Source organism: Diospyros lotus, chromosome 6 (genome assembly GCF_014633365.1).
Source record: "Diospyros lotus cultivar Yz01 chromosome 6, ASM1463336v1, whole genome shotgun sequence".
Classification (NCBI taxonomy): domain Eukaryota; kingdom Viridiplantae; phylum Streptophyta; class Magnoliopsida; order Ericales; family Ebenaceae; genus Diospyros; species Diospyros lotus.
In genome coordinates this window covers 30,495,634-30,606,746 of record NC_068343.1, presented here as the reverse complement: position 1 = coordinate 30,606,746, position 111,113 = coordinate 30,495,634, and the positions used below count along the sequence as shown (strand labels likewise).

Genomic DNA, 111,113 nt, shown 5'->3' with positions numbered 1-111,113 from the left:
AGATCGCATCTATGGTTCCTCGAGCTAAGTACGAAGCCCTATGACAATAGCGCGCTGATGGAATGCAAGCCTTATGTTAAATGGTAGGGATGTGGTAAAGTTTGATTCCCTATGACTCGATGCAGGCCACCTTGAGGAGGTTTATACCACAAATGAATTTATCACATGGGGCCCGTTAAGAGGTACCAGGAAACAACTCTTATCATGAGGCCATTCTTGAGACTCATTCTCAATATGGTCCTTCTCGAAACAATCAACCAAGGCCCCCCTACATGGGGGGCTCATGCCCAAGTTTTTCCCCGATAGGGAAACCAAGAAAGGGTTTATCGTCGAAGGGCAAGTAAGCGAAGCCCTCATAGGGGAAGTACTCTAAAACTATGGCCAACACCCTCATGGAGAGGGATTGGAGCTCTCCTAAACCAGCAACAATGGGGAATAATGAGACTGATAACAACCCTTCGACCTTTAGTGCTCGAGAGGCGATGGACATAAAGAAAATGATTGAGAAGGTGCTTCAACAAAATAAGTTCTTATCGGTCTCAAAGGAGTAATCTCGAGGGAAACTTTCATTTGTGGCAGATGTAATTGGGAAGCCATTGCCAAGGAAATTCAAGATGCCCCAAATAATCCCTTATTCTGGCAAAAACGATACTTATGATTACGTGTAGAACTATGAGTCTTTGATGATGCTCCATGGATGGGATGATGAGATAATATGTTGGGCTTTTCCCTTAACCCTAGTCGGACATGCTCAGGTTTGGTTGAATAGTTTACCCGAATTAGCAATCTCTTCCTTTGGGTAGCTAAAGGTAGAATTTACTAAGGCATTCGTTCTTAACAGTCGAAGGAAAAAAAAAAATTACATATCTCTTTAGCCTTCGACATGGAGCCAAAGTGACCATTTGTCAGTATGTGGATAGGTTCTGAAATGTCACCTTTGAAGTTTATGATTTATCGGTTGAAATGGCAGTGTCCACTATGTTCCAAGGAACACGATTAACCTCCTTGCTAAAATCTCTATCCCTATATCTGTCAAAGTCTTTGGCATATTTGTTTGTCAGGGCAAATAAATACATACACTATACGGAAATAATGAGGACTATGGCAAGAGATGAAGACAGGGAGTGGAAAAGAAATGAGCAAGATGTTGGAGAAGATCTTACACGATTAACCTCCTTGCTAAAATCTCTATCCCTATATCTACCAAAGTCTTTGGCAGATTTGTTTGTCAGGGCAAATAAATACATATACTATACGAAAATAATGAGGACTATGGAAAGAGATGAAGACAGGGAGTGAAAAGAAATGAGCAAAATGTTGGAAAATATCTTAATTGTAACGATCTGTTAACGGGGTTTAGGTCGCTATGTTGATATTCTTGCATATGTTATACATTTTTATTGATCAATGAATTTGAGCCATTATATTTAATGTTTGAAGATGGAATGTGCATGATTATGATCAACCATGTGTGAAATTTCATGAAAATTGACTTTCGTGCACATTTTGTAATTTTATGAAAATTTAGGGACTAAAGTGTAAATAATGAAGAATTTAAAAATTTAGGTTCTTGAAGTTTTAATGACATATTTTCGATGCATAATTAAAATTGTCGACCATTTATAGTATTTTGATTATTGAAATAACTATTTTATCGATTTTGGATAAAATGATTATATTTCCTCCATTAAGAGTTAACGGAGACTAAAATATCATTGTGTGTGGAAGTATTGATAAAAATATATATATTATTAAAAAATTAATGATATTTTACTAAGGTATTAGTTATAAGAATTATTCTCATAATGTGATTATTTTTATATAATATTATGTGTAATAGTATATTATATTAAAAGAATTAATAAAATAAAAAATTATTTAATTAAAAATAATTAAAAAAAATTAAAATAGTGGAATGGCTAGCATATGATTGGGGAAGTTTCAAGTGAACTTTGTCCATATATATATATATATATTATTATAAATTAAAAAAATCGCCAATCATTATGAAATGAGCTTATAAGTAAATAGTAAATAGTATATATATAATATATTATATTATTATAATAATAATTTAATATATATAATTAAAAAATGAGACAAGCGAGAGTCATGGAAGGTTATGCGTTGTGTATATATATATTATATAATAATATATTAAAAAAAAAGAGCTGGCAACCCCTCTTCCCCTATGCTTATATAAGGTGTGACTCTTCTTCTTCTCATAATTTTCAAATTCAGTTCCAACATTTTAGCAACTCCATTCAAGCAATAATCAAAACAAAAGCATCTAAGACAAATTCCTAAACCTTTTTTTCATTTTGAAAAATTTGTTAATTTTGAACTTTTGTTCTTTTTTGAATACTTGATGAATAAATTTGATCCAAAAGCCTAAATAGGGTTTGGTTTACTCTATATTTCTAAAGGAATGATATCTCTCTCATGTTGGGTCTTCACATTTAAAGTAGGTGTGATTGCATCTTGTATGTCTATTAGTCAATCAGGCATGCATTTGTTGATTTAATGCTATGGTTGACTACCATTGGGGCTACATGTGTGTTGTTAATATACAAGCATGGGCGTGGTGGTGTGTATAACATTTGGTCATATATAGTTATGTGCGTGGAATATTTGGAGACATGTGATCATGCACGAATTTATATATATTTACGAGTTGATATGTGTGCATGATAATTACTTTGCTCATTTATTATTTTGTGCGGCGAACTATGTTTGTCGATGACTAAATTGACGTGAAATGGAGTAAACTTTGAATGAAATGAAGCATGTGAGAATTGCTTATAGGAATTGAAGCGGAGACTAACCACAACTCCTATGTTGGTTATTCCGAGGAGTGGAGAGAAATTCACAATATACAGCGATGCTTCCTACACGGGACTGGGTTGTGTGTTGATGTAGGACAAATGTGTGAATGCATATGCCTCTAGATAATTGAGGAAGCATGAGATGAATTATCCTATACATGATTGAGAATTGGCAGCAGTTACTTTTGCACTTAAGTCTGAATATGAGACAACAACGATGGGTGAAATTGTTTAAAGACTATGATTGTGAAATCCTATGCCACCTAGGAAAAACCAATATGGTAGCCAATGCTTTGAGTCGGCGTGAAGCATCAATTGCAACAATGATGGTGCATGAATGGATGCTATTGAAGCATATGAGTGATTATCTATCTTTACTCACAAGGAAAGACCTGTTGTGTATTATGGTGCAATCAGACTTGACTGATCAAATTCGACTCCAACAAAAAAATGATGTGAAGCTGGCAAAGGTCTTAGTAGATGCGGAGAAATTCATTCCCTTGGGGTATAATTTGAGGGAGCGACGACTTATTGTTATGTCATGGGCAGATTTGTGTGCCAGATAATAGGGAGATAAGACGAGATTCTAGCTGAGGCTCACAAGGCACGCTATACTATTCATCCAGGTACGACAAAAATGTATCAAGATCTACGACGCCAGTTTTGGTGGGATGATATGAAAAAAGATGTGATAAAATTTGTTTCGCGATGTTTAGTGTGTCAACAAGTAAAAACAAAACATCAAAAACTAGTTGGCTTATTGCAATCGTTATCGATCCTAGAATAGAAATGGGATAGGATTTCTATAGATTTTGTTACGAACCTGCCTAGAACATTGAAGGGTCATGATGCAATATGGGTTATAGTTGACAGGTTAACAAAATCAACGCACTTTTTGCCAATTAAGAAGACCTTTCCTTTGGATCGCTTAGCTAAGATGTACATTGAAGAAATTGTGAGATTACATGGGATTCCGTCTAGCATAGTATCTGATTGCGATCCTAGGTTCACTTTTCATTTTTGGAAAAATTGGCATGATGCCCTAAGGACTAAGTTGAGGTTTAGTACGGCATTTCATGCACAGACTTGTGTGTAAACAAAACGGACTATTCAAACTTTAGAGGATATATTTAAGGCGTATGTGTTAGATTTTCATGGCAACTAGGATGATCACTTATTGCTAATGGAGTTTGTCTACGATAACAACTACCATTCCAATATTGAATTGGCACCTTATGAGGCACTTTATGATTGACCTTGTAGATCTCCTATTTATTGGGAAGAGGTAGGAGACATAGCAGTGTTAGGGCCAGAGATTATAAAACAAACATCTGAGAAGATTTGGACCATTAGGGCCCGACTAAAGGCAGCTCAAGATAGACAAAAGAGTTATGCTGATAAGTGGTGACGTGACTTAGAATTTGTCATCGAAAACCATGTATTTTTAAGTGTGATATTGATGAAAGGCATGCAAATATTTGGGGTCTCTAGAAAACCCACAGGATGTCATTGATTATCAACCCCTAGAAATCGAAAACGACGCATCGTATGAAGAGTTGCCTACTAGTATTCTGGATCAAAAGGAGAAAGTACTAAGAAATCGATATATTCTTATATGAAAGTTTAGTGACAACGTCATAGTCTAGACAAAGCTACTTGAGAATTAGAGGAAGAAATGAGACATTTCTATCCTCATTTATTTAGTCAGGTGAGAATTTGGGGAACCAAATTCTGTTCAGGAATGGAGAAATTGTAACGACCTGTTAATGAGGTTTGGGTTACTCTGTCGATATTTTCGCATGTGTTACACATTTTTATTGATCAATGAATTTGAACCATTATATTTAATGTTTGAAGATGGAATATGCATGATTATGATCAACCATGTCTGTGTGTGAAATTTTATAAAAAATGATTTTCAGGCACATTTTGTAATTTTGTGAAAATTTAGGGACTAAAATGTAAATAATGAAGAATTTAAAAATTTAGGTTCTTGATCCCCTAATGACATTTTTTATGAGTAATTAAAGTTGTCGACCTTTTATTACGTTTCAATTATCGAAATAATTATTTTGTTGTTTCTGAACAAAATGACTATACTTCCTCCATTAAGAGATAACGAAGACTAAAATGCCACTAAATGTGAAAGTGTTGATAAATATATATATATATATTATTAAAAAATTAATAATATTTTATTGAGATATTAGTTATAAGAATTATTCTCATAGTGTGATTATTTTTTATATAATATTATGTGTGTAATAGTATATTATATTAAAATAATTAATAAAATAAAAAATTATTTAATTTAAAAAGATTAAAAAAATTTGAAATAGTGGAATGGTTGAGCATATGATTGGGGGAAAGAGGAGGCAAGTGTGTATATATATATATATATAATATTATATTATAAATTAAAAAAAAAGTTGCAAGTTGTTATGAAAGAGGCTCACATGTGAATAGTAAATAATATATATGTATATAATATTATATTATTATATGTTAAACATGGAATGAGTGCACATAATGTGTTAAGTTATTTTGTAATGATTTGATTCTTATTACTTTACATTCCTTTTAAATTATATTTATTGATTCTTGTAGTTTATACTTGCTTTAGTATTATTCCAAGTAAGGGCAAACAAAGGTTGAGGGTAAGCTTAGTAAAGCTTGATTCTCGTGGTATAAACTTGTGTATGGAGTTGAAGGCTAGATGATGTTAGTCCCCAATTCAATCACTGTACTCGGTTAGCCCAATTTCAGTCTACTACATTGGTAGCTATAGAAGGATCTAACGTCATTAGACATTCTAAAAGGGTGGATTCGCCTATAAGAAAGAATTAGGATGAGTTTTACCAATACCATGGAACTCATGCCCATTCCATTGATTGATGTCGAGAATTGAAAGATCAAATTGAGATGTTTATTTGAGAAAAACACTTACAAAGATATGTACAAAAAGAAGAGGGAAACGACGAAGAGCCATGAAAAAGGGATGAGAGACCTGAATGACAGAATTCCCCTCTAGATAATGAACCAACACACCATGTTATATACTGTTAGAAAATTATGAGCTGATCATAAGCAGCAAAAAAAAAATCTAATTTTATAATATCACATTTTTTAAAACATACGATTTAGAAATCAAAGGTATAAACGAAAAATTACCTCAAGACGAATACAAATTTCGTTGTAGATAACCCGTCGTATAATCTCCCACATGTGAGATGTTAATCCACCCAAAATCGCCAAGATTTTAGGAGAAAATGACGCAAAAATTTTCTCTAAAATTTCCATCTGATATGATATAACTAATTACGTTGTTGTAGGATGAGTTCTACCAATACCATGGAACTCATGCCCATTCCATTGATTGATGTCGAGAATTGAAAGATCAAATTGAGATGTTTATTTGAGAAAAACACTTACAAAGATATGTACAAAAAGAATAGGGAAACAACGAAGAGCCATGAAAAAGGGATGAGAGACCTGAATGACAGAATTCCCCTCTGGATAATGAACTAACACACCATGTTATATACTGTTAGAAAATTATGATCTGATCATAAGCAGCAGAAACAAAATCTAATTTTATAATATCACATTTTTTAAAACATACGATTTAGAAATCGAAGGTATAAACGAAAAATTACCTCAAGACGAATACAAATTTCGTTGTAGATAACCCGTCGTATAATCTCCCACATGTGAGATGTTAATCCACCCAAAATCGCCAAGATTTTAGGAGAAAATGACGCAGAAATTTTCTCTACAATTTCCATATGATATGGATATAACTAATTACGTTGTTGTAGGATTCAAGGGCTTAATGTCCTATTTATAGGCAAACCCTAGAAACCCTAAGTGCAGTTAGACCAAGCTGGATGTGCTAGCAAGAAGACTGATCCAACTTGATAATTAAATGATTAATGATAATTAACCCATTAATCATTTAATTATCCTTATTTATCTTATAAATAATTACACTATTATTTAGTAGTTCTTCCATAATTACTAAATTGTCATTTTTCTCTTTAAAACGATTTCTTATTAGGTGGGATTTTCTGGGTTCACAATTAAATTGACAACGAGAATTAATCAATTATTAATTCTCATAAATCATAAGCGCCATCTAACAATTGTAATATTTTTTCAACTTTTGGTGTTTGATTGTCATTGAATTCCAATGAATTACCTAAAAATAAATCAAATATGCATACACAAAATATTCAAAAGATCAAATATACATACACAAATATATATACACCCAGCAAGAGGATGAAGGAGCCATCGTCACTGGCCGTCGCTGTTGCCATCGTCGTTCACTCCTCAACCGCACATCGTCACTCTCGCTCTTCCTCTCCCTCGCTTAGTTTGTCACTACCTCTCTTTCCTCGCGATCGCCGGTCGCGCTTCCCCTCCTTCTCGTGACTGTTAGCCGCACTTCCCCTCAACTTCATCAATCGTCGGTCGCTCTTCTTCTCTTTCACACTTCCCCTCAGCTTCACGAGTCTTCAATGATTTGTAGAGAGGGGATGGAGACATGGGCTTTCCAATTCCCTGGAAAATTTATTCCAACCCCCCATAAGAATTTCTTTTCCAGCAAAAATGGGAAAAAACCGTCACGTGACCAAAAGTTAGAATTTAATTTACCTGAAAAATTTAGGCAATCAAACACTTCAAAAGCTGGAATTTAGTTGAAAATGTGGCCAATCAAACAGGCCGTTAATCTTGTCATTTAGCTAATTCAAAATCAATTTTGACTAATATGACACAACATTTATGGAACACACATTCCATCGTCATATTACCTCAGTCAAAGATTTATCGTCAAGTGATTATTGGATCGCATTGGATATCCTCCTCATATATCTTAAGGTGATAGATTTCATATCTGATGCACACATATCCCATGTGTCACCAAACTAGGCACATAGATACGTATGATCGTCCTTGATTAGAACAACCATATAATATTGTTGATATCCTAATCTACTAACACATGGATACCCATGTCATCTCAAGTCTAAGAACTAGTTGCAAAGCTGTAGTTAACATTGAATCATTGAACTATGAGATAAAACTTATGTGATTTAATGTTAACAGTCTCGTTCAGTGAACTCGTTCCTTTAACGAGCACTCACTCATCTTTTCTCTATATTTTATACAAAATGGCATGAGACTCACCTACCTTATCTTTCAGTATCTCATATTGAACAAAGTGAAAGACAATGTGCTAGCCTTTGCAAGTTGCTAATATCCAGGTTAAAAACTCTATGGCCAAGAACATGTTTATAGTATAACGGACTGTGGATTATCCATCACGCATATTCTTAACACTTAAGAATGGTATCCACTCCTTATTATACTAAAGGATATATATATATTTATATATTTAATTTAAATAAAACATAACCTTGCCATTAAATAAAATTTAAAGAGTTACAAAATCAAGTCCTATTGTGTCATTAAAACTGATCTTAAGGGCTTATATCAAACATATACATCATTTCAGGTAGCCCATAAATCCCAAGTCGTATTGTTTTCCTCATATGAATCGCATATATGACAATTGTTAATAATATAAGTCCAAGACGGGACTGTAGATGTAGGCACATTTAGCTGAACCACGTCAAAAAAAGAAATGATTGTGTTCTCTCATGCATACATTGTTAATATAATATGTCTTCATTTCTCAAGATGAAAGGAGAGATCAATCAAAGGTTCTTTTTGAACAAAAGGTCCGTTGCCCCACACATAGCCCAACAATGAGGTAAAAACAAAAGCTCGTTGCCCCGCACATAGCCTGGCAATGAGGTGAAAACCAAAGACTCGTTGTCTCGCTAACAACCTGATAATGAGGAAGATAACAAATCTTTTGCCTTGCACATAGCCTGGCAATGAAGAGAAAAGCAAGCATGTTGTCCCACTAACAGCCCAACAATGGAGAAAACACAAACGACTCGTTGCCCTGCTCATAGCTCGACAACGAGGAAAACAACAAGCCCATCATCCCGCACGTAGCTTGACAATAGATATTCTTTCTAATCGCAAATATAGACATTACGCTGAATTGCAAAAACAAAAATATTGATACTCTTTAATTACAGACATAAGCGTCTTTCTAATCGCGGATATAGACATTATGTCGAACTACAAAAATAAAATATTAATATTTTTTTTAATTGCGAACGTAGACATTATGTCAAACCATGAAAATAAAATATATTGATATTTTTTTTAATTGCAAACTTAGGTGTTACGCCTATAATACCAGCAAGCATATACACACGAAATTGGAGAGCTGCGACATTATGACAAAAAAAGGCTTGTTACCCTGCTTATAGCCCGACAATAAGAAAAAAACAAGCTCGTTACCCCGCATATAACCTAGCAATGAGGGGGGAAAAAAATCTCACTACCCCACTTATAGTCCAACAACGAGGAGACAAACACATCTTATTATCCCGTATGTAGCCCAATAATAGAGAAAAAATAAAACAGTTGCCCCGCAAGTAGCCCAACAACGAGAAGGCATACGACTGTTGTCCTGCGATTAGCCATATAATGATGAAGCATAATATCCACAACCTCACAAAAGACTTACCCCGCTTTGCCGGGTGACCGAATAGCGCAATAGCCATTGTCTTGCAAAAAGAGATGTCATATTCGTCATTCCACAAGTAATCTGACAATCAAGAAATGGAACGTTAATCATCATAAACACCCTTGGATTCGAAGAAAATTCCCAATATGCCAATGCTTCTCTCGACGAAATATAGATATATATATATATATATAAGTCAGTAATGACACAGTCACCAAATCCATGTCTGGCACTCTTGAGTTGATTTGAAGATCTTTTAGAGCCCCTTCTATCTTAGGAACCGAGAGCACATGAAGGAATCATGTCTATGCTCCTAGAGAATAAAGAATTAAATTTATGGAACCCTACTGTGAGAAGGATATTGAGATGAGGATCCCAGAATTGATGATATAGGAATTGAGGTAAGGTTATTGTAATTGCGAGTTGTTTGCCAATATCAATGATTTGATTAGTTAAGGGAAAAAATTTTGAGGACGAAATTTCTCTAAGGGGGGGGGGGGGGAGAATGTGATACCCAAAAATCTTATGATTTTGGTAAATAAAGTGTTTTTGGTAAAAATATGAAATTTCATGGAAGTTGATATCCAAAGGTAATATCCTGAATTTGAATTAATAAGTGACCGAATCAACTGTAGGAAATGCTTTGGAGCTTAGATATCTAAGAAAATGGATATAAGATTTATGGCATTAAAAGAAATCAGAGCGGAAACAGTTTTCGGTACAACTATGATTCAGTCTGAAAAATCGAATGATTGTAAGAGACTTCTGAAAAGTCAATAGAACCCTAAGGGGATTCAATTTTTGCATAAGGAATAATCTTCAAGTGAAGTTGTTTGGGGATGAAACAAAAGGATTCGTGATCAAGACGTGATCTTACATATATTCGGGGCTAAGTGTAAATTTTTAATCTTGGTTGAGGGTGGTCAAAAAAATATTTTTTCTAAATCTTTGGGGGGTGAAATGAAGAGTTTGGAACCCATGGGTCTTAATGGAATTGTTGAAAACTCAGAAGCTTCAAGGAAATGGCCGAAATGCAATTAAAAAAGTTGAAGGGGCTAAAGTGCAATTTCAAAAAGTCTGCAAGTGTGAAACCTACAAAATCACGTGGTCGCCGGTGGAAGTCAAGGATTCCGACGACGGGACAGTCGTAAGGTGCTAGGGGCAGGTCTCCAAGCCATGATAAGGCTTGTGTGGTTGAGTATTGGCTAAGTAATAGTTCAATTGGACGGTAACCAATCAAAGATTTTTGGCTATCGAAAAAATCCAAAAACCGAGATGGATCTCGAAGATTTGGATGATTTAAAGGGATAAGATGAAATCTGGAGCATTTAAGGGTCGAGATATGATTGGATTTGATGTTTAGGGGTCGAGATATGGTTGGATTTGATGTTTAAGGCGATGGAAATCGATTATAAACAAGGCTTAGGGTTGGCCGAATATTTTAAAAATTAGATGGAGCAATTCGAGGTGTTTGACGAAGAATCGAGTGTTATGGATAAGGGGCTTTTGTTTCTCGTATCTGGGGAAGTGATTCTAAACAATTTGGAGAGATTTGGTATAGATTTAAGCAAGTTTTAGAGGGTTCGTCGGAAAATTGGGACTTACTGGAGTTGGACAGTAAATTGGTCATTTGAGGCACTTTTGGTGGAATTTTCAAGCATCCAAGGCACCATCGTGATCGACTTAAGTAGTAAAACAAGGTAGGAAGGAAGCCAGCAGTCACTGGTGGCCAGAGCCAGAGAAAACGACCGGTGCATGAGGTGCACGCGTTGGCGCAGGATGCGTGAGAAGCGCATAAGGTACCATTTTTGTTCGAAATTAATTTTATTATTTTTAGAAAATTATTTTATGAATTATGGTTGATGAAAATTTGGAAAAATGCTTAAGGAATTATTTGTTTTGTAATTATTGAGGGGAAAATATGAAGGAAATAGAGAAAAATTATGAAAAAATAGATATTGATATTGTTTTGAATAAATATGATGGTTAGAGAACGTTGAAACTCAAAATGAGCTTGGGCACGAGAATTGAGGTATTTTGAGTTTTGTTTAAGGTGAGTGTTCCTACATAAACTTTGTTTATTGTGAGTGTTCTTTTATAAAACTTGTTTTATTGTGAACGATTCTCCTAAAAACTTGATTTAGCTTCATGATTTAATTTGTGAATGGTTGGTTTCATGTGGGTGGTTCATTCCAAAATTGTTTTATTGATTCATATACATTGAATTTTGTGCATTGAAATGTTGATTTATATGATGCATTAAATCATGGTATGTGTTAGTGGCATTGACATGTTTATGTGTTGTCCATGTGGGATGTAGGATGTCAACCTGGGGTATGGCCCTTGAGATAGCACTCGGGATGCGTTCTAAGGATTAATGCCCATTTGTGGTGGGTTGAGAGTGGACACCATCCTGAATGGTCCACAAGTGGTAAGGCTGAGAGTGGACACCACCCTAGGTTCCTTTAAGCAATAGCATTGCTTCTGCGAAGAACGTTGCATTCTCAGGATTAGTGTTGATGTGATCCAGAATGTTTTTGTGTGGGAACGTAATCCTTGACATGATAGTAGGGCGATACCCCAGGTTCTTGCATATCAGTTGACCATTCTGAGTCGAAAGTGGTAACGATCGTTTCTGTTATGTCAGGGAGATGCATTGATATCGCCTCTTAAGCCATGATTGTGTTATGTCAATGTGTCAATGTGGTTATGTTGTCTTTAGAGAAATTGTTCTTTCCACATGGTATGGGTTAAGCGTTGTATGCGATTTTCTTAAGCTGAGACATGTCAGGATATGTCGGTTTATTTATAGTCTTGCATATATTCATGCAAATGTTTTTGAACATTCATTTAGATGATTTAGCATCTAATTTGGACTTTGTCCTTAGAATATTCAAATGTTTCATGTAGAAGCAACAGTGCTAAAGGAAAAGAGATTATTGAAACATAGCTATTATTTCTAGATGATTTATGACATATCTTGTGATTATATTTAAAGTACCCAATTGTTATTGTTGAGTGATGAATCTCTATGTATTTTGTTTTGAAGAGGTCATGTTAAACAATAATATAATTTCTATATTATAAATAAAGCATTTACAGTTATGTACCATTTGAGATTTCGATTTTGTTTCCACATATATAATGATATTACATGTCTTACCTCATTTCTTTTTAAGTTTGATATGCTGAAAAAATGGAACCAGATTTTTGGAAAATGACTTATGTGTATTGAATTAAGTAATTGTGAAAAAAAAAAAAAAAAATCTTAAAATACCGAGTTTATGCCACGCTTGGAAAAAACAAAGTGTTACATCATGAGAGTCATCCATCATTGTCGCTCCACCTCGAGAGGCATCGATCGCTCTAGATAGTCACGCATCATTCGAATAGTTAACATGTGGCTTTGAAACCACCATACTCAGAATAGAATTGGATCATTACTAAAGGGTGTATATGTGATCCAGAGGTCTTTTTGTCTTCGTAGTCATATCATATATTTATTTATTTAGTAGAATGATAATTTGTATGGGCTTAAGTAAAGGTCACTATGCCACCTAAGAAACGACTAGCGGCAGGGAAAGGGAGTGGAAGCAGCAGACCAGGTGGGTAGGAAACCAAATCTCTCCCCCTGGGAACCAAATAGCCATTAAGGATGGAAGGAGGAGCAACCCAACATATATATATATATATATATATAGAGAGAGAGAGAGAGAGAGAGAGAGAGAAGGAGGATTAGGGAAGGAATAGAGGTGTGATTTTATCTTATTTTACCTTCTCATGATCAAATGTGTCTTGATGATCCTCAACGCTTAAAAAACATAACATTAACTGTACTAAGACATGGCATTAATTCATGATTCCATTCCAGTACAACATTTCATGCTAACAGACAAGTACTACAAGAAGAGGAACACAACTGCAGCAGTCTCTTCCATGAACACAAATGACCAAAAACTGAACATGGCAAAGAGTCTGCAGGGTACGAGTGGCAGAGAGTTCATTAGCAACCCGAAAACATTCAACAATCAAAAATCGACAAAACAAAACATGGTTAGGATTCAGGATCATCATCAACATACAACACTTGAGCCCCACCCACAGCAGTTGTTCACACCAATAAAGAGCCGATGCAAAAAAGAGGATGCTGTCTTGCCAATTTCATTTGCTAGCCTTGCTCGTCTACACAAGACCTGCTTGCCAGATCAGATCACAATAAAGTACCAATTAGTTTGATTAAGTAAATTTAATTCTGACCCACATTCTTATATACTGAAGAATACTAAGAGGTAACAGAAAATGCTTTTAAAGAACATCTTATTCTCTTACAATATTACACATTAACAAGAGATCTATCCTCAGGTGAGAATGAACTATATATTACATTGCTAACTGTAAACTGTTCCATCAAAAACACGTGAGATCCACATAGTACACATGCAAGTGATGTTTGGAAGCATGCACTACATTCTAACTTGATGTGTACGTTATTTTCTACACCACACAAGTGTCATTCAATTCATGCCATCAACAACGTAATGCCAGTGACAGGCTCATTTCCTCGACACAGCCTATCCACTAAAAGAATCTCTTTAACTCATAAAACTAACCATATAATATAAGGGACCACACTACTCCGGTCCAACTTAAAGATAATCACCGAGTCTAGACAAGTACACATCCAGATGTATTTCCTTGGCCACGATCACCATGTGGTAGTGTTGTCAAAGATAAATCAATGAGAATGCGTCTCTTTGTGTACACACCACTGGGAATTCCAGGGAATTCCAAGCAATCAACTCAATGGGCCATGCCTATTTGCTGCTATGTGCTCTCCCTCCATGTGAAGAATATTTAACAACACAGTTAACTTTTGGAAACCCTAAAACACCCAGAAGAACATGGTGACAATAACCTAATTTAACATGGGTAGGGAACTAAATAGACATGTGCCAAAAGCCTTTAAACGTACTCTTCTGACCCAAAAGCCTTTCAAAAGATTTCATCACTGTTGAAAGATAAATGCTCTTTGAATTTAGTAAGGAAATAACCACGAGGGGGGATAAACATTCTAGACACTCAATTTTGGTCCCTTACAAAATGGTCAGTTTTATGTGTAAAAAAAAGTAGGAAAAGGACACATAAAAAAGCGTGTGTTACTGATGCCCGTAGAAATAAAAAATGATGATATTTCTGATTATTTTGCCGCAATAATCAATTCTTCTAAAGAACATTTATCAATCCCTTTACATTTATCACAGTTCGAAACAATGAACTTCACTATTAAAGCAAACTCTTCTCATTGGCACTACTACATGCTTTACAGAAAATATTTGACACAAACGGATACCATTCCCCGTCAGTAGCACACTATTTAAGCTACCTACATACCAAGGTAAGTAAATTGACCTGCACACAAACAATACATAGAAAATAATCTATTTAAAAAAATCATGTGCCTCTCCAATCTTACCTAGAAAGATTCCCCAAATCCTCCACAGCCTGCTCAATTGCATAAAGACTCATTTTCTTGACCTGTAGCAAAGTCCCTAACGTTAAGCACTTAAATCAGAGAGAGAGAGAACTACCAACAAAAATAAAATAAATAAGAGGAAACAGGTATCTTCATTAGCCTATATTTCATAGCATAACAGTGGTAACACTACGGAAGCACCTAACTTACACCTGGATCTGCATTTAGTATAACAATTTTCTGTTAATTACGTTCTTGAAATTGTGAAAAAAGAAAATTATTGGTTATAAACAGGAGCAATTCAGGAGGGTGGTATAAAATCTGAATGCATACAAATATTGGAGATATGGTATCAACAGGTCTTTCGTGGGAGCAGCTAAGAACCTGTTAGGTAAGTTTTATTCCTCAAGAAATCCATTTGCTAGATGCCTACCTTAAAAAATCTCTGAGAACGTTTGGTCATAGACTCATCTGAAGTGCAGCAAGATGTAATCAATCTAAACTTGTTTCTCATAATTAATTAATAAGTAATAAACCAGAAAAAAAATATCACAGAGAAAAAAGGGTTTTCGAAATTGACCAATATCAACTTCATTAAAAGATTATTCCAAGAAAACAACAAAAGAATTAAAAACATGAATAATTCAAACTGTAACATATTAGTATTAAAGGACAGGAATTATAAAGGCCAAACACCTCTAATGCTGTTATTCTCATGTCTAATTTGTTTATAACTTTATACTGATACCTTTAAACTTGGGATGATTGAAAGTATAATCTTGGGTTAATAGATAACTATCATTTTTCTATTATTGATTCTGATGTAAATCTTTTCTTATTTTAAGTAACAGAAAAAATACAGGGCGTGGAGTCGGAGATAAAGTAACAAACTACAACCATGTCTTCATCATTCTTCTTCCTATAATTTGGCCTTGCAATAGGACAGCCAAACCTTGTCAAATCAAGTTGGCTCTTTAAACTTTCTTGGTTGCTGGAAGGAAGTGCCCTAGGTATCATCAGATGGCCTGCTAACAAGGTGACGCTAGGATGACATAACTGTTTATTTTTTGTCCCGGAAAATAGGAAATAGGGGAAAGAAGAGAATAGAAAAGAAAAAAGGATAAATTCTCTGATACCAAGTTGAAAAATGAAACCAGTGAAATTGGGGTGTTAGCTGCTCATGATTAAGAGTCTCTTTAAGTAAGCCGAATGGAGTTTGATTCCTCAAACATCCATGCACAACTTCATTGGCTGGAATTCCTTTTTTCTTGTTGATCCAAACTCTGTTCTTCCTGCTAGGTACGTCTCTTCATTGAGCCTCTCAGAATGTCCTTGAGTTGTGTTTGACCTCTTTCCTTGATTCTATAATTTGTTATACACTCTAGTTCAAATCAGTGATAGCAATGTCTAAATTTAGTTCTACCAGGAATTCTAGCACCTCCGACATGGCAGAAGTGGACTTAGGGCTAACAACCCTAGATATAATCCAAACATCCAGATTAGCCATGTGAAAGAATGTAGAAATTATCTTCCCTACTGATGGTCATGTCTGTTATTTTTCAAGGCTAAAGGATTATTTATCTCTAGCGACCAACAACCAGCCACTAATAATCTGACCTATAATGGGATTATGAAAACTCACTGGTTAAGGCCTAGCTTATCAACTTCATGCAACCATATAAGATTCATGGTATCTATTATATTCTGTATGGAAGATGTAGATCAGAAACTATTAGGCCGAGTTGCCGAGTTGATGGAGGGCCGAACTGCCGAGCTCGTTATCCGCTAATTTATCCTCCGTGATTTATCTTGATTTATATTACTGTTATATCTCATCTTTCTTAATTATTTTTTATTATATTTGTTTGTATTTAAGGTTGTTGTAATCTAGTCCTACAAAGTAGGAATCTAATCTCTAAAATCTAGGAGAATTCTTAGGATCCATTGTGTATATATTTGTGCCATTCCCAAGGGAATCAATATATCATATTATTCTCCCAAAAAAGGGGATTTCTGCATGGTATCAGAGTAGAATTCTTTTCTCCCTTCTCTTTGTTAATCATATCCTTTATTTGTCGCCTCACTAATCCATCCCTTTTATAGCCGCTAGACCTGATCGACTTACATCGTGGCTGGCAAAAGCAACCAGTCATCTGAGATTATTCCTTTCCAAACCACCAATTCTGTAAACACGTATAACAACAGTCTATTTACTATCACCGGTCACAAATTGAATGGAGAAAATTACATTCAATGGTCACAATCGATGATGGTGTTCATATGTGGAAAAGGAAAAGATAATTATCTAACCAGAGCTGCCAACAAACCCAAGGAGGAGGAATCACAACACTGGATCTGAAAGGTCGAGAACAACATGGTGATGTCTTGGCTGATTAATTCAATGAACAATGAGATAGGTGAGAATTTCCTGTTATACGGCACATTACAAGAAATTTGGGAGGCTGCTAGGGAAGCCTACTCCCATATTGAGAATACCTGCGAGTTGTTTGAGATAGAGAGTATTCTCGATGATCTAAGGCAAGGCGAATCTCAAGTCACTCAATACTTCAATCCTTGAATAAGTTTTGGCTTCAACTGGATAAGTGTAACACTATTCAATGGAAGTGCACTGAAGATTCAGCACAATACAAGAAAATAGCAAAGAAGAAGCGACTGTATAAGTTCCTGGTTGGTTTAAATAAAAATCTAGGTGGCATGAGAGGTAGGATTCTTGGCACAAAACCTCTACCAAGTATTAGGGAGGCGTTTGCTGAGGTTCGTAGAAAAGAAAGTCGGCTGAAACTGATGTTAAAGCCTTCAAATCCAAGCCTGGAACACTCTACCCTACTTACCCAAGGAGGCAACCCAACAAATATCAAGCAAAAAGAAAGGTCGTCCTTGAGGTGACCATTGTCACAAGACCGATCACACAAAGGATACATGTTGGGATATCCATGGTAAGCCTCCAAATTGGAAACCAACACATGAAAGGCGGAGTAGGGGTAACCTAACAGCCACTGAAGACATTCCCACTGCCTTAAATCCGAGCTTATTCAGCAAAGAACATATAGAGTGGCTACAAAATACTTTTGGTAAAACACAGCTTCAGGCCTCTACAATAGTAACAGGTTCTATAGCCCACAAAGGTAACCATCTACGTGTTTTTACCGCTGAACGTAAGCTATCTACTCTATGGATTGTTGACTCAAGAGCCTCTGATCACATGACTAGAAATAGTGCACTGTTAACCAATTTTTAACCATGTGACAAAGATTGGAAGGTAAGGATTGCCGATGGCTCATTATCAAAGGTGGCAGGTATTGGATCGATTGTGTTGTCCACTAGTTTCACGCTACATGTTGTACTTTTCGTGCCTAACCTAGACTGCAACCTCTTATCTTTTAGTAAACTCACTATTGATATGGATTGTGTTGCAAAATTCTCAAAAGATGTGTATAAATTTCAGGATCGAACTTCGAGGAAGATGATTGGCAGTGCTGAGGCATGTTCGGGGCTCTACGTTCTTAAAAGAATTGATTCAAAAACTGAAGTAAATTCCAGCGATTGCTACTCTGTTCTACTTGTTTATTTCTCTACTTTTCATTCAAATAAGAGTGCAATTATGTTGTGGCACTATAGATTAGGACATCCAAACTTTGCTTACCTTCAGAAATTGTTCCCCTCTTTATTCAAGAATTCAGATTTACACATGTTTCAATGTGAAATTTGTCAATATTCTAAGCATCTTCGGACTAATTATCCTAGTCAAATTTACACTCCATCCTATCCATTTCTTTGATCCATAGTGATGTGTGGGGGCCTAGAGTCAAAAATGTTACTGGGTTCGGTGGTTTATTTCCTTTATTGATAACCATACCAATCTTACTTAGGTCTTTCTCATGAAAGAAAAGTCTGAAACTAGCCACATTTTTCAAACCTTCCATTCCATGGTGTAAAGGCAATTTAATGCTAAAATTCAAGTTCTAAGAACAGGTAATGCCAAAGAATACTTCAATACCATTCTAGGCACTTATCTGTCACAACAAGGCATCATTCATCAAACTTCTTGTGTAGATACACCCCAACAAAACGGGGTTGCAAAACGCAAGAATAGACACCTATTGAAAATGGTCAGATCCTTATTGTTCTCCACCCATGTTCCTAAATATTTTGGGGGTGAGGCTATTCTTACGGCCACCTATCATATAAATAGAATGCCCTCATGAATCCTCAAACATCACATTCCAAGTCAGCTTCTCCTTACTTCTTTTCCTTGTTAGGAACCTTCGATCGTGTAGGCTTCGATTTCATCCGATTTCGATCCGTAGAGACGCAAGCGCGATCTCCTCCAAGTAAGTCCACACGATCGATCATTCCACAAACGCCTTCGTCGTGCTAGCAACCCTAGAAGCCTTTTGAGAGAATCCGAATTTCTACTTCTTTTCCAGCTTCTTAAACGAAATATAAATAGAGTTCAAAAACCCTAATCATGCCATGGAAAAACCCTAAATACTTTAGGCCCGACCCTTCATCACATTGGGTCGGCTCTCTTTTTTAATTGTGAAATGGGCTCGATCTAAGTGTGTGACCCCTTAGATCCACCATTATACTAGATGTAGGGCCAATTCTATTTGGGCTATTTCAAGGCCCAACTCATTGGTTTAATTAAACTCATCTTATGGGCTTTTCAATTAAACTCTTTAATTAATAACTTTAGAATTAATCAAATTAATTCTAATACCCTACTTATCATGGTTAACGTCTAGCAACATGCCATGAATACCTAGCCAATGATGAAAAACACGAACCTTTTCAATTGCAATTACCGTGCAGAAAAATCATTTCATCGATCTATGTCCCGATTGAATTTAGGGTATGGTTTTATGATGAAACCCTAACCATTCAATAACTATGTATCCATTCCAAATTTATGACTTGATAGGTGAAATCAAAACACCTTTTGATTTCCACCTCACCTTGGCCAAGGATTTCCTCAATTATGAAATCATCGGAATACATAAGACATCCTCTCATCTTGACGATGAGTGATGAATACTATTTTGACATTCACAAGCCTTCATATGTAACAAGGTCACGCCCAATAACAATTTGTTAACGACTCCATTAGAATCCAAAAAACACCAAGGGGTAACCAATCAAATATAAGACTACCATGATGTCTCAAGTCTAAGGATCAATCTGCACAATTGCAACACAGGAATTCCAATTCGACATAAAACAACAACCATTAGGAATTCTGTAACAAGTCAATTCAGTGTACTTATTCTTATAATAAGCACCCACATATATGCACTAGTGTCATCACACCAATGCCCATGAAACAAGACATTCTCCTGATTGAGCATGCAACATATGTGCTAGTCTATCCGAGTTATTAGTGTCCATTCCTAATAACTCTATGACTAGGAATATTTAAGATCAAGGCTTATAAGGAATATGTTTCATGATCGTCATCTATATGCACGACCATATTCCATGAGCGTATTTGATGTATGGACTTTATCAAATATGGATTGCAAATAAAATGATGACAACCATCAATGACAAATAAAACATAATGCCTTGCAATAACAATTGATTGGAGATAAAGAATCGCAATGTAAAGTATGATCAATTACATAAAAATATAATTGGCTTGTGGGGCATAACTCTAACATTCCCCACACCCGAGTTTTTTCTCAACTCCCTCTCAAAATTTTTTGCTGCACCTCTTTTGTTCACATTCACCCTCAATTTCGGAGCAAACTTGAACCAAAGTCCATCAAATGTATATTTCTTGGCTACTATCCCCAGCAAAAAGGTTACAAATATTACTCTCCAAGTCTTAAGAGATTCTTCACCTCAATGGATGTAACCTTTTTTGAAGACCAGCCCAAATCTGATATTCAGGGGAGAATACACCAAACTATCTAAGTAGGACAACAAACAAGTGCAGCGGGGAGTAGGGAAATTGCTAGTTTGTGTGTAACAAACCAGTATGTGCTGCCAGAGGCAGTTATGCTGAGTAGGATAGGGTATAAATAAGAGAGAGAGAAAAAGAGAGAGAAAGAAAGGGTGTTGAATTTTGTAAGAGAATTCTAGAGAGTTGGGCCTCTCGAATGCCTTCGTTGTTTCTTTTCTTTCTTTGAGCTCTGTAAATTCCGATCGGAATTGAGTAATTTCAATAGAAGTTCAATGAATTCATTGGTATTCCAACATTTTAGTATCAGAGCCATTGCCGATCATCATGGTAAACTTAAGCAAGAGAGTGGGGGACCTGGAGATGAAGATCAACACCATGAGGGGAGAGATTCAAACCATAGACCGAAACGTGGCAGTGATGCTCGAACAGTTCGACATCATGCGAACGAGGTGGGATGAACAAGAACGAGAGAGGAAGACTAAGACCCATGGGGACAAGGGGCCATCAGAATTTAGCCAAGATTCAGACGTGACCCCTAGAGTTGGCATGAACCAGAGAATGGAGTGTGGCGTGGGGGGAGGATGGCAACAGGAAGGGAGAGGACGACGGCTGGAGATGCCGATCTTTGAGGGGAACAGTCCGGACGAATGGATATTCCAGACTGAGAGGTACTTTGCGATCAATCAGCTATCTAAAGATGAGAAGATCGAGTCAACTGCGTTGTGTTTTAAGGCAGGGGCCCTCGCTTGGTTCCAGTGGGAGTCCAGGCACAGGGGAATTCGCAGTTGGGAGGGGCTCAAGCAAGGGATTCTTAGCCGATTTCGTTCAACCCAAGAGGGGTCACTAGAGGAGAGGTTCCTGGTTCTCCAGCAAGATAGGACTATTAAGGATTACAGGTTGATGTTCGAGACTTTGGCCGTGCCAGTGTCGGATGTTTCTAAGGCATTCTTGGAAGGCCATTTCATTAATGGCCTTAAACCTAAAATAAGGGCTGAGATCAAGGTACTACAAAACAGTGTTATTAAAGGCCCAAGACGCACAAGGGTCTTGAAGCTTGAGGCACAAGGCGCAAGACGAGGCGTGAGCCTGGTGGAACTAGGCGCAAATTAATAAAAAAAAATAAAATAAAATATATAAAATAGGTCCTAACTTCTAATAATATTTTAACAAGCATGTTATTTTAAAATTTTAGAATTCAACATATGCTAACTATGATATTTCCATGCTGGATCTTTTCTTCTATCAACAGAACTACTATCAGGATTAGGATCAATAGTGTTGGATGACATTTTAAATTTTTGATTCCTGCAACATTCAAAACATGTCAACAACAATACCACTCTAAAGACCATCTTAAGAAAAACAAAGAGATAATACTCAAATTCAAACAAGTACCAATCATCATACAAAGTTCTAAACAAACACAAACACTACAAGTCCACAATCATGAAAATGTTTTCATTTTGAAAAATGTTATTTTTCTAAGTTTGGAAGATTAACGCATTATAAGGAGACAAAAAAAATATTTTCATTTTAAAAAACTATCTCCTAGTATTTTGATAGCTAATATTCATTGTTGTTAAAATGATTTTTAATGAATTTTTCTAGAAATAGTATGTATTTTGGGGGTGGTAAAATCACTAAATCCTGAGTTTGTACTAAAACCAAAATTCTATTTTCTTATTGTTATGGATTTTGATTTTTTAGATATTTTTATTGAATCCAAATTGGGGGTACTTTCTTCTTTACATTTATGTATTAAAGTAAATGGAAGATAAAATATAAATTAAAGAAAATGTGGGCATTTACTTAAACTAAAGATATGTAAATATGTTGTAATGTATACATGCTAGAACCAAGAAGAGGGGAGGCTGGAACCAAGAATGGCAATTGGTTTCGGTGGGCAGTGCTGCTTGACAGCTAATTTCATGAGGTGCGCCTAGGCGCGTTTAACATATATGAGCGCAAGGTTGCGCCTGAGGGCGTGGGTGCGCCCAAGCGTGCCTGGGCAAATCTCACCTGCCCGGTTTGTTTCTAGGCGCCAGGCTTGAGCCTGGTATCAGGCGTGCCTTTAATAACACTGTTGCAACCTAAGGGGTTGGATCGGATCATGTCGATGGCTCAATGTATCGAGGATAAGAATGTAATCATGCTCAGTTGCAGTAAGACGTTCGGGCTAGCTAGGGGTAATTTCCCTACCCATTCAACAATCAACATCAACCGACCCTCTCCCATACAGTCATGAAATCCGACTCCCCATTCGAGAGTCGTTAGTCAGTCAAGCAACAAGCTGTCAGTGGCTGGGAGTGGCAGCAATGTCCCTTTTAAACGACTTAGTGAGGCCAAGTGGAAATCCAAAAGGGAGAAGGGCCTATGTTTTCGTTGTGATGAGAAATATTCTATAGGCCACCGATGTAAGAATATGGAGCTGCAAGTTATGATGATTTATGATGAAGAGGTGGAAAAGGAGGGAGTTGAGGTGGAAACAATGGAAAGGGGGGGGGGAAGAGGAGAAGAATTGGGGCAAGGGGGTGAGATCATTTAACTCTCAATGAATTCAATGGTTGGATTGAAATGCCACAAACAATGAAGCTGAAAGAGGATATCGAAGGGCATCCAGTTGTAGTGCTTATTGATGGAGAAGCGACACATAATTTTATAGCAACCGAGCTGGTGCAGTAGTTGGGTTTACCAAGAACATAAACTTTTAGGTATGGGGTGATTATAGGAAAGGAAATGACGGTGCAAGGGGCCGACATTTGCAAGGGGTGAAACTGCATCTACAAAACCTGCAAATTGTAGAGGATTTTTTGCCCTTAGAGTTGGGTAGCTCGAATGTGATCTTAGAGATGAAGTGGTTAACCGCAGTGGGGAAAATGAATGTGGATTGGAAAGTTTTAATTATGAAGTTTCAAGTGGGAGTTATGGCTGTAACACTGCAGGGAGACCCAAGCTTGAGTAAAACCATGGTGTCCTTGAAGCCCATGATGGAAGCTCTTAAGGAAAGCAGGGAGGGCAGGCTGCTAGAATTGGGGACCATTACGGCAAAATTTGAAGAAAAATAGTGGGAAATCCCAATGATGTTGCAAGGGGTGTTGGAAGAGTTTGAAGGGGTATTTTCTAATCCAGAAAGGCTGCCACCATGCAAAAAACCATGCTATTAACCTGATTCTAGGAACCGCACCTGTACATGTGAGGCCCTACTGTTACCCTTGCAAAAAAATGAGATTGAAAAACTGGTGGGTGAGATGTTGGGGGCTGGGATTGTTCAGCCAAGTTGCAATCCATTTTCTAGCCCGGTGTTGTTGGTTAAGAAGAAGGATGGAGGGTGGCGGTTTTGTGTAGATTACAGGGCCTTGAACAAGGTAACCATTCCTGACAAATTCCCTATACCAGTGATTGAGGAGCTACTTGACGAGCTGCATGGGGCTATGGTTTTCTCCAAGCTGAACCTAAAATCGAGCTACCATCGGATTAGAGTCAAGGCTGAAGATGTTCCCAAAACAGCTTTCCAGACACATGAGGGCCACTTCGAGTTCTTAGTTATGCCGTTCGGGTTGACAAACGCACCAGCAACTTTTCAATCGCTGATGAATGATATTTTTAGGGAGTATTTAAGGCTATTTGTATTGCGTTTTTTTTATGATATATTGGTTTATAGTAGGAGTTTAGAGCAACACACACAACACTTACGTTGTGTTTTAAAAGTGTTGGCAGAAAATCAGCTTCTTACTAACAGGAAAAAGTGAATGTTCGGGCAGCTAGAGGTTGAATAGGCCACATCATTTCCCAACAGGGTGTATCAGCTGATCATGCTAAGGTGCAAGCGATGGTAGATTGGCTTACTCCAACAATTAAGGAATTGAGAGGTTTCTTGGGGCTCACGAGATATTATCGACGCTTCATGAAAGACTACGGCAAGTTGGCAAGACCCTTAACTGAACGATTAAGAAAGAATAATTTTTATTGGGATGTGGCAGCCGAGCAAGCCTTCCAACAGCTTAAGGCGAAGATGATCTCCCTACCCGTTCTAGCCTTGCTGGATTTAGGAAGACCTTTTGTGGTTGATGCGGATGCTTCGGGGGAAGGCATGGGGGTTCTTTTAATACAGGATCACCGACCCATTGCTTATTTCAGTCATGCTTTCAGTCAATCAGGAAGGATGAAATCAATTTATGAGTGAGAATTGATGGCCATAGTCTTTGCGGTGCAAAAATGGAGACATTATCTTTTGAGGTTTGGACTGATCAAAAAAGCCTCAAATACTTGATGAAACAACGGTTGGTAAGCCCCGAGTATCAGAGATGGATGGTAAAACTGATGGGATTTCAATTTGAGATACATTATAGGCCGGGTTTGGAGAATAAGGTAGCCCATGGGTTATCACGCATCAACCATACAATAGTCCTAATGGCTTTGACAATGCCCAAAGTGATCCAACTGGATCAATTGGCCCGAGAAGTAGAAGCAGATGATAGGGTGCAGCAAATTATCAAGGATCGGCAAACTGATCCTGCTTCCCAACCCAATTTTCAGTGGGTGGGCAGCCAACTGCTATATAAAGGGAGGTTGTATTTACCAAAAGGGTCCTCTCTCATTCCATTGGTACTACATGAGGGACATAATGGCAGTCTTGGTGGTCATTCGGGGTTCTTAAACACTTACAAGCAAGTGGTGGCTAGTGTCTATTGGCAAGGGATGAAGGACATCCATAAGTATGTGAGTAACTATTCTGTGTGCCAACAGAATAAATATTCAGCTTTCACACCGGGAGGATTACTACAGCCTCTTCCTATCCCTAATCAAGTATGGGATGATATTGCCATGGATTTCATTGAAGGCTAACCGAGGTCGGGCAAAATGGATTCAATATTGGTTGTAATAAACTAAGTAAATATGGGCGCCTTATTGCACTGAAACATCCATTTACTGCAGGGGAAGTGGCTAGAAATTTTGTTAAGGAAATCGTAAGGTTACATGGCCTCCCAAGGTCCATTGTATCGGATAGGGACAAAATTTTCATAAGCAGATTTTGGGAAGAATTGTTTTGCCTCCAAGGTACGAAACTAAATCGAAGCACCGCCTATCACCCACAAACCGATGGGCAAACAGAGGTATTGAATCGGACTTTGGAAACATACTTGCGTTGTTTTGCTTCCTCTCAACCGAAATCGCGGTCTATGTGGCTGTCCTGGGTTGAACTATGGTATAACATGTCCTACCATATAGCTTCAAGGAAGACGTCGTTTCAGGTGGTGTATGGTAGAGAACCTCCAACCTTGGTGAGGTTTGAAAAAGGGACCACGTCAATGTCAATGGTGGAACAACTAGCTAAACTGGATAAGATTTTGGATGACCTGAAGACACAACTGCTGAGGGCTCAATCTGTGATAAAGAGAGGAGCTGACAAGACAAGAAGAGAGGTAAAATTCAAGGTGGGGGACTTTGTCTACCTGAAATTGAGGCCATATCGCCGGAAATCGCTGGCTGGTCACTCCAATGACAAATTAGCTCCCAAATTTTATGGTACTTTTGAAGTTGAGAAGGAGGTAGGACCGGTTGCTTACAAATTGACTATGCCCTCCCATTGCAACATCCACGTGTGGAAGGCAAAAGGGGCGTTGAAGGCTAGTGTGGAAGTTCCCAACCAGCTAAGTGCAAATTTAGAGTTGTTGGTGGAGCCCGAGGCAATCCTAGGGGTTCAATCTGGAATAGGAAGTAATCTAAAGGGCTAGGGATGTTTTAATTCAATGGAAGGGATTGCCACCTTTAGAAGCGACATGGGAACTGTTCGACCTCATTCAGCAACGGTTTCCAGATTTCCACCTTGAGGACAAGGTGAAAGTGAGGGGGGGAGATAATGATAGGCCCCCGGGTCCATTGGACCTACCAGAGGTGGCCCAAAGGGCAAAGGCAGGGGGGTAAAATGCGTGGGGCTCACGTAATAGCAAGCAAGTGCCGAGGGTAGTAGGGGAAATCGCTACACAAACTAGCATGTGCTGCCAGAGGCAATTATGCTGAATAGGACAGGGTATAAATAAGAGATAAAGAGGGGGGGTGTTGAATTTTGTAAGAGAATTCTAGAGAGTTGGGGCCTCTTGAATGCCTTGGTTGTTTCTTTTCTTTCTTTGAGCTGTGTAAATTCCGATCGGAATTGAGTAATTTCAATAGAAGTTCAGTGAATTCGTTGGTATTGCAACACAATCCTCAAGAATATCTGTTTTGGGAATACCAACAGTAGCCTAAAAATCAATAGTCTGAAGTTCAGCCACATATAAACCCTACAAATATCTCTTCTCCTCCTAGAGTACAATCTGAGGAGTTAAAAGCAAATCAATCTTCTTCCAGTTCACCTCTTATTGGTCATAATCCTTCTTATCCATACGAACTTCAAGTTTATTCTAGGAAAAAGTCTAAACAAAAAGAAAGTGGGGAACCGGCATGTCCTAGGACTGATCAAGAGTCTAATCCGAACCTGAATCCAGAATAGTAACAGAAGGAGAATACCATGACTACTGGTGAGAATTCTGAAATTTCAACTATGGATGAAGATTTACATTTTGCCTATAGCATTGAGAAAGGGAGTACAATCATGCACTCAACATCCCATTCACAATTACATTTCTTATAAAGGTATCTCACTTAATTTCAGAATATTTATATCAAATATCAATAAGGTACAGGTTCCTAAAACTATTCTGGAGGCCTTTCAACATCCTAAGTCGAAGGAGGCAGTTCTCGAGGAAATGAAGGCCTTGAAAAAGAATGAGACTTGGGAGATTACAGAATTACCCCCCAGAAAACATCTTGTAGGCTACAAATAGGTATTTACAATCAAATACAAAGAAGATGGAAGAATTGATAGATTTAAGGCCCGCCTAGTTGCAAAAGAGTTCACTCAATCTTATGGTATAGATTACCAAGAAACTTTTGCTCCGGTGGCACAATTGAATACTATCATAGTCTTGTTATCCCTAGTTGTAAACCTGGATTGGCAACTTTACCAATTAGATGTGAAGAATGCTTTTCTAAATGGACACCTCGAAGAAAAAGTATATATGGAAATTCCTCGCAGATTCGAAACTAACCTCACAAAAAACAAGGTATGCAAACAAAGGAGATCTCTTTATGGGCTCAAACAGTCTCCTAGAGCCTGGTTTGAAAAATTCACAAAAACAGTCAAGAAGTATGGATATAGCCAATGTCAGACAGACCATACCTTATTCATCAAACATTCTTTGGAAGGTAAAATATCCATTCTTATTATGTATGTTGATGATATAATTGTTACGGGAGATATTATTTCTAAAATCAAGGATCTTAAAGAAGTCCTGGCGAGAGAATTTGAAATCTAATATCTAGGAAGCCTAAGATACTACCTAGGCATGGAAGTAGCAAGGTCCAAAGAAGGAATTTCAGTTTCTCAACGAAAATATATCCTAGATCTTCTTATTGAAACAAGTATGTTGGGATGCAAACCACTAACAAATTCAGAATGGCCGAGGCAAGATGTTGACGACCTACAACGAATTTTAGTAAGTCTTGCTCGGAATTGACATGCGAAGGAGGGTCAGACGAATTTAGGCTTGTATCCGACAAATTATATCAACTGCATCAGAGTCGATCGACATATGCAATTGAGGACGAAGTAGAAATTCGATTTCGACGCACGAAGATTGAGCTTGCGCTGATAGCTGAGGCCGAACGTGGAAGACAATGTAGATTAGAGCCCAACCGATTCCAGTAGTGAAGCCGGTAGTCAGTGTTCGAATTTCTGCAGGCGTAACAAGAGGTGACTCTCGGTTGTGAAATCTGGTAATCTTGCGAAGTGGAAGTGCGAAGCAAATCCCAGTGAACTCTGGCGATTCCGACAAATCCAAGTTGAAGGCCAGGGCAATCAATTTCAGTGATTACAAGTCCAACGACTAATAACAGCAAATCAATGAAGAGGATTCCACAGAAGGTGATTCCAATTGAGTTCTAGGCTATGAGTCAAGGGAAGCAAAGGTTAGTTTGGGCTTTGAATTTCAGTTAACTTGTTCGAAGAAGAGCGGTATGTACAAAACCCCTACCCCTTGGTCTTCCAAGTGTCATGTTCGTGAGATGTTGGCCATGGGGAGCAGGGCACACATGAAACAAATGGAGTCTCAATTGCAGCAAAAGGAGGCTACATTTTCAGTTAGAGGTAGACATCATGAGGAGTTTGGCAAAAAGCCTCATGCGTGGGAAAAGAAGTTTGAGAATGAAATTAGCCACTTGGACAAGGAAACAAGAAGTGTGGTACATGATACAAGTAAGGAATTTGGCCGGATGTTACATGAATAGTTGCAAGAGTGCGATGATACTAAGAAGTATCATTACTACTTTCCTACAGAATTCTTTGATGATTATCGCGAAAGTTTTAACAAAGAGGACTTCCTTAAAATGGAGTAGCCAAAGGAGAAAGCAAGAAGGCAGGAAGCGGATTCACTACCTATCTCTAATGTGGAGTGGAAGAAGTATATCGGTTTCAACAGAATTATCAAGGAGGAATGCAACATCAGTGATGATATCGGTGGTGAATGGCATTACCCAAAGGGAATCTATAATGAACAGATTAATAGGGCAACAAAGGCAAAGGGACAACTTGATATTGTTGAAAAATAAGTTCATTCTAGCAAACACAAGGAAAAAGGAGTTGCTGAATTGTTTGCATGGAATCAGGAGGTTCCGACTAAAAATTCAGTCAATATTAAGAAAGTCGGTGCTGGAACCAAAGCGAACTTATCAATGGTCAGGATTCTGAAGACGAAATAAGATTAGATGAAGAGATCTGTATAGACCACACTTTACAAGAATTGGAAGCTAATGATTCGAGTGATAATCAATTTATATAGCAGATTGGAGGTGAGAACTACTATGTAGATGGCTTCCATACATCTGATAGTTCGGGCAAGGATAATGTTTCATCAGACAATTTGGCTGTAAATCAAGTTGGGAAAAAGGATCAGGATGGGGGCCATATGGCAACCACTAAGGAAGCATTGGCTGGGATTGAAGTTGCAACATCTCCGAATTCTAATGCTCACAGGTAACCTTGGTCTGAGTATCGAAGGCAAGTCTACAATTCGCCATTGCTGTATTTCCAGGATGCTGCTGGTAGTTTTGCAGTAGAACATGGCAGTGGGCTAGATGGAAATGCAATAACTGCAACTAGGGATATGTGCTTACCTTACTTGTATGAGATGGGGATGAACTATCAAAGGAAGTCACGGACACAGTTAATTCTTCCTTTAGACTCCAAGTTTCGACTATTAACCATATCAGGCCAGGTGTTGCTGATCATGTTCTTCAATGGAAGACCGAATTTGATTGGACAACCATAAAAAGAGGTGATTGTATTGGACTTGAATTCGATAAAATTTCTCATATGGAAGTTTTGGGGCAACTTAGGCCTGGGATTGATCTTGGGCACTTAAAAAGGAACAAGAAGAGGCCTAGAAGGAGAAAGAAGGAAAGGAAGATAAATCAGATAGAAAATGGGGGAATTGGATGAAGCAACGGCTACTTGGTGCAAGTTCTTAGGAACAAAAACTCTCTCAAGGAGGGGGGAATTGTCATGACCCTAGGAGCAATAAAGGGATAATATAGTAATAGGCTTATAATAGTTATTAGGAGATATTTTACAAGTTGTTAGAAGCACATGGGTGCTGTTAGGAATAGGCTTATAATAGTTATTAGGAGATATTTTACAAGTTGTTAGAAGCACATGGGTGCTGTTAGGAATCAGTTAACAGCTAGCTAAGGCCTGTATAAAGGCTACTTGTAAGAGATTGGATATGATGTGTGAAATGAAACTGAATTTCCTTTCCTTCTAATTTCTCTATCCCTCTCTCGTTTCTTCTGTAATTCCTCTCCCTCTTCTATTGAAATCTTCCCCCTCCTTCAATTCTTCAATTCTGATTTCTTCCCCAATTCCTATCACAACCCCAACTAACCCTAGGGTTGTGATACCAACATGGTTAGCATCTGTAAACATCTCAATAGCCGAAGTGGATGAAGGAGTAAAGACTAAACCTGTTAAGATTCCTGAAATTATTCCTTGATATATTCCTGAAATTATGCCTTGACTTCCTATTCTAAAGTTAGAAATAACTTCAGTTTAGGAATCAATCACTTTGATTATTGTATTTCCTTGTATGTGTTGTTTCCTAAATTGATTCTTTCCCTGTAATTAGGATCTTGTCCATATTTAGAATAGGATTTCTGCTATATAATGTAAAGCTCTCTTGGTACTGAAATAAGAAGAAATTTTAGCAAGAGATTCATCATGGTATCAGAGCTGTTCTTCTAGTTTTTCCGTTGGAATTATCCAATACTTCCTACCTTCATTGCTTAATTGGCCTTAATAGCCCTTCTTCCTGGAGATGTCAACAGTCTCCATTGATGCACCTTCTGCTAGTATAGGTGAACCTTATGCTGCTGCTACACCTTTTAAGGTGACCAACCACTCCTCTACTGTATCAACCAGCGAACTCCAAAGCATGAACCCATTCTACTGCCTTGATGGAACAAATGATCTGCAATGAAGTCAGATTGCTCAAACTTTCCTCAAGGGGAGAGGGAAGATGGACCACCTAACCGGTGCTGGCCCAAGCACCGAGACCCAAGGTTCAAGACATGGGATGAAGAGGATTCCATGATCATGTCATGGCTATGGAACTCCATGAAACCAGAGGTTAGCCAGAATGTGATGTTCTTCTCAATCACAAGAGCTATATGGGAGAAGCTACAACAAACCTATTCCAAGAAGAAGGATATTGCTCTAATTTATGAGTTAAAGGTTCAAATAGCTTCCACTAAACATGGAAGCATGCCTGTCACTGATTACAATAAGATGACAAGTTTACAGCTGGAAATTGATCACTACTGAAACCTAAGGATGAACTGCAGTGATGATATTCAAATCTTCCAGGAGTTCTTGGAGCATGATAGAGTGTTCAAATTCTTAGCAGGGTTGAACACGGAATATGATCAAATCAGAGTGCAAGGATCCGATCCCAACACTTCATGAAATCTTCTTCATTGTTAGGGCTGAATAAAGCTGACGAGGTATCATGCTGGAATCACACACATCTGAAGCTTCGATAATGGTGTATAGAAGGGCTGGAGGAGGAGGAAATGAGAGAGAAAAGCTAGGGGACAACACTCGGCCTAAACAGTCCACTAGAGAAGGACTGTAGCGTACTTACTGCAATAAACTGCCACACCCAAGAGAATTGTTTCAAGCTGCACAGGAAGGCACAAGTTTTGGCTCGAACTGGAGGATTTAAGGACCATGTACAAGGTCAAGTCAACTTGACCAGCAAGGAAGAAACCCCACTGGCACCAGCAACTCAAAACAATGAAGATTTCAAGGAGTTCAGCCAAGAGGAGATGAAAAGGCTGCGACTCCTCATAGAATCACTCGAAAAACCTTCAAGTTCTTGCTCTCTTGCCCAAGTCGGTATGTGTCTCTTAGCTAAATCTCCTATAGCTTCAAGTACTGCACATTTGAGTTCATGGGTTGTTGATTCAGGTGCAATCGATCACATGACTCATAATGCTACTAAATTTTATTCCTATAAATCCACTATAGGAAACCAGAAAATTAAAGCAGCAGATTGCTCTCCCATTGTTATTGCTGGCCAAGGAAGTCTTTATTTAGCCCCCTCAATTTCCTTAAAGAATGTCCTACATATCTCGAAACTATCCACTAATCTTCTTTCCATTCACAAGAATACCAAAGAGCTTCATTGCAAAATAACCTTTTTTGACTCTCGTGTTTTTCAGGACCAGGTCTCTCGGAAGATGATTGGATTTGTTAGGGAACGTGATGGGCTGTACTATCATGAAGACTTAGAGAGCTGGGAAATAAAGGAGACTTACAAGGTGGTGGAACCAACCTCTTACTGACCTCCTTCCTCTTTTTTGGCTTCCTCAAACAAAACCAAGGTCTGGGCAAATCATCTTCGCCTCAAACACCCTGTTTTCCTATTGTTAAAGCATATGTTTCCTTCCTTGTTTGATGTTCTTATTACAAATTTTCATTGTGATGTTTGCCGGTTTGAAGAACATCGCCGTCCTTTTCCTACAAAATCAAAAAAGTGCAATAAACATTTTTCCATGATACATTCTGATATTTGGGAACCTTGAAAAAATCCTAATGTTAATGGACCTAGGTGGTTTGTCTCCTTTATAGTTGGTTGCACTCATACAACTTGGTTGTTTCAAATGAAAGAAAAATCAGAAGTTAATATTCTGTTTCCTCAATTCCAAAGAATGATTGCCACACATTTTGGGGAAAAATCAAAAGGTTTTGTTCTAATAATGCCAAAGATTATTTAAACCAAACCCAAAAAAAGGCATCATCCGTGAGTCATCCTGTGTTGAAACACCCCAACAAAATAAGGATGTTGAACAGAAAAATTGCCACCTCTTAAAAGTAAACCGTGCCCTCTGTTGTAAAATAGGAAGTTCAAAAGAGAAATGGAGAGAAAGACAAAACTAGATTGCTTTGGGTTATGTTTGAAACACCATATGGACAGGTTTATATAGGCTGTAAATTTGTAACTGAAATGTGGTTTGAATTTTGGTTTTAATACCAAATTAATCAACCAATCAATTCAAAATTCAAATCATGATAATGATTCCTTCAGTTACAAATCAATTCAAAATTAAGCAATCATGATAATGATGGTGATGGATTTGTAACAACCTTCAGTTACAAATCAATTCAAAATTCAGTTACAGATTTGTAAGAATAATCATGATAGTGATGGTGATGGATTTGTAAAAATCTTCAATTACAAATCAATTCAAAGGATTTAGTTACAGATTGCTTTTGAAATACTGTTTAAACCCTTGGTTTTACAACACCCTCCTCTTTCAATCCAATGTCCCAAAATTTCTTTGGGAGAAGCAGTCCAAACAGCTGCTCATCTTATCAATCGGCTTCCTTCTCAAGTCTTGGGAGATAAAAGTCCTTTGTCCACCCTCTCCGGGTACTTCCCTGATTTTGTTTCTACTCACAGCCTTTCCTCAAAAGTATTTGTTTGCATTGCCTACCTAAACATTCATAAGACAAACCGATCCAAGTTAGACCCTCAAGCAAAGAAATGTGTCTTCATTGACTACTCTTCCAACCAAAAGGGTACAAGTGTTATGATCCTTCCAGCCGACATACCTTTGTCTCTATTGATGTTACATTCCATGAAGTTGAACCTTTCTATAAGCCCTTTCCCACTCACCTTCAAACGGAGAAATTATTCAAAGAAGATGTCTGCTCAGGTTCTACATCTTTCCTTGAAGGTCTTGAAACTGAGCCAGCTGATTCCATTGAACCAATTGAAAATACTGCAGCAGTTGATTCAATTAAACCAATTAAAACTACAGGAACTGTTGATTCCATTGAACCAACTGAAACTATAGCAGCAGCAGATCCCACTGATACCGAGATCATTCCAGCTCAACCCATTGAAAATATTCCATTTCCAGCAACTTCAGCAACCTTGCCGAGCCTTGAGTAATAATAAATATAAAAAATAGGATAATAACAATAATCTTAATAATAAAGATGAAGTTGCAATATTCAACTTTTGGAAAGAAAAGAACTCCTAGTTAAAGATGGATTCTATTATGTAGATATTTGGAAAGAATTAACTTCACTCTAATTTTTTTTTTTTAAGTACACTTTAATTATTATTTAGATTGGACAAATTTATACGCAAATGGTAACTACTCGTATAGTGGCAGTTGCACAGAAAAAACTGCCATTTAGAAAATGAATAACTGTATAAAAAATTGTCCCTATAGTTTAATAGTCTCTATTTCTTGTACATGGTTTTCTACACGCCCCCTCAAACTAGGCTGTAAATATTAGGAAAGTTCAGTTTGGATCTTCACATCTTCAAACTAGGTCTTCAGTAGATCCTTATCCACATTCAATTTTTCTTTATGAAGTGTCTGACTATTTAGGTCACTTTGAACATGTTGAGTTACTATCAATATCTAGTTTAGACGACTATGATATTGGGTAATTGAGAGCTTTCGTTCACAACGCCTTTGTTGTGTCTTTAGTGTCAGAACACGTCCCCTTTGCAGCATCCCAGATTTCTTGTGTCGTTTCATGGAGGATGAAATTTACTCCGACTTAAATGTGCCTTCAGGGTTGGAATACATCTCCTTTGTGGTGTTCTCTAGTGCCATCTTGAGGAGGATGAAATTTCCTACCAAGTGCCCTTTATGAGAGGTGAACAATATCTTTTTTTACAATGGTAGCTTTTGATGGGTTTACCTATAATCACACTATGCTTTTTCACAGGATCAAGCAATAAAATGCCTTTTACACTTGGGCTAAAGCAAATAACCCGTACAATGCTTTTTTACACTTGGGCTAAAGCAATAACTCTCACAATACTTCTTTTTTTTTTTATACTTGGGCTGAAACAATCACCCTTACAATTAAAATAAGATAAAGCCACCATAAAGGCTAAAGCAGCAACCTCCAAAAAAATAGACAACTTGTCATACCCGTTGTTTAACTCATCCGTAGCAAGCGGATTTTCTTGGCTGAGTCCGTGCAAATCACCTTCTTAGGATATTTGGCAAGGCAGTGACAGTAGGGGCGGTCGCGAGTGCTATCATCGAATGACCAGATGATAACGATCAACGAATCAGCCTTATCTAGTGCAACCATCTGCCTTCTCCATGAGTCCGCCTGTGACCAACATCTACCATATTCGATGTCGGAGTGTCGCTCTGTGGTGTGTCTTTTCATCTTCTCCGATGACTGCAATGGTTGTTCGATTTTTGTGCTACAAACCCTCTATCTTCCTTGTCGATCTTCATTCTGCAACCCTTCACTTCCTCCAATGTAATTTTGAGACTGTAGTCAGTTATCCCTTTAATGGCAACGGTTGCGATTGCGATTAAGGGTGACTGCGATAGTGATGATTGTGGCAGCGATTGCAGCTATGGTGGACGAAGTTAAAGGAGATGAAGGAAATGTGCAGTGACCAATGATGGCAAAGAACTTTGCCATCTTCACCGCTCTCTCTCTCTCCCCCTCTAAACTCTCTGTCTCACAACTCCGATACCATGTAGATATTTGGACAGAATTAACTTCACTTATTATTCAGATTGGACAAATTTATACGCAAATGATAACTACTTATATGGTGTCAGTTACACACAGAAAAAACTGCCACTTAAAAAATGAATAACTGTATAAAAAGTTGTCCCTATAGTTAGCCTAACTACCTAACAGTCTCTATTTCTTGTACATGGTTTTCTACATATTATATTAGATATTTAACAAATTAGATGTGTATGCATGTAGATAAAAGAAAAAGTAAACCTTCTCCTAGAAACTTATCCCTATAAGAAAGGGGATCACTGTAACCCAATGTCTTAAACCTATGATTTACCTAGGGTTTTGATAGGAAATTGATAGAAATCGGAAGAGATTGAATAGAAAAGGAGGGAGATTCAAACAGAACAAAGGGAGATATTCAGCAAAATTAAGGGTGAGTGTAGACAGAACTGAACAAGAGAAAGTGATCAGAGGGAAACAAGAGAGATCAAAAATGTTGAGAGAGAAAACTGAAGTCAATTATAATTCATCTACATCTTTTCTCTAACTAGCCTAACCTATTTACAAGCTACAACAGCAACGTAGAACAATGCACAACCTACTATAACACATATAATATATAATTCATATTATATCCTTGGGGTCTTGACACCCAATTATTATGAAATTTAGATTAGAAACTCAATAAAAGAACCTAAGAGGGGAAAGGAGACCACAACAATTTAGCATAAGTCATATAATCTAGAGAAGGAGAAACATGCATGTACGCACACAGAAGGCACGGGACCAAAAAGTAACAAAAACTCGTCACTACTGAACAATCATTCATCATAGCTAATAAGCGTTACCATCTGATGCTTAGATTATTCTTGTCTCACAAGGCTTGGTAGAGTAGTGTTAATTGGCCTTTTGAATTGCAAGAATTGAACTCAATTGCCCCTGATTTGTAGAAATTGAATCCCCTCAATGCACTAGAAATCAAGAACAAAAGAAAAAAGAAAACGAGGAAAATATCCCACCCTAGTACACCGTTCAAGTTCAATTTCAATAGAAGCCCCAAACCATTGATCCATCAACTAGTGCCCACATTTGTCCCATGTTTAAAAGAGGGAAAATCTTCAACAAGTAACACTAAGTTGAATCAAATTCGATAGTGATATGTGGGGCCCAATTGAATGGTTGGGCATTCAATTACACCAATACAGCATTGAACAGTCTTATTTAAATCCCAACCAAATGAAATTCCAACAAGATTAACCTTCAATACAAATTCACAATAGAAAATTCCAATTTGCTCACAGTGAATGCAGGGCAGATCAAATTAGAGCTTCAATTTTACAAAATGCATAAATGGGTTTAATTTAGAAAGGCTTAAAATTGAAATTGTTGACTGCTATGAATGTTCAAGGAAAAAATATGCATGGTCTTAAGTTTCAAAATTTAGGAAAAATAGAAATTTTGATTCGGTTAATTTGTTGTACTATTTTGATTTTTAGGTTCTAATACATTTGCCTCACATTAGGTATAACAAATTATTTGGCAATGGTTGCTATGAGTATATTGTAGAAAAGGAGAAAGGGAAGCGATATTCCCATGTATTTTATTAATATGAATGAAAAATATTTCTACAAGAGTTTCCTAAGAATTCTCCAAAGAATTCTCCTAAATTTTAGATATTACATTCCTATTTGATAGGACTAGATTACAACAAAGAAAAATACAAATAAACCTAATCAAGAAAGAAATAAGATAAAGATAAAGTACAAGATAGATAAAATACAAAATAAATGAGGAGAATAGAGAATATATTTTATCACTCCCCCTCAAGCTGGGGAATGGATATCAACCATCCCTAGCTTGCACACCAAGTCTTCAAACTGTTTACGAGGCAACCTTTTGGTCAAACAATCAGTCAGTTGTTCTTCCGAAGACACATACGACATGCAAATCAAACCGGCTTCCAATTTTTCCTTAATAAAATGTTTATCTATCTCCACATGTTTGGTGTGATCATGTTGTATAGGATTATGTACTATACTTATAGCTGACTTATTATCACAACACAACTTGATTGACCCATGGCTGAAAATCCTCAAATCTTCCAAAATAATTCGCAACCACAGCAACTCACATAGGCCCATTGCTAGTGCCTGAAATTCAGCTGCAGCACTTCATCGCGCTACTACCCCTTGCTTTTTACTCCTCCAAGAAACCAAATTTCCACCTAAAAAGACACAATAACCTGTGGCAGAACGTCTATCAACCAAAGACCCTCCATAGTCTGCATCAGTGTATCCTGTGATATCCAAATCTGTCCCAACTTTAAATAAGATTCCTTTACCTGGAGTTGTCTTTAAATAGTACAGAATTCTTCGTGCAGCTTTCATATGATCTTCTGTAGGACAATGCATGAACTAACTAACCAAACATATTGCGAAGGCAATATCTGGTCTGGTGTGAGATAAATAGATTAGTCTACCGACCAATCGTTGATACCTCCCTTTATCCACCGGTTGACCTTGATCACATAATTTAACATTAAATTCCACCGGAGTACTTTCACCTTTGCCACCTAGCAAACCTGTCTCATGCAATGGATCAAGAATATATTTTCTTTGGGATAAGAAGATACCTGCTTTAGAATAAGCTACCTCTATACCCAAAAAAATACTTCAAAATGCCAAGATCTTTAATTTCAAAAGTCTCAGACAGATTATCCTTAAGTTGTACCTGCTCCTCACAGTCATTTCCAGTGACAATAATGTCATCCACATAAACCAAAAGAGTTGTTACCCTTCCCCCACAGGAATACTTAAAGAAGAGAGTATGATCACCCCTACTTTGAGAATAACCCATATGCCTCATAGCTTTAGAAAAACGATCAAACTAGGCCTAAGGAGATTGTTTAAGGCTATAAAGAGTTTTCCTTAATTTGCATACCTGTCCGGACAACCCTTTATCAAAGCCGGGAAGGAGTCCATGAACACCTCTTCCTCTAAATCTCCATGCAAGAAAACATTCTTTACATCAAATTGGTGCAACTTCCAGCCATAGTGCGCTGCCAGGGCTAATAGGATACGCATAGTTGACATTTTGGCTACCGGAGCAAAAGTTTCTACGTAATCAATACCATAAGCTTGTGTGTATCCCTTAGCAACTAGCCTTGCCTTATACCTTTCTAGGGACCCATCTGCATTATATTTGAGGTTAAAAACCCACCGGCAGCCTACGGGCTTGACTCCCTTTGGCTTAGGGACAATGTACCATGTCTGATTTTTTTCTAAGGCCCCCATCTTTTCCTGCATTGCTTGAACCCAATTCTGATCTTGGAAAGCCTCATTAACTATCTTAGGAATAGGAATTCTGTCTAAGGAAGTCAGAAAAGCCTTATGATTTGGAGATAAGCGATGATAGGACATATAATTGGCCAAAGGGTGTTCAGTGCAGCTTCTGCTCCCTTTGCGAAGGGAAATTGGTAGATCAAGATCATTAGTAATTGATGCAAGCAGTGAATTAGATGTGGCAGAATTGGGCTAAGAATCAAAGGGACAACAACGTGAGGTTTTATTACCTGGATTAAGAAAGGAAACTGGAGCTGGAAGAGGTTCTGGAATGGGCTGTTGTTTTTGTGTTCTCCACTTAAAGACATAGGGAGATCCTTTGAATCGAATTGGAGTGGATGGCAGTTGTTCTTCTGGAGGTTTCGAATGGTTCTGTTCATCTAAGGAAGAGTTAGATGGAGCATGAAATTGCAAATCATGAAAGGTTTCCAAAATGGGAAGATCATTATTTATATCAGCCCAAGATATATGTATATCTTGAATATAGCACTAGGAGGACCAAAGAATAACTGATTTTCAACAAAAGTAACATCTTTGGTCACATAAAATTTTCTAGTAGCAGGGTGATAACACTTCTACCCTTTTTGAGTGGGCGAATAACCAAGAAACACACATCTGAAGGCTCGAGGGTCCAGTTCATCCCTATGATGTTTGGATACATGGACAAAAGCAACACAACCAAAGACTCTCAAAGGAAGAGGAGTATCAGAAAACACTCCTGGAAAATAGGAGGACAAGCATTGAATTGGGCTTTGGTGTTTTAGAAGAGTAGAAGGAACTCGGTTAATTAGGTAGGCAGCAGTCAAAACTGCCTCCCCCTAGAAAGACTTAGGGACAGAATGATATAGTAAGAGAGCTCTAGTAACATTGAGCAAATGTTTCATTTTTCTTTCTGCTATACCATTCTGTTGAGGAGTATCAACACATGAAGACTCATGAATTATACCTTCTTGCTGGAAGAAGTTATGCAAGTGATGATTGAAGTAGTCTCTTGCATTATCAGTTCGGAATTTTTTAATTTGAGACCCAAATTGAGTAGATATCATCTTATAGAAAATAAGGAAGATAGAACTAATAGCAGCCTTGGTCTTTAAGAGATAAACCCAAGTTCTTCTTATACAATCATCAATAAAGGTAATAAACCACCTAGCCCCAGAACAATTAGGAATTTTAAATGGTCCCCACACATCTAAATGAATCAAAGTAAATGGAAGAGAAGATAAATTGTTACTCATAAGATATGAAACTCTATGATGTTTAGAAAGTTAACACACAACACAATGAAGATTAGAAATGTCCAAATTTCTAAGCATAGTTGGAAATATAGACTGCATAGTACTAATGGCAAGGTGCCCCAAACGACAATGTTGAAGCCAAAAATCATGAATCAAAACAACTGGTTGAATAAGAATCAAAGAAGCTGAAGCTGGCTGAGAAGAGTAGGCTGAAGGTTTCTCCCCCTTAAGATCAACACTGCATGACTTTAGAAAATACAACTCATTCCATTCCTCACCAACTCCAATCTTCTTCCCCGTGTCCAGTGCCTGAAATTAACATTTGTTTGGGAAAAAGACAACACAATAATTTAAATCCTTTGTTAGCTTATGAACAGAAATAAAGTTGCTAGAAAGATTTGGGACATGAAGAACATGTTGCATAGGCAATGAGAAATTAAGATTTACATTACCATGTCCAGCAATAGGAATTGTAATACCATTGGCCACCGTTATCTTTTTAGAGCTACTTAGTGAGGTATAGGAATCGAAGACATTTATATCAAAGGCCATATGATCAGTAGCCCCTGAATCTAGAATCCATAGATTATTCCTAATAGTATGTGAGGCAATACTAGATTCAGAATTCAAGCAAATACCTGTTTGAGCCATGGAACAAGAACCACCTTGAATAGTCTTTAGGAAGCTTTTAAGCTTGTTGATTTCTTCAGCATTAAGCTGTTCGGTCATGATAGATGAATCGGTTGCAACTGAATATGTCTTCTCTAATGCAATATCTTCCTCTTTGGCAGCTTGATAGGCTTGAACTTGCTGTCGAGGTTGAAAATTCTAAAGATTCTTCATTTCTCCTACCTTATTCAGTACCACTTCTTTCCCATGGAGTCTAAAACAGGTCTCTCTGGTATGCCTGGGTTTCTTACAAAAAGAATGCCATAAACCATCTTTAATTTGAGCTTTAGGATTAAAAACATTCCCACCTTGTTGTGACCTAAACCGAGAAGCATCTATCTTGTTAGTTGCCATTGCAGATCCTTCAAGAGAAGTCTCATTTAGCATAGCTATTCTCCTATACTCCTCACCAGTGTTCTAAAAGGCGCTAGGCGCTAGTCGGGCGCCAGGCTGGAGCCTAGCGCCTAGGAGGCATAGGGAAACTGCTATTTTTTTTTTTTTTTTTTTAACTTTGTGATGTAATTTGATGTTATTTTCAATTAAATCAAAGTTAAAAATCATCAATAATGCAACATAAACCAATAATACAACAATAATGGAATGACAAGTGAAATATAGAATTAAGCATGAGAAAACAATTGTTGTAGATCAGTTCTAGGTTCAAACTTCAATAAGACAAAAGCAACAATAATGCAACATAAACCATATTTGAAGAATCTAAGAGGTTGTTCTCTTTGGCATTTTTAGCCTGTTTTCCATTTTCAAGTTTTCAAAACACTCAAAACGCGTTTACTTACTCATTTTCAAAAACACATTTTGCAAAACACACAAAAAATTTACACAGAAAACTCAAAATGCCAAAAACACGTTTTGGCTGTTTTCAACCAAAACCAGCCTCCAACCAAAACACGGAAAACAGCCACTGTTTTCATCTCTTTTCTTCAACCTCTCTTCTCTCTTCTCTTTCTCTTCTTTTTTGTTCAAGCTCGATCGCCTCTATCATCCATGCCACCGCCATCACTGCAATCGCTCGCCACGACCATCACTGCCACGCCCAAATCCGCCCGCCACTGCCATCTCCTTCGCCCGCCATAGCCCTCCGAGCCCAGATCCTCCACCGCCACTGCCTTCCATGCCAAGATCGGCCACCGCCATCGTCGTCGCCCTCGCCTGTCACTGCCCTCCAAGCCCAAATCTGCCCCAGCCACCGCCGGCCACTACCTTCCACGCCCAGATCCGCCACCGCCACTGCCATCGCTCTTGCCCGCCACCGCCTGCCATGCCCAAATCCAATCGCCCGCCACCGCCCTCTTCCATTTCTTCCTTCCGCGCCTCCACGCCCAATTTATATAGTTTTTGTTATTTTATGCTTTATATATTTTTTAAATATTTATGTTGTGAATAATTTAAATCTCAAAATTAATATCAAATTTTAATTTATAGGTAAAAATAAATTTATTATGAAATTAATAGTTGAGTGAAATTAAAAATGACTTAGAATGTACTTTGTAATTTTAATATATTATATATGATTAAATTATATAATTTGTATTATATTTGAAATTCTTTAAATTAAATTTATAATTTATTTTGAATCAAATTTCTTAAATAAATTATCATAAAATAACATTTTACAAAATTTCAAAGTAAACGCATATTCCAATTTTCTGTTTTGAAAAACAATTTTTCAGAATAACAAAGAGAATGCGTTTTTAAAATTTTCAAAACAGACACTCAAAACACAAAACTCAAAATGAATTCAAAACTCAAAACTGAAACACAAAGAGAACACCACCTAAGTATCTAACTATCTAATTGGAATTCTTCCTCTCCATATTCTTCCAATACATGATCTTTATCAGACTCAAAATCAAATTCATTGAGCTCTTGCTCATCTTCTTCTTCTTCTTCTTATTGAAAATCATCTTCATAAAGCTCTCTCATCCTAGAACTTCTTCGAGGTTGAAGCATCTCGTCTGCTCCGGATGCTTCACCAATCACTTCCCAAATAAGCCCCGTACCAAGCTCAATTTCTTCATCACCTCCTCCTTCAACAATCCATCCATGTGCATTGCTGGCATCACTAGCAAGTAGCACATCAACATTCCTTTCCTTCTCCCTCTTTTGCTTGTTCATCAGTTTTGCATTAAATTGGACATAGACAAGATTGTTCAATCGATGCACATCCAGTCTATTTCTTTTCTTCGTATTTATCTACATAAATAAAATAAAAGTAATATCAATTTAAATGATAGATAAGTTATTGATATTAAAGAAATATAGTTCATATTTTCATATGCACCAACCCCTTCAAAAGTGCTCCAATTTCCTTCACAACCGAATGAACTACTGGTTAACGAGAGCATTCTTGTTGCCATTCGTTGCAAGTTTGGAGTTTGATTTCCATAAATCATCCACCATGTAACTACATAAGTTAAGTATAAAGTAAACAAATTTATACACTAATACACATTAGGAACTAAGAAAAGGATTAAAGGAATTTTATACCTGGATTATAATTGTCATCATTTTTTGCACAGCCTTGAGCTGCCCACACTTTTCCAAAAGCTCCCTCTTTACGAGTATACTTTGGCAACTCAATATTTATGACATGACCTTGCAATTCAAAATGATCATCACCATGATAAAACATCTCCACACAATTAAAAAACCCATCCATCACTTCATTATCAAGATATATAGTCTTATTCTTGAAAAGGTAGTAGGGATTCAAAAGGTAAGCCGCCGAATGCAATGGACTATCTAGCCTATCTTTCACCCCTACTTCAATAATCTCTATAATAGGCTTATAGTTTTTCTCAAGATTATTTAGGGCTTCCTTAATATCTTCCTTTGCTTGCTTAATCTCTCCATATAAAAAACCCATAGAAGGCTTTCTATCTGCATCAACAATTCGAAGCACCTTCACCAAAGGTTCAAAAACCTTAAGACATAAAGTTACACCATTCTAGAAAGCAATGCTCATCACAATAGCATATGCTGCTCTCCCTTTAACATTCTTTGACCATTTACACTACTCCCATTCAGAGCTGGTAAACATTGACCTCAATCGGGCCTTTTTTCTCCATCAAACTCTGTAAAGTAAGAAAAGAAGAAGCAAATCTAATGACTCTCGGTCTCACTATATCCCTCTTCTTCCTAAATGACCTCATTAAGGACAAGGTCTTATGGTGTGCATAAATGAAGATTGTCAAACTCTCTGCCTGATCAATGACTTTTTTATATCTTGGCATTTTTCCAATACTTTCAAGCATCAAATTGATGGTGTGAGTAGCACATGATGTCCAAAAGATATTCGGCCTCTTCAGCTTCAATAATTTTGACGCTCCCATATTGTTGGTGAAAGTAAAGCAAGATCGCAATGGGGCAAGCAGCGTAGTTCAAAAATTTTTGAACCTCACCCCGATCCTAGCGATTGGATCAACGTCGAAATTAAATCATTCACAAATAAATAAATAAATCTAACATTTAGATTATCGAGTCGTTCGCGGATTCGAGCCATCCAAGCGTCCGTTCGCAAGGAGAGCGGAATAGGAGTGCTAACTCCTTCTCCTTTTCGCGGCTTGTGTATAGACAGAAAGGAACGCCCACGTTTCAAATTGACGCCAAAAGGAACGGGGAAAAGTGAACGGCAACACGTTTTACAGCTCTTGAAAAACGACACCAAAACTCACTATTATTTTGGGCAACCTATAAAGGAATATTTATAGAGAAATATCCTAGGGTTTCCAAAACCCTAATGGATTGGGCAAGTCCATTAATTCTAATTTAATTAGAATCTTAAGTAGGCGTATTCTAGTCCAACTAGAAATATAATTAAATGGCCCAAATCCTTTTATAGGTTTAAATAAAATATTTTGGCCTAAATCTAATTCAAGCCCAAATATAATATTTAATACTTAGCCCAAATCTAATTTGTTCCAAATATAATATTTAATATTTGGTCCAAATCCAATTTTGTCCAAATATAATATTTATTTTAATATTTGGCCCAAATCCAATTTAGTCCAAATATAATATTTAATTTAATATTTGGCCCAAATCTAATTTAGTCCAAATATTAACTTAAGCCCAAATATATTTTATTTCCTATTTAGGACTCCAACAAATAAAAAATTATTAAATTAGAAACTCCTTCCTAATTTAATCAATTGTCATTTTAGGAAACTCTTTCCATTATAACGACTCATCGTCATATCTACATCATTACATCTATTTGTTCTTTTTCCGTGAGAACTTACGACGGCACAACTTCTTGCCGAAGTGTCACATTTAACCATACGTCCACTCTCATGGTTTAAACCAGGGACCGTGCCTATTGCGTATGACTCATTAGGCTTCCGAATATGTTGGCAATGTGTCGGTACAAACACATAAGACAAGATTGGCCTCTAGCCAGGCATCATGCCTACCCAATTATTCAGAATGATTCATAATCCGCAAATAACCTTTCACGAGCATGGTTACCGTGTAATACGATCCTCTCGTCAATGTATCCTATGTGATCTTAAGTTGGCAATGTATTGCTTGATTATGATCACATAAGTTTTTCTTCGATCATCCGGATATCTTTACTTAATAGAAAGTGAATCAATAACTCCTTATTGATCTCTTTCACCATGGCCATGGATTTAAAGTGAATATCCACCGAAGGCGCCTTAGATACATCATCCTCTATCAAGGAATAGACGAATCTCATCTTGGCTATGCACCCATCTCCATAAGCCTCACGATATACCCAACGATCACCCACGTGCAGCCTTTGTCTAAGCCCATCAAAACGATGTCAAAGCATACTGGTCTTCTTATGAGATGACCGTGACAACCTCAGGTCCAAGGATTAGTTACACCCATCTCGTATGAGAATTCCATCAACATATAACCAAAATGGATTCTCATGGCGAGTCATGTCCAGTGACACGTTCTCCAACATTAGTCACCTATGTGTCTAGACATCTCCATGCCTATGGGTGTAAGATCCCCATTGCTATCACATAGCAAAAACATAGCACATATAAGTCTTACCGCAATTGTCAATGTCCATTCTTGACATTGTTACGACTTGGGACGTTTAATGATGTTTAGAAACTGTGATGCATCATCTCACATCTTTATAGATTAATCACAGTATACATCATATGGACTTTTATCTAGTTTCATTGTTATTACAATAATAACAAGAAACTAACAGAATGACTTCTTGTGAATTTAAACAACTCCTTATTCAAATAACATGATTATAATTGTCAGTGTACAACATGTCCAATCTGATTGAGTCTAAAGCACCTACACTAACAGTTGGCAGCATTGTCGGTTACTACTTGGACGACATTTTGTGGCCCAACTTGCTCAATGCACTTGTCCACATACTCAAATATGAGTTCACTTGTATGTGCTTCGTCTGATGTTTCTTTTGAAGAAAGAAAAGCAGTACCCATGCTAGAATTAACACATAGGTTCATGATGCTCCTTTTTCTGTCTGTCCAAGCGTCTGTCATAATAGAGCACCCATTTTGTGCCCACTCTTCTTCATGCTTCTTCAGTAAGTCTTTCATTCTGTCAACCTCTTCCTTTAATAACGGTTCCCTCAACTGGTATTGACTAGGAGGTTTGAACCTCGGCCCAAATTGACCAATCGCCTCAACAAACAATTTAAAGCTATCATGATCAATAGCATTGAAAGGTATACCAGCTTCATACACCCATCTAGCACAATATCCTTGTACAGTCTGTGTTCTCTCTTTAAACAATGCTTCACTAATATTTTGCTGCCTTTGCGTCATTCTCGAACTCAAACAAATTTCAGGACTAATGGAGATTGCAAACTTATCTATAGGGCCAAGAGTACGAGCTGCTTTTCTACTCCCTAACTCTTCGAATTCATCTTCATCATCCACCCCTTTCCCCTTGTTAGAAATATTAACCGAGGATCTCATCATATCTTCCTCTTGCTTCTTATTCTTCTTCTTACTCTTTGCCTCAACAATAGCATTCTTGCATTTAGCTTTATCATTCGGAGAAGATTTTGGACATGCAGAAACATTTCCGAAAATGTGGCCGATGTGTTCTTTGACTCTGTAAACTCCTCTAGACATAACTTTACCACACAACTTGCATTTAACTTTATCCATATTCTTTGCATTAATTAACATTCCATACTCACATCTGACATCATTTGATTTTCTTTTAAGAACTGAGGAGGCATCGGACGATGCTTCCATACTCCCAATTCCATCCGACATGACTTCCTTTTTTCTTCTTTTTTTTCCTGAGTAAATTGACATTGAATGATTGAATTAAAATAGACAATTAGGCTAACTAGCTAACAAACAAAGCCAAAAACTAACAATAGCCCAAACAGCAACAAAGGCAGCTTGCTACATTTGTTGCTTGCTTGCAAGTTGCAAATATTAATTTTTTAAATACATTAATAATAATAATTAATAAATATTTGAATAACAAATAATCAAATATGAATATAAATACTAAATTAAATAACAGAAAAATAAAAAGAAAACAAAAGGGGGAGAGGCAACAGCAAGCAGCAGCGTTGCTGCTGCTTGCTTATTGCTAGCTACAACACTGCTGCTTGCTTATTGTTGGCTACTACTTACCGAAGGAGGCAGAGGCCGGGAGGGTGAGCGAAGATTGAAGAAGATGAAGCTGCAAGAGCAAGAGACAACCAGAGTGTGGCGTGGTGGTGTGCAAGCACGAGACGGTGGTGACGGGCCGACGGCGACTCTGCAACTACAAGCGACGGTGGCGGCGTGCTAGCATGAGAGAGGCGACGACGATTTAGCAATAGACTGTCGGTGGTTGTGCGCGCGAGAGAGAAGGGGAAATCGATGAGAGAAAGGGGTGACGGGTAAGGAAACAAAACCCTAATCAATTTATACTAAATGCTTCACATGGCCCAGGCGGCCGATTTGGCCGCCTTGGCCAGGCGATTCATGCGGCTAGGCATCCGCCTTGGCCGCCTAGGCACCGCCTGATACCGATTAGCCGGGTCGACGCCTAAGGTGGCCGATTTGGCCATAATCGCGGCGGCCAGCGGCCGCCTAGGCCGTGTTTTTGTTCACTGCTCCTCACTACGAACAATAGCAAAGACTTCATTTAAAGAAGGAATTTTGTCTTTCCCTAGGACCTACACCCTTACTTGATCAAAATCAGCATTAAGGCCTACTAAAAATTTAACTACCCTATCTCTTTCAAATATTGCAATTATGGTGGCTGCATCCTCACTACATTTCATCTTGATATCTTGATAATGATCCAACTCAAGCCAATATCCATTCATTTTATTAGAGTACTCGGTGATAGTTAGAGAACCTTATTTAGTACCACTTATTTTCATCTTGATATCAAAAATAACCAAGGCATCTTCCACTTTGGAATAAGTACGCTTTGCAGTATCCCAAATCTCCTCAGCTGTAGACAAGAACATGCAATTTTTACTTACCACAGGGTGCATTGAGCCCCATGCCATGACATTATCAAGGAATCCTCGACTTCCCATGCAGCAAAATTAGGGTCTTTAGCATCTAGACTAGGCTCGGTCATATGGGCCATCTTTCCTCTTCCTTTCAAGAAAGTCCGTACAAGCTGCGCCCATTGTAAGTAGTTCCTTCCATCAAGCCTATAAGACTGATGTAACCCTGGAAGGTCACTGTTAGACAAACTCCCCATTGGCATGTCAGATGTAACACCGTTCTTTGTCTCAGAAGTGTCTATCATGGTGAAGACTCAGCAACAGTATCGGTAGAAAGAAAAATAAGACAGCAACAGTATCGACAGTTTGACACCAGCAACGGAAGCACTCAGCAATGGAAGATTTTGACACCAGTGATGGGCTAGAGAGACGCTGGAGATCAGATCTGGAGCAGCCGGAGGTGTAAGGGCTGCGGATGCTGCTTCACACACCGGCTCGTGGAGCTGGAAGTGAACTGACAGCGGCGCGTGTGAACTCTGATGGCGGTGGTTCTCCGGTGGTCGGCCAACCTGATGACGACGAACCTAATAGTGGTGTCAGTGCTGGAAGGCGGTGGCCGAACAGAAGCGTTTCTACGTGAACAGTGACGGTGCAATGAAGGCACTTGAAGCTGTGCAATGAAGGCACTAGGGTTTACTGTATCAACCTATTAACGAGGCTCTGATACCATGTAGAAAAGGAGGAAGGGAAGCAGTATTCCCATGTATTTTATTGATATGAATGAAAAATATTTATACAAGAGTTTCCTAAGAATTCTCTAAAGAATTCTCCTAGATTTTAGAGATTACATTCCTATTTTATAGGACTAGATTACAACAAAGAAAATACAAATAAACCTAATCAAGAAAGAAATAAGATAAAGATAAAGTACAAGATAGATAAATACAAGATAAATAAGGAGATATAGAATATATTTTATCATATACTATTTATGTTGTGGCATGATTTTTAATCATCTATCTTCATGCATGAACATAACTTTTTTTCTAGGGTAAATTACAGAAAGCACCCCTAAGGTTTAGTGAAAAGACATGGAAACCCTTCACATTGATAAATGACAAAGAACCCTCTATTATTTAAAAAAAAAAAAAAGAAATAAAAATACCATTTTGCCCTCAACTTTTGAATCCATTTTTTTCTTTCTCCTCTCCACTCTCTGTTAACAGAAAAGCCCTTGTGGCTGCCAGCCATGGCCACTAGGGAACCCATGGCCGTAGCCAGTGGCCATGGCAAACATCCAATGGCTATGAATTAAATAAAGTTTGGTAGAATATATAACACTTTTGAATGAAGTTTCGGTCAGTGGATATTCACTATATGCAATGTATTCATCAACCCTTGCTTAGCTAGCTTTATGGTGTTTAATTGACACAACCAAGTCTATCATGTCAAGTATCAAAAGGTTCAACAATTTAAGCAGAAATAGGTATTAAGTTTGAACATACTAGATACAGCATAGTCCTTTCTAATGAAGACGCCTTTATTGGTAATCTTTCCTGCTTCAGAACCATTTGAAAGCCATACTTACGAAGCAAAGATGATGCAGTATGTGAAAAGAAAAAAAAACAACAACAGCAGCAAACTAACAATGAAGAAGGCTTCAATAGAGAATGATTGAGGCAGAATGAACAAAGGGTTAGGGTTTTTGTAAAAACCCTCTGATAATTTTTTATTATAAAATAATAGGCCAACTAAAAGAGACTAAACATAATATATATTCTAGGGTTTTAGTAGCCTAGAAATCCTGGCCCTTAGATTAAACAAATCTAGAGCCTCCAAATGAAATAAAATAGTAACACATGCTAAGAGTGTGTATTACACAAGTACGGGTAGTTTGACTATACGATTGTGCATAAGCCTGGGAAAACTAACCTGGTGGTAGATCCCTATCCAGACAAGACACTACTCAGCTGTAGGGAGATAAGGGGACTAACACCATAAGCCATGATGATGGCCCTTTCTAGGCCAACTAGTGACCTTATGTGGCAAATACAAGAGGAGACCCAACAAAATCAGGAGCTTAAGGAGCTACACAATAGGTTGCAGCAAGGAGGATTGTCCACTGAAAAATAGCGAGTCAAGAATGGACTCTTATGCTACAAAGGAAAGCTGTTGGTGGCTCCAGATTCTCAACTTAAAAGTCTGATACTTCAGAATAACATTATGAAGAATGTGAAGCAATATGTGCAGGAATGTGTCATTTGCCCAAAAGTGAAGTATTCTACTGAGAAACAAGGGGGTCATACTCAACATGTATTTGAAAGTCTTTACCATGGACTTTATAGTGGGGTTGCAAAGGACTCAGGAGCATTGTGCAATCTTAGTAGTTGTGGACAGATGGCATAAGTGTGCCCATTTTGGTGCACTAACTCAACGCTATACAGCTGAGAAGGTAGCCCAATTGTTCATTCAAATGGTGGTAAAGATCCATTTCCCCTAAAGAGCATTGTCTAATATAGAGACCCAACCCTCTCTTCCTTAGCAAATTTTGGCAAGCACTATTCAAGGAGCATTGCACGAAGCTGCACTACAGCTTATCATCCTCAATCAAATGGCCAAACAAAGTTGACTAACAAGGTTTTTGAAGACTAACTTAGATCCTATGCAGTTGACAAGCTAGGGCTGGGGGTGAAGCTCCTACCTTCGGTTGAGCTTTGGTACAACACCTCAAATCATTCTTCTGTAAAAAAGATTCCTTATCAGGCTTTGGTAGGTAGAATTCTCCCATGAATATTAGACTACATCAGCCATGGGACTTCAGTGGAAGCGGTCAAGCACTTCCTTTTACAAAGGACTGGACTACTTAAGTGTTTGAAGATTCATTTGGCCAAGGCCCACCAGCACATGAAAGAGCAGTATGACAAAAGCGAAAGGGAGGTCAGCTTTCAAGAGGGAGACTGGGTGCGGGAGAAGTTGCAGCCCTATAGGCAATGCCCCTTGATCACAGAAATCAAAACAAGCTGAGCCCAAGGTACCATGGGCCTATCAGGTTCTTAAGAGATTGGAATGATAGCTTACACTTACAGATTGAATCTGCCTATGAATTCAAAAATCCACCTGATATTTCATGTCTCCTCACTCAAGCCTTTAAAAGGACCCTTGACTGTTGTTCAAAGCCAACCATTACCCAAAGCTTGTTAAGGAAACCAATCATTGATTAAGCCTCTAACAGTCATCAACAATCGGACAGTCACTGACAAGGAACAAAAGAGGCTGCAAAAATTGGTGCAGTGGTAAAGGCTATCCTAAAGGAAGCCACTTGGCAAGATTACAAGCAATTTACAATCCTATACCCTAAGTTGCAACTTGAGGACAAGTTTGATTTTGAGGGACGAGTGGAGATACAAGTCTGCCAACAACCAAGACGAAGAGCTCCTTCACTACAGAAATGTGTGTGTGCATAACAAGATAAAAACTCCTCCATTTCATACAAAAGGAAAATAGTCAAAACCAAAAGGAAAATATTAACAAAAATCAATCATCATAAATCATGCCAATCAATCTCACTAACCACAATCCATAATTTTAGCTAGCAAATGCATAACCTTGCAAATCAAGGCTATCAATCTACAAAAAAGAGCATGTCACTAAACTATTATAAACAAACACATTTAAATATCATTTAAGACATTTAAAGGTAGCCATGATAGCAACCATAAGGTTGTTCATGTGATTGGAGTCACAAGTTCAAATTGTGGAAACCTCTTTGCCAAAAAGCAAGAAGAACTTTATGCAAAATACAACCATCCCCCAACCCTTGCAGAAGGGAGCCTCATGCATCTGGGATGCACTTTAAAAATATCATATCAAACAATTGTCAAATTTGTCTGATTCTTGAAGATAAGTCACACATCCAAAACTGAATGATTGATCTTATAAGTATTGAAGTTCTAGTTCACATCATTGCTTTTATGTTTGCTTCTCACATAGAATGATGAAAAGAGTTGCTGCTTTGTATGTATACACCAAAAAATATCTTTAGAGAGAAAGGTAGCATAGAAAATTTATTCTAAGATTAATGACATTTAAAAAGAATAAAAACCCAATTAAAATGGGCCAGTAAGCCACCTTCAGTAATAGCCCTGCAATAAGCTTCTAGCGCTTGGATTTCTGCAGAGTGAACCACACACACAAGGATGCAGTAACACAAGCAAGAAGCAACACACTCGCACACACAAGAATTATAATAAAGCAAGAATGTCAAGTTTGTTATTGATACAATTTATGGAGTTATGCAAAGGTCTTAGCCTAAGTCTTAGGTTTATGCACAAGTTCATAAAGTAACAGTTAGAAGAAATATGGCAGTTAATAGTTAAACCAAAAATCATTTAAGGCTTCACATTAACAGCACAAAATACAGTGGTATACCTCCAATTTGTCTTCCTTAGCCCTGTGATTTTTAGGAAGTACACGAAATTCCTCCGTTAGTCGAAGACACTCACGAACATTTTCTGGTGACACAAAGTCAAGTGCAACCTTTATGCATGACTGCAAAATAGATCGAGGGAACAAAAAAATAGTGAGATTATAGAACATGAGTGCGCCACAAATTGTCAACAAAACATTAAAGGAAATGACCTATTGATTCAATTTTGGCAATACTAAGATTATATAACATGAGTTCCAAAAATTATCAGCAAAGCAATTAAAGGGAACTACCTATTGATTCAATTCATTATCAATGAAACTCATAGAATAACATCACAAAACACTGGCACGAAAATTTTTCAACTTGACCTCTTGATATTGACTAGTCTTTCAGGTAAAGAAGAGCAAATCTTAAGGAATGCATAGGCCCCTAAATACTTCAAAGTTTCATGTTAGGCATTTTCTAAATTGTTTGAGCATGCTATATTTAGGAAGTGTCATGTAATGGAATATTGTGCTTCATCTATTGCTTCTTATATCAAAATCTTACTAAAATGCAACACAATATCTAAAACATTAAAACTATAGAAAATCATGTGATTACAATTATGTATTTAGGTGTACAATTATTTTTTCATCTCTAGGTGACAGTTTTTTCTTTAATTATCCCTTCCTTAACCAACTCCATCCAGGCATTTTCTCCCTTGCATTTTCCATATATATGTGTCCTATCAAATGAAATGTGAGAGAAGTTATTTCTGTCCAAAAACTACATGATATCAGAGCAGTGAGATAAAGAGTCTAGAGAGGGAGAAAGAGAGAGAGAGCGGCAAAGATGGTAAAGTAAAAAGCTACTGCTATCATCGGTAACTGGCCATCTCCTTCATCTCCAACCATCTCCTTCATTTTCGTCCGCCATAGCTGTAGCCCCAGCCACAGCTGTCATTGTAACCGTCGCCCTTAACTGCAATCAAAACAGTTGCCATTGAGGTGATAACCAACCAGAGTCACAAAACTACGTCAAAGAAAGCGAAGGGTCGCAGAACGGACATCGACAGGAAGACAAAAGGGTTGGCAACAAAAAACCCAGACAGCCATCGTAGTCATTGGAGAAGATGAAATGATGCAACAAAAAGTCGTACTCTAGCATCGAAGATGGTAAATGTTTGTCGCAGGCGAACTCAAGGAGGGTTGACAGTAGCACCAGAAAAGGCTAATTCGTCGGCCCAAAGGTTGTCATCACATGGTGTTGGCGAAGATAGATTAGAAGATAAAGAGAGAGTAGCATCCAGAATCATCCGCAACTAACTTATTGATTTATGTTTCCATATGAAAATGGTGTTGAAACTTCATTTCATTATTACTCCGCCAGGGGATATTATCCACTGTCGGTCCCAAGCCAAGGGGGAGGGTTGCGTTAGGTAGCCGACAGCCAGCGTAAAATCTAGTCGGATCCAAATATGAATTCTAGACAAACTATCTGTTGAGATGTAACCCACATAGAAGTCTAGAATTCATGTAGCCAACTCCACATAGTGGGATAACGGCTGGATATGTTGTTGTTGTTGTTGTAACTTATTGATTTATGCTGTATTTTTCTGTAAATTAATTGTTGTAATCTAGTCTTAGAAAGTAGGAAGTAATCTAGTCCTATATTCTAGGAATTATCTAGTCCTAAAACTTAGGAGATTTCTTAAGAGTTGTTCTCTATTTATACTTGTACATTCATTCCTTGTAAATGTGAGAAAATATTCTTCTTTTTTCCCAATTATTTAACATGGTATTAGAGCCGCTATCACAGTTTCTGAAACCCTAGCCGTGTGCCTTCATTGCATGCTTTCTAACCTCTCTTCGAGTGCCTTCATTGCACTCCTTTATTCGTTAGCCATCTGCTATTGTTGTTGCCCTCCCAGATTGTCTGGAATGTCTACACGATTTGATATTGTCACGGGAGAGTCTTCGCCTGGGGTGGAGCAGTTTACTGGATATGTTCCTAAGGTGGAGCAGCCTACTGATCCTAGTCAAGAGACAAATCATGTTGCTGTTGCTGGAGATCTACTAAACATCCACCTATCCTACCTCCCAAACGAAAAAAAACTACTTGCAATGGGCCCAATTGGTGTGACCTTTTCTTAAAGGAAAAGGGAAAATTGCCCATCTCATGGCCTCTCCTCCTAATGCAGATCATCCATTGTTTTCCACATGGGAAATTGAGGATTCCCAGATTATGTCTTCGCTATGGAATGCCATGCTACTTGAGGTAAATAGGAATTACATGTTGTTGGGAACTGCTAGGAAGATTTGGGAGATTATAACACAAACTTACTCAAAGGTACAAGATGCATCTATTATCTATGAAATTAAGACCAAGCTTAGTGGGGCTAAACAAGGTGGGATGTCGGTTATGGAGTATTATAATTACATGAAAGGCCTTTGGCTAGAGTTGGATCACTATCAAAATATTAAAATGATATGTAATGAGGATGTTGTGACCCTTAATCAAATAATGGATAGGGATCAGATTGTTGAATTCTTGGCTAGACTTAATCATGAATTTGATCAAGTTAGGGTGCAAATACTTGGCCGAGAGATGCTACCATCCATCAACGAAGTATTTGTTGGTGCATGCGGAAGTATAGTGGTTTTAGAAAATAAAACTTTTCAGAGAGCCACAAACGTTGGATGATATTGGAGAGCTGTAGCCTTTTTTTTATCAAAATCTCCTATAGGCTTCTCATTTCTTTTCTCTTTATATAGAGCCAAACAACCATAAAGGCAATCAAGGCATTTATAGCAGTTTAGGAATACAAGAAGATTCCTAGAGAATTAATGCTATAAATGCTATATTGAAAAACAAAAAGACTCTACTATAAAGCCTTTCTTAATACTTTAAATGTTGTATATTTAAATGCTTCTAGAAACCACTTTAGATGCCCCTTGATATGCTGAAAATCATAAATTATCTTAATCTCACAAATTCCCCTCTTAATTTGTGATTTTCAATTGAGCTTTGAACTTCTCAAACTTTTCTGAATTGATTGCCTTGGTGAGCATGTCTGCTGGCTGCTCTTTTGTACTTACAAACTTCAATTGAATTTCACCCTTCTGTACTAAATCTCAAATGTAGTGATGTCTGAGTTCAATATGCTTAGTCCTAGCATAAAAAACAGGATTTTTTGTCATAGCAATAGCAGACATATCATCACAACAAATTACCGTAGGCACCTCTTGCTTCTAGCCTAGGTCAGCAAGCAACTTTCTCAACCAAACAGCTTCACAAGCTGCTTCAGTAGCTGCAGTATATTCGGCCTCTGCTGATGATAATGCTACAGTTTGTTGCTTCCTTGAACTCCACAAAATAATGTTACTTCCCAAGAGAAACACAAAAGCTGAAGTGCTCTTTCTATCTTCCAAGGATCCTGCCTAGTCACTGTCAGTGAATCCATTCAAAAAATACTTTGATTCTTTATTATACCTAAGTCCAAGTTTCCTGGTTCCATTAAGATATCTCAGCACTCTTTTTGCTGCAGAATAATGCAATGTGCTCGGGCTACTCATGAATCGGGATAGCATTCTTACGGCCTGCATAATATCTGGCCTAGTGTGGGTCAAATATAACAAGGAACCAATCAGACTTCTATACAGCCCTTCATCTACCTTCTTGGACCCATCATCAACCTTCAGCTTCTCATTCAATGCCATTGGAGTGGATATAGATTTTGAATTCAGCATCTGAAACTTTCTCAGAATATCAAGGGCGTATTTTTCTTGGGAAATGAAAATTTCCCCTTTTCCTTGCTTGACCTGTATGCCAAGAAAATATTTCATAACACCCAAGTCAGTCATTTCGAATTCATGCATCACTGACTGCTTAAAATCAGCAAGTAACTTCAGGTTATTTCCCATGTAGATTAGATCATCTACATATAAACATATCACCATAAAATTCTGTCCACTCCATTTCATATAAAATGATGGCTCATTCGGACTTCTATGGAAACCACTTTGCTGAAAATAGGAATCTATCCTGCTGTTCCAAGCTCTAGGAGCTTGTTTAAGGCCATATAAAGCCTTCCTTAGCCTGTAAACTTTTTCTTCTTTACCCTTCAGCTCATAGCCTGGGGGCTGCTCCACATAGACTTCCTCTTCAAGCTCTCCATTAAGGAAAGCTGACTTCACATCCAGCTGATATACCTGCAACTTTAATTGAGCTGCTATGGCCAGTACCATTCTGATAGTTTCAATGCATGCCACTGGTGCAAAAGTTTCATTAAAATCCACACCAGGCTGCTGAACATACCCTTTTGCAACAAGCCTTGCTTTATTTTTCTGCATGCATCCATCTTCATTATACTTGGTCTTAAAGACCCATTTCAGGCCAATCACTTCCTTTCCTTCAGGAAGGTCAACCAGCTCCCATGTTCTATTCTTTTCTATTATTGCAATCTCTTCATCCATTGCCTTCAGCCACTTATCTTCTTTTACTGCTTCTTTGAATTTCTGTGGCTCACAAGAAAAAAGAGCAAATTCTGCACTTTCATTGTCTGAATAACTCTTGAAATCTCCATACCTTTAAGGAGGTCTTCTAATTCTACCTGATCTTCTTAAATTAGAGACTGGAGATGAAGATTCTACTGAACTTGTGGTTCCAGAACCTGAAACCTGTCTTCCAGAAGTACTTCCAGCTTCTATATTTGCTGGATTTTGTGTCTGATCTGCCTCTTCAGTCTCTGTACTTTCTGCAGGACCAGAGTCAGTCACTTTAATTGAGTTTTGAGAGCTGGAACTCCATTGCCACACTGCCATTTCATCAAATATAACATCTCTTGCAACAGTCAACTTGTTAGTTTGGGGATTAATAATCTATATCCCTTGGATTCATCACTATATCCAACAAATAACAACTTTTCTCCTTTTTCATCAATCTTATCCTTGTTAGGAGATTTATTCAGAGAATAAGCAGGGCAGCCAAATACTTTCAAATTACTTACATTTGGTTTTCTCCCACTCCATGCTTCATAGGGAGTTTTATTCTGGGCTGATTTTGTAGGGGAACGATTCAAGATATAAGCTGCTGTGCTCACAGCTTCAGCCCATAAGCTGTTAGGCAGTCCTTTTCTTTTAGCATGCTTGTACCCATCTCCACAATCGTTCTATTTCTTCTTTCAACCACTCCATTCTGCCGTGGGCTGCGGCTTACTGTAAGCTGCCTTTGTATCCCCTCTTTCCTGCAATACTCCATGAATGGGTGGTATATGAACTCCCCCCCCCCCGGATCAGTCCTCAAAGTCTTTATTTTATATCCACTTTGTCTTTCTACAAGAGCCTTAAATTCAAGAAATACAGAAAAGGCATCTGATTTTGCATGGATAAAATAAACCCAAATCATCCAAGTATAATCATCAACAAACAACAAGAAATATCTCTTATTACCAAGAGGGAGGGTTCTTGTTGGGCCGAATATATCAGCATGTACTAACTCCAGCGGTGCTTTAGCTCTCCATGCTGTTTTTGGAAATGGAAGACGATGCATTTTCCCAAAAATACAGCTTTCACATACATGATCTTTCTGCTCAATTCGGGGAAGTCCCTTCACCATCTCCCTTCGCTGGAAAGGCTGAAGTCCCCTCTGATGTAGGTTTCCATACCGCAAGTGCCAAAGTAGGGATTCCTCAATGCTTTCTCCCTTGAGAGCCATGTCATTAGAATATGACATTGCAAGTGGAAACACCTTGTTTTTGGTCATTTCAATTTATGCCATGACCATATTCTTCTTCTTGTCAATAACCTTGCACTCATTTTTATCAAAATGAATTTGATAACCCTTTTGAGCAAGTTGTCCAACACTTAAGACATTGTGAGCCAAATTTGGAACGTAAAGTACATCATGAATATATATTCCTTTTCTCTCCCGATTTAGTATGGACAGCAATGACTCATTTGCCCTTAATCCTTTCTGCCTTGCCATCTCCAAGGATGACAGAATTTAAGACGCTCTCATCAATCTCCACAAAGAGCTCCTTGTTCCCTGTCATGTGATTACTGCACCTGCTATCTAGGAACCATATTTTGTTCTCCTCGCTTTCTGTACTTAAGCAGGTGTAAAAAACATGTTCTTCATTATTCTCCTTAATTGGCATCAGATTTCTCAGCATTTTGATGCCAGCAATCCCTTTGAGAGTGATTAGGGATTCGGCACTTTTTGCATTTGTGGTAATAATCAGCAGCTACATGATTGGTCTTCTTGCGAATAATGCAATAAGGGCCTTGGTTGTTCTGTTTTTGAGGCTAAACGCCTCTACCACGTCCATGGCCTCTTCCACAGCCTCTATTTGACTTTCTGGGACTCTTCCCTGCTGAAATTGGCCTCCCTTCTTCTCTTGATCCTTCCTTTTTAGATTCACCTTGGATTGAAAAGCCTGCTCTAAATATTGACTTGAAGACTTCTTGATCCTTTCTTCGTGTGCTTCCAAAGAACCGTTGAGATCAAACATAGTGATCTTTGATAAGCCTTTGGATTCTTCTATGGCAGCTGCTGCATGATCAAATTTAGGAGGTAAACTCCTAAGAATCTTCTCCACAACCTTCTTTTCATCTATCTGATCTCCATAGCCTCTAATTTGATTCACAATCTCAGAAACCTTTGAAAAGAACTCCTTTATTGATTCAGAATCCTTCATGGATAAAGTGTCAAAACTTCTCCAAAGTGACTGTAGCTGATTAGCATATTTTGCACTCTTATTTTGTGGTTCAAGCTTAGCATTTAAGTATTCAATGAACATGATTGTTACTCATTTTGGGCTCAATGTTGTCAATATAGGTACACATCACATGCAAAGCAAACATGGAACAAAAAGAAACGATTTTGGTGCATGATAGGAGTGGAAGAGAAACTTGAAGGCATGGTCAGCTCTCAACTTGAAATAAGATGGAGAAAGTGAAAGTGTAACAAGAGAGAAAAGTGAAAAGTAAAGAAGAAAGAGGCTAAGGAAGAAATCTAGTGGCCTACATCGAAATGCATACCGCTGTAGGACCAATATAAGAATTAGTTTCTAAAGCTCACAGTCCTACAGTGGAATGCACACAGCTGTCAGACCACTTTAAGAATTGCTATCTGGAGCTCACGGGTCTGCTACAACAAGCATACCGCGGTAATGTTCTGAACTTCAATTCAAAGCCCGATTTAGGCCCGTCTCCGTCCAAATCAATGGGAAATGAAAGTCTTCACTGCGCACGACTTTAGTAACCTTAAAAACACTATATAAAGACTTATTCTTGAGGGATTTAGAGAGTTTTGGGGGGGATGAAAGAGAAGGAGGCAAGTCGAGGAAGAAGAAAAAGATTTTCTTGAAGAACTTCGATTTTGGTTGTATTTTTCTGTTCTTTCTTCTCTCCAACATCATGAACTCTATTTTTATTATTTTTTCATTGGTCAAGACTATGTTAGGCTAAGTACTTTGTGGCTAGGGTGATTGATGAAACCTTGTTCAATGATGGTTTAATTAAAAGTATTTGAGTTTTATTATATTCTTGTTTTTCGGGTTGATCGTTTGTTATCCACTAATTTTGTTTTGATGCTTGGCCGCCATTAGAACGTGTTTGTGATTTATATTGCTTTTGAGAGATTCAATATAGATTAACACTTGGTAATAAACGACATAAGGTTCAATAATAGGTAGAGATGCCGTTGTGCCTTGTGAAATCTTGTTTAGATGATAATTGTGGATAAATACATGTTTGTGTATTTGTAGATTAATTAGAGATAATTAATCTCATATATAAACATAGATTCGATTGACCATCGAGAGAGGCTTTTGATTAACTTAAGATCATTGATTTTCAGCTCCAAGCGAGAATTATAAAACCTGATCACTGGAAGATTAAACCAATTAAAGAACTACGATGGATTCATGAACCCTAGTGCATTAGATTTCTACATTCAAAAACGTAAAGAATTATTTTGTGTTTTCCATTTAGTGAGTTTCTTTTCGTTAATATAAAACTTACAGTGAGTATTCTTTTAATTGTGTGTGGCTTATTAAAGTTAATGGTGGTTAAAGTAGGGATCAAAAGCTAATCCTCATGGGAACGATACTCTATTCATCATTATATTACTTATTACGATTCCGTACACTTGCGAAAAAGAATACGCGAACAGTAACCTTATGGAAACAACCTTGTTGTTACCTTCGAACTCCTTCTCCAATGTTTCCCAAGCAACTTTAGCCTTTGTGATACCGTAGATGCGAGGGTAGATGAACTTGCTTACGCCTTGATGTACATATCTCAAGGCTAGGGCATTCTTCTTTGTATTCTTCTTGTATTGGGTTTGATTCTCTGCAGTCCATGCTGTATTTGAGCCTACAGTTGGTGGTTCTTCATAATCCTCTTCAATCAATTCCCACAAATCTTGAGAGATGAAGAAGAACATCATTTGATCACTCCAATATCTATAGTTTTCACCCTCAAAGATGGGAACTTGGCTTTGAGAGTAGGAGAACATAGTGTTTGATGTAGATCAAGGATTTGAGGCCATTTTGAAATTGGAATTGGGATGTTGGCTCTGATACCAAAAATTGTTGGTGCATGCGGAAGTATAGTGGTTTTAGGAAATAAAACTTTTGAGAGAGCCACAAATGTTGGATGATATTGGAGAACTGTAGCCCTTTTTTTTTTTATCAAAATCTCCTATAGGCTTCTCATTTCTTTTCTCTTTATATAGAGCCAAACAACCATAAAGGCTAATCAAGGCACTTATAGCAATTTAGGAATACAAGAAGATTCCTAGAGAATTAATGTTATAAATGCTATATTGGAAAACAAAAGGACACTACTATAAAGCCTTTCTTAATACTTTAAATGTTGTATATTTAAATGCTTCTAGAAACCACTTTAGATGCCCCTTCATATGCTGAAAATCATAAATTATCTTAATCTCACAGTATTTGCAATGGTAAGGAGTGAGGAGAATAGGAGGATTGTGATGCTAAAAGAGGCAACCTTTGATGGTTCAACATTGATGTCAAACAAGGGCAATGAACCAAGGAAGTTAGGAAGGATGGAACAACAGGTAAAACCTGGCAACAAGGATGGCCTATGGGGCACTTTTTGCCCAAAACCTAGGCACACTCGAGACACTTGTTTCAGACTACATGGAAAGGAGGCAATTCTCAGCAAGCTTGGTGGGTTTAAAAACTTCGCTCCAAAGAACCAAGTCTACCTATCTCACAAAACCCAAGAGGAGGGAAAATCTGGAGAAAAGACTGATGTGGATAGTAGCCCTGATCTCACTCAACTTAATGCCGATGAGATCCATAAAAGCTGAAATCTTTTCTTAAGACCATGCAAGAAGGCACCTGCTCTTTAACACTCTTGGGTAACACAAATTCTGCATACTTTACTGCCTTAAAAACTATTTGGAAAGATGTTTGGATCTTGGATTCAGGAGCCATAGTCACATGACACCCAATCCAAGTATATTTAGTACCTACCAGCCACTCAACACCTCCAAACAAATTACCATTGCCAATGAGAAATCAAACCCTATTGTTGGTCAAGGCCAAGTTAACCTTTGCCCAAATTTGTCTCTTAAATCAGTCCTACATGCCCCTCAATTATCAGCAAACCTTCTCTCAATCCATCAACTCACAAAGGACTTGAATTGCTTAGCCATTTTTTCTCCTAATGGTTGTGAGTTTCAAGAACTAAAGACCAGGATGAGGATTGGAGCTGCTAGGGTAAAGGATGGGTCGTATTGCTTCATGGTGAAGGACTCTCATCCACCTAGGGACTAACTGCAGGTGGCATACTCCTCAAACAATGCAACAGATCACTCAGAAATATGGCTGCACCATTACCACCTTAGCCACCCTCCATTCTCACTTTTGAAGGCTATGTTTCCTACTTTCTTTAAGTCTATAGACCCTAGCATATTTCATTGTGATATATGCATCTTAGCTAAACAACATTGTGTTTCTTATTCAATCAGTAATAAAATCAGTTCAAAACACTTTTCCTTAATCCATTCGGATGTTTGAGGGCCTTGCAAAATCCCTAATTATTCTAGGACAAAATGGTTTATCTCCTTCATTAATGATTGCACTCGTATGACATGAGGTTTTTCGCTTAAAGATAAGGCAGTTATAGGGACAGTATTACCAAACTTTTGCAAAATGATAGCTACCCAATTTGAAACCCCTATCCAAAAATTTAAGACGAACAATGCTCGTAATTATTTCAATCATCATATGCATCAATTCTTCCAACAAGAATGGATTGTCCATAAATCTTCTTGTGTCGACACCCCACAACAAAATGGAGAGGCCGAACGGAAGATGACAAATCTCCTTAATGTGGCCCGTACCCTACTTCATCATCATCATGTGCCTAAACTATATTGGGAGGAAGTTGTCCTAACTGCTAGCATTTTTTATTAATCAGGTGCTAACCAAAATTCTTAACCATCAAAGCCCCATTGCATGCCTAACTACACATTTTCCAAATTTTAATGTGCACAACTCTTTACCTCAAAAGAGTACTCGGTTGCGCGACCTTTGTCCATATTTCCAAACAACATAGAGATCAACTGGATCCTAAGGAGATCAAATGTGTATTCTTAGGCTATTCACCTACCCAAAAAGGATATAAATGCTACCATCCTCCTACCCGAAAACTATATATCTCTAAGGATGTTACCTTCATTGAAACCCTTCCATTTTTTCATTCCTCTATCACTGGTCACCAAGGGGAGCCTGCTTATGGTGACCTCGGTGATCCTTGGAATACCGTTAACCGCAACCTATCAATTCCAAACCCAGCCTCTGCCCCTGCTTCCAAACAGCCTACTCATTCTAGCCTCAATTCCCAGCCTTCCCATAACACTAACCGCAACCTATCTTCAGGTACTGGCAGCCTTCCCATATAAAAGGACAAGATCATGCTGAAGTGAGTGAGGAAATAGCCACTCAAATGCTGTCACCTCCAGTACGGTTTTAAGGGTTCACCCTATGTTTATAAGCGGAGGCAGCCTGGACAAGAACCCCAACAGATCCAGTCCTCAATTTCTAGTCAAGGTAATGATCTCACACAACCCATTCCCATGACTTCTACTGAACCTATCTTTGATGATCTAGACCTTCCTACTGCTGTTAGAAAAATGGTGAGAAACTACACAAAACACCCCTTAACCAATTACATCTCCTATCATCGGCTCTCCCCAAAACATAAGAGCTTCATGGCATCCTTATGTGCAATTATCATTCCTAAATCAGTCCAAGAGGCACTAAAGGATCAGAATTGGAGAAATGTCATGATGGAAGAAATGGGGGCTTTGAAAAAGAACCACACATGGGATCTTGTATCCAAACCAAAAGAGGTTAATCCTGTTGGGTGTAGATGGATTTTCAAAGTTACATACAAGGCAGATGGCACCCTTAAAAGATATAAGGCCAGGCTGGTGGCTAAGGGATATACCCAATCATATGGAATTGATTATCTTGAAACATTTTCCCTAGTAGCAAAAATGATCACGGTCAGAATCCTCTGATCCTTGGCAGCCCATTTTGAATGGAACCTACAACAACTAGATATCAAAAATGCATTCCTCCATGGAGACTTAGAGGAAGAAGTATATATGGAATTACCACTAGAATTCCAAGAAGGAAATGAAGGACAAGTATGCTGCTTAAAAAAGGCCCTATATGGCCTTAAGCAATCACCCAATGCATGGTTTGGCAAGTTTTCTAAAGCTATGAAAGCTTTAGGGTATTTTCAAAGTAAAGGAGACCATACTCTCATTATAAAGTATTCAAAGGAACGCAAGGTAACAATTCTTTTAGTGTATGTTGATGATATAACTGTTACAGGTGATGATAAAGAAGAGCAGGTCAAACTCAAAGAAAAATTGGCCAAGGAATTCGAAATCAAGGACTTGGGCACTCTTAAATATTTCCTAGGCATTGAGGTTGCCTACTCCAAAGAAGGGATTTTTCTGTCCCAAAGAAAATATGTACTTGATTTGTTGGCAGAAGCAGGTATGCTTGGTGGAAAATGATCTAAAATTTCAATTGAACCTAATAGCAAATTATGGAATAATCCAAATAGTCAAATGGTGGATACGGGGAGATATCAAAGACTTGTTAGGAGACTAATCTACCTATCCCACACAAGGCCAAACATAGCATTTGCAGTCAGCCTTGTGAGTCAATTCATGCACAATCCAATAGAGGAGCACACACTAGCTGTGAGGAGGATCTTAAGCTACTTGAAGACCACTCCAGGCAAGGAAATTCTCTTTAAAGCAAGGAAAGAACTAGACATCAATGGTTTTTCAAATGCAGATTATGTAGGTTCAGTAACAGATAAAAGATCTACAAGTGGTTATTGTGTATATCTAGGGGGAAATTTGGTATCATGGAGAAGCAAGAAGCAGATTGTGGTAGCAAGGTAAAGTGCAGAGGCTGAGTTCCAGGCCATGGCCCTAGGCCTATGTGAGGTCTTATGGTTGAAAATCATTTTAGAAGACCTAAGGATTCAAATCCAAGGCCCAATTGGGATAAAGTGTGATAACCAATCAGCTATCAGGATAGCCCATAATTGATAGACATTTTGTATAAGGAAAAATTGGAAGCAGGTTTGATTCAGTTACCCTATGTGCCTTCAGAGGATCAGGTAACAAATATACTGACCAAAGGGTTGCCAGCAAAGAGATTTGATGATTTGACAAACAAGCTTGGAATGTGCGATATACATTCTCCAGCTTGAGGGGGAGTGTTGGCGAAGATAAAGATAAAGTAGTAGCCAGAATTATCCACAACTAACTTACTGATTTATGTTGTATTTTTCTATAAATTAATTGTTGTAATCTAGTCCTAGAAAGTAGAAATTAATCTAGTCCTATATTCTAAGAACTAGGAATTATCTAGTACTAAAATTTAGGAGATTTCTTAAGAGTTGTTCTCCATTTATACTTATACATTCATTCCTTATAAATGTGAGAAAGTATTCTTCCTTTTTCCCAATTATTTAACACGTGGTCATTCAATGACAACACTCGTGACTACTCATACAGTCACTGCCTAGTCGCCAGCCTCGCCAAATATCCTAAGAGGGTGATTCGCAAGGACTCAGCCAAGAAGACCACCAAGAAGCCTCACATCAAGGCATTCATCAAACTCATCAATTACAACATCATGCCTATTCACTACACTCTCAACATCGAACTCAAGGAAATTGTCATGCTACTGCAATTGAAAGTGAAATTCCTCCAAAAAAAAATTAAAAGAAGGGTTGTTTCCTTTTCCCGTTAAAAGGCGTTTAAGGTTGTTGTGTTGTCCATAAAAGCAAAAGGTTCCAACTTAGCCTATAAAAGTTGCCTTTAAAAGTTCAGGTTTTAGTTTAGCCTGTAAAAATTTTAAGTTATAGCTTAACCTGTAAAAGCTACAGCACGTTGGAGAAAATTTCATCCTCCACAAGACGACACAAGAAGTCTAAGATGTCGCAAAGGAGACGTATTCCGATATTGAGAACATAGAAGAGGCATTGTCAAGAAGACCTCTCAATTACCCAATATCTTAATTGTCTAAGTAGATATTGACAGCAATTCAACATGTTCAAAGTGACCTAAATAGACAGGCACTTCATAAAAAAAATTGAAGGTGGACAAGGATCTACCAAAGACCTAGTTTGCTGTTGTGAAGATCCAAGCTAGGATTTCCTAATATTTATAGCCAAGCTTGGGAAGGTATGTAGAAAATTATGTGATTACAATTTTGTATTTAGGTGTACAATTATTTTTTCAACTCTAGCTGACAGTTTTTTCTTTAACCAAATCAATTTTTCTCTTCCTTTACCGACTCCATATAGGCGATTTCTCCCTTGTATTTTCTATGTATATGTATGTCCTATCAAATGAAATGTGAGAGAAGTTATTTCTGTCCAAAAAACATTGGTAGTTTGGATGATGATGGTATACCAATCCATGTTGCTTGTTAGGAATGACATCGATAGGGCCCATTAGGTGCAACTTTCATTTTCAATCTTCTATTTAAGGTTGGCATTCTTCTGCCATTTTTAGCTTTCTATTTTTGTTTGAAAGGTTTTATAGCTCATGGTGCTACTATAGCAATAATATAGCACGAAATACCGTTGTTTTTTGGTACACATTACTAAATAAACAGAGTTTAACAACTTTGGCACTCATGTTTTAGTTGTTACTGAAACCAGAAGAATGAACAGTAACTTAGGCACCGACCTTTTTACTTGTTACTGAAACCATGAGAATAAAACACATGCATGTGTGCACATGGCAGCAAAATCTGGTAAACAGATTGCACTTGATGGTACAACACAATATCTTCAATGTCTCAACATCAAAATGCAAATAACATTAATAATTAATTAAAATAAGATTAGATAGTTCCTGGTCACAAAGTAAACTATGGATTGAAGTGGTATGCATCTAAGGAAAACACAAGTACAAGATAAAATGTGCTTCAGAATATAATTAACCTCCAAATGTCTGCAGCAAAAAATCCAATTTCATATTAATTTAATGTTCAACAGTATAGATTGACATGGAAATGCAACAACAGCATAAACAACTATGACAGGGAACTCACCACCAATGAACCACACAACTGATCATTTCAAATTTAAAACATATCCTAGTCATGACATAAAAGCACACCCACTACAATCCATTATACCTTCAGATTTCTAACTTGATGGGGACAGCCAGCTGGTATAAAAACAGCATCACCTAGTTTTTGCACAAAAGTCCATGGTTCAATTCCTGCACCAAGTGACAAAAACTTACATGACCAAAGGAACTGTAGCCATGAATCCAAGAACCACATTGACAATGTAACAAGCAAACCATATTCCTCCTTGAGCCTCTTTTTGTGTTCTAGCGTCAAATAAAATGTCTGGTCATGAATTGGGTGAACAACCTGAACATTGAAAGAACAATAAAATGGTAAATTCATGTCAGCCAATAACAGGGAAAATAAACAACAAATTCATCTATAAGAAGATGACAAAAATGGCATAAGACTCAAATTGGCACACCTAATCTGAGCTTCTACCAGGAAAGTATAATCCATGCATTTCACCTTCATGTAAACCAATTCAATAGTTCCATCTATTGCAAGAGTATCAAGCACAAACTCCCCTATTAGGGGAAAAAATTTACTTGGACAGAACACTTGCATGAACATAGCAATTACTTTTTAAAAGAACTGGAATTATATTAAGTTACTCATAGGAAGAATTGTTTTGTATTGTTATTTCAAAATCAATTAAATTATTTTGTAATATGATTTTTAAGTTGTACAAGAAACCACCTTTGACACTGGCAATGGAAGTAGCCTTCTACACTTGGAACACCATTGATTACTTCAGACATCAAATTGTTGAGCACAAATTACACAAAGTACATTGAATTTTAGTACTAACTTATATAAGAATCCTAACATGCAACACAATATACCACATTTTATAAAATTTGGCATACCAAGATCATGTTCTGTCAGAACTCGAATCTGATAGAGAGGTTCTTCCACAATTGAGGAAGAATTGAAACTGGGCGGGAAGGCTGAATTCGAGAAAGAGAAGGAAGAAGATAGAAAGAGAAGGAGGGAGAGAGAGAGAGATTGAGAGAATTTGGAGGGAAAGGAACTGTGGAATAATCCTCACATGATCCCCATCCTCGTTTGCATTCTCTCATTTATAGGAGAGTTAGTTAGAGTTTCTAGAGAAATCAGATCGGCTCAAGTGCCATGTGCACTTGGCTCTAATCCCCCACAACACAACCTCTAGTTACAATCATCTAACCCCCCTTCCAATCATATCTACCAGATTACAAGAATACCCTCGGGCAATGACAACCCCCCTCCCCTTAAAGTATTTCTTGTCCCCAAGAAATCAGAGAAGGCTAGCCACTCTAGGATACCGTTGGAGAAGCTCTGGGAGGTACTCCCAAGTGGTGTTGTAGGGGTGCAAATGGGTCTAATGCACCAAGACTTGTGCGAGAGAAAGAGAGCCCTAGTAAACCACCCTCCAGTCTAGCACTGCCTTGGGCTCCACCACTTCTACTAAATGATTTTCAATCAACTCTGATACCTCCTAGCTTACCCCTTCAATGGTGCCCACTGCCTTCTTCAAAAGGGACACAAGGAACACCAGATGCAGCCCCACCCCATTTGGAAGTAGCAACTTATAAGCCACTAGACCGATCTTCTCAATGATCCTGAAAGGCTTGTAGTACTCGGGGCTGATTTTTTATGTAAGGCCCTTGGTGAAAAGATGTTGGAACCTTTTCACTTTCAAATAAACCTCCTCACCCACCTCAAAAGCCCTGTTTGTGCGGTGTCTATCTGCCATCTGCTTCATCATTTACTGGGTCATGGCGAGCTCTCTCTTGATCACTTGTAGGGCCTCTTGTTTGGCCTGCAAATACTAATATGTTGTGGTCTCAGATGATGTGTAATGCATGACAATACGAATGATAAGGGGTGGATATCCAAATAGGGCTTCAACGGGAGTCATCTTGTGGGTTGTGTGATAGTTGGTGTTGTATCACCACTATGCTAAAGCCATCCACCTATTCCAACTCCTCTGCCTTGTAAAGCATAGACTCCTTAGATATGTCTCTAAGCATTGATTCACTCGCTCAGTTTGCCCATCAGTTTCCAAGTGGTAGGCTAAAGACAAACGCAATCCAATTCCCAATGCTTGGAATAAAGATTTCCAAAATTGACTTGTAAATATCTTAGCCCTATCTTAGATCAGCTCGTGGCAACCCATGTAGCGCTTAAACACAATGTTCATCAGCTTCCTTGCCACCTCTGTAGTAAATGGATGTGTTAGGGCAATGAAATGGTTGAACTTGGTCACCCTGTCAACCACTGCCAAGATGGTGTCAAAACCCTCCAACTTGGGCAGCCCCTCGATGAAGTCCATAGTGACATGCTCCCATGCCTGGGATGATATCTCCAGGGGTTGGAGAAGACCCGGGTAAGGCATCAACTCGTGCTTGCATCTTTGGCAAGTGCTACACTGTAGAACATACCTAATAACATCTTTCTTGAGTCCTGGCCAATAGAAAAGATACCTAACTCGATGATAGGTCACATTCAACCCTGAATGTCCTCCAATGGGGGAATCATGTAAAGACCGTAAAATTTGCTTCTTCAGTTGCTCATCCTCTCCGATCACCACCCTACTGTTACATCTAAGTAATCCCCCTTTAATAGAATATATCTCGAGTCATCTCGGGGTTGTACAGATAGTCAGGCTAGAATCTCCTTGATCCAGATGGTCTTCTCATAGCTACTAGCTATGCCCTACACTCAATCAGGCACTAGGGTAGAGATTGTGTGGCAACTACCCTCAGTCTCCCTTTTTGACAAAGCATCTGCCACTAAATTCTCCTTCCCCTTTCTATACTGGATCATGTAGTCATACCCCATTAGCTTGGTGATTCCTTTCCTTTGTAATTGGTTGTGAGCCTTCTGTTGTGACAGAAATTTCAGGCTCTCATGGTCTATCCGGATTGTAAATGGCCTCTCTTCCAAGTAATATCTCCACTTCTCCACAGCCATTAGGACAGCCAATAGCTCTTTGTCATAGATACTTAGGCCAAGATGCCTTCGAGAAGGGCTTGACTTAGATAAGCTATAGGCTTACCTTCTTGAATTAGGACTGCCCCTACCCCAGTATCACAAGCATCCGTCTCAAAAATAAACTCCTTAGAAAAATCTAGCAATGCTAGGATGGGAGCTTGGGTCATGGCCTCCTTGAGAGACTCAAAAGCATCCTCAACCTCCACACCCCATTGGAAGCTGTTTTTTTTTTTAACAAATTGGTGAGGGGCTTACTGATCACTCCATACCCCTTGGCAAACCTTTGGTAGTAGCTAGTGAGTCCAAGGAACCTTCTCAACTCCTTCAGGGTCTTAGGTTTGGGCCACTGTTTCATAGCTGCAATCTTTTGAGGGTCAGTACTTACCCCCTAGCTAGGTATAATACGGCCGAGATACTCCACTCAGTCTCTGCAAAAGTACATTTGGACCCCTTCACATAAAGTTGATGGTGTTTGAGGATTTCAAATGCCTTCCTTAGATGGATTAGGTGTTGATCTAGGTTTGGGCTGTAGACTAGGATGTCATCAAAGAATACCAGCATGAATTTTTGAAGATAAGGAGCAAAGATGTGGTTCATGAGGGCTTGGAAGGTTATAGGTGTGTTTGTGAGGCCAAAGGGCATGACCAAGAACTCATAGTGTCCTTGGTGGGTGCGAAAGGCTATTTTAGGGCAGTCCTCAAGGTTCATTCTAATTTGGTGGTACCTAGCTTGGAAAAAACAGAGGCCCTAGTCAGCTCATCCAGGAGGTCCTCAATAATTGGGATTGGGAATTTATTTTTGATGGTTATGGAGTTGAGCTGCATGCAGTCAACGCATAACCTCCATAAACCATCCTTTTTTATACTAAGAGAACTAGGGAGGCAAATGGGCTTTGGCTTTGTTGAATAAGGGATTTGGCTAACATGTCCTTGATCAATTTCTCGAATTCAGCCTTTTGGATAGGAGAATATCGATAAACTCTGAGGTTGATGGGTTCATCATTTGGTTTAAGGTGGATGGAGTGATTAAGGAACCGGTGTGGGGGAAGTGTGGAAGGTGTGGCAAATAAGTCCTCAAATTCCATTAACAATGTGTGAATCGATCCATATGAGTGTACCAACGTGGTTGTTGGTATTAAGGCCTTGGTCATTTTCTACCCTCCACTCCTCTACTTGTTTGCAACATAATCCTCCCCTCGCTCCATCTCCATCTCTCAGGCATATATGGAATGTAATTGCCCTATTGAGGTGCCTCCCAGCTCGAAGAGTCTCTGCAATTTCTTTCCTGATACAGTCTTGCATTCCCCTGCTTCTTGGCACCCCACTAGTCACTTTTTGGCCCTCCCTATCAAAAGTCACTTCTAAGGTGTTGAAGTCAAATACTAGGGTGCTTACAGTACGCATCCAATCGACCCCCAGCACAATGTGGCATCCTCCCAACCTTAGGATCCACAAATTCGCAGAGAATTCATGCCCACTCATCAACCACTTGAACCCAGCACACTTGAATTGGCTCACCATTCAGCTCCCATTAGCTATCAAGACAGATAGTGGGGGTGTCTCCTGCAAGTTGCATTTAAGGACAATGGTTGTTTCCTCATCAAGGAAACTATGAGTGCTGTCACTGTCAATGAGCATCACCAATTTTCTTTTCCCCACTACCTCCTTCACCTTAAGTACCCTACCTGAGGCCTGGCCTTGCAAGGCATGCATTGAGATTTCTCCCCCTTCTTCGCCCTCAATTGGTTCCCCTTGTTCTTCCTCATCCTCTGCTTCCCCTTCTTCTTCTCCTTGTCCTTTCATTGTCAACAATAGCCTCTTACACTGATGCCCTTAACCATACTTTTCTCTACACCGGAAGCAAAGCCCCAATTGCCTCTCCTGATCTATAGTCAAAGCCTTTGCTGGGGTTGGGGCTAGTTGATTCCTTCCCTTTGATCCATTCCTCAGCCATGGCTGGCTACTTCCTCTATTCATCCCATTGTAAGAAGTCTCCTCTCTACTGCCTTTAGAGGATTATCTATACCTCTTGGCGAAAGTTTCCAAGGACAACTCATGAAGGCAAGCTTACTCTGTTGTTTGTCCAACTGATGTTGGATAGAGCATCTTCACTGTGTGCTAGATTAGATCATCCAGCCCACTAATGAAGCTAGACACGAAATAGTCTTCATCCAATGAGGGGTGTGAGAGGGATACCAAAGATCTAAGCTCTTTGAACCTTACCTGATACCTGATACTCCTCCATCGTTCCCTTTTGTTTCAACTTATTGAACTCCTCAATGACGTCTGTCCTGGTCTTCTCTCCAAACTTGTTGTAGAGTCTATTAACGAACTCCGGCCAACTCCACTCCGCTCTTCCTCGACTCCAATTCTGGAACCAAGCATCTGCAACATCATCCAAGTAAGCAACCGTCATGTTCACCTTTTCCCTTTCCGCCACCCAGTACTGGTAGAACACTCTTTCACATCGTCGAATCCACCACTGAGGTCGGTCCCTTTCAAATGATGGAACGTCCATCCGCAGCCCTGGAATGGTGAACCACCAACCCCACAATTCAGATTGTCTTTCTTTGTCTCCACTCTTTCCCCTGTCTCCCCTTGACCATTGGGCCTCTACCTCGCTCTTGGCGTCGTCAGAATTGGCACCGATGAAGCCCTAAGGGGAAGGTCGGTTGGGAGGCTAACATGAGGCTGCCAAGCAAAGATGCTCAAGGCAGCACTCAATTGTTGGTTGAATTGCTGGCTTAATCCAGCAATTTCCTCCCAAAGCCCATTAACGGCTCGATCCAACTTGGCCGCATACTTCGATCGACTCCAGTTGATCTCCTCTTGCGTGTTTTTGATGCCCAATTCCAAGAGATCTAGGCAGTCCTCTACCTACTCCTAGTACTGATGCATCCCAACTTCCATGACATCCAACCAAGATTCCATCTGTTCGCTCGTGTACCTTCAACCATAACCGCAACTCCACAAGTTGCTGACTCTAATACCAAATGTCAAATCTCAGATCTGACATAAAGGTTCTTCCATAATTGAGGAAGAACTGAGACTTGGCAGGAAGGCTGAATTCGAAAAAGAGAAGGAAGAAGATAGAAGAAGGAGAGAGAGAGAGAGAAAATTTGGAGGGAAAGGAACTGTGGAATAATCCTCACATGATCCCCATCCTCATTTGTATTCTCTTATTTATAGGAAAGTTAGTTAGAGTTTTTAGAGAAATCAGATCAGCTCAAGTGGCCATGTGCACTTGGCTCTAACCCCCTACAACACAGCCTCTAGTTACAATCATATAACCCCCCTTCCAATCATATCTACCCGATTACAAGAATACCCTCGGGCTGTGACATTCCTATTCCATGTAATAAAAAATCAAATTTCCAAGGAAGATTATCTTAGTTTCTTCCTTCAAAAACGGATTGTCACGACTTTCACTCAATACATTTTAAATTCTTCAGCACTGATACATGTCTGATGAGCTTCCCAGCAACCCATAGTTGTTGATAACCATTTTATGTACATGCAAATTAATCACTTTGAATAATTCTTTCCTGTCATTTTAGCACAAATACTTTCAGAAGCAAATATTTTTAAGGCCCCAGTTTTTCAGAAGACAAATAGGATCATTTCATTTCTAAGGGTCAAATAATAATTTATTTTAAGGAAGATTCAATCAGAAACTGAAGGTATTATGCAAAAGTAACCTAAGCATTTGCACGTGAAAGTCAAGCCATCTAATGATAGGCTTTATGCAATGAGATTCACAATTATGAATTATTACAAAAACAAATACAAAGCAGGTACAACTCACTTTTGTCTTTCTCATACTAAGACTAGCCAAATATTAAGAAAAGAGGAAGAAGGAAGCCAAAAGGAAACACTGCCTGGTTGAGGATTTTCATCCTGTCTTTACATTGGAAATAAAAGCAACTTGAAACATTTGGAGTTATGATAAAATGGTAAAAAGTTTATAAACAAGCAAAATATTTAAAATCAAATCTAGAAATTAATAAATTAAAATTAACTGTTGCCTTTTACCGTTGGTGGGACAGGGTGTACACGCAATGGCAATGGGTGTAAGCCCCAGAAATTTTAGATTTTTAATATTTTAAAAAAATACAGAAAAATAATAATAGAATGTCACAAGATCTTTATAAGAGAAACTTAGGATATGCAAATAATAGCAATCAAGAATCAGCTTCAAGAGGCAGACATCCTTAAATACCCAAAGCTTTATTAAATAAAAGAATGTATAATATTGATTTAAAGGGTTTGGGGAACTGGAAATGAGTTCCTGTCCATAAAGGTGTCCACGCCACTGTACCTTCAGAAAGTGTTTGTGCTTCTTGGCATATAGGTTCAAGGATCTAAGAGGTATAAAAACAAGCAGTTCTTCAATTTATCACTGTGCTACCAAGTGTTCCAGAGCAATCTCATTATTTCATGCATAATTTTGCTTCTCAGCTAATAGTTCAAGTCAGTATGAGAAAAAATTACAACCCTTCCCATGGAAATAGATGAAAATTGTGCTTCTTGCAACTTTTAGATGCAACGAAGAAAAAAATGTTCAAAGCTAATAACATCTTCTTGGAAGCCCCCCTACTACAACCCATTACTTTCATATATATTATGGCTTTCATCAATGTTAAAAAATGTTGAATGACATGGGAATAGTTAACCTGTTGCACTCGAGAACAATATGTATGCCTGAATTCTTTGAAGTGTTTCCTCAGATATGCTTGTAGCTTTGGAACATCTTCTCTCCGAAAGATGTCCCAGACCGCACCTCCATCCACATCTTCAATTTCTTGTAAATCCTTTTCTAATACAGGAACACTACTAAAATTCCTTTGTTCTTCACCAATTCCAGTATCTCCCATGATTTCAGGATCAGTAGTAGCATTTTTAGCTGTACACTTACACTTTCTAGCCAAACCTGCACTAAGTTCTCCTCTCTTCCTCTTTCCTCCCCGAAAACCTTTTTTCCTATATTCACTACTGCAGTCCTCACAGTTGCTATTATTCTCTTCTGATAGAATATCAGAACCACATTCTGCACCTGGGTTCCTTAACACAACATTATCATTTGCTGGGATGATTTGAACCCCAACATTATCTACATTAGAAATTTGCATACTGCTTGATGCTGCAGCAGAAGAATTTGAATCCAACTGAATGTCTGAGCAGCAAACATCTTTCTCCATAGATGGTAATAGACACTTCTCAAGTACTTGGTCCATTATCAGACCATTTTCAAGCATTTCCCTTTCATCCTGGGCAATGTGCTGTTCCTTTAACTTCTGCACGGTGGCAAGAGTATGTTGATTAAGGACTGTCGCATGAGTATGTGTCAAAACATTCACCTGAAACATCAAGCTAAAATTTTTTGTAAGCTCCCAAACAGAATTTAAAAAAAAAAAAAAAAGTAAAACTCAAAATATGGATGTCTGATAAGGTACAGAATAAAAAAATAACTTGAGACTGTGCAAGAAAAGTTTGATAAACATTGTTGAACCCATTTCTAAACAAAAACTTTAGAAACAATTGATAACTTGGTAGCACAGCTTGCGTTCCAAGAAGTCCCAAGTTCAATTTTGTTATGCATAATATTTGCTGTGCGTTTTTGTTTGTGTCCAAGTGTTTTTGCACCTATGCTTAGCCTACACCTGTAACCATTTTTCAGCCATGAGAGCCAACATTGGCTGGCTATAAAGAAAATTTTCAGCATCTCAAGCATATCAAACCAGTAAGGATATAGCCAAACTCAACAAAGAAACTGCTGAACAGAAGTACTCAGTACTTGGATCAAATTGCTGTTGATCTGGCAAATGTTTGCATGTTTGACTTGAGCTAAGAACCCTGTAGGACCGAAATGATAAAGTACTAAATTCACACTAATCTAGATCATATGAAAACTCAAAAAGATACTAAAGTGAAGTTGGACAACAAAACTGCCTCAACCATGCCAAATCATAGGTCCATTCCACATCACAGATCTTCACAAGTTTTTAACTTTTACAACAGGGAACATGCTTGCATAGTATATAGTTCTAACTACTATTATAGAACACATTCAAAACAATAAAACTAACAGTGTCAAGAAAATTTGACATCCACATTATATATTTGATTCAGAACATTTTAAACAATTTTGCGCCATAAGTTTAGACTGCGAGAAGTGTTACATTCATAGAGTTTGTAAACTTGAATCAATCTCCTTCTACTTGTTTATCTTGTAATGTATATTTGTGTAAATACTTAGAGAATCTCCAACTGGCATCTATACATGTAACATAGCCTCCACCAAGCCCAAGAAGGAAAGGTTTCCGCACTACATGAACCAAATTGTTACACAAAATTAAAATTAAGTAAAGAAGGATAAAGACCTTATTTGTTTGACCCTTGCATTAACCGAGAGAAAAGTCCATTATACCTACTGAAACTCAAAGAAAGGAAAGAAACAAAGCAGTTGTCTCATCATAATATTATATATATATATATATTTCTAATAGCGGATGACACATGGGTGAATAGAAACTCAACGAATAAAACATAACACTACCGCATCAGACATGTCACAATGAAGCTTCGTTACAGAGTCCCCTCGTCCCAGCTCCTGAGCAACTCCATAAGCAATATATGTTTTTGGTCCCATGTCGGGCTTCAAAACGCGCTTGGGTAATTTTGCAGCAAGATTTAGAAAACCGCTGCGAGGGTGTGTATATTCTTTAAAGGGCAAGCTACTGATGAACTCAGCACCATGCCGAGGCAAACGTTCCTCAAATAAGCTTGATGGGGGCCAGTCTTTCAGCTTAAGAATCTGAGGCCATCCAAGAGTGTCCAGTCGACCTTCCATATACCCTTTAAAAAATTGGTGGATATTAATCTCCACCTGTTTGTCATAACAAGAGAGCATCAAATAAACAATAACTTAAAAACCTTCAAATGCAAGATAATGAATGAAGGTACTTGATAAAAACAAAACAAGCTCTGTCAAAGCATGAAATATGAGGGGAATAAATATTGAAATTAAGAATCAGAAAACAATATAAAGACACTCTAAAGATGCATTCAAATCATAGCTAACTTTTGTTCCTATTATAATCAAAGTACTAAAGGCAGCTGCAGCCAACCAAAGTTATACCTTTTTTGTGGCATGCAAATCAAGAATATTCCATATACAGGTACAAGCAGAAATTACTCACCAAAAAACAAATAGTTGGCATATTTGATTGTGAAAAACAAATGTAAACATTAATGAGGAAAGTGTCGTGAATCAAGGCAGTAAATCAAGGCAGAAAAATCAAGCAGAGTTGCTATAAATCAAGGAAGGAAGATTTGCCACAAATCAAGGAAGGAAGAGATGCCACAAATCAAGGAATAGATGTCAATTAGCATGTAATTAGCAGTCAAAGATTAGCTGTCAATTACCATGTAATTAGTAGTCAATTAAGCATGTGATTAGATGTAATTAGCTATAATTTAGGCCTTAATTTTAGCCTTAATTATTGTAAAGTTTACTATAAATTTCAATGGAGGGAGGGAGGCTAGACCTAACATAGAGTTCTACTCCTAAAAGAAGGGTTTTCTCTCTTTTCTATCTTGTTCAACATCTTTATTTTCTAGCTTGTTCAACATGGTAACAGAGCTTTAGGGAACTTTTTGTGGGCAACCCTTCTCCGACATTCATTGCCGATTATCCTTCTAACCTCCAGCCTTCATTGCTGTTCAGTTTTCTGGCAACCTTCATTGCTGCAACCGCACCTACTGATCCATAGCTCTTTCTTAGTCTTTCTTTAGCCTTATTTCTCCGTTCAATCAAGATGTCTACTCAAACTAGTGAGATTAGCTCTTATGATACAAGAGAAACAACAGCACCTCCAGGGATCTTACCTTCTGGAGAATTGCAGCAGATTCATGCACCCTACAAATTGGACGGAAGAAATTACCTCAAATGGTCTTAACTTATCCGAACCATTTTGAAAGGGAAAGGAAAGATAAGTCACATCACGAAGACCGGACCAACGAAGGAAAATCCAACCCATGCAGCATGGGATGAAGAGGATTCCATGATCATTGCATGGTTGTGGAGTTCCATAGCACCCAAAATAAGTGACACATGTATGTTTCCACCCACAACCAATGAAGTTTGAGAGTCTATTCAACAAACCTATTCGAAAGTTAACAATGCAGCCCAAATTTATGATTTGAAGACCAAAATCATCACTGCAAAACAAGGGAACAAGTCTGTCACAAAATATGCCAATCTCCTAAAAGGACTTTAGAAAGAAATAGATCACTACCGAATTATTGAGATGAAAAACAGTGATGATGCAGCCACACTAAAAACCTTCATAGAGAAAGACAGAACTTATGATTTTCTAACAGAACTTGATGGGGAGTATGATTAGGTAACAATCCAAATCCTTGGTAAAGCTGATTTAAGTTCACTTAATGAAGTCATTTCAATTATATAGGCCGAAGAAAGCAGAAGGGATGTAATGTTGCACCCTAAACCAATCGAGGCTTCAGCATTGGTGGCTAATGGAGAAGGTCGTGGATTCAAGAGAGACCAACTGAATGGAGACAATGGTAAAACAATTCCTAAGCACATAGGGAATGACAGTCGTGACAACCTATGGTATACTTTATGCAAGAAATCGAGGCATGCTAGGGAGATGTGCTGGAAGTTAAATGGAAAGCCACCAAGTAAAGAATGGGGAAGTAAGGGTGGACAACTACATCGAAGTTAAGGGCAAGCCAATATGGCCACTTCACACGAGGAAGAACAGATCAATGAACCAAAAGAACAGAAAGAATTCAACTAGAAAGAGATTGAAAGGTTGAGGCAATTTCTAAGTACCTTGGACAAACCATCTATCTCAGGTAACTGCTCCTTGATATATTCAAGTAAACCTCCTATTTCTTATGCTTTAAATGCCTCTGGCACTTATTCTCCAAATTCCTAGATCATTGATTCTGGCACCACTGATCATATGACACATTTCTCTCAGTCCTTTCACTCATATGCCCCATGTTCTAGCCATAGAAAAATAGCTAATGCTAATGGTTCATTAATCACAATAGCTAACATAAGAGAAATTACAATCAACCCTACTCTCCCTCTTAAAAATGTCCTTCATGTGCCTAAATTGTCCACCAATCTCATTTCAATATCTAAATTGTCTTCTGATGTCAATTGCAAAGTTATTTTTCTCCCTTTTTGTTGCTTATTTCAAGACCAAGTCTCGAGACTGGTGATTGGGCTTGCTAAGGAACAGGATGGATTATACTACCTTAACAAATCTAAGAAACAAACTGCTCCCAAATGGAACCAACCCGTAACCTACCACTTTGAACAGTATCAGCTCCACAAGGACACTATTTGGATGCATCATTACAGGCTAGGACATCCTGCTTTCTCCACACTCAAAATTATGTTCCCTTCTTTGTTTACAAATCTAGATATTAGCAAATTTCATTGTGACATTTGTGAACTTGCCAAGCACAAGCATGTTGTTTTTCCTCCTAGAAATAACAAAAGCCCTTTTCCTTTTGATTTAATTCATAGAGATATTTGGGGTCCATTAACTATTCCAAATATTTCTGGTGCACATTAGTTTGTCACATTCATCGATGATTATACATGGGTTACATGAATCTTTCCCCTTGAATCTAAATATGATGTGAGTGACATCCTCCAAAAATTTTTCTCTATGATCCAAACTCAATTTGGGGCTCAAATCAAATGGTTTAGGTCTAATAATGCCCGGGATTATTTTAACAAGACTCTTTCCACCTATTTCCATCAAAAGGATATTATTCATGAGTCTTCTTGTGTTTCTACCCCCACAACAAAATGGCCTTGCAAAAAGAAAAACGGTCACCTTCTTGATACCACTAGGGCCTTATTGTTTTAGCATAATGTGCCTAAACACTTTTGGGGGGAAGCAGTCCTTACACCATCAATCGGCTACCATCCCGCATGTTAAATTTTTAAACTCCAATGGCCATGTTATCTCACTTCTATCTGGGTCTTTCTTCCACATCTCCCCCTCAGCCCTAGAGTCTTTGGGTTTATTTCTTTTGTTCATGTTCACAGCCATAATAGAGGGAAATTGGATCCTCAAGCAACTAAATGCGTCTTTGTGGGCTATCCTTCTAACAAAAAAGGATACAAATGTTATCACCCTCCCACTAAAAGGTTTCTAATCACTGCCGATGTTACCTTTGTTGAGCATGAATCCTATTTTTCTCAACCTTATCTTCAGAGGGAGACTTCAATTATGGAAGATAAGGATGAGCCTATGCCACTCCTTACCTCCTTTCCACTTAAAGGGCAGAAACCTAAAGTTGCACCCAATCCCATGCCAGAACCTTTACCTAAAGCTGCAAATCCTAAAGACCCTACTCCTAAACCTACAATTACAAAACCTACCCATACAATTACAAAACCTGCCCTTACCCTGCACCAGAAACCCAACCTTAGCCTACTTACCCTCAACTAGAAACTCCTACATCAAACCTCCCTGATGACCCTGGAAAAGGACAGACCATTACCAACGACCGTTTCTCACAGATTTATCCAAGAAAGACTAATCAAAAACCTGAACCAATGTTGCACCTATCATCAGAACTAGATTTTGGAAATGAGGTAAGGTCTCTCAACTCACATTCTAAGATTGATTCTAGGACAGAAATAGACCTGCCCATAGCCCTAAGGAAAGGAACCCAAGAGTGTACAAAATATCTCTTATATCCACTATCTCATTTTTTATCTTTTCAAAGGTGCTCTCCAACTCATAAAAGCTTTCTTGCAAACATTCATACTGTATCAATTCCTACCACATTATCAAAGGCTTTAAAGTGTAAAAAGTGGAAGAATGCTATGAGTGTTGAAATGCAGGCCCTAGAGAAGAACAATACATGGGAAATTGTGGATTTGCCAAAAGGAAAAAAATCGATGGGCTGTAAATGGATTTTCATAATCAAATATAAAGCAGATGGTTCACTTGAAATGTACAAAGCTCAATTGGTAACTAAGCAATACACCCAAATATATGGAATTTACTACCAAGAAACTTTTGCTCTAGTACCCAAAATGAACACGGTAAGAATTCTTTTGTTCCTACCAGTTATTTTCAGCTGGCCTTTACAACAATTCGATGTGAAGAATGCTTTCTTACACAAAGACCATGAGGAGGAGATCTACATGGATATACCTCCATCATTCAATGAAAATAGACTTGGAAATAAAGTCTGCAACTCAAGAAGGCACTATGTGGCCTAAAACAGTGACCTAGAGTTTGGTTTCGGAGATTTTCAAAGGTGATGCAAACCGTGGGGTATAAACCAAGCCAAGGGGACCACATTTTGTTCATAAAACATTTAGGTTCAGCTTCAATTACAGCCCTTATTGTCTATGTTGATGATATTATAGTGACAAGGAACGATGAAAAGGAGAGACAGAACTTGGGGAGATGTTTAGCTATGGAATTTGAAATCAAGGAACTAAGGAATTTAAAATATTTTATAGGTATTGTTAAGTTTTGGAAAAAAATAACCTTACTACTGTCTCACCTTTCATTCACTAGAAAAGCTTGATTTATACAAGCTTCTTTACAAAAATAGGAAACAACTAACTTTAGGAAAGAATCCTAGAATCTATACAATTTAGGATACAACCAAGATAGGAAACATAATCTAATCTAGAGGATACAATTTTTCTTTTAGGAAATAATATATACAGTCAATCAATCTAGGAAACATATATAATCAATCACCAATCAATCATCAATTAATCAATCACCAATCAATGATTGAATCATCAATCAATCAATCATCAATTAATCAATCACCAATCAATGATTGAATCATTCCATATCAGCTGCTGACACTCCCCCTCAAGATTGAGCGTGTATATCTTGCATCCCAATCTTGCTTATCATCCTGTTAAATACTAGTGCAGGCAAGCCCTTAGTTAGCATGTCTGCTAACTGATCTTGGGATGAGATGTATGGTGTGCATATCAGTCCACTATCCAATTTCTCCTTGATAAAGTGCCTATCTACTTCAATGTGCTTTGCCCTGTCATGTTGAACAGGCTTATGAGCGATACTGATTCCCGATTTGTTGTCACAGTAGAGCTTCATAGGCGTAGTCCACTCAATCTTGAAATCATTTAGAAGAATTTTTAGCCACAATAATTCACACATACCTAGAGCCATGGGACGAAATTCTGCCTCAGCACTTCACCTAGCCACCACATTTTGTTTTTTGCTCCTCCACGTTACCAATTGCCTCCCAACATAGTACAATATCCAGAAGTAGATCTTCTATCTACAATAGAGTCTGCACAGTCTGCATCTGTGTAGGCCTCAAGGGTCATAGCTTCTCCCTTTTTGAACAAAATGCCTCTTCCAGGTGCTCCTTTTAGATAGTGGAGTATTCGATACACAGCTTTAAGATGGACTTCCCTTGGGTTATGCATGAATTGACTAACCACCCCCACAGCATAGGCTATATCTGGCCGAGTATGGGCCAAATATATCAGCTTTCCAACCAGCCTTTGGTAAACTCCCTTGTCAACCTTATCTTCTTCTGGAGCTTCTCCCAACTTATGATTTGGGTCAATGGGTGTGTCACTTGCTTTGCAGCCTAGCAATCCGGTCTCCTTTAAAAGGTCTACCACATATTTTTGCTGAGATATGAATATGCCATCTTTAGAATGAGCCACCTCTATTCCCAAGAAATATTTTAATCTCCCCAAATCTTTGATTTCAAACTCCTTTAACAAGCACTCCTTTAATTGAGTCATCCCTTCTTTGTCATTGCTGGTAACAACAATATCATCTACATACACAATTAACACAGTTACTCCCCCTATGGCCGAATGTTGAATAAAAAAAGTATGGTCTCCTTGGCTTTGTCTATACCCCATGCCAAGCGTAACACTTGTGAATCTCCCAAACCAAGCCCGTGGGGACTGTTTCAGTCCATACAGGGCTTTTTTAGTTTGCATACAACCAGCCCTTGTGTGGCTATTTCATAACCTGGTGGTATTTCCATATATACCTCCTCCTCTAGGTTACCATGTAAAAATGCATTTTTCACGTCAAACTGATGCAATGGCCAACCTAGATTAGCAGCTAATGAAAGAAGGACTCTATCTGTATTTAGTTTAACCACCGGTGCAAAAGTGTCCAAATAGTCTACCCCATACACTTGTGTATATCCCTTGGCAACCAATCTTGTTTTGTACCGATCTAGAGATCCATCAGACCTATATTTCACAGTATAGACCCATTTACAACCCACTGGATGTTTTCCTTTAGGCAATTTTACCACTTCCCAGGTCTGATTTTTTTCCAAGGCTATCATCTCAGCTTCCATGGCATCCTTCCAATTCTTATTCCCTACAGCTTCAAAAAACCTTTTTGGAATAGGGATGGTATGTAGGCTGGTAAGAAAGGCTTTATGGGTAGGAGACAACTTAGAAAAGGAAAGAAATAGGTGTAATGGATGCTTGGTACAAGTTCTTTTCCCTTTTCTTAGAACAATGGGCCAATCAAGGTCATAGGTATCTGATTGGACAATAGCTTCAGCAGATTTGTAGAGCTCATATGAGTCATATTAAGAGAATTGGTTGCAAGAATACCTCGTGATGACTCTGAAATGGCAGGATTGTCAGTGTTATTCCTGCTTGTAGAGACCGTAGGACTAGGACTTGTAGAGGATGCAGGAGCTTGCATAGGACTAGATTCGGTTTTATTCCTCCTTGAGCATACCTACATAGGCCGAGGAGTAGAAGGTGAAGCTTTCTCAGGTGTCATGTTTTTCAAGTCTTTCTATTTAGGAGATGGGTTCAAGGATAGGAGATTAGGGTCAGGAAGAAACGAGGAATCCCTATTAATCAAAGTCTGATTTTGTTCTAAAATAGTTGATGATCTGAAGTACGACTTATTTTCAGCAAAGGTAACATCAGCAAATACAAAATATTTCTTTGAGGGAGGATGATAGCATCAATAGCCTTTTTGTGTAGATGAATATCCAATAAATACGCATTTTAAGGCACGAGGATCTAGTTTCCCTCTATTGGCTGTTGGAATATGAACATAGGCCGTGCACCCGAATATCTTGGGCTGTCAATTACTAGTCACATGAAAGTCAGGAAAATGACTCATCAATAGTTGAATAGGACTTTGAGATTCTAGGGTTTTAGATGGCAATCAATTGATAAGAGTGGTGGCAGTTAGGGCTGCTTCTCCCCAATAATGTTGAGGGACATTATGGTGAAAAAGAAGTGCTCGAATAACAGCTAGAAGATGACCATTTTTCCTCTCGGCCACCCCATTTTGTTGAGGGGTGTAAGGACAAGAAGACTCATGAATAATACCTTTTTGTTGAAAGAAAGCGAATAGAGTGTCATTGAAGAAATCTCTAGCATTATCAAATCTAAACCGCTTTACATTTACCCCAAACTGAGTCTTAACCATGTTGTAAAAATTGGGGAAAACATGGCTTACTTCTGACTTCGCTTTCAACAAATATAACCACACCACTCTAGTACAATCATCAACAAATAAGACAAACCATTTTGTCCCAGAAATATTGGGAACACTTGATGGACCCCAAATGTCACTATGGATTAAAGAGAAGGGGAAATCAGTCCTTTTATTACAAAGAGGGAAAGAAACTCTTTTATGTATGGCAAGTTCACAATCAACACAATGAAAGTGACTAAAATCCAGACCTTTAGCTAAATTAGGAAACATTAATTTGAGAGTAAGAAATGAGGGATGACCCATTCTATAATGTTGTAACCACATCTCATCCTCGTTGGATAGAGCTAGGCATGACATAAGAGGAAGAGACTCCTTCTTGTCTGGCCCTGATTCCTCGAGGTAATAAAGCCCCTCTTTAGCCCTAGCAAGCCCAATCATCATCTTCTTGCCCTATTCCTGTATCTCACAAACATTGGAATAAAAAGATACGCTGCAATTAGTATCCTCAATAAGTTTTTGAACAGATATAAGATTAGCAAATAATTTGGGGACATGAAGGACATTCTTGAGGGTTAGGTGATCACTGAGAAGAATATCTCATTGACCAGCAACAATAATGAGTGAGCCATCGGCCATTGTAATTTTTCTAGAGCTAGGACAAGGATGATAGAAAGTAAACAATTGTAGATGGGATGTCATGTGGTCTGAAGCACCCGAGTCTAGGATCCAACAATGTTGATGTAAAGTTTCTAAAGCATGTAGGGAAAAAGTGTAGGAAGCAATACCTGTGAGAGCAAGAGAGCTACCTTTATCTGCCTTTTTGTCTAGAGATCCCAAAAAATTTTTTAATCTTTCAATTTCTGCCTTGTTGAGTTCAAGAGACTGTCCCCCATGCTCCAATCCTCTCGGTTCCAGTTGCTGACTGTTGGCTGCTGCTATATGCACTTGACTCCTTGCTGGTCCCCCTCTAGATGGCTTTCCATGGAGCTTCCAGCACTTCTCTATGGTGTGCCTAGGTTTCTTACAAAATGTACACCATAAAGAATCCCTATCCACTGGTTTCTTTTCATCCCTGGGGCCTTTGTTTTGATTATGAGTTTTTAAAGACACTAGGGCAGAACTCTCACCGGAGATAGCTTCGAGCATTACACCCCTTCTCCCTTCTTCTGCCCTTATTAAGGAGATTACCTCATTCAAGGAAGGTAAATCCTCTTTGCCAAGAATCTGCACTCTGACCGCATCAAATTCACTGATGAGGCCGGCCAAGAAGTCATATATCCGCTCCTTTTCAACAAATCTCTTATGGAGTGCAACATCCTCACTACATTTCATCTTCAAACATTGGTAGTGATCTAGCTCTTGCCATAGAGTTTGCAACATATTTGCATACTCCGTGATGGTCTTCGAGCCTTGTTTGGTTCTTGCCACCCTTGCTCGTATTTCATAGATTTGGGCTGCATCTTTCACCTTGGAATAGGTCAAGTTTATGGCCTCCCAAATATCCTTAGTTGTGGTCAAAAACATGACAGTGTCACTAATCTCTGGAACCATGGAATTCCAAAGCCAGGACATTACCAAGGAATCTTCCTCGTCCCATGCTGCGAATGCTGGATCACCTTCTTTTGGGCCCGTTCCTAACAAGTGGCTAAGCTTTCCCTTCCCTTTAAGAAAGGTTCGGATCAGCTGTGACCACTTTAGGTAATTTTTACCGTTCAAACGATAGGCTGCCTGGAGAGACTGCAATTCTCCTCCCAAGGTCCCATTTTGAGTTCCAGCAATTGGAACTTCTGAGGTATGGCAGGAATTGGCTGTATCTGATGTAGGTTCTTGGACGGAAGACATCTCTTGGCCAAGATTCAGATGAAAAAACGAAAGATGGGAAGACTGATAAGGATAGGCTTTGTAGATCCCAGAGAATTGTAGAACAAAAACAATCCCTAGGGCTCTGATACCATGTTAAGTTTTGGAAAAAAATAACCTTACTACTGTCTCACCTTTCATTCACTAGAAAAGCTTGATTTATACAAGCTTCTTTACAAAAATAGGAAACAACTAACTTTAGGAAAGAATCCTAGAATCTATACAATTTAGGATACAACCAAGATAGGAAACATAATCTAATCTAGAGGATACAATTTTTCTTTTAGGAAATAATATATACAGTCAATCAATCTAGGAAACATATATAATCAATCACCAATCAATCATCAATCAATCAATCAATCATCAATTAATCAATCACCAATCAATGATTGAATCATCAATCAATCAATCACCAATCAATCATCAATTAATCAATCACCAATCAAGGATTGAATCATTCCATATCAACTGCTGACAGATATTGAAGTAGCACGATCTAGACATGGGATATTTATATCTCAACACAAGTATGTTATTGACCTTTTGAGGGACACAAGGAAATTGGCTTGCAAACCAGTTAGCATCCCGATTGATCCTAATCACAAACTAGAAGAAGTAGAGGGAGACAAGGATATCGACAAAGAAGCATATCAAAGATTAGTTGGTAGGTTGATTTATCTATCTCACACAAGGCCGGACATAACCTATGCAGTGAACATAGTAAGTCAGTTTATGCACAAACCCAAGGAGCTTCACCTACAAGTGGTCTATCGAATTCTGCACTACCTTAAAGGCACCCTAGGAAAGGGAATTTTGTTCAAAAAGAGAGCTAAACTTACCCTAAAGGCTAATACCGATACAAATTATGCAAGTTCAACGGTTGATAGGAGGTCTACCACAGGGTATTGTACTTTCTTGGGAAGAAATCTACTTACTTGGAGGAGTAAAAAACAGATTATTGTCGCTAGGTTGAGTGCAAAATCGGAATTTCGAGCAATGGCACAAGGTATATGTGAGTTGCTATGGTTAAAAATTATTGTTTAAGACTTGAGACTCAAGTAGGACAGCCCTATGAAACTCTATTGTGATAATAAATCTGCTATCAGCATTGCACACAATCCTGTACAGCATGAGCAAACAAAACACATTGAGGTTGGCAGACATTCTATTAAAGAGAAACTAGACAGGGGGCTTATTTGTACTCCCTATATACCAAGTGAATCCCAACTAGTTAATGTTTTAACCAAGGGACTCCCTAGTCCTGTCTTCCAAAAAATTATAGCCAAATTGAGAATGGACAATGTCTATTCACCAGCTTGAGAGGGAGTGTCGTGAATCAAGGTAGAAAAATCACAAAGAGTTGCCATAAATCAAGGAAGGAAGATTTGTCACAAATCAAGGAAGAGTTGCCACAAATCAAGGAATATAAGTCAATTAGCAATCAAAGATTAGTTGTCAATTAGTATGTAATTAACAGTCAATTAAGCATGTGATTAGATGTAATTAGCTATAATTTAGGCCTAAATTTTAGCCTTAATTATTGTACAGCTTACTATAAATTTCAATAGAGGGAGGTTAGACCTAACATAGAGTTTTACTCCTAAAAGAAGGGTTTTCTCTTTTCTATCCTGTTCAACATCTCTATTTTCTATCTTGGTCAACAAAAAGAAGAAAGAAAGATTCAATGGAAGGGAAGTAGATGTGATTGCAAGCCTAAGTATATGCACTTGTTCATGTGGATGGTGTACACAAAAGCAATAAATAATGCTAGTCATAATCAGCTGAAGGGGAAATTCACAATGCTATTGACTGTCAAAAGTACTATGTTGAATTATTATTTATTAACCATCATTTCATCTAAAAGCTTAAATTGTTACATAGAGGTTAACTTTATCTTTTACATTATTATTTTTACTTTCAACACATCCCCTCATGCTTGGTCAAGCTTTACCGCATAATTGGTTCAAACACATGAAACTATTTAAATATAGGGTTAGCGAAGAGGTTTGAACTCAAAACCTTTGTCTGCTTCGATACCATGTTGAATTATTAACCACAATCTCATCTAAGGCTTAAGCCATTAGATAGAGGTTTTTTTTTTTTTTTTTTTTTTTTGTTGCTAGTGAAGCTTTTAAATAGAATATTAACTTTATATGTTATATTATTGCTTTTACTCTCAACATGGTGCAACTGTTTAATATAAGGGGCCATTAGAATAGGTTACTAGTTTAACTATGTTTGTTTTCAATTGTTAATTTTTTTTTTTTCACTTTTAAACTAATATTGTCTATTTCCAAAACTTTTGAAACAAAAAAAAAATATTGTCTAAAAAAATTGTGTATGTTACCAAGTTACATAAAAAATAAAAAAACAAAAACTATTTTATGTTAGAAATAATACCCCTGCCCTAAATTTTTTTCTCTATCATGATTTCTCCTACTATGGCCAATTAACCCACTAGTCACAAACCATTGTTCTACTATTCTTTCTTCTCCCATGGGGCCAAATTGCAAACATTGAGGCCTGTGCAGAAATAGAAATACATTATACTAAAATTATTAGTATATAGTGTATAGTATATGGGCATTTATGTAAATTTGAGTATATTTCCTTTTAAGAGGATTATGATTTAATTGTAATCATTATATTAAGTAACTATATAAGCTTAGATGATTTGTATGTACTTTGTGTATATCTTTAGAATATATTGTTTCCTTATTTTGATGCATGTACATAAGTCTATGTACACCTCATTGAGAAATATACAGATATACATTACTTCAATTTTACATGGTATCAAATCCCTTGTAAAATAAAATAAATAATAGCAAGAAAAAGGGAATAGGAGAGAAACCCTAACCCTAGTTTTAGAATTAACAATGTCCACCACTGTAAATCGCTGTCCATTGCAACCGCCATTATCATCGATCCTCAGCCTTGTTTTAGTCACAAGTCATTTGTCACGCCACTCTTCAAATTGTGCTATCAGTCATAAGCCTTGTCAATCACCAGCCTTGTTTTTGTCATCAACCATCCATTGCATGACTCGTTAGATTGTCAACCTAGTATCTCTCGCTGATCGTCCGTAGCACATCTCCTTTGTGAGATTCATTCCATCAAAAACCCAATACTAGGCAACCCTAATCACCATGCGATACATCTCCTTCCACCATCAATTCAAGACCAACAAGACACAACCCAACATCATTTGTCGCCGTCTCCAATCACTAGCACCATCGCCTCTAGTCCAGTGTAATTAAAGACTGAAGGGGCACTAAGGTGCAAAAGGGTGTTGAAGCTTGATGCACAAGGCGAGGCACGCGCCTGATAGAACTAGGTGCATGCTTACTAAAATATATATATATATATCCTAGTTGAAAAATAAAGTATAAAATAAGTTCTAACTCCTAATAACATATTTAAAAGTATGTTATCAAGGAAATTAAAAAATTCAACATATACTAATGAAAAAAACAATAAAAAATGCCAAAAGATGTAATCTAAAAGTCTTTAAGTCAACTTAAATTAAATCTTAAAAAACATTATAGGTCTTAAATCTTAATCAAGATTGACTAATTATGCATTTTAAATAATCTAAAAATTATTCTCATCATCAAGATCAAACATTTCTATATTTTCATCATTAAAAGTATCATCTCTAATATCTTCTTCCACATCATCTACTCCTCTTGTTGGAAGATTTCTATGGTTTAGAAGTGTGATGATAGTTTCATACATTTTTTTGGTAGGTAATATACTTGATTTGAATTTGCATCTTTCTTTGTATACTAAAAACTTAGCATCTGTGGTGTCTATAAATATTTATCACGCCAATAGAATGTTGATAATTGGAGATTGTGTAGTTTGACTTTTTATTACTGGAATATATAATCATAAAGAAAATGGAGACTTGAATAGCTTTAACAAAACATTGTTGAAGTAAATGAAACACAATCAAAGAAGATGGGAAACTAAGGAAAAGCCACTATTTAACTTGGGCCTATGAAAATATAATTTCTTTGTCCCTTTTTGTCCACTTCTTGGATCTGGAGATCATAGATGGTATATAGAAGTCTAAGAAAGATGGTTGCAAGTATGGGGGTGTTGTTTTGGTGACTTAATGTTACATTTTGTTATTGCATGCCTTGAATTTGTTCAATTCTCCCTATTTCAAATTCAATTGGAGCATTTGAAATAGTAGCATTTTTACTTATTGTCAAATTTGTAGTTGAAGCAATAAATTTAAACCCTAAATAGTAAAAAATTAAATAAAGTAACAAACAGTCAAATAAAAACCTTGAAAAAACAATTAAAAAGCTCAAGGCGCGCCTTGTAGGTCTGCGCTCGCCTGGAATGCTTTCAAGCGCCAAGGGTGCGCCTTGAGCCTAGGCGCGCCTTTAATAACACTGCTCTAGTCACTAGCGCCAATAGCCTTAGATCTACCAAATTTGATGAGAATAGCACCACCAAACCTAACATTGTTTCTTCTAGTTGCATTGCATCATGACAATTCTAGTTGTGTAGTCATGTTGTTTTTTGGTCTAGGGTTTTAACAACACTAGAAGATGTCTCGTATCTACACTAGAAACTTAAACCCATGCATCACTAAACGAGAGCTTGAAGATGAATTGTGTGTTTTATGCACAGTGTTTGGGTTGTAAGAAGGATGCCAAGTTATGCTTTTATTGACTTTGTTGACCACATAGATGCACATGATGCCATTTGTTAACTAGAAGGTAAGAATGGTTGGAGAGTTGAGATTTCTCACAACTCTAGAGGTCATGGTGGTTGTCGTGGCAGTGGATGTGATCATCCTCGAGCAACTAATATAACTCCTAGTGAATCTTCAATAGTGACTATCTCAAAGGAAGGGTATGCACAGTTCCTTCAATTTGGATCAACACAACATGACCTTCATCAATGGCATCTTTTACTCACACCAGTAACCCCACAACTTGTTTTACACGATCCTCTTATGTCAATCCATGGATTTTTTAATTCAAGTGCTACTAACCACATGTCTAGTAACAATTCTCTATTCTCTCACATTCAGAGTTTAGGATTTTACCTACTATTATACTAGTTAATGGTTCTCAAGCATTAGTCAAGGGTATCAAGGTGTTAAACCCCTTTTTACTTTGCCCTTGTCATCTATTCTACATTTACTGTAGTGTCCCTTTAATTTACTTTTTGTTAGTCAACTCACTTGCGATCATAATTATTCTATAACCTTTTTTTTCAGTCAATTATTGAAATTTAATTTAACAAAACAAAACTCAATTATGTCAATCGAAGAAATTTGAAAAATAATGGATAAAAGGAAAATATTTGTGTCACGACCCAAATTTAGGTCATGACCAACACTACCCTCTAATAGGACCATGGGCCCCGCTAAAGAGTAAGAAGCCTCAACGTCATTCAATTATAGCCCCACTACTTGTTTTACACAATCCTCTTTTGTCGATCCATGGATTTTTTATTCAGGTGCTACTAACAACCATGTTTGGTAACAATTCTCTGTTCTCTCACATTCAAAGTTTAGGGTCTTGACTTACCACTATATCAAATCCTAATAAGAAGGTCTACAATCTTGAGATATCCATTGATTGTGGATTTTTGATTCAGGTGCTACTAGCAACCATGTTTGGTAACAATTCTCTGTTCTCTCACATTCAAAGTTCAGGGTCTTTACTTACCATTATATCAAATCCTAATAAGAAGATCTACAATCTTGAGATATCCATTGCTACAATCAAGTATACGTAAAACTACATATATTAATTGAGCATATCAAACATGAAGGAATTAAACTAACCTCACACCAATCCAAGCAACTAATGGCATTCACATCTAAAAGTAGAGAATGCTTCGTATTCTTAATCTGACGACATGCACGCCACATAACCATTGGTTCCCAACTCAAGCCAGATGTAGTCTCAAGCACATCACTAACAATCACAGGCTCGCCTTTGTACCAATGCCACTGGAAATGCTTCAAATCTTCTCCTTCAATATCCCTAGCTGCTGGACAAAACAAATAATTATCGGCAGCATTTTCACGAGATGATGCCTTCCTTAAGTGTTTACTACCAGCGTCAACTTCTCCTGCCTCACTGAAACATGGACAAGTTTGTGGAAAAGATTCAAGCTCGTTGTGAAGGTTGTAAAATTTAGCTATCTTTTTTGCATCCTCTAACAACTCTGAGACCCAATTTTCAGGCAATATACACTTCAATTCCAAGATGCCACATCCACAACCACCCATGCGTACAGGGGGACAAGGAATGCTGCCATCTTCATTGGCTTTCCATTCAGATGTTAACAATATATTATAAGCACAGCTAGTTTCAACAGCAATTTCTGAAGTTTCTGTTCTCCATGTGGATCCAGAACTGCCCTCACCATGCAAGTAATCCAGTCCATTGTCAACAAATTGCATTATAACTTCCTCCTCACCTCCCTGTAGGTTGCCACAACGGAACTCCCCGCAACATATAAGACAGAGGTCATAAGAACAGTGTGGACAGCTTCTGTGGAAGTCAACTATGGAAGTTCTGCAGTTGTTGCTGCCAAAAAAAATAAAAAATAAAAAAACATGTGAGCAGATCAAGTGATCTGTAAATTAATGAGAACAAGCAAAAATATAAATGAATCACCAGAACTTACCAATAGGCACGCTCATTTAAGCTGCATGTTGCCTGTTGTAGCTTTATCTTTGATGACGATAAACCTGCCCGAACAAAAGGACAGAGGAACTATTGAACAATGTAATTGGTACAAGATTCCTCATTATGAAACACCATACTTCTTAACTGGTTGATATTCCAAGTCTTGCATTTGTTGAGGAAAAGAAGTACTACAGTCTGGCTGGAATCTCTATCAACCAAATGATATTCGCGCATCCTAATTACAAACTTGTGTTCTACTTTACAAACATTAACAACAGATGGAAGCAGCAATAAAAACAAATCAATTATAAAATTAGCCTCAGCCAAATCTAGTTCCCAACAACATATTTATTTTCCAGCTATAAAATTAATGGAAGTTATTCATTATATTCATCAGCGGGTAAAGTTAACGACAAGTAATGTGCATTGCAAAGGGGGGTAAAAATAAGAACAGAGCTAGCATCACAATTATATGGGAGCCCACATACTCTAGTAACAAAGAAAATACCTTGAATCTTAGCCTCAACCTCCTTCTCCATGTTTTGTTCTGCATTGAATTTTTCTAGAAATGGAAGTAGTGCTTGTAGAATATATTTGGAGTGCTCAATTTTTTCCTGGTCAGCAATACTCGGTTCTGGATTCAAGTCCTACAACAAATCCGGCAAAAAATGTGATGTTTCACGTCCAAGACCAAGACATCTAAAAGTAAAAGGACGCAAAGCACAGATAAGAGTAAAAGAATAAGTAGCAGAAGAAACATACTTTGATGGGTACATCCAAACGGAGGCAAGATTTGCAATTACAGTTCCCACGACAAACAGGACAAGAGGAGAGGAAATCGTCCTCTGTCATCCTAGGATACCTGTATACCAGTAGTCAAGTATCAGAATCATTATAAGATAAACAACCAGTCGATAAATAGCCTCAGGTGGAACTAACAAACTCCAGTAATCAATAAACCAACAAAAAAGGAAAAGAAAGTTGGAACACGTGGAATGAAAGGGGAATTAGAGCAATAGACGTAGACCACAAAACACAAGTAGTACGACAGGGTAAAGGTGGGTATGTTGTATGAGCAAAAACATGGAGAGGAATGATAATACCATCTGGTCATACAGGGAACACAGTATCGCTTGCTGTTACAATAGGTGCAGCGAACAACGCGTCCTTTGTCATTCCTCTGGCACTGATGACACATGTTTGAGGGAATGGGATTACCCTGTGATGTCAAGAGGAATTCAGATGAGAATAGGAAATAGAAGGAACAATTAATAAGAAGAAAAAAAAGTGAAAGAGCATGGATAGGAAATAGTAGGAAGAGTAGTACGTGTTGGTCCCTCTTGATAGGAGGCCGGAGGGGTTTGGTTGGGTTGAGTAGCTGCCGGGGGGAAGCTCTAGCAGACCTGAGAGGATTGCGTCTGGCGTGGATGGCGGAGCTTCCAATCTGCTGCTGCTGTTGATCAGCATCTTCTTGTTGTGCATTTGAATCAGCTGCCCTAGCCCTACCCCTACCCCTACCCCTACCCCTGCCCCTGCCCCTGCCCCTACCCCTAATCCTAGCATTAGTAGCAGTGGTAGCAGTAGCAGCAGCAGCAATAGAGGAAGACGGCGACCTCTTCCTTACCCTTGGGGAGCTGGTTTCCCCATTGGCATGGTCTCCATTTCCATCATCAGTTGCAGAAGCAGCAGCATTGTTATTATGATTACTATGATCATCATCATCTTCTTGTTGTGCACTTGAATCAGCTGCCCTAGACCTACCCCTACCCCTACCCCTACCCCTGCCCCTGCCCCTGCCCCTACCCCTACCCCTAACCCTAGCATTAGTAGTAGCGGTGGCGGAAGCAGCAGCAGCAGCAGCAGCAATAGAGGAAGACGACGACCTCTTCCTTGCCCTTGGGGGGCTGGTTTCCCCAAGGGCATGGTCTCCATTGCCATCTTCAGTTGCAGAAGCAGCAGCATTGTTACTATTATTATGATTACGATGATCATCATCATCGACAGTGCCATCCTCCTCCTCCTCCTGCTGCTCCTGCTTTTTGCAGACAGCAGCTGGAGAAGAAAGGCTGACGATTTGTTCTTCTTGTTCTTGTGCTTCGTCCTTGTTCATTTGGACTCTTCCCGCCGCCGCCGCTTCTTCTCCTTCTTCTTCTTCTTCTTCTTCTTCTTGGATACAAATCAGATAAATCGGAGACGATGATGATAGATGCAGTGGAAGATGAAGATTATCAAGCAGCACTTAGTGACTGACTGACTGACATTGGGAGTCGGAGAGAGAGAGATAGAGAGAGCGAGGAGAGCTGAGCTGTTTACTACTACCACTACTACTATTACTATTACTTTACCTTGTTATTATTATATTATTATTATTATAATAGTAGGAGGATGAGGCGGCGTGGGGGGAACTATTAGGAAGGGCGGTAAATATAAAAAAAGAAGAGGGCGGCCGCAAACGGTTTTCACTCCATTCATTATTCATTCTAACATTAATTATTAATAGTAATAAACCACCAACAGATATACGGACGGACGTCTCTCTCTCTCTCTCTCTCTCCGTGCTTTCTTGTGTTTGATTTCAAACCAAAGCGACGTTACGTTGGGTTGGGAGTTCGCAAATCGGCGCTCCTTTTGCACTCCCGCTTTTTTTTCAATCCAAACACAAAGGGGCTATCACGCGCCCTTCGTTTGATTATTATTATTAGGCCAAAAGCTATCCCCCCTAAACTTTTTCTTTTTAAAAAAAAATTAAATTTATTGTGATTCTAAATGTGTCTCAAAAAGTATATTTATATCATTAATTTTTTGTATTTTTTCTTATAAAATGCTAAACTTTTTGCAATTCAAAATGTGTTCATGAACTAAGTAAAATCACTTATTTGAATATTTGAATAACACACACGATAACATGCAAGTTTTTTAGCATTTTTCTAGTTTCATCTCTCTCTTTCCAACATCTCCTCAACTATCTCTATCTCCCTAGCAACATCTCTTCAACTCCACCTCTTTCCTCAACTAATTTTCTCTCCTTGGTTACATCTCATCTCTCTTTGGCATCTCCTATTTATTCTTTGGGTGCATCTCCTATACGAAATGCTACCCTAAACTAACCCTATTTCCAATCCCCCTAGACGATGAGATAATAATCGACTCAAGCATGTTAGTGACATATCTAACCCAATCGAATGAGACATAAGAAATGTTTGAGAGAAATAAGGAGTTAAAGAGATGTCGAAATGAGAGGATGAGCTAAGCAGACACCACCAGATATAGAGATGCAGTTGAGGAGATGCCAGAAAAAGCTAAGGAAATATCGAAAACCTACCACGTTAGTGTATGTTAGTATCACTTCTTGGCTATGTGTTTAAATGAGTGATTTTTTATAGTTTAGAGACACATTTGGAACCACGAAAAGTTCAAAGGCATAAATATATTTTTGGCCTAAGTTCAAGATAGATTTGAAACCATGAAAATTTTAGGGTTCCACAAGAAAAAATCCCAAAAGTTAGGGATATAAATATATTTTTGGCCATTATTATTATTATTATTATCAAATTTAATATATTATTTTAAAATTTATTTAAATTGTATCGATTATTTTTGGGTTTATAAAATATTATCATTTTTTCTTGAATTTTATTTATTATGCATCACATATCCCTTATCATTAAATAATAACAGTTAATTAAAAATCTCAATAATACTCTTGTAATTAAAAAATAAAAAGAAAAAGGAAATACTAGTGTTGGTAGGTGATGGTTGTCAGCCACAACCATGGCGTCATAGCGATAGGTTCAAAACCCATCAACTATAGAGAGAGAGAGGATTGATAACCAATGATTACCTAAAGTTTGAGTTTTACGATTCAATTGATCGAATCTAGAAATTTTGATTGAATTTCTAAATTCAATCAAGAGGATTAAACTAGATTTATAAGTTTTAGAACTCTCAATCAAAAACCCAAATATTCTAGGCTCTTATAGGGTTCCTCCAAGGGGGAGAAAGAGACTTACCAATTATTCTCAATCACTATCATCGCTATTCTTTATAGCTTGCCTATTGCGTTGAGCGTTACAAATGGTTCTAAATCTCGTCATCCAAACTATTATCCTAACAATGTTCCAACCTCATCATGATGGTTGCCTCTCATGACTTTGCAACAAGGGAGATTTATTCGCTATCAGCAAATCATTTACATAAAAAGTAGGTGAGAGGAAGCATGTCGCAACCATGGCCATCATAACCAAAAATTGATGTGAGTTTGTGATAAGGGATATGAGATAAAAATAACTTAGTAGAGAAGAGAGAAAAAAGATGAAGGAGATGGATTAAAAATAGGGGTATAAACAGTGAATTTCTAGAATAGGTCTATAACAAAGAAGATGAGTGTTATTTTTAAAAATGCAAGTGTGCTTGGTGAATTTTAGCTAAAACTCGGGTGGTTTGTGAAATATACACTATTATTTTGAATATTATTTAGGACTAATTTTGTATTTGAATCAAATAAATATGGGATAAAATAGTAAAGGAAGTGATTAATCCTATCATGCATTTAATAATTGAGGTATTGTTTGATGTTATGACGATATCATATTTGGTGTGCGAAAATGTGAACAAAGTATTAATTGGTATTAAATGACGAATGATCAAATTGCCATTTATCCTATAATTATATGTTTGATGTTTTGTCTTTGATATAGTTTTGATAATGAAAAATAATTGTATTTTGATGATGAAATTATTAATGATTATTATCTTGATGAACCAAATTAAATGAACTCATATTATTTCCCAAAAGTTTTCATATTGGTTCTCAAGTTTCAAAGATGTTTGGTCAACGTATTTTCTAATATATATGTGTTGTTTATGATTTAGGAGATTGGAAAAATAAACTACTAAATTCACTTAAATCTCAAAATATTAGAAAATGAAGTTAAAGGCAAATTTGTAGTATCTGTCGACTAAGTGACCATGATCTATCGACTAAATGCCTTCATTTTGTTGACTAAGCCTTGGACTATGTCGGCTAATGTAATGAATGTATTGGTTCTGTCGACATAAGGTTTTAATTTGTTGGCTAAGTCTTATATTGTATTGTGATTCTGTCGTCTAACTCATTTATTCTGTCGACTAAGTCTTGTAATTGGCTTAAATCTATTGACTAATCATTTTCTTCTATCGATAGTTTGTATCTCTGATAGTTTCCAACGACTAGTTTGCCTTCTCTAATGGCTATATTTTTGAATGGGCTAGAGATGCATTATAAATAGAAGATAGATGGATGACTCAAGGCATGCAAGAGAGTTCATTACAAGTATTCAAGTGTTTATTCTTCAAGAGCTTCATTGTTTTATTTATTTTTCTCTCACAGGCTTTACATTTGGCTTTACATTTATTTTCTATCACTTGTTTTAGAAGCCTTGTGATTTTTGAGAGATCTAGTAATCTAAGAGTTTCATCTCTTAGAATCAATTTTCTGTATTACTTCTTGTATTTCCTAACTTATAAGAGGGCCTACTTGTGTATAAGTAGGAAGTTTGTAATTTCCTAGTCTTAGACTAGAGGGTCTACTTGGATTAAATAGAATGTTTTAGTAAATTGGTTTAAAATCCTTAGTGGGAGCTAAGGTAGTGGATTAGACTTGATTTAAACCGAACCACTATAAATCATTTGTGCATTTTATCTTTCTTGCTTTATATATTCTTTAAGCTCTGCATTTGTTATTTTATATGCTTTATGTTTGAAATCACTAAAACTTCATTCGGAACAAAAAGATTTCAAGTTCTATTATCAAGTTTTAAATCCCCCAATTCACCCCCATTTTGGGTACGTGTCATAGTATTTCGAACCTATCAATTTTTCATATTAAATTAATATATATTCATATAATTTTATATATAATATCATTTTAATATATATATATTGTATTAAAATAAGAGGAAAAAAAAAAAAGCTCTAACCAATGTGGTCAAAGTTTCCATGCGATGAGCCCATCCTTAGGCACTAAGGAAGAGATAAAGAAAGAGAAATTGCAAGAAATTGAAGAATCAGTGATAGCAAAACCTTTCTGAAAAGAACTAACTCTATAACGACTTGGTTGAATTTTGTTTCACTTGTTTGCCTATATGTGTTAGGTTTATAACTATGGCATTTTAAAACCTTTTTCAAAAAAGAAAAGCTTATATAAGTCTAGTTCATAATTCATTTGTAGTTTTATACACAATTTTTCGAAGATGACACACACCCAAACACCCCTTTTATAGCCCCTTAAATGATTGATAAAAAATATTGTATAGGAAAAAAAAAATTATGGCAATGGAGATCTCAAATAATTAAAGAAAAAAATGACAAGTTAAATATAGAAATTTGAAGAAACAGAGCAATCAAAAAAGAAAAAGAGGTGGCGATAGCAGTGGTAATGGAAGGTGGACATTATAGAGAAAGAAGAGAGATGACAAAACATATGGTGGGTTTTTATACCTAGAGGCAAAATTGTCAAATTAATGAAAAATGCACCATCACCAAAGAAAAATTATATAATACTTGGGGATGTGGTATAAAATAATCCCATTTTGATGGGATAAAATTGTGCTTGGATTAGTTTATCTCACATCAAGTGAGATTTCAAACATAATAAACATAATTAACACGAAACAAATGCACACAATCATTTTTAAACACTTTTTTGAAAAAAAATAACGGTTTTAGCTACTCAAACAAATTAATTACACTCTATAGTCATTTTTTTTTCAAGAAAAGTACTTAAACTGGAACTATGACACGGTTAAAACTAGTTAGGTTAAATTTTAAATAAAATGTTAGATTTACAAAATTAGTTGATAAGATCAAAACTCGTAAAGTGGCTATAGAGTGCAATTAATTTGTTTAAAGTGGCTGAAATAATTTTTTTTCAGAAAAGTGGCTAAAAACAATTTTATTGTTTGAGACATGGTTGGCTTTTGCAATTTCCACCATGGGGGGTTCCACCATGGGATAATACCATGTTTGAATCTTTCTATCAAAAGCACCATTGGAATTTTTGCTTATTGCTTTACCTGATGCCTTTATACTATTTATTTATTTCACATTTACTATTTACATACCTACCCTCGTACATTTTGTCTCTATAACAAATTTTTGTAGGGACATTAAATTTTTGCCTTTAGTTTGTTCATTACTTACCTTACAAACACATACTTTAAGTGCATTTCTTTCACCTATACAATAAATTTTTTAAATATGTTAATTTTTTGGGTTAGTAGTAAAAAAATCCAAACATTTTTTACAAATTTGCAATCTAATCTAATCTTTTCAATTTTTGACAATTAGGTCCCAATTGGTTCAATTGAGTGCAATTTTATCCATTACGTAAAATTGATTTAGGGGACATATGTTCTACCTGACGCTGCATGCCAGGTGTCATATATTAATAATTTATGTGAGACCTAGATATTGTAACGACCTGATAGTGGATTCGTGTAAGATAAATGGGGATAAGATAATTATCTTATTTGAGTAGGAATTGTGAGGAATTATACATGATATTTTCAGGTGTTGTGCAAAGGAAATGGAAATGTGGAGAAGTCAAAGGCTTAACTTAAGAGGAAATGGGACCCATAATTATTTGCAAGGTATGTGTGTGGCGATTTTTTGAAGAGTTTGTGGTATTTAATTCAAGCCAAGCTATTATTTGCATATAAGCATTTTCCATTTAAGTTATTGGGCACAAGGGTAGTTTTGTAATTATGGAGATATATGGATATATATATATATATATATAACTGAGGAGGGCTTGTTTTGTATTAAATTTATAAGGCAAATTGAAGGAAGGGGAGAGAACCAACCGGGAGAGCAAAAGGGAGAGGTAGGGCTCACTTCCTTCTTCTTCTCTTCTTTAATTCTTGGTGTTTTGAGTGGAGTTTGTTTAAGTAGAAGTGGCTTTATCTTTCTCTTCTCATTCTTTTGCTTGTTTCTTAGTTTTGGGGTATAGAGTGGAGTATTGCTTTTGTGGTGGTTGCTTTCAAGTGAAATCCTAAAGAAAAAGCTTCTAAGGGCAATTTCTACTCCTCTCAAACTCTTCTATACTCTTTGATCTTGGTATTTTGAGAATTTGAGTTGAATACCTCTATGTGTTGCAAAGCCAAACCTATGTGGATACCTATGTAGAAATGATTGCAAATCTCTCCCAACCTTTGGTTGTCTCCCTTGAAGTGTTTTGGAACTTCAAATAGGGTCTCTTCCACTCTACGATCCATGGGGATTGTGGTGTTATTGAAAGAAAGTGGACTATATGGGTGATTTTGGGTATTGCCTTACATTTGGGTATGTTTCGGGGGTTTTTCCTTGCTACTGGTCGACCGTTCCTCCATAGTCGGTTAATAGATGGGTGTAGAGGGTTCTGTTGGTCGACTGTTGCCTAAATCGGTTGACAGTTTGGGTGTCAAAGCCATTGTCGGTTGACCATTTCCTTCCCATCGGTCGACCATTTTTCACGTTTTCAGCCTGCGCATGCTCCGTTATTTCGAGTAACTTTTAGTAGAAAACTCCGATTGATGAATCGTTTGAAGCATTGTAAACTAGACTCAATAGGGTTCGTTTTGGTACATAACTCAACCCATTTGATCAGCATTTAAGTAGTCTATTATTGCAAGATTTGAAGGGCTTGGTTCTCCCATCTGTTTGTTGTGGAATGAAGCTAGGTTGTTGTGAGTAGGTTCTCGCAGAGGTTGCTATGGCCAAGAGTATTTGTATATGCTCTTTCTATTACTAGTACATGGTTAGTTCATATGCATGCAAGAGCTTGGAATATTCATTGGGAGTTTTATGTGACTTGAGTGCTTGTCGACACGACCATGATATTTATTTGTTAGTTGTTAAGCGTGAGTATTTTCATTTGGCGTGTGTTTTACTAGTTGGACGAGGCTTGATAGGATGCTTGGCTTATGGGGCTTTGTATCCTATCTAGTCTACTATGTCACCACTTATCTATTGCATCTACACGAGTCATGGTGCCAATTTTGCGATACAATTGTACGGTGTCGGGTTTTTCGAACCGAGTTATTAGGAATGCCTCGGCGTGCCCATTTTTTTATCTTGGATGCTTATGCGTGCCAGCGGGTGTGGTAGCTCTCACTTGAGCGAGCTTCAGCTCGTAGTATAGGTACAATCTACCTTAAAGGCAGTAGAAGGTTTGTGATAAGGACTTGGGTGCTAGTGCATTCCTTACTTGGGCGCCAAGATCCTGTATGTGAGTATTATTACTTCTACAGTTGGTACTTGTGTCAGTTTATGAGATTGCATGGCATGTTATACATGAGTTTTGGTTTGTTATTCACTTGAGATGCATGTTTACTCTTAGCACATTCTCTATTCGACTTTCCTTTTCTTATGAGCTTGCTGAGTCATTTGGACTCACCTTGTTTTCTCTTCATTCCTGGTAAAGGCAAGGACCCAGTTGTGGGCGAGTGTAGTAGTTCTCGACTACTTGGTTAGGCAGTGTACATGGCCATGCAGACCTAGTAGTTGTCAACCTAGGGGATTATTTTTGTGCATTTTGTAGCTTTCGGACTATATTTTTCTTTAGTTTATTTAGGTTTGTATGGTTTATGTTTATTTTGAGGCTGGTGTGCTAGAGATGTATGCTTTGCATGCCTAGGCTATGTAAGCCTAGAGATCAGTTGTTATGTGGCAGGTTGAGATTTTGTTATATATGCTGGGATGACAAGTTTTATCTATCAGTTTTCTCTTGGTATTTATTAGTGGCATGCATGACAAGTTCTTCTTGATCAGGTTGTCTCTATTTTAGTAGGGCACCTGCTCTGGTTCTTTGGGGACCTGGATAGGGGCCGTATAGATATATACATAAGTAAAAAAAAAGAAAAAGAAAGAAATAATGCATATTCCCCGTTGTCGTCATTGCCACCGTCACCATCCATCACTGTCAGCCCTCACAAACATCGTCGACTACATTAGTTGCAGTTTCTGACCATTGCTACCGTTTTCCCATTTTCTCTGGTCATAATGGTCATATTTGAGAGAAAGAGAGAACAAACAAAAAGAAGCTGAATAGGAGAAGATAACTATTATAGCCGCCTGTTTGTTTGCCACGATGGTTGTCTTTGAGAGAAAGAGAGAGAAAGGAATAACATGAAGATGATGGATAAGAGAAGATGACTATCATTACCCTTATTCATCTCCTCCGATCGCAACAATCATCTTTGAGGGAGAGAAAATACGAACATAAAGAAGACAAATAGGAGAAGAAAACCACCGGATAGGCCCTCTACAACTGATGCAAAACATTGTAATTCTCCTATCACACCGAATAAGCTCTCTAGCACTAAGCTAGAAAAGAACAAACCTCTTACTTAAATAAGTAAGCCCTCTAGCAAGACTAGGTATCACAAAACCTCCTACAAGCAAAGTAGGCCATCTACCAAGACAAGCTAGGAAAATACAAAATGTTACAAGATAAGAATGGGTATGAGAAATAATATTCTCAGTTACAAATTCTCTCAAAAATAAAGACAAGGCTCGAAAAATAATTACACAAAATAAATTCAATGCCTTAAAAAGAGAACGAATTTAGCAATGAAGTATAACAATGATTTTAGCACTTGGGAGCTTGTAGATAGATCGCTTGGGTACTTTGAAATCTTCTTATGACTTGTATTTATAGCCTCTTGAAAGCCCATGCTCGAATCAAGTTGTTGTAAGTGGAGAGAGCACTTGAGTGCAAAGGTTGAACTAGCCGTTATGTGTTTCTGCGAAGCAAATGGTCGATAGATGCAAGTAATCGGTCGATAAATTAGTAGAATTTCAAAAATCGATCGATAGTTCATTTGAGACTGTCGACAGTTCATTGTGCAAGCATTCTGGTTGTCGATAGATGGCTTGCCCACCATAGAAGCACCAAAGATTGACATTCTGCCAATCGACAGATGCAAGAGTATCGGTCAACAGATTCATGAGAAAACAGAAGACCGGTTGATAGATAATGATGTATTTATTGACAGATGAAGCCATCCTTCAGAGAATACATACTGTCAGTCGACAAATGCATAAGCATCGGTCGACAAATGAAGGTCAATACAAAGGATTGGTCGACAAATCGATCGATAGATAATAAACGTTCTGTGGACAGATGGATGTTATTTCAAAGACAACCATTCTTTTAGTCGACATATACATAAGCATCGATCGACGGTTAGGAAAATATTTGAAAAATGGTCGACATGTCATTTTGACTAGTCAATAGATAACCTTACTGATGTTGAAGATTTTGCTTTATTTGGAACCAATTTTGACTAACGGCACATACGATCTTTTGAATATAGATTTTCATAATTATGTATAATGCTTTGAAGATGTTTTGTTTTCCTTGATGACAAATAGTTTTCGATAGAAGATTTTTCAAGAGAAAAAGATGTTTTCATCATTAAAACTGAATTCATCATATTTGAACATAGATCGATCATGTGATTCATCAAAAATTTCCTCAATATTTCCATAAATTTTACAAAATATTGGAGAAATTTTCAAAAATATCTATGAAATATCTGAAAAATATCTGTTAAATTTCCATAAATGAAAAGTGAAATTTAAGCTTTTCAAATAAGAATTTGTTAAGCTTTTATCAAATAAATAAAATAAATGAAAAGTGAACCCAAAGTCCTTTGATTAGTTGATACAGAAGTTGTTCCAATGATGCAGTTTGTATACAAATTCATTCATATCATTAAAAATTCCATTCAACAACAAAGAGCAGTGCAATGGGTTCTTCAAATTATCAATGATCATTGGAATAGAACACTTATTTATCCACTTCATGCGGTAGGTATAATATTTTAAGTATTAATTTTATGATAACCTTTTTTTGAATTTATTTTGCTAATAATTGCATTTATATATTTTCTTGCCTTGAAGCCCACTACCTTAACCCAAGGTACCAATACAAAGAAGGTGTTGTTGTGAATAGGGAACTTATAAATGCAGTATTTGCAAGGCTAGATCCAAACTCTGATGGAATTGCTTAATCTGGAAATGAGGTAAATTGTTTCATGAGAATTCATTTTAATTAAATATTTGCACTATATTAGGTTTTTGAGATAAGCTTTCTTTGTGCATAGCTCACATATTTTAGAGATGCAAATGAAGGATTTGCTCATCGCGCTGCCATTATTGCAAGAACTACTATGATGTGCCTGGTATGTCAAGGGCCCACTCTTGGATTTTTTCGCTAGCATAGGAAGTCCGAGAGAAGGTCCATTCAAGATGGATATAGATACTCAAAATTTTCAAAGAAATTTCTTTTCCGAATCTACTCACCAATAATAGGAGACATAATAAGTATTATACACATTCATTACATCATCAACTAGGGCTTACGACCCTCATATTTTCAAAATGAAAGGTCATTAAGGCTTTAAAAATAAAAATGAACCCTCTATTTCTTGCCCTCAATATTTCACCCATGGATCTTGAGACTGGGACATCTTTGTACACATCTAACCGGAACTCCCCTCCAAATATCTATCTTCCACTTCCTGGAATGACAAAAGAAACAAAGTGAGCCACAAGGCTCAGCAAGTATATAACAAATGTAAGTATCCATAGAACGATACATGAAGACATGAATAACTCAAAGCCAGAGAAAATTATCTCCCGATATTTAAACACCCATTGGGTTCATGCCTCCTAGACTGGACAACAACATCCTCAAAGAACACACTTTCTTATGCTTTATCAAAACCCATATTTCAAAGTGAGCCATAAGGCTCGATAAGTATACATATATAACAACGTACATAAGAATGAAGGGATGGATAAAAAAAATAGAGTACGCCCGACTCCCCAATACAATATAATTTAAACCCATCATTCAATTCTCATTAATAATACCATTCCATAAGCAAGCATATATTACAACAAATGGAGCAATAAGGTTAAGGCAGGGATAAATCAAAGTGGAATAGACCCGACTTCCCAAGTACAAGTAGCATTTCCCATTAGTTCTCATCATTTGAATCATTCCCATGCCATTGCAATTATGCATTTTATGCATCATTTCATTTCTCATAAATACATAGATCTCCATACATCGCATTGGCTCACACAACCTTCCATATAAATGGATCACATTGGCTCTTAAAGCCCTTTATTCACATGCATGAATGTATACACATATATATAAAATCAATTTGCCACTCATTGGCTTGAGCATCGCCTACCAATCTATATGGTCACCTCACCCACGTCAGGCGCTCTTTAGGATATCCATTTCTCACCCTGCGGTACATAACTATCGTGCAAAATAATAGGTGCGCAAATAATAATGCCATGCAGTGCTCATGAGATCTCACATAAATATAACACATATGCTATATTATAGAAATGTACACATCATGCACATTTAAACATTTCAATAACATATTCACCCATGAGCCTATTCATGCACATATGCATATCTTCAATCACATCCTTTTATGGCCATTCCATTTTTTTAAGGGTAATTATTCATCTAGAGTTATCAATGCATCCCCCATGACACTCCATGGACATACCAACTGAGGATATTTCTTAACAATCTCCAAATTGATTATAATTATACCTTCTCATGCAAGTCAATTATATTTTTATCTTATGAATCCCATGTATTTAAATTTTTATATCTTCAAACACATCTTATCATTTTAGAGGGTTGAGAGATATTGGAGGAAGTATTTAATAACAATTTACTTTATCAATCATGCATGATCTATTTAAGAAAAGTATTAAACAACTCAAATCTTAACCAAAATATATGATATTATATATCAAATCGAATCCCTCGAAATCTAGTTTATGACGCTTCAAACGACTCGTAATTCTAAGTTCTACATAAAAAATTATGGTCAAAACAGTGAGACATGCGCAGAGTAGTCAAGTTGCGATCGAGTCGACTCGCCCAAAACCAAGTCGACTTGGCCCGAGTAGACTTAACCTTGTGGACGAGTCGACTTGGTTGAAAACGAAGGAAAAAGGCCAAAAATCCACTGAAAACACTCAAAATGGACACCAAACCCCCCAAAACTCTCATTCTAGCTTCTAAACCCATAATGCCATTCCATGAAAGAATAATGGGGTGAACAAACCCCAACGAAACTATTTTCAAGAAGCCCATCGACAATGAATTGAAAACCCAAAATCTTGTTTATGAATATAAACAAAGCTTACTTATTTCAAGAGAATAACTCCAAGAGTTTGGAAGACCACTCCAAATTTTTGGTAACAAGAAGATTTAACTGTTCACATCAAAGAGGAAAACAAGAAATAAGCTTGCCAAAAGAAGAGAACTTGCACAAACCATTAAAAAGAGAGGGAGTGCAAGAGAACTTGCCTTCGAAAAACAACCAAAATGAGAAGAAGAAGCTTGCTTGCTTGCCCAAAAAACTGAAAATCTCTCTTAAAACTCCAATCAAGAAGAGTGGAGAAAGAAAAAGAAAAGAAGAATAAGAAAAAGAAGAACATTCGAGAGAGAGGGAGAAAAGAAGCAAGAAGAAGAAATGAAGAATGGAGGAGGAGTATGGGAGAGGAATGGCTTTCACGCCACCTCCAACGACTCCCTCAACCTTTCCCTTCCAATTATACCCATCTACACAACACACACTCCATTAAAAATTTTCATGCCCAATTTGGACATTTTACATTTTCTTATTTATTTTCTCTTTTCTTTATTCAATCCATTATAAAATTCCCTAATTGCCCTCACCTTTTCAATAAAGCAAAAACTATTTGGTCACTTTGCATTTTACATTTTTTTTTCTTTTCTTTTAATCCACATAATACACAATATATATATAATTCCATTTATTTAAAAACAAACATTATTGCAAAAGGTGCTGGGTAGAGTGAAGGGGAAGAATAATTAAGATTTGGGTTAGTATTTCACTTTTTTAGGTTTTTATATATTTTATTTTTTTTAATTTTTTATTAATAGATTACTTAGCCGGTTTGGTTTAAACCAAATCGAAAAATTTGCAAATCGCAAACAGCACGGTTTGGGAATTTCTCAAACCAAGCCGAACCGCTCCATCCAAAAAACTGCATGGTGCGGTTTGGTGTGGACGGTTTCCATGGTTTATCGATTTTTTTGCCCACCCCTAGTTACGAGTAATAGTGGAGGTGACCCATGGGACATGGGAAGGCAAGGAGAGGGGTGTATGTCCAGAACTAGCTTTCATCTAAATGATCATATTGATGGAATTAGTAATGAAGACATAGGTAACATCGCAATGCGAAGAGAGATGTGCAGGTCGACAACTAGCTTCAATCAAGATGATCATATTAATGGAATTTATAATGAAGACAATGGTGCTTATGATAGTGATAATAGTGATGGCGATGATAACGACGACGACGATGATAATCGAGGAAATAATTATGCTTTTATTCAAAGAAATGATACAAATACAAGTTTGGCATTGAGCCCATTTACTTGTGAAGAACAATATACTCATTACAAACAAGATGAAGACCGTGAGTGTAGAGCTGGCGGTCCAAGCATAGAGGCTATCGGTAAGGATTTTACAAGGAGTATCCATCAAATGCAGTTAGGGATGTCATCATCTAATGAAGAAAATATTTCAACCACTTTTGAATGCATGAGTTTAGGGACTAGTAATGATGGTTATAGAGGTTTTGGGATCTGCAATGATCCTTACACACAATTGCCTATATATGGATAGATGGTAAGAAGAAATCAAGAAGCTTATTCACGTCATGTTCGTGATTATATTCAAAACCATTCAAATTATATGTCATAGTATCGGTATTATATAAATCTAGATACTTGCCACATCATGTATGAACCACATAGGACTTCATTTTGGTATTAAAATTTGCATGACTTGTGTGATGCAAATTAATTGAAAAGTTTTAATGGAAGTTTTTTAATTATTTATATAGCTAGTCTATATATTATATCCATATTTATATCTTTTAGTTGTTACTTGTTAGATATAATATGGTTTTTTAAATATAATATGGTTTTTGTTTGTAGAAATGACCATTTTAACATTATTAAAAGTTTCATTACAAAATATTATGTTTTTAACTAAATTTTCGTACTTTGCATAAATCTTACGTCAGTTTCCGTCGATATTGATATTTTCGTCGATATTTTCACCAAATCGTAGTACTAATATTTTCGTTGATATCGATATTTTCAACATTGCTTCATACTAGGTTATTTCTAAATTGAATTTTAGTTATAACTTAAGTGATTCAAATGTTTTTTTAGGTGAATTTGAGTACTCAAGTTGTTAGAGCTCCACAAATTCATAACACAAGATAAGGACCAACTCCAAACGTGTGGCATTGACTAATGTATTTCGTCAATGGATATAAATTTCATACTGTCGAACGAAGTAGTAGTAGGTTTATCGAAAAATTTAGGTGTTTGTATGCCTGGGATAGAGTTTAGATCCTCAAAAACCTATTATTATGGAAAAAATATAGACATTATTGAATTGGAATATGCAGACCTACCAATCAAGAGGGTAGTTCTATTTAAATGTGAATGGTACGATCCAAGACCTCGGGGAATCAAAATTCATGATAAGTATGGTATTGTGGAGGATCAATCTTCAAGAAAGTATAGGAAATATGATCCATTCATATTTGCCCAACAAGCTGAACAAGTGTATTACACGTTATATCCCGACACTTGCCATGATAAATATGATTGAATAGTTATTATTAAAAGAAAGGCACGGGGTACAATAACTGCTCCCAAAGCTGACATGGAAGAACTTTTTCAGGAGTATGAGATACCCGAACTGCCTTATATAGATCAAAATGATGACCTTAGAAGTAGTTTACAAGATTTCGATGAGATAATTGAGGAAATAAATGTCTAAAATGTCGTTCAACAGGAAGAAGATGATGCAGAAGAAAAATCTATATCAGAAGAGGGCGATGAAGAGTTATTGTCTAATGACATAGATAGTGACGATGAAATCATTGATGAATATGTAAAAGAAGATGATTGATTTATTTTTGAATATGTGAATTCACTTATATATGCTATGATATAATATTTTTTTGTATTTTTGAATATTTGTGACCTTGTACGTTTTATCATTCTTTTATTTTTCATGTAATTCTTGAAACAGATGTTAGAACATTCATCTCCCGAACCAAGCAAAGGTAGGGGTAGTAAGGCTAGAGGTAGAAGTCGATCCTATAGGGACACCCCTTCTCTAGATCCCAATAGTGTTGGTTCGAGTTCATCTCCTTCTGTCTCCACACATACTATCCTTTCTACTCCTTTATATCGCTAGTCATCGCACCCACAGGCTTTTGTTCCTATGACTCAGTTCTAACAGCCTTTTGGCATGATGCTATATGCTATGGGTTATAC

The 111,113-nt window shown here is 37.5% G+C and overlaps 2 protein-coding genes across 6 annotated transcripts; both read right to left on the bottom strand.

The window, feature by feature from the left end:
• Window positions 1-13,180: 13,180 nt before the first annotated feature.
• LOC127803870 (lysine-specific demethylase JMJ26-like) lies at window positions 13,181-96,027 on the bottom strand. 5 transcript variants are annotated; one of them, XM_052340463.1, is made up of 14 exons: window positions 95,473-96,027; window positions 95,043-95,211; window positions 94,819-94,934; window positions 94,478-94,577; window positions 94,224-94,362; window positions 93,714-93,777; window positions 92,863-93,613; window positions 77,243-77,572; window positions 75,360-76,043; window positions 67,942-68,014; window positions 67,772-67,857; window positions 53,067-53,186; window positions 14,909-14,970; window positions 13,184-13,628 (listed from the first exon to the last, which is right to left on the bottom strand). In XM_052340463.1, exons 1-14 carry the CDS (start codon window positions 95,823-95,825, stop codon window positions 13,604-13,606), a joined length of 3,072 nt encoding a protein of 1,023 aa, XP_052196423.1. In that variant the 5' UTR covers window positions 95,826-96,027; the 3' UTR covers window positions 13,184-13,603. The 5 variants fall into 5 exon arrangements, 4 of the variants coding, with proteins under 4 accessions (XP_052196421.1, XP_052196422.1, XP_052196420.1 ...); XM_052340461.1 differs by having other exon boundaries at window positions 13,181-13,628; window positions 14,909-14,984; window positions 95,043-96,027; XM_052340462.1 differs by having other exon boundaries at window positions 13,182-13,628; window positions 75,360-75,980; window positions 95,043-96,027.
• On the bottom strand, window positions 43,032-52,401 carry LOC127803871 (uncharacterized). The gene is made up of 2 exons (XM_052340464.1): window positions 43,495-52,401; window positions 43,032-43,402 (listed from the first exon to the last, which is right to left on the bottom strand). Exon 1 carries the CDS (start codon window positions 47,491-47,493, stop codon window positions 46,501-46,503), a length of 993 nt encoding a protein of 330 aa, XP_052196424.1. The 5' UTR covers window positions 47,494-52,401; the 3' UTR covers window positions 43,032-43,402; window positions 43,495-46,500.
• Window positions 96,028-111,113: the final 15,086 nt, after the last annotated feature.

Bases quoted from the DNA above. Each gene is read 5' to 3' on its own strand.
- LOC127803871 (XM_052340464.1), bottom strand. From the start codon at position 47,493: ATGTCAATTTACTCAGGAAAAAAAAGAAGAAAAAAGGAAGTCATGTCG.
- LOC127803870 (XM_052340460.1), bottom strand. From the start codon at position 95,825: ATGAACAAGGACGAAGCACAAGAACAAGAAGAACAAATCGTCAGCCTT. The intron at 94,578-94,818 runs GTATTATCATTC...ACTGGTATACAG, and splicing joins GTTCCCTGTATGACCAGATG to GTATCCTAGGATGACAGAGG. The intron at 77,573-92,862 runs GTTAGTTTAATT...TATGACAAACAG, and splicing joins GTTGCTTGGATTGGTGTGAG to GTGGAGATTAATATCCACCA.